Raw genomic sequence first — 142,844 nt, forward strand, 5'->3', positions numbered from 1 at the left:
TCGTAGCCTCAGCAGTCTCCAGGCTCTGGTCTTTCCTGTCCTTCTCCGTCCTCTGTGCTACTGGCAGAGATGGGTCAGTGGTCTTTCTCATGAAATCTGACCAGGTCCGTGCATATCCTAATTCCTTAGCACCACGCAGGAGGCCGTTGCCTTCATAGGCAGGCCTTCCCTTCTGTCTTTGGCCTCATCTGAGGACCTTGCTCGTGGGGCCTATGCTCAAACTACTCTGAAATCTCATGCTTGTTTTCTCCTCTTAGAATGACCAGTTCCATTTCTCTTTCACCTGATAACTGTCTACTCATCTTCTAGGAGCTGTTTGAATTGCTGTCTCTCCTGCTGGCTTGAGCTCCTCAAAGGCAGGGACAACTTTCCTATCCCTGGTGCCCATTTCTGTACACACACTTGGTTCTCAGTAGAATTGGTTGAGTGGATTTGGGGGTGCACTAACCACCTTTGTATTCTCTCAGAGAAATGAATTTCTTTTGCCTTCTATGAACGTTGGTTCACTGACCACACTCATTCTTGTCATCATCATGTGATTGCACAGTTAGGAGCTTCACAAGTGTCGAAGAAACGAGTTAGTTCTCATAGCACTATGGAACTTGGAATTAAGAGAGACATGCATTTTTAGATGGGAAAATTCTCTGCAGATTTTATTGCCTTGATGTTACAGTGACATGCGACAGTGACAAAGAACTTCACATTTTGCACATTTCTTTGGTCACCTTTCAGCATAAGAATGAATTACTCTTCACTTATGACTTTCGTCTGAACCTCCCGGCTCTTCACCCTCAGCTTGTTGACCTGGGACTCGGCAATGTCAGCCCGTTCCTCGGCCTCCTCCAGTTCGTGCTGGATCTTGCGAAACTTGGCAAGGTTGACGTTGGATTGTTCCTCCTGAGAAAAGAAACGCATTTCAGAGAACGAGAAAAGTTGACATTTTCTGACTCTCACTGCCTCTGTTACTAGAAGCAGCTACTGGATTTACTTCATAAATGAGAAAGCAAAAGGTTCTGCTATTTGGTCATGTACTTAATTGGGGGTGAGGCATCCCACATAGTCCCCTCTGAATGAGTGGGCTTACAGTGCCCCCTGCTCAGTCTCTCTCACTTGATTCTTTTCCTGGCAAACTTAAGATGCTACAATGACAACAGGGAGATCAGAGTAGCAGGAATCCACATCTACGAGACAAACTTTAGAAAGGAGGCATGGTGATAGTATTGGGTGCAGAGAACCTTAAGGGAAGTTTCTGAATTAACAGGATGAGAGGGATGATAAGATGAGAAAGGAGCCAAATGAAAAAGAAATATTCTGATGGATTTATTGTGAAGTCATTTAACAGAGCTTAGACTTGAGAGCCCTCATTCATGCAGCCCCTGTGAGTGCTGGAGATTTCTGGGAGTGGTGGAGTGTTCTAGATAGGGAGGGAAGTGGGTTGTAACCAAAAAACATTTCTATACTAACATGTCTGGAAAATTGCTTAAAGAGGTCTCAGGAGAAATGCACCTGAATCTCTAAGGCTCCAGTAATTACTGGTAAAATTTTTTCATTCCAAATATTCATTTTCTAATTCTGTACTTTTTTTTGCCTTAAAGAAAGACTCTGAAATTCTATAAACTCTAGGCTCCACAAAACTTGGGGCTTCTCCTGAACTTTTCTCTCTCATTGTGAAGCTACTCACGGCCTCTTCAGCTTGTCTCTTGTAAGCTTTAACTTTGGTTTGTAATTTGTCCACCAAGTCCTGCAGCCTGAGAACGTTCTTGCGATCCTCCTCAGTCTGAAATGAAAGAGGTAGCACATAGTGGTGTTATTTGAAAACGACTCATTATTTTTATTTTCTTGAGAACAGTAGGCCTGAGAAATATGGAAAGGTGGGTCACCTGGTAAGTGAGTTCCTTCACTCTCCTCTCATGTTTGCGAAGACCCTTGACAGCCTCAACATTGCGTTTCTGTTCATTTTCAACCTCATTTTCAAGCTCCCTCACCTGGAAGAGAACAAAGGCTTTTAGCAATTTGGCTGTAAATAGCTATATGAGCAGGTCAGGAATTGAATGAAGTGATGGAGACCCACTCTGGCCTCCAGTTTCTGGATCTGCTTCTTCCCGCCCTTCAGGGCCAGCTGCTCAGCCTCGTCCAGACGGTGCTGCAGGTCCTTCACCGTCTGCTCCATGTTCTTCTTCATGCGCTCCAGGTGGGCGCTGGTGTCCTGCTCCTTCTTCAGCTCCTCGGCCATCATGGCTGCCTGGTGAGCAGTAAAGCAAAACCCATTGAGAGAGCTGAGCGAGCACATCAATATTCAAGTTTGACCACCACTGTGCTGCACTCTGCTCACGTCAGTGATGGCCTTCTTGGCCTTCTCCTCTGCGTTGCGGGCTTCCTGGACAATGTCCTCCATCTCTCCCTGGATCTGGGAAATGTCTGTCTCCAGCTTCTTCTTGGTGTTGATAAGGCTCGTGTTCTGTTTCAAATTAATAAAAAAAAGAAAGGGAAGCACATTTAATTATATTCTACTTACATTGTCATTTTGACTAGTGTATATAGGCAAAAATTCTTGACCCAGGAAAAATTCAGAATAAACAACAAATCAAAAGTTGATTCTAAGTTATGCCCTCTCTTCTTTTTATTCATAATTCTGTTAATGAACGTTTTCTGAAATTCTTCCAGGTAAAATTTGATTTTTGATATCAAGATGTTCGACTATTATCAGCGGTTGCTTGTAAGCCTGAAGCACAATCCTGACCCAAGAAAAAATTTAAAATGCTGTACCATGTAGCACCACACAGCTCATGGAAAATGGATTATTAATTTTTATTTGTTCATTCATGTTTGGTTGACGTTACATTTAAAGGGCATAAGTAGCATCATTTTCGGTACAAAAAAGATCCAAGAATCTGTTACGTTTTGGAAAGTTGATAGTACTTGAAATATGTAACCAGTTCAAGGATACTAAAAATGAGGAAGAAAAATGTTGTATTTTAATTTGAATTTAAAATTATTTGTAGTATGTGATTTTAACATTTCCATGATGGCTATTCCCTTATATTGCAATGTTTTAAAAGTATATAGTAATATATGTTTATTGTAAAAAATAGAATATACAAATTAGCAAAATAAGAGGTAAAGAATAATTATTATACTCTCAGTATCCAGAGATAACCATTGGTAACACTTTGTTTATCCTTCTGGATGTTTCCTATATATTTTTTAACAAGAATGATCATGCTTTATATATTATTTTTAAGTTGCTCTTTTCATGTATTGTGAACATCTTTTCATGGCAATAAATGCGTACTGTAATGGCTCCTTATTAGCCTTGTGAGGATATACCTCCATCTATTTAGCGTGTGCGTTATAAACAACAAATGCTGAGTAGCAGTATTGATGGCCTCTGAATTTGAGCTGAAGAGTTTCTTTCATGTAGTTAGCTTCATATGCATACAGGGTACATAAAAATAACTTGGTGGCTTATTCTTTTTTCTCTGTTTTATTTGCTTATCTGTTTGCAGCTTAGAGTTGCAAAAGACAAGATGGCCCCCGGTGTCATATCTATGGTTATTAGTAGATGGCCGCCTGTGCTTTTTTATGAAAGTTTCTAGAACTCTAAATTTCTTCAAACAACATGATAATGTCAGCCCATAAATACACCCATGAACTGGCTAGGCCCTCGTACGTCTTAGTGTAGTACACATTTTCCAGAACTTCAGGAAAGGACCCTTGCCAAGGTTACTTTACTCCTTACTTTATAAACAAGCTTATCCCCTCAAATTATCTTCAACGTCAGGGAATGCATTTGCTCATCCAGAGCCCTGCTCCTCACCTGGGTGTGCAAGAGTTGCACACGCTCACTGGCATCCAGAAGCTCTTGCTCTGCCACCTTCCTGCTCCTCTCGGTCTGCTCCAAGGATGCCCTTAGCTCTTCAATCTCAGCCTGCAGCAGGTTGGCTCTGCGCTCCACCATGGCCAGCTGCTCTTTAAGGTCATCTTGGCCTCTGATGGCATCGTCCAAATGTAGCTGAGTGTCCTACACACAAAGAGGCAACCACTCTTCCTCATGCTTCCATTAAGTGAGTACACATTTGGGTCATGTACACACTTTGTTCTCAGTAACTTAGAGTATGATTAGAGGGGGAAAATCTGCAAGTCCCTTTAATGGCAAATTCTTTGTAGCCTAAGGTAGCAAATCCACTCAAAAGAATAGGATGTTATATTTTAGATCCTAAATCATAAAAAAATAACCATGGCTAAAGCTACAAAATGTTGGATCAAGAAATCATCCTCAGAGATGAGCTAGTCTAATGATGTTGTTTTATATATATTAAACAAGTACAGATGTGTATATTTAAAAAATATACATGTATACTTTTATATATATTATAGAAATGAAGTGATTTGTGCAGTGTCTTCTCTTCAGTTGACAAAGTGAGCTTTGTCTTAGACTTTCCAGATGGAAGCTGTTCTTTAGCTGTGTATGTAAAATTTTCAACTGATTACCATGTTATTTAGATCTATGGCATATAAATTACAGTTAACACCCAGACCGCATGACACCATGTGTGTTTATCTCGATGTACCTTCAGTATTCCTTGTGTGTTTCTTAGATTCCTTATGGCCTCTGCAGCCTGGCGGTTGGCGTGGTTCAGCTGGATTTCCATCTCATTGAGGTCTCCCTCCATCTTCTTCTTGACTCTGATGGCATCATTCCTGCTCCTGATCTCAGCATCCAGGGTGCTCTGCATCGACTCCACCACTCTGATGTGGTTTCTTTTCAGCTGATCGATTTCTTCATCTTTTTCCGCAATTTTCCGGTCAATCTCAGATTTCACCTGGTTTAACTCAAGCTGGATGCGAAGGATTTTGCCCTCTTCGTGCTCAAGCGATCCCTTTTTAAAAAACAACATTTAGATTACTCTTGGCTCACGACCCTCTCGGGATCTTCCCTGGTGTAATCTGAGACTGGCGCCTGTACTTGGAGGGCAAGGAGAAGACCAAAGGAAGAGGCAGGCTGCTCCAGCTTGCTGGTGGCAGCTTAATAAGAGCAAAGGGAACTACGTGAGAGGCTTGTGGCGGGAAGACGAATGGATCCCTGCATCCGCCCTCCAAATTTTAAAAGTTTACAAAGAAGCCTTAAGTAGATTTAGTCACATATACCATGTAGGTGTTCTCAACACCCCACCACTGTCTCAAGGCTAGGTCTTTGGAGCAGCCTCTGGGAGCGGGAAAGGCAAGCAGAACCTGTATTCCTAGGATAGGGGGACAGTCAGTTGGCGGTCACGTCTTTTTGATGGTGTTTTCTGGGTCGTCACCTAAAGAGCTTGTTGTTGTTTGTTTGGCACAATATGATGATTTCTTGAAGAAGGCATTAAGAAAATGCACAAACTTTCATACATCTTAATTTAGCTTCTTTGTTCTGCATTCCCAAGGAACAATTCAGTGTTTCTCACTGAATTACACGGGTTATCCCCTGCAACTCTGCAGCATGATAGCTGCTCTCAGTTGCTATTATTTTTCCGTTTATTTATAATGCATAAGTGAGCACACAGAGCACGTACCTCTGCTTCCTCCAGAGCAGCCTGTAGTTCACTCTTCTCTTGATCTATTTGTTTCTTCACTTTCTCCAATTCATGGATATGCTTTCCCCCCTCTGCAATCTGCTCCGTCAGGTCCGAAATCTCCTCTATAGGTTAATAATAAAATAACCACATTGAGTTGAGAAAAGTGAAAACTTGCAAAGATGTCTCCCCACCATGTTTGAGGTAGAATGGTTACAGAGACTCACGCTGTAAGTTCTTGTTCTCTCGCTTCAGGGTTTCAAGGTGATCCAGGGATTCCTCGTAGGCATTCTTGACCTTGAATAGCTCGGTGCTGAGCGTGCGGGCCTCCTTCTGGGAGGCCTCAAGTTCAGCCTGAGTTTCCTCATACTTCTGTTTCCACTCCGCCAGGACCTGGAAGTACATCAGAACTAAGCCGCTGTAATGAAGAATCAGGCCACTTTCCCCCAGGAAGCTGGTCATCGTGGGCCACCTTGTCAAAGTTCCTCTGCTTCTTGTCCAGGGTGGCACAGGCGGCGTTAGATCTCTCCACGTCCAGCATGAGGTCCTCCACCTCATTCTGGAGCCGCTGCTTCGTCTTTTCTAGAGAAGCACATTTGGAATTCACGGCCTCCACATGTTCCTCAGCATCCTGCAGACGCTGGGCCAGCTTCTTCCTGAAACGTTGGTCAGTGCGAGTGACCAAGAACAGATTCAGAGCTACCACAGTGAACTTTGTAAAGCTCCTGACTAGGAAAGGGTGTTTTCCCCAAGACTGTTTGCTTCTCTGTCACGAAGTGTTAAAGTTTTCTAAACTTTACCATTTTGTCTCTTTGGTTTTCCCTAGTGAATTCTTATCTTTATGTTGGGTTATTAAACATATTCACGAGGCCTTTTTGTATGCATGGTGGTGGTGGTGTGTGCATGCATGAGAGAAAGAGAGACAGAGAGAGAGAGAGAATGAATGAGCCTATCTGGTTATACAGTGGTGGAAACCACCATCTTTTCCTTACAGACCAGTGCCTGTCCATTGAAGAACGGGCAAGACCACAGCCCTCCCCACATCAGCTGAGTGAACAATATGAGGACATGACAGCCGTGAACTGGAAGTGTATCACCAAAGCATTCTACCACTGGATAGTGTCATTAAGCATTTTTTAACATTTTTGGTCCTCTTCATAAATGAAATTGTGGCCCAAAGTGACGTGTATGAGGTCATATGATTAATCACGAACTTTCTGGGTCTTCTGCCCCAGACAGCAAATATTATTCCAGAATTTTATTTCCCAAATACCCTCCAAAGTCTTACTGCTTTCTTCACCAGCTAACACTTATCTGGAGTGTTCCCTCTGCAAATGCTTGCCAAATCCCCTCATTCTGTTTAATTCTAGCAACTACTGAGATAAATGCAATTTAGAGAAGCTTCCTTCACTGGGAGAACATAATGATTATTTTTCTTCCATGTGTCACTCGATGAGTTTTATTCCATAAGTGTGTGTAAGTAGTGAATCAGTTTATTGATACTGGTTGTTAGTTAAATGACAGAGTATGATAGTCTTATTCTGAACTTCTAGATAGGGATAAACTGACTATTGTTAATTGTAATATTCATAATAATGTACCAGATAGTCTCACTGCCTCCACTTTTCCTTATAGTGAAGGGAATTAATTCTACTTAATTCATAAAGGGTATGGTGATAATTTTTAATTCATTTTGGTGGAAAGAAATTTCAGATATTTTTTTAATAGACCAAAATGCAGGGAGAGCTGTGGTCTTGGCCCATTCTTCAGTGGACATGACTGGTCCGTAAGGAGAAGATGGTGGTTTCCACCACTGTATAATCAGATAGGCTGAAATTTTCCTCCTATCTTCATGCCTGAAATAGTCCTTCTTTTTATTATTTTTCCTTCACTGCTTTTAAACTTTTCTTTCTACCTCCATCATTAAGAGCCCGTACTTGGCCTCCTCCAGCTCCTCCGTACGCTGAATGGCATCTGTCTCATATTTGGTCCTCCACTGCGCGACCTCGCTGTTGGCCTTGGACATTGACCTCTGCAGCTCTGCCTTTGCCTCCTGCTCCTCCTCATACTGTTCCCGTAGCAGGTCACAGTCATGGCGGGCTGATTGCAGGGCGTGGGCCAAGGCGTTCTTGGCCTGGACCAACCAAAAAGTGTGCATTGTACATTTATGTTCTGGTCATTGATATTCCGTAAGTGAAGTTTAATAGTGTGTCATGCTGCAAAGTTCAAGTGATTGAAAGTCTCAATTAGAGAATTCTCACCTTAGACTCCTCTTCCAGCTGCCTCTTTAATTCCTCAATCTGTTGTGTAAATGCTTGTTTGCCTCGTGATAGCTGAGACACCAGAGCTTCTTTCTCATCTAGCTGTCGTGAAAATTCACCTGTGAAAGACAAAACATGAATGATTTAGTTCTGTTGTCTAGATGAAGACTGATTTAAAGAATGCGATAACATTAGAACTCTTCTTACTCCATGATGAAAAGAACAGCTCAAAAACTTTGGTTGAAAGGGTTGTTTCTTGCTTTTTCAAAAATGTAAGCTTTCTTTGATATTTTACAATTTTCTTTCTTTTTCTTTTCTTTTCTTTTTTTCTCTTTTTTTTTTGAGTAATGCTGAGGCAGCCAAAATCTCCTCAGCCCAGGAAGCTTAATTTTCTTCCAGTTATAGCTTATAATCATCCTTTTTACCATTTCCCAATAAAAAGGAGAAAGAATGACAAATGAATGATAAATGGGCATGTGTGGCTTAAATGATGGGTGTTCAAGAGGTGTTCACAAGTGGAGGCTCGCCTTTCGTTCGTTGGCTCTCTGCGTGCTGGCTGCGTGCGCCCACTGACCTGATTCTGTGTGTAAACGAGCCTTCTGGGCTGACAGCTCATTGATGAGGCGTTGTTGTTCCTCTTCCTTCATTTTCACTTCACTAAGCTGGTCCTCCAGGGTGCGGCACGTTTTCTCGAGGTTTCCCTGTGGTGGGAAGTAGAAAACAGGGAAAGATGATACGTTTTTATTTGAAGTCTGGTTTTGGAGATAACTACTTGTGGAAAGGAGCTCAATTGTATATTCTTTTCCATCCACTCCAAAGCCCTGCACGGTACCTTGAATGTAGAGACACATAATTTGGGCTACATGAATAAATAAATGGTTATGAAAACTAGATTGTTGTCTTTGGAACACATGAACATCACTTACATTCTGCATCATGTGGAGTATGGTTTTTAGAGAATTTTTTTTTCTGGAATTGCATTCTTTCATGGTCATAGTGACAAAAGTTAATGTGATTTCTACAAATCACATAGGAAGACTGGAATGATTCATTTCAATATAGTGATGCTTAATAAGCATAACAGGAATAATTTTAAAGTGAGATAACATTATAGCAGCAATGTCCACAATAGCCAAACTATGGAAAGAACCCAGATGTCTATTGACAGATGAATGGATAAAGATGTGGTGTACACACACACACAAAATGGAATACTACTCAGCCATCAAAAAATTGAAATCTTGCCATTTGCAATGACATGGTTGGAAGTAGATGGTATTATGCTAGGTGAAATAAGTCAATCAGAGAAAGAGAATTACCATATGATCTTGCTCCTATGTGGAATTTAAGAAACAGAGGATCACGGGGGAAGGTAGGGAAAAATAAAACAACATGAAATCAGAGAGGGAGACAAACTGTAAGAGTCTCTTAATCATAGGAAACAAACTGAAGGTGCCTGGAGGGGAGGGGGTGGCAGATGGAATAACTGGGTGGTGGACATTAAGGAGGGCACGTGATGTAATGAGCATTGGGTGTTCTATAAGACTGATGAAACATTAAACTCTACCTCTGAAACTAATAATAACATTAATTAATGGAATTTAAAATAAATAAAATAACATTTAAAGTTTGTACAATTAGATTAGATATATTCATATATAAACTCTATCATTTTGAATCATTGTGAATAAAATGAAAAGGGGACAAGTTCATAAAAACCTTGGCTTTGGAGACTGTCTCCATGTTACTGGCGAGGTCATCGATCTCCATCTTCAACTCGCTCTTCTCCTTCTCCAGCTTCTGCTTGACCCTCTGCAGGTTGTCGATCTGCTCCCCGAGCTCGGCCACGCTGTCTGCGTGCTTCTTCCTCAGGGTGGCCGCTGTGGCTTCGTGCTGCAGGGTGGCCTCCTCCAGGTCCCGGCGCATTTTCTGGAACTCGGCCTCGCGCTTCTTGTTCATCTCGATCTGGGCGGAAGTGGCCCCGCCGGCTTCCTCCAGGCGCTCGCTGATCTCCTCCAGTTCCCGGGAGAGGTCAGAGCGCTGCTTCTCTGCTTTGGCCCGGGAGGCCCGCTCTGCCTCGATTTCCTCCTCCAGCTCCTCGATGCGGGCCTGGGGGTGACACAGCAACGTGAATGCCAGCTCCTGGCCGTTGTGATTCCTGGAATGAGCAGAAGAGGTGGGGGGTCCGACTCACCTGTAATTCCTTGATCTTCTTCTGTAGCTGCATTGCGAGGGCCTGCTCGTCTTCAATCTTGCTTTGCAGATTGCTCATTTCAAACTCTTTCCTGTTAGGGGAGCAATGCATAAGCTCTCCATCAATTCTCTTACCAGTTTTCTTTCCCAGGTAGGGTGGAATGTCTTTATACTGCTGTGTTGAGGACATGAGTAGTACATGTTTTTACAAGTCAGTAACGTATGATTTTCGTTAAATAAAAAAATCAAAGATGTCTTTTTTCCCTTGTGTGCTCTGAAGTAATATTTTAGAGATCTTTAAAACATCTATTTCACCTGAATTGACAGACAACAAGCAGGTTACTCACTTTTTGAATTTTTCATCGAGTTGCTGCTTGTCATTTTCTACATCCATCGTGGATTCCTGGGCCAGTTTTAGGTCACCCTCTAGTTTCCTCTTTGCTCTTTCTAGATCCATTCGGATTTTCTTTGCTTGTTCCAGAGATCCTTCAAGCTAAATATATAGTGGTCTTTATTTATTTCAGTCCTAAGGCACTGAGCCATATGTTACTAGCCATCAAAGATACACAGGAGAATTTTAAAAGATACACCAATCAGCATGGGAATTTTAATTATTATTTTCAAAGCCACAGTGAAAGGCTTGTGAGCATTATAGACAATTGCATGTCACAACTTTTTTTTTTTTTGTAATATTGAGAGGAAATACTGTATTTTTCACACTTACATCATCCACTTGCTGCTCTAGCTTGGTTTTAGCCTTGGTCAGGGTGTTGACTTTGTCCTCTTCTGCCTGCAGGTCATCCAGGGTCTGCTGGTGGGCCTCTTGGAGGGCCTTCTTCTCCTTGGTCAGCTTTGCGATGGTTTCATCCAGGCCTGCCATCTCTTCCGTGAGGTTTTTCACCTTAGATTTGAACAGATTATAGAAATGTTAGTGACATCTATCATCTTGATGAAAAACAAGCTTAGGACAGGGTCAGCCTGAGATGGAAAATGGAGACAAGATGCTAAGTCAGGCTCACCTCACTGAAAAGTATGGGGGATAAAGGTCAAGGTAAATAGAAATGGTGAAGACTAAAGAGATGACATAAATGTGACAGTACTTTCCTTTTATATTCAGTGACTATAGGATTAATCTTTTTATTAAAATACTTCAGTAACAAGCTAGCACTTGTAGACACTCTAAAATGGATCATGATGGTACCTTGTTCTCTGTGGCATGCTTCTCTTTTTCAACCTTGGCCAGGGTCAGTTCAAGGTCATCGATGTCTTTCTTGAGCTCTGAACACTCATCCTCCAGTTTCCTTTTCTTGGCCGTTAGCTCGGCGTTGATCTCCTCCTCTTCCTCTGCTCTTTCAGTTAGCTCCTTGATCTTGGCCTCCAGCTGGATTTTGGTTTTTATCAGTTGATCACATCTTTCCTCTGCATCAGCCAAGCCATCTGCTTCCTAACGGGAGAAATGAAACAATTTCACCTGTCTAAGCTGTATCTGCAAACACACGATAATTTATTAAAAGGTGGATACTTCAGTGATTCAACCGGTTTGGTCAACACATAGGCCAACTTTTAAAAAGTCTAATGGACAAAATGTTAGTAATTTTATTTTATTTTATTTATTTTTATTTTTTTTTAAAGATTTTATTTATTTATTCCACAGAGATAGAGACAGCCCACGAGAGAGGGAACACAAGCAGGGGGAGTGGGAGAGGAAGAAGCAGGCTCATAGCAGAGGAGCCTGATGTGGGGCTCGATCCCACAACACTGGGATCATGCCCTGAGCCGAAGGCAGACGCTTAACCGCTGTGCCACCCAGGCGCCCCAAAATGTTAGTAATTTTAATGCACTGATTATAATAACAGATTTCCTCCAGCTATCCGTGTGTGGAAGGTCAGATCAGGGAAACTAGCCTTTTGGTAAAATCTGTCCCAGTGTTACTTTGGAAAAGTCACGTATTAATTCTAGGACTCTGTTTCCTCACGTTGGAGGGGGTTAGTTAATTTAGCCTTTTCGCTGACCTTGTAAGAACAACACAACTTCTGTTTATGTACACAGATATTCACTAAGCAAAGAACAGTTTCATCGAAGAGAAGGTTCTATTAAGGAAGGAAAATATCTGTGGACATCTTTATGACTGTGCTCACTGTTGATCATACTGCGTATGAATGTGCGTAGGAACATACACAGCATAATTGATGACTTTGCAGCTGTTGTTTCTTTAGGTCTGAGTCTTAGTATTTTTGAACGACAGACAATTACAGCACATGTTTTAGTGGAAACCATTCATTCAAAAACCTTAAGCTGAAACCTTTTCATATCCACTCCCACAGTGTGTGGTGGATAAGAAGTGTCTGAGCTGTGCAGTGGATGACACTCACAGATTGAACTTGGAGCTGCAGGTCATTTTTCTCTTGCATCAAAGCTACCATCTTCTCTTCAAGCTCTTTCCTTTTTGCCTCTGACTTAGCCAGCTCTTCTTTGGTCTTCTCAAACTCTTCCTTCATGGTGGCCATCTCCTTTTCTGTCTCCGCACTCTTGAGGAGGGGCTTGATCTTGAAATACAGCTTCATCCAGGGCCAGTGCTTGACGTTCATGAACGCACGGACGTTGTACTGGATGCAGAAGATGGACTCTCTGTAGAAAAGAACAAAGACGCAAATAAGGAACAGTGTGGACAGTGACCATCACTCAACAGAAGTAATGACTGTGTCGGATTCAACCATGACAACGCAGAGAATGAGGACTTGGACTTGGTCCCTCACCTCCTCTCCATCATCTTCTTGAATTCCACCCTCATCAGGTACCCTCTGCACACAGCTTGGGTGCGTGTGATGAGTTGAGCCAGCTTTTCATCTCTCATCTCCTCTAGAGTTCCCAGCAGGCCAGCTTTAAAGAAAACCTTGCCAAAGAACAAGCTAAATATGTTATTTCCACTTGTGAGAAAGTCCAAAGGTAATGAAATGATGATAGATATTTAGGTTGATGGTACCTTGGTATGACCAAATTTGTACTGGTTGTGGTCGATGTCAATAGACCCTAGAAGTTTCTCAGAAGCCTTCTTACTGTCAATGAACTGACCCTCTGGGATGGCACTCGCATTTAGAACCTTGTATCTATCAGAATGCAAAGAATATAAAAGTGTGGTTTTTCTTCTTACTGGAACTGTTAGTAGCTATCATTGAAAAAATGATAGACTGAGTTTTGGAGAAAACAAATTCCATTAAAATAATCCAACAGTGCTTTAGGTGAACCTTGGGAAAATATGTTTAAAAACTTCTGGTAATATAAAGCAAGCCTTCATTCTTTTATGATCACCTTTCAAATGATTGCATTTCAGTTTTCAAGGAAAAGTTAAAAGATGTTTGAGCTGCGTGGGGATACTGCTCTAGGCTAGCACTTTGAAAGGGAGGAATAATGAGACACAAACCTCTGTTTGAAGTCTGCATAAAGGATCCTGCTTGGGAACCCCTTCCTGCAGATGCGGATCCCCTCCAGCACCCCGTTACACCGCAGCTGGTGCAGGACAAGTTCATGCTCCATGGCCCCTAAAAGGCAGAATACACATGCCTTACTTCATGGTCTCAAGCAAACAGCCTGGAGTTGTTTGGGTATCAGATGGGTCTTACCTGGAGTCTTGGTTTCATTGGGGATGATGCACCGTACAAAGTGGGGGTGAGTGCTCCTCAGGTTGGTCATCAGCTTATTCAAATTCTCCTGGAAACCATATTCAAAGTTATGCAGTCACTTTTCGTTGCATGAGAGTCCCTGTCAATGATCTGTAGTGAATGTGCCCCATTTCACGAATAAAGTAAATGTAACTGATGACAGTGGTTGCTTTTAAGAGAGGGTTTGATTTCATGTGAAATGTGTTCCGCTCTAGATCTTTTAGATTTGGAGTTTTAAGGGTAACTGGTTCATTTATTGTAAAGTTTGAACCCACATTGTGGGTTTTCTTTTGGTTAAATTTCTCCTAACATGTTTTTCATTTTCCTTTGTACAACACTGCTTTTATTCAGTTTCACCGTAGATCTCCTTTAAAAAGTTTTAAAAAGTTATGATAATTTAATTTTGTTACAGAAGTAATCTTTTGGCATTCAAGAATATACTGTACCCTGAAAAGGGCTGACACTGTCTGGAAAGAAGAACCCTTCTTTTTGGCACCTTTTTTTCCACCTCCACTTTCTGAAAAATAAAATAGAAAAATTAAAACTATTTGCAACAGCTTCGGAAGTACTATCCATAGGTACAAGGACTGCCAAAATTCCTTCTGGAATTTAAATTTGCACTTGTTCACTTGTATCATTCCTGTTTTTCTTTCTGTGTCTTTCTGCTGACTATAGATTAGGAAAATGGAAGCATTGGCTCACATTTATAGGTATTCAAGAAAACAACAACAGTAAAAGAACTGTGGATGAAAAGGGTAGATGTGGGGGAAGGGATGGGATTCCTCTCCTCCAAATTAGCAATGTGTGTCCCCTGAAGGAAGTGCCCAGGAGACAGAGTAGTACTGCCGCCTTAGTGCACAGAGGTCCCAGAGAACAGGTAAAGTTGTGTGCTTGCTACCAGGTGGGTGAGCCTCTACTAACCTGCAGGGAGGTCCCACTTCCTGTTTGCTTATGCTTCTGTACTGTTACCTGCACATCTGGTCTTAGAGGACTTAGGAGAACAGAATTTCAGTTCCTCAAGCACTAGTGCCTCGACAAAGGATTTCCTCATCTCCAGCTTAGCTGAATCCTTGAAGGGACCAATACTATTAAAATAGTAGAAATGAACTGTATGATCTTGAGCAAGTCACTTAGCCTCTGAGTTTGTGTTTCTCATTGGTGAAATGAGGCCATGGACAAAATGATCCATAGTGTCATTTCAGCTCTGAAAGCTTATGACCGTAAGACCATAGCACACTAAATACACTTCCTTTTATTAAGTCTATATTGTATAGTTCAATTCACTCTGTGAACGTACTAATGACATTAAGAATGACCTGCTTCAGCACTTTGTCCCCCAGCAAAGAGAAGAGCCAGGGTCTTCATTCCAGACTTCTGGTACAGCCCAACCACGGTCTCGTTCAGGGGGTCCTTGTTCTTGTCGAGCCAGCCGGCGATGTTGTAGTCCACAGTGCCAGCATAGTGGACCAGAGAGAAGTGTGCCTCGGCCTTGCCTTTGGCAGGCTTGGGCTTCTGGAAGTTGGCCGACTTCCCAAGGTGCTGCTCATAGAGCTTGTTCTTGAAGGAGGTGTCTGTGGCCTTGGGGAACATGCACTCCTCTTCCAGGATGGAGAAGATCCCCATGGGCTGAGAGTAGGAAAAAAGGGATAATAATAATAATGAGTTCCTCAGAAAAATATGCTCCAATACTTTATGTTCTTGGTGGAAACCTGAAAATGTTCCAGAAGAAGGGATGATAAGAAATTAAATAAGCATGACCCTACTTTATTGCCTCTTCTCTGCTACTGAGATGTGAAGCAATCATGTACCATGGACATATGGTACATATGTTTGCTAGAAAGACTCTGTTAAAAAAAAAAATAAAAGAAGCCCATATGTGCCATTTGTCAATTTTTATGTTCAGAGTATAAAATTAAATTCCAAAACTACCATTTCAAAGCTGAATTCTTTATCCCGTAAATGTATAGATCTAAATACTTTCTTCCGTCCTGACAATGTAACTTCCTTACCTCAAATCCAGACAAGACAAAAGTATGAAGAGGAGAGAAATACAGATAATGATTAAAAATTATCCATTCCCAGGAGGAAAGAGCGTCTTGTGTTGTATCATTAGAACCCTTTGTACTCTGAACTATGTTCCCCCCATGGCGGAGTTAAGTGATGATAATTTGTTTTTGCTTTGTAAGCAGGTTGACTCCTTTCAGTGGCAAGTTTGATAGGAAAGACTGATAGAAAACCCAGTGTCGATGATTTTGCTTCAGTCACAAATTGTCTCCCCAAAACTGTTTCGGTGTTCCAGGAACTGAGTACCGTGTCATTTTCATGAATAGCAGAGATAGTGTATCACCAAATTAAAATTGTTTTCCTCAAATTGGGTAGACCTAGTCTGGTGTGGCACTCTCATCTTTCATATTTTTATGAATTTTAGCATGAGTGTCTGAAGTTTTCATAGAAGGCAGTTGTGTTTGCTTTTCCTTTCCCACTGCTTAGGGTAGTGTTCACGTGTAGCCATATACCTCATTGGTATCTGTAGGTACACGATGAGTTCCCAATACACATTTGAAAGTGTTTAATGATTGCTTTGATGAGTTTTAACATGTTCAACACTGATAGAATTATTGCCCCACCTGATAGAGGAAAATCCGGGTTCATTTTCCAGGGAAGACTGTATAGAGGTTTGGTGTTTATTCAGTAGTTATAGAGTCTTAATGCCTGCAACTACTGAAGAGCTACCTTCCATCCTGCCCTGATAGCCATGAAGGATGATCCGTGCATGACACACCGTCATGGAATCGCCGGGATCGATGACAGTACTCAGAGGACTAGCTGCAATTTCATTCCTTTCTCCTGTGCACGTGAGGGAGAGTGAAGCTATAAGAGGGAGAAATGTGCATCCCTGTGTCTGTGTACAGGTTTGTAGCACTGCAGTCATTTTTCTATGAAAAACTATTCACGAGTAACAACACATCCTTGAGACACACCAGACAACTGATCAGAGTACACGAGCCTGTTGTCAAACACCACTGCTTGTTCTTTGAGAATGGGGATTGCAGTTAAGCGTGAGGAGGCGGACAATTTGTTTTTCATGTCCTGAAGGCTTGAAAAGTCTTACGGACCTTCTCGATGAGCTCGATGCAGGCGGCCAGGTCCATCCCGAAGTCGATGAACGTCCACTCGATGCCCTCCTTCTTGTACTCCTCCTGCTCCAGCACGAACATGTGGTGGTTGAAGAACTGTTGCAGCTTCTCGTTGGTGAAGTTGATGCACAGCTGCTCCAGGCTGTTGAACTATAGGAAAAGAGAAATATAGGGAGTTACTCATGACTTAAGTGTTTCTTCTGCATTTAAGGTATTTTGGTTTATTAAATTACAAATGTTCAGATTGTTTTTTTACCATATGACATGATTCTAAATGTCATGACTCCTCGAGTACTATGCTCTTTGCATGAAATCATTAGGCCAAATGCTGTTAAATAAGGACCTCTTTTAAATATTTCCTTAGAGTAATTTAAGAAAGCGTTTCCATTTGGATCCAGGATAGATGTTGAATATTTATTAACCTTTCACAGACCATTCTCTGAGACTTCTAGACTTGAAAGAATAAAATGCTCTCTCTTTTCCTCTTTATACTAATTTACTTGTTTCACATCTCTTCAGGGACCTTTCTTTCCCACAAATTCCATTTTGTACTTTTTGTAAAGATAATTTTGAATGCTCTAACAAGCTGGATCAAATGACTGGGAATTTGCATTTGCTTATTTTCTGTCAGCTCATTACTCACATCAAAGATCTCAAAGCCGGCGATGTCCAAGACCCCGATGAAGTACTGTCTGGGCTGCTTGGTGTCCAGCTGCTGGTTGATGCGGGTGACCATCCACAGAAACATCTTCTCGTAGATGGCCTTGGCCAGAGCGCCCACCGCGTTGTATACCTTCAGGAACAGTGGTAGTTTGGTTTCGAATCGAACACAGTGATGGAGCCTTAGGTCTCTGGTGGCTCAAACAAATCATGGGTTTAAGTCATGCTTACCTGCTGCACAGTCTGGCCTTTGGTGACGTACTCATTGCCGACTTTGACCCTGGGGTAGCAGAGGGCTTTGAGCAGGTCAGCGGAGTTCAGGCTCTGGAGATAGGCCGCCTTGTCAGCAACTGCATGAACGAGGCGAGAATGGTGAAACTGACCACAGCTTAGACAGTTTAAGGTGTGAAGGGTAATGACAGAGAAAAAAACGTTTTGCTTGAAGAGGAATATGTGCAAATGTGACAAAACCATTTGTCACGCTAATTTTAGTCATTTTTTTTGAGAGGATAATTTGGAACATGGGGAATTGATGCTCCGTGCGATACTTAAAATATAGCTAAAGCAGACCACAGATAAAAATAATTTGAAAAATTCTAACCTAGAGGAGGAGTGACAGGAAAATTCTGATCTGTTTTTTTTCTTACAGTGCATGTGGGCACGTAAATTATTGACCGGAATAAAAAAGGTCTTAATCAGATCGTAAATACTAGCTTACAGTAAGTCAGTGAAAATTGGAATGGGCAGAAATCACACCTCCACAAATGTCAGTCCTGTAAAACATGCAGTGTGTTATTTCTGTCCTCTTATACTTCTCCCCGCCATCAGATAGGTGAAGAAAGTGAAAACTTGGCCTCTGCCCTCGAGGACCTGATCGTGTCAGCTCTGTCAACTGAAAGATGTGAGCAGGGGGCGGTACCTTCGGTGCCATCCGGCTCAGCCTGCTCCTCCCGCTGCTTCTGCTTGAACTTCATGTTCCCATAATGCATCACGGCCCCCGTGAGCTTGTAGATAGCCGCCTTTTCGTCAGTGCTGAAACCCAGGATGTCTACAGCACTCTGTGGAAAGAGTTGAATTTAAATCAGTTCCCAGTCATCACCATGGCAGACGCCCTCAGGACACTGGGGCCTGCCTCCCCGCCTTCTCATGATGTCTTGACTAACACTTTGCTGTTTTCAAAAGGTCCTGTTCTTTGGCACTTTATTCCACAAAGCAGCATCAGTAGGTGTGTGTCAGTTTCCCACTGAGTCATGTGGACAGTGAAGATCTTATGTGACCTGTCCACACTCAGCTAGCTAAGACTCAGAGCCTTGGCTTTGGATGCCAAGGCCAACACTCTTCCTATTTCTCCACATTAGCCAGGCCTTGCTCCACAGGTTTCTTATCTCATGGGTTTCCTTTGCTTCATAAATCTGTTTGCTCCTTTTCCTCCTATGTTGTCCTCGCCTCATCGTAGCCTGCCTCCCCGGATATGATGGATGCGGTTGGGAAGAGGGGAAGAGCAGTGGCCCTTGAGTTTTTCCCTCTCTGGTATCAGGTCACAGCTCGGCAGCAGTGAGAGTCCTGGCAGTGAACTTCACCTGATCGTTACTCATGCAGGGAAGAGACATTTATGAAAAGAACTTCTTTTATTGAAGTATTGTTGTGTCATTTTTCTCTATTAGATTTTGATCACCTTCTTAGTTGCCCATGCTAGGCTTTGCAAAGGCTTATGCAGTGGAGGCAGGCATCAGACAAGGCAGGGGGAGTTTGCTTATGTAACTCTTTCTCCAGATTATTTACCCTCAGTTCCAGCTCACTGACTCGACCTATTTAAAATGCCTAGATATTAATAAAGTCTTGGAGCAAGACTACAGTGTTTTTTTTTTTAACCTCCAACACTAGAGGTTATTTCTCAACTCCCTAACCCTTTTGGGCATATGAATAATAATGAGGTAAAGCCGGTAAAAGCTGATATTTATTAGATGAAGGCACACAGTTTATAGACTTTTTGAAAATTATATTTTAAGAGAAGAGGTGTTTTTGTAAGCAACTCTTAATCCCATCTTGGGAATGTTGGGATATTCCCACCGGTATTAAAGTAAAGAATAATCAAAGAAGGTTGACTGTTCAGAAAAGCGAAAAAAACCATGAACTATGTATAAAGTATATGTATAAAGAAAAGAAGCCAAAGAGTAATGATCCTTTAAAAAAAAAGAGGAGAGAGAAAGAATTTATAATTCCAAAAATAAAAGTAAAGACTCGCAGAGGCCAAAAAGAGAATTTTTTGAGGTTAGAGAATCCATTTCTTCAAATGCTTCATAGAGGGGGGAGGGGAATACTGTTAGCCCCCAGAGTGACATTTGAAACAAAATTTGTGTTTACATCTGACTATAGAGGAACTGGAAATAATCATGTTCTGTTATAAAAAAACCTAAAAATGTTGTAGGTCCTTTTCCCAGGTTATTGGATGTAGGGTCTGATATAAAATAAGAGAAACATCACTATTGGAGTACAAAAATCGACCCAAAGGACCAATGAGGAAAAAAAAAAGCCAACTAGCCAAGGAATGCCTAAGACGTAACATTTATTACAGACATTTAAAGCTTTCTGATATATAGGGTGGGGGGCAGGCATTGAAATATTCTGTAATTTAATTCCAAGAGTAAGGAAGCCTGAAAGGCAATATTGCCTATTTATTGTCTTTCTGCTAATGCTGTTGACTCTGTAGAGGGGAGTGTTGTATACTGCAAAATGAGTTTGCTTCTTCCTGTTCTGCACCTGTTAACTTACATCTGTGGCTAGCAGTTCTTCCTGGTCATCAATGCTGGGCACTGTAATTTCACCTTGACTGACAAAGGCAAAGTCATATGGGTTGGTGGTGATCAGAAGCATTTCTGTACACGTGAGAAAGAACAAGTATAGACAGAATTACTTTGGTCATCAAAAGCATTTTAGAGGGACTTCTTAGAATAAAGGGCTTTTATTCTTCCTTGGTAGAAAAAAAATCACAGATACTTCTTACCAATAAGCTCTGGTTTCTTGTTGGACATGATTTGATAAAATATGTGGTAGCTTCTTTCAGCCTTTAGTTGGAAAGTAACACGGGACTTCTCCAGCAGATCTAGAAGGTCAGATTGAGCACACTTCAGAGGCCACAGTGGAAAATTAAGCATTTGAAAAGTTCACACCACATAGATAACAAGATTTGCGGTATATAGCCCCAAAGAAAAGTATTTTTAATCACTAATATTCATTAACTTACATGTTTCAATATCGGCAGAAGCCAGTTTGCCTGTTGCCCCAAAATGGATCCTGATGAATTTACCCTTAAAAAGGCAAAGGAAGACTTTTTGTACATATTCAAAGGCAGACAAATATTCTCTTTAGCTCTGGACCAAACAGATGGGAAAGATACTGAGACCACATGCACAGAAGTGTCCGTGCTGACCCTCACGTGTGAAGGAAGACCTGGAGACTTACAAAGCGAGAGGAGTTGTCATTCCTCACGGTCTTGGCATTGCCAAAAGCCTCCAGGAGCGGGTTGGCACTGATGATTTGATCTTCAAGGGTCCCCTTAAGAGAAATGAACAAGACAGATAAAGAGACCCACAGAAAGGGTGAGTTGCAGTCTCCTGAAATAACTTTCCATCAGCTTCGTCCCCTGCCTCCCTTCCCCCTTCTCAGTATTCTATAAATTTTGGGTAAGGCCGGCTGGCTTTCTCTTTCTTTATTTCTTTCTTAACACATTTTTTTAAAAAAGATTTATTTATTTGGGAAAGAGGGAGTTTGTGAGCGGGGCTTACTAAAGTGAGTAGAAGGAAGACAAATTGGGGGAGGGGGTACTCTAGTGACATGGTCTTGATTTCTGTATTCCTCAAGCCCATTGCTTCCTTCCTAATAAATGGTTGTGAGAACTTCTATCTATTGCACCTGGCAGCACTTCTCTTCTCACAGCCCTCCCAAGGGTTGTCTTCCAAATTTTGTCATCACTTGCAATTGGTTGCCATGGCTCTGAAGTACCTTAGCCCAGTTTTTACAAGCCTAGGATTTCTTCCATCCTGGGATGAATATTATACCCACCTGCATTTTGCCAGGAGTAGGTTCCTCTTTTTTCTTCTCTCCAGTAATTGCAATTGTCGCAAAGTACTGGATGACACGCTTGGTGTTCACGGTCTTCCCTGCACCGGATTCTCCGCTGTCGAGTCCACACAGAGGAAGAAGTCAGAATCTAAGTAATCACTACAATGATCAAAATTCAATAGAAAGAAAGGCGTGAAATCTACATACGTAATCAGGATCGACTGGTTCTCACGATCTGTGAAAGAGAAATCGGAGATAATGTTGAAAAATATACTTAGCATGTAAGTTTCATAAACTCAAAATCTTCCTTTAAAGCTCCCCACTCACACACACACACACAAAACCTTTGTCAATTGTTACTTTGCTTTTTTCACAATATTTTTAAAATAAGTAGCAAAAAATGGGCTGATTAGTCAAGTGTGTTACACTCCTGTTACCTTTGGTGTGACAGAATATGTAATGAGTGCACTGTTTCACCGTACTACGCATGGGAATTTATCAGTATCAATGAGTACTAGCTCCATGCTCCACTTAGTCGCTTGGTTCATAGTTCAAAATCATGTTATTAACGGCCAGTTCAGAGTTTTGTGTAGTAATTGGGATAACTTGTACTCTGAGCTTTCAAAGCTTACTTTTTAGGAGAGGTGATACACTAGCTATAATTAAAATGCATAGTTCATTCCTAAATTTGGTTAATTTTGATCTGGAATTAGCATTAGTTTGGATTGTAGCATAGAAATCTAAGCAAAATTCTCTATGCTTTTGGAACTGGTCCATTTTATTCTTTTTTTTTTAAAGATTTTATTTATTTTAGAGAAAGAGTGTGCGTAGGGGGTGGGAGGATCAGAAGGAGAGGGAGTCGGGGGAGGAAGGAATCTCTAGAAGACTCCACACTGAGTGTGGAGTGTGACTCAGGGCTCGGCTCCAAGATCCTGAGATCACAATCTGAGCTAAAACCAAGAGTCAGACTCCCAGCGGACTGAGCCATCCAGGCACCCCTGGTCCCTTTGATTTTAAATATATTTCCCCAATTTTATTATATTATACTACTACTAATCATATTGGATTACTATTGTTATACTATTATTATTACTGTTATGTTTGTGCTGGACATTTTATTCTCCAAGTCCCGCCTGTGTCTTCTACGTTATCACTGTACATGTGCTTCATAAATGGCTCTACAGGTTGTAATTATGGACCCACTCACCCGTCAGCATGAACTGGTAGGCGTTGTCGGAGATGGAGAAGATGTGGGGCGGGGCCTCCTGGCGCTTCTTGCCTCGGTAGGCGGCCACCACCTCGGGGTTGTACACCGGCAGCCACTTGTAGGGGTTCACGGTGACGCAGAAGAGGCCCGAGTAGGTCTGTGGGAAATGACAAGGTTGCTCTGTCTGCAGTCACCTCATTCATCTGCCTTGGAAATACTGCTTTATGTGCCAAGTGAGAGGGACCCAAGTCACTGTGTCAGTTCTCCCAAGGCTGGAGGATCTCATTCCCTGGCTGCCTCCCGCCCACTCGGGCCCTACACAGTATGTTTCCTTCCGTCTGCCCACGAATTCAGCACGAAGTAGGTGGCTTGTCACATGCACCGTGTCAAATACATCAGAATTCACAACACTGACCAAGTATTAGTCTTAAAATTGTAGTAACCAAATCGGAAACTAGTCTTTAATTGGGTTTGGCTAACATAGTTCATGGACTGAAGTTAGTGAAAAGTGAGAAGAAAAAAGGGGGCACTCACATAGATCATCCAGGCTGCGTAACGCTCTTTGAGGTTGTACAGCACCGCGGGCTCGTGCAGGTGGGTCATCATGGCCATGTCCTCGATCTTGTCGTACTTGGGAGGGTTCATGGAGAAGACTTGATCTTCCTTAACTGTGACAGTCTGTTTAGAAAAGGAGCCAGTGCAAATCAGCTGAGTAGCAGAAAAGGATCAGTTATGCCTTCCCACCCTCCTCTGTGTTACTTACAGCCCCGGCATCGGTCTTCACTGTCACTTTTCCCCCTTCCCTGCTCTGCACTGTACTTTTCACGTAGGACTCCTTAGCGTCCACCACAAAGACAGAATTCTTGGCATCAAACGGCCTATTCTGGGCCTCAATGCGCTCCTTTTCAGACTTTCGGAGGTACGGAGCAGCCTCCCCAAAAATGGCCATCTCAGTGTCGGAGCTCATAGCTGGGGGTTATTGGTGGCAGCACAGCGCCGGGGTACCTGGAGGGCAGAGACAGAGCTGGACAGTGACCCAGGGTGAGGGTGGACGTTGTCCTATTGGTTTCACACTTCTGCGCCTCATTGGCCTGGCCTATTTCCTCAGCCCCGCCTGTAGGGATCACGCCTGTGTCCTGTGCAAAGGCGCTGAGAGATCCGGATCATGGACTTGAAAGCCTTATGTTGGGAGCTTACTTCTTTTGATGTAAGCCTCCGTTCCATCCTCTGTGCTGTGAGCCTTTGTAGACGAATATGGAGGAGTTTGTGTTGTAGTCAGCAGCATTCGGCATGCCCCGGTGTGCTCAGAATCTTTTTTCTACTTGCTTTGCTTTGTTTTCTTTTTCTACTCCCCCTTCCCATATTATTATTATTATTATTTTTGACATTGCGGTGATACAAAGAAATGCAGAATAACTGTTTCCAGTGGGTTTACAACCTGAACCTATTTTAAAAACTCAAATATTTAGTATAATTTTTCTCCTGGCCCAAATTACTAAAATCAGATGGATAAACTGGACGCAAATATTATTAAAATTGGATGGATGAAAAGGTGCCTTTGTTCGTTCAGGACACAGTCCAGATTGAAAACACTAAATAAGCACAGATAAATCCCCCGTTTAGGAGTAAATTATTTAGGTATCACGTGATAAAGGAAAAAGTAAATGCAACAGAAGTTGAAAATCCAACAAATGGTTTGTCCTAAGTCAAAATTAAGTCTCATTTATTCTTAAACTGTGTGCAAGTAGTATTATCAAAACAAAAGATAACTTTAAAAGGTTCTTGGAGAAAAACATTTGAATGAAAAACATATCATAGTGTTTGTATATTTTTAGTTAAATTGTTTTTAGTTGGATTTCAGGATAGTGGTTGTTTTTATCTGATTCTTACTATTTCACATCTCTCTCTCTTTCTTCCTCCTTTTTTAAAAAAGTACCAATTCTCTAAATATCTCATCTGAAGTCAATAGCCAGTTTAAAATTTCAAGCCAAAATGAACTTTAAAATTATTTCCTGAATTACGAGAAAATAAGTCCTCATGTTCTGATGGCAAGGGCAGGGTGAGTGACCAGTGACAGAAGGTGACTTCTGTGGAGGGGAAGGGAGGCTGGATTGTGGAAAGCAGTGACTCTGTTGTCACAACAGCGAGAACAGCAGCCTCAACCTCAGGCTTTTCAGAAGGAGTCTTGGTATTTTGTCATCAGCATTAAACTTCCTCTTGACTGTTAGATATGGAATTTGCAACATGTTCTGTCTCTAAAATCAATGTAGTTCACACCTATGAAAACCTCTTGATGATACAGTGCAATTTAGACATACTCTCAGGGGACAAATATTGAATATTTAACCTTAGGTTTTTTTCTTCAAAGGAAAAATATTACCCTGTTAACATTATTTTTTGTTTCTGTGTTTTTACACAAGGCCATTTTGCATTAACAACATAGTATTATGGAGAGATTACTGTAATACAGTGCATTCACCAAACAGAAAGGATGCCACCCTTCCCACCTCGTGTCTGAGATCATTGGTTTCTCCACCTGTGGGTCACAAGCCCCTAAAGATCCTCAGGGTTGTTGCAGGGGTTCCCGAATCTACCTGCCTCAAGCTTGAGTAAGCCACCACCCTCAAACAAAAAATATGTTTTCTGTTAGGAAATCTAAATCACTATAGCTTCTTTACTAAATATGAACTAATTAGGAAATTATCAAAAGAGTAGCAGGTTTTCTTCATTATGTATATTTTTAACAGGATACTAAAAGTACAGGTCCCAACATATGGAGTTGGGGAGGAGGTCCGTTGAATGTTTTGATTGTGTGGGGGAGGACTTGGAAGCCGCCGTCTGAGGTTACAGATCCAAGAGCTGCAGGTACCTTAGCCACCATCTAGAACGCTGCCTCCTCATTTTACTGATAGGAAAACTAAGGCCCAGAAAGATGAAGGGTCATGCAGTGTGACCCAAGTGTAAGTGGTGATGCTGGTTCATGAACCCTGTTCTCCCAAGCCCAGATTCAGTGCTGAATCCACTGCAAGATCCAGAAAGCCACCTGGCTTCCCTCAGGTGGCCAGAGATCATGGAAAGCCTGGGTTGACACCTGGAAATGTTGACCCCCAGATCAACACACTGTTGATTTTACTGAACAGTCTCCATAATACATCTTCACTGGTCAAGCTGGACTAGCGGTTCACACTGAATATTACACTGGAATTGTTGGATTGCTTCTGAAGTGCTAAAAACATGTGGAAGAGATGAGTCATTCAATTTTGTGTGGTTAAATGGCCTGAAAAGCCAATATTTATGAGAAGCCATTTTTAAAGAAAAGCTGCTCCTTGTATTACCTTATTCCTATGACTAGCCCAGGAAATAATAAGATGGTAGCTTTTTAAGACTTAGCAGTACAGATCCCTTTGTTCTTTAGAGTATAGTAATAAATCTCTCTTACCTCTCGTGTTACCGGAAGAAGAAGGTGGCGGGCCTGAAGCAGACAGCCACTGTTGAAAGAAAAAACAACAACAACAACAACAAGAGAATGCAGATTCTTCTCTTTCCCATTTAGTCGCAAAATCCTAGTAACTATATCGTGTACCATGTCATCCTTAGGAATGATGGAAAGAAAAATCAAAATTTGGGAAATAGTAGCCATCTCCCTTAAGTTGAACGATCATTATCAGCAGGAATGTACAACTAGCCAAGTGTTCATCATGTATACGTACCTTGAATTTTGAGGAAGGACAGGACGGAGGCATGTGGGCTCCGCTTTTATAGAGACCGTTTTGCAAGCACAGCAGCCACCTCAGCTGTCCTAGCTGGAACCTACTTGGCAAAACCTTTTTTGGCAATCTCTTTGCACAATATTCACTGACTGGGGCTGTGAATGGATATAATTAGAAATATTTCTTGTCACCTATAAATAATTTGACGGAGGATAATCTCGGGTTCTTTATAGGCATTTGATAGGGGATGTGGATTCAGGGCTTCTAAGGCTGTTTCGCCAGCTTTGCTGTTACATCATTCACCACGGAATTCAAAGCCAGGTTCCCACTTACTCTCCTGCCTGTAAAGTTGGTCCGACAGAACGAGCCGGACACGAAGAGTTCAGGACTAATTGATGTGTTAGCACTCAAAGCCATTAAGGAGCTGGGATGAATTTTAGATCTGACACTATGATTGGAAGCAGCTAGTGATGGATATTAAGGCAGAAAATTCCTAGCCAGAGTCCAGACTTTACAAACACTGGAGATAGATTCTTCTAAAGTCTGAAAAGCTAAACATGATGGAGAGAGTGAGTTGTGAGGGTAGGCAGTGGTGGTAGACCAGTGGGGGAGTCGGAAGGGGTTTGAAACAGATTTAAACACTTGTTTTCCTTTGCTGAAGGACTTGCCATGGATATCTCCAGCTCAGTTGTTTTCACAGAGGGGCCCTGGGATGCTGTGTGATGCTCCATGCATGTTTCCACTGCATAATGGATGGAGACTGAGACATGTATTCCTAGTTCATGGGCAAATCCTCATGACTAGCTGTAGCTCTAATGAGGTGGGTACTACATACTTTTATTTAAGGTGGGAGGAAAGATGTGGTATCCACAAAACTGTTGTGGATGGAGAAGATGAGTGGGGCATCACATGTGCCCATGATACTTGTCAGCTGGGTTTTGGTGGCTTTACCACATACATAGCCATTGCTGAATATGACGGGAAATCTGTCTAAGTGTGTCCCTAAGACCTGATGTGATATTTTTTTACTGTCATCTACCAACTTAAATCATGATTAATGTGATCACTTTTTGTATGCATCCCATTGACTTAGAATTTTCTCCTTAACACATTAACAGATTGCATCTTTTATCCTTTTTTTACTTCTTTTGATACAATACTATGGAATAGGCAGACATTATTTTTATTTTTCTTAAGTCTCTGTGGAAATGACTCTCAGAAAGTTAGTGATTTATGCAAATTGCTGGGCTCTAAGCCAGAAAGAGGAAGGGTCTTCTGATTTTTCTCTGTGTTAAGATTTTCACAACTCATTTATTTTTACTTCTTTTGGAGCTTGATGTCTAAATTATAGACGTAATAAAAATGATCAAACACACGTACTCCTGTTAGAACTAAAAAATAAACACATTTATGGATAAGCCCAAAACACACAGGCTGAGTTACACAGCTGTAGCTAGTGAGGACCGTACCTAAAACTCAGAGCTTTGACCAGTTGCAGAGCCCGACTGATCATCTTGAAAGCTCTAAAATAGGGAGCAGTGTTCTGGTGGAGACTGGCATGGACCACCAGGAGTGGGTCCGAGAACCTTGCAGAGCTTGGACAAGGACAGAAGAGCAGCAGCGCTGAATGAGGGGGAGGCATTTCCCTCACACCTGCTCCTCTAAGGACTGTGAATAGGAAAGCACACTCAACCTTCTTGTATTTGTGTGGCTCTTTAGGATTTGGATGCTGTGCTTATGCAGTCTGGGTGGAAGCTTCTCTCTAGCCTTTCCCCCGTTATCCTTGCAGATTTGGAACTGTCGTAGGCCTTGGCGATCTTGCACTTCATCTACAAAAATGTAACTTTAGTGAAAACCTGATACTCCCTTTACCTTACAGAGTTGAATGAATTAAATTAGGCTATCCAAATAATTGTAGTATAAAATGCCTTTATAAGTAATAGATAAATTATAGATGATTATTATTGATTATATATAATCAATTCATATATATATATATAAATGTACATATATGTACATATACATAAAATAATAATAAGAAGAGTGTCACCAGGGGCTGGTGACATTTTGTAATTACAGAGAAAGGTCACAAAAGTATGCTAACACTTCTGAATATACACAGGGTGTCAAAATGGTAATAAGGGCTGCAGAGAGATGGTGGTTAGGAAATATCAGTGAACAAGATTATTTTTGTTGTTATGTTTTTAAATTTTTTTTTAAGTAGGCTCCATGCTCAGCATGGAGCCCACCATGGGGCTTGATCTCATGACCATGAGAGTCAAGATCAAGAGTCAGACCCAGGCGCCCCTGTTCTGTTTTTATTAGATAAACTTTGTTCAAAAAATATAGTTGGAATCCAGTTTAGAGATGTTCGTGTCCTAGCTTCTGTGGTGTCCAGCATAGCAACACAACCTCAATAAAACCCCTTGAGATGTGGCAAGTCAGATTGTTGTCTTTTTTTAAATTTCTCCGCAGATGCCAATGGGTGGTCATTGCTTTTGAAAAGAAGTTACATATTCATTTTAAGTCATTTGTTTATTACACGCTGCAGAATTCTCATCCCAGTGTGTGGGTATATTCACTCACTCACTTTTCTAGTCTGTACATACTTATGAAATGTCCACTGTATGTTGGCCACTGTTGTAACTCAGGAGTTACTCCCCAAACTGGCCAAGACCATGACGATTTCAGTCAGTGGGGGTGGACATAAACAGATGAACAAGTCAACATGTGATACGCCAGATGAGACTACATGTTTCAAAGAACAATGAAGCTAAGTAAGGGGGAGAGGGAGCATTGTAGCAAGGTGGTAGATCTCCGAAGATTTTCACAACAATGTGACATTTGAGTAGACGCTTGAGGGGAGTGAAGGAGCAAGTGATGTGGATATCTAGAAGAAGAGTATTTCAGACAGCGGGAACAGATTGTAAAGGTCCTGAGCCTGGAGTCCCCCTAAAGTGTTGGAGGAGCAGTAAAGAAGCCTGAAACAGGAGCAAAATGGACAAGAGGAAGAGTGACAAGAGATGGGGTAGGGTGGGTAAGTTAATGTAGGAGCTTGTGGGATAATGCAGGAACTTTGGTTTTCAATCTGAATGGGATGGAAAGCCAGAGGAGACTTTTAGGAAGGGGAGAAATGTAATCAGACTGAAGATTTAAAAGAACCACTGTGGGTTCCTGTGTTGAATATGGATTGTAGGGCAGCAAGGGGAGGCCAGGCAGAGGCAGCAGGCCACTGGAACAGTGTAGATAGAATATAATGGTAGCTCGGGCCATGTTCCAGTTAGTGTTGCTGACATAGCATATTGCCCCAGACATAGTGGCTTAAAACAACCATATTATTATGCCCATGGGTTTTGAGGGTCAGGAATATAGATTCTGGAAGGAACACAGCAGTCTCTGTTCTGCAAAACTTGGGTCCTCTGAGAACAAAGCCTGGGGGTGATTCAACAGCTAGGGGAAAATATTAGGTCTCATAATAAATGTCAGAGAAAAAAAGTTTTGTTGAGAAGGGTAGGTACAGTTGTTGAGTGTCTGCCTTCAGCGCAGGTCATGATCCCAGGGTCCTGGGATCGAGCCCCACATCGGGCTCCCTGCTCAGCGAGGAGCATGCTTCTCCCTCTTCCACTCCCCCTGCTTGTGTTCCCTCTCTTGCTGTATCTCTCTGTCAAATAAATAAAATCTTAAAAAAAAAAGAGAGAGAAGGGTAGCTAATAAATGAAGTGGTATCTGGAGGCAGACATGGGGTCAAGGGAAGGTTTGTTAAAAGAGGGGAGAGACTAAGCATATTTGTATTGATGAGAAGGATTCTGGAGAGTTAAGACAAATTGATGACACAAGAGAAGAAGGGGATTATTGTGGGAGACAGGGCAAGAGGGACTGGAGGCCAGAGGCCAAGTGGCAGGTTTAGACTCTGAGGGGAGCATGGACACCTCACATATTAGGAAAGAAGACAGAGAGTGAGGACAAGATGCAGGTTAGTTGATAGATTTGATGATGGGAAAATGAGGGAGTTCCTATTCACTTCTATTTCCTCAGTGAAGTATGAGTTGGGGTCATTGGCTGAGAGTGAGGACAGTGCAGGAGATGTAGTGGGTATACAGAGAGAAGGTGTGAAGTGTTCATTTTGGAGAGCGAGAGCCTGGAGTTATTGAGTGAAAGTCATATAGTTAAAGTGAGACCAGTGTAGCAGATCTATTTTTCTCCAGCAAATTCAGTTGCTTGGATGTGGCCATAGGAAGGCTGAGTTTAACCAAGGTGAGAGTTTGTCAGTCAAGAAAAATATAGGCACAGGGCCAACGGAGTTAAGAATCTTTTCAAGTGAGTTATTATAATATTGGACCATGAAATTTAAGCTTGGACAAGGAAGGAAAGAAGACATATCAGAACAAAGAAAAAGTGTGATCAATGGGTAGGAGGTCTTGATGATGTCAGAGAATTGCAGGGATGAAATATGTAGAGCAGGTGAGCTGGAAGAGCAGGTGGTGGATAGAGATTGATTGGAATAAATCCCGCTTGGTGGGACATGTCACTAGTTTACATATGGTTGGATTTGATTTGCTAATATCTTGTTGGGGAGTTTTGCATCTATGTTCATAAGAGACACTGGTCTGTAGTTTTTCTTTCTTGTAATGTCTTTATCCCACTTTGATTTTAGGGTCATTGTGGCCTCATAGAATGAGTTAGAAAATTTTCCCTCTGCTTTTTTCTTGAAGACATTGTAGAGAATTGATGTTCTTTCTCCTTAAATGTTTGGTAGAATTCACCAGTGAAATTATCTGGACCCGATGCTTTCTTTTTTGGAAGCTTATTAATTATTGATTTAATTTCTTTAATAGATGTAGGCCTATTCAGATTCTCTGTTTCTCCTTGTATGCTTCGGTTGTTTGTGCAGAGGTCGAACGGGGTGCTCGAGATTGCGATTTTGTGAAAGTACAGATCCTGATCATGGCAAGGTCAGTGATGACTGTATGCTCAGCAACCTCAGACTACTTTCTAGGGCGTGATTTTCTACACGTACAAGTATGTAGTATATATAGTGGTATTCATTCATTTAATTGGTTTTTATTGGGAAGATATACAAGAGTTTAAAAGAAAGAAACCCCTGCTCTCTTGGAACTGGCATTTTGATGGAAGGGGGTGGTGGAGACAACAAACTCATAAAAAAAAGTTTAAGATATACTTCTTATTCTATGTGATGTGCTATGGGATGTGTAAGTTAGGGTCACGAGGTAGTAATTACTGTAGCCGGGGGCCACATTTGGGATGGATGGCAGGATTGGCTTCTTTGAACCGAGACTTGAATAATGCAAAAGAATGACCTCTGCAGACATCTGAATGAGGAACATTCTAAGCAGGGAAAATTGTGGGGAGGTGAATGAGGGAAAAATAGGTCTGTATTTTGAGTGCCTACCAAGAGCCTTGTGTATATTCTAAGTATTTGATTTACACTGCTTCATTTTATCCTCATGCAAACCTAAAGAGTAGAAAATGTTAGCGTTGCTGAATACTGAAAAGGAATCGAGCCACAGTCTGGTTAAATAAATTGCCGTGGATCACATAGCTGGTGTGTGTGGTAGAGCTGAGACTCAGCTCAGGCAGGGCCGCCTCGGCGGCCATCACCCAGCTCCTAGCTGTACAGCCTCCAGCGCCCCTTCCAACTCAGAGAGCCTGTGTTTATCTAATGATGTGACTGACACGATAAAAGCTATGCCGGAAGTAAACAGCTTTCGGAATTCTAAGTAAGACTCCCCCATCAAATGACTCACATTTTGTGACAGCTGCCTTTTATGAGAGCAGCATGTGGTGTTACGGTGTGCTGTCGTTGGACACGCCATAATGCTTGCCCACCAGAAGCCAGCATATTGAAGATCAGAATGCCACAAACTACCCCAATGACACACAGAACTGTGTAAAGTCCATGCTGCTAAAAAGACAGATATGTAGAGACTTATGTTTTCTGTGCTGCAGGATAAAGGTAGAACCTTGAAAATGTTCTTCAGAAATTCTGTCTTTGTAGCATATCAGTCATCTTTCCCTACTCAGACAAGGCAGTTTTGCTCACTCATCCCCTGCCCCTTCTAGCTGTCTACACCTTTCCGCTTGAATAGAGTGAATAGAGAAGCATCTGCTAGGTGTTACAGTTAGCTCAGAGGCACATAGATTCTGGGGAAGCAGGTCTACAAGGGGAAAAAATGGGGAGACAGAATCGTTCAGCTCTTTGTAGTTATTCTATTTCATTCTTTAGGGCCTTCCTGATTCCTGGGGTTGGTATGTGGTTGTTTTGCTCACTCTTATTTTCCCCTCGAGTTGTTATCTGACATTTCACCTCTTAGGTGTGAGAAGTCATGTGCTGTCCCCACTACTCGGGCAACATTAATAATTAATATTTGAGAATCTGATGTCCCACGTATTGATGAACTATAATAAAAATACATCAGTGGACAAATTTAATTTTAACTTAAATCTTTTAAAATTCTTTTTCCTTCTTAGTTCCAGTTAGACAACAAGACACACTTTTAGGATCTTTTTTCTGGTCAAATCTTAGGTATGGTGCCAAATTCCCTTTCTTTCAGAAAAGAAGTCCTAGTAAATTGCTGCCATCCATGTTGACAGTTGGTATCTTCTACAGAATTGGAAGTAGAGGTAGGAAGAGAATATATTACATTCCCAAGTGGCAGGATATCAACAAGAGATAACTATAAGGAAGTAAGAGGCACTTGTGTAGGGGAAACAGGAGTAAATGCTTTAGTATTCCTGTGCTGGTTGTTGGTGGATATTTGGCATTTCTGTAAAGGTCACTGTGTTCTGAAGGTGTTGAAAGTAAGAGAAAAGATTTATAAAATGATTTTTTTCTTAAATACATGTTGTAGTCGGGGACAGTTCAGAAGTAAACTGTGAATAAATGCAACTGTTTTTCTTTAAACAAGTAAAATGGACTAGTCAATCTGAAATCTGGACTTTCCTTGAGTACCAGGAGAGGTCAGCAGGACGCATTAACCAAGCAGGCGGCATAAGCAGGATAGAATACCTGAACAGAAGAGCTAAGGCGAAGTGCAGGAATTGAAGGGGAGAGACAGGGAAGCATGCAATTATTGAGAGGGGGAGAGAAGGCGGGATGCAAGAACTAAGTGGGAAAGATAAGACACGAAGGAACCATGGAACAGGAGAAGGTATAGGTAATTGCTCTAGAGAGATTCTCCCTCCTACTAGGGAAGGCTGCTTGGAACCAGCGCCCTTGAAGGATGAGGAGGGTGGACTCACAAAGAGGAGGGAAGAGTACTATGGTCAGAGGCAGCAGAAGCAAGGAGAACATGACAGTGATATTAAATACAGGAAAGGAACATGTAAGTCTACCTGGGTGTCCTAGAACATGTAAGAGTGGATGCTTTGGCCCCTAAGGAAGGCATTAAAGGGAGCCATGTATAAGCAGAGACTTGAGGAATGGGTAAACATTTGCCAGATGGGGAAGGGTTGTAGGGCACACAGGCAGCAAATTCGAAGGTATGGAAACATTAATTCATTCATACTTCTGAACGTAATAACAGAGCACATACACTGTATTCAAGGCACTATGCCAAGTGGAGGGATATAGGGATGAACAAGTAAGACCCCAAACCTATATATACTTCATGTGGCTTACATGTTAATGAGGGAGATAAGGAAAGAGAGCCTGTAACAGGGAAATCGGACCTATTCTGAAGGGTTCAGGTCTTTTTCTTAAAGTAGTGAAATTGAACCTGAGATTTAGAGGAAGAATAGGCCTTAGCTAGTCTAAGTATAGAGATGAGAAGTGAGAGAGTCCTTGAAGCCGAGGCAGCAACAGTGCTAAGTCCCTGATGTGAGAAGGCTTACAGTATGTTCCTGGAACTGAAAGGAAGTCAGTGAGGCTGAGACAGACAGAGGGAGGAAGAGAGTATCACAAGGTGGAGCTCGTAAGGTGGACAAGGGCCGTCTTCAGGAGTTTAGTCTGTATGCTAAGAGCAAAAGGGGGTGATTTTAAGCTGGACAGTGATGAGATCAGTCTATTTTTGGAAAGATTTATCTGGCTACAGTTTAGATTCTATTATAATGGGTTCGACTCAGGACAGAAGAGTAGATGTGTGGGAGTCCAGGCAGTAGATGATGGCTGTTTGGGTGGGGGATATGGTGGAAAAGACAGAGAAGTTGATGGTTTTGAAAGATATTTAGGAATAGTAAAGAAAAGAAAGCACGATGACTGATTGGGTATGGGTGAGTAAGGCTACGTCAGTTTCAAAGCTGATTTCCTGAGTATTTAGCTTGGGCCACTGAATGATCTCTGTTGCCATATACACTGTGATGAGGAACAGTACAGGAATAAAAGAGAGGCTTAAGGATCGGAGACTACAGTCATGAATTAATTTTGACCATGCTGGGTTTAAATTCTCTCTTAGTAGAGACATCAAGCTTGGAGCTCAGAGGAGAGAACTGGAGTTGGGATATAAATTTGGAGTTCATAGGTTATGGATGGTAATAGAAACCAACAGAGTGGACGAGCTTCTCCAAGGAGGAAATGTCAACTAAGGGGAGAAGGGGCCTAAGATGGAGATGTGGACCCCATCGCACTGAGCTCACAGAAACATCTGATGGTTAGGCAGAGGCAGATGAACTGATGGAGGAGAAAAAGAGAGAGAGGCTGGAGAGCCGCAGCTATGATGAACACCAAAGCAGGTCAGAGTTTTGGAAATCAAGGGACGGGAACATCTCTACTAAGAGAGAATGGTCGGGCATAACATGCAGTTGGAAGGTCGAGTTGATTAAAGATTGGGAGATGTCCGTTTGATTTAGCAATGGAGAAGTCACTGAGGATCGTATGGGATCCGTTTAGGTGGAGTGGAGGGAACGAAAGCCAGACTGGAGTGAGTTGAGTAGGTGGGAGGTGAGATGGAGACAGTGTGTATATGCAACACTTCGAGAAATTTTGCTGGAGAGGGAAGTGGAGAAGTGAGAAGGAAGGAAATAGGGTCAAGAGAGAGTTTTAAGAAACGATGCAATAGAGTGGGAGATATTGGGGATAAAGTGGGAGAAAAGGAGAGTCCATTGTATAACCACTCTAAGAAGAAGGGAGGGGATGAGATTTAGAGCTGGGCTGAGGAGGTGGCCCTGAAATTAAATTGGAGGAGCAACCTCTACACTGGAAGGATGAATATGGCTTGGTGGCAGGAATGGGAGGATTCCATCTGATGGCATCCAGTTTTTCTTTTAAGCAGGATGTGGGATGATCTTCTGGGGCCAAAGGTGGGAAATGGAGATTTGAGGAGAGCTTAGAAGATTTGAAATGGAGAGAAATAGAGGGAGTGAGCAAGTTGACTGCGTAACTCCAGCACTGAAGGCCCAGTGGGGTTCATGGTTGGGAGCTTTTGTGGTTCTATTTTCTTGGAAGTGCAGAGTAGTGAATTGTTGGATTCATTCAGGTTTAGTTTCTTTTCACTCAGGTGTGATGGGAGATAGGAGATGGCAAAGAAGTTTAGGGTGTTGTGAAGAGAGTGGCCAAAAAGATAGATTATGAATTTTTGCTTCCTTGGGAGAGAAATAGGGGCTGATGAATATGGAAGAAATAAAAGGTCAGGGTACTAGAGGTCCCATACGGTTAAATAAGAACTGTTAGGTTGGGGACAGTGCAACATGCAAGCTGGAAGATCAGAAAGGAGTTGCTTGACTTGGTGAGTGAGTGTGAGGTTTGGGCATTTTCCAGAGTGAGGCCGTGTACGAGATGGAGGGAGGAGAGGGCACCGGGGGATGGGAGTCCGTGTGTCGGAGGCATCATCTGTGTGGACATTGACATCTCGCAGAAATGTGCTAAGAACTGGGTGCACAGAGAAGAGGTGCCAGGATCATAATGAAAGAAGTCAGTCGAGGACAGCAGCAGGTGTAGGGAATAGCAGAAGAGCATGAATCTCAAAGAAGAAGAGCTTTCTATAGGAGGATAAGCAGCAGAACTTAAGTTCTGAAAGCCTGCAAGAGTAAAAGGTCACCTCTCAAGAGAGCTTCCTGGGAAGCGCTGTGATCGGGGAGGGTTAGATGTCGGTTTAAAGCACAGGTCCAGATGTCGCATTAGAATAAACACTTGTGTCCAAGAATCGACAAAAAATAAGTGGAGGTGCCTAACAACCCACTGGGATCTTCCCCAGGAGCCGAGGTCTGGACGAGTGCAGCTGGATAATTTAACCACTAGATAGTACAATTTAAAACATGTATCTTAGGTTGTTCTTTTGAAATAGGTGTACGGTTCCTATAAGAACTTGGTTACCTTGCTAGCTGACGAGATACTTGTGGTTTTGTCTGTGCCCTGTCTATTAAAAATGAGGTTAGCAAAAGGCCCGGGCTACCCTCAGCCATGTTGCTCTGCAGTAGTGAGACCAGTTATAATCATGACGGTGGTGTTGCTGCAGCTGGAGAAAGGCACAGTGTCTCAGTCCAGAGAGCAAATACTGAGAGCTGGGAACTGACAGGGAAATAATTAAGTGGCCTTCCACTGCTGTCAGAAGCACTGGGAGAAAGCCTTGTAAGACACACAACTTCCAGGGAGCACAGATACTGCAAATATATTCATTCTTAACTCCCTCCCGTTTTCTATTCTAAAGTGACAGCAAGGGAGGACGCCCAGGAAAACCACTTAAACCTATTGCAGGGAGCAAAACACTAAAAATCTCTTACATTTAAAAAGGACTAGAAAATCCACAGAATGTATTTCCCTCTCAGGAGATCCTAATCCCGACTTAATAGCTCATGTAGTTATAGTGGAGAGTTTGGATTTGGAGTATTTTTGAGTGTCTAATCCAAATGTTTTACAGGTTCATTTATCTTATGTAGGTAATTACTATTTTGATTTATTTTTACTCATTCTTGAGATCAAGAATTTCCTACCATCTTATGAAGAAAATAAATTACTTCATTAACAGAAATCAGCTTTTTCGATAACTAGCTGGTGTTTTGCCCAGTGAGATTTATCAGATATTCTACGTTCTGTATGCCTAATGCCCGCCTCTAGGCCTTACCTGCTCTCCGTAGGGACAAGTGTGGCTGAGGGCATTTTACTCTCAGGGACTGGCCTGGCTGCTCCTATCATGTTTTATTCTTGGTGACTAATTCCTGCTCCGTAAGATACAAGCCAAAATATTTCCCTCCTTCCCTTCCTCTCTTCCTTCCTTTTTCTCTTTCTTTCTCTTTCTCTCTTTTTCTCCCTCCTTTCCTTCCCCCTTCCTTCTTTCTTTTCTTGATGAAGAAAAAGATGAATTGACACAGTGGGGGGAAAAAAGAGACTCACAAGTTATTTGCGGATAAATTTTTTATCTGCAAAAAACCAAAGTAGAAAACAGAGTGACAAAGATGTTCACATTTTGTGCATTTCTTTGGTCACTTTTTAGCATTTGGTTGAATTACTCTTCACTTATGATTTTCGTGTGGACCTCCCGACTCTTCACCCGCAGCTTGTTGACCTGGGACTCGGCAATGTCAGCCCGTTCCTCGGCCTCCTCCAGTTCGTGCTGGATCTTGCGGAATCTGGAGAGGTTGATGTTGGATTGTTCCTCCTGAGAATGAATGGAGATGCATTTAGGAGGGAAAGGAGTTCAGAATTTCTAGTTTCTTAGGTTGGTTGGTCTCAGATTTCTTTTTACTTAAAAATGCTTCACTCTAGTAAACCTTAAACAAACAAACAAACTAGAACGCTCTTGATTGTGTGTGTGTGTGTGTGTGTGTGTGTGTGTGTGTGTGTGTGTGTTAAGTCCTCTCATGCTTCCTGAACTCATGGATAACAAGGAGGGACAGGTGACATTTGCCGCTGACATTTCTAAAAGTTCTCTTTTTTAAGATGTAAACATCTTAGAGCTCCTACTAAATATGTCAGCTTTCTAATCTTCCCCCCCCCCCCCCCAGATTTTGGTGAATGAACCAAACCTTCTTTAAAAGAGAAACAAAAACAACAACAAAAAAACCTTCTTAAAAAAACCTAATGAATCACTGAACACTACATCAAAAACTAATGATACAGTGGCTAACTGAGCATAATAAAAAACACACCTATATTATATCAAGCTAATAGCCTTGAGTATAAATTATTGTCCCTTGAGTATTTGAGTATAAATTATTGCCACTTAATGCAGTTTAGAAATGAAACAAGATTTGTTTCCTAGAATAGTCTTCAGTAGTCTCTGATTGTTTTTGAACAGACAAGCAGTGAATTTGGGAAGGCTGGTTCGGGTTTAGTCTTTAGTAATTGTCCTTTTTTAAAAGGCTCATTGACAACTGTTCAAAATATGGCATTCAAATTTAGAAATGCATAAAACTTAGAATCACTAAATAATAGAGCATGAATAAAACCTCAGATCTTCCTGTTACAGATGAGGGAAGTAGGGGCTAGAGACACGTTAAGTCTCCCTCTCTCTCTGTCACCCTTACACCTGCTTCTCGCCCCAGACCTCAGAGGTCAGCAGAATAATGAAAACCACTCATGGACAGAGGAACTAATTTGTGATGAGGAGGTATATATATCTATTCTTACCTCCTTAGAAAATTGATATTTATTATTTCAAATAAATCATAGGCTGGGGAAATGAGATAGGTGGAGTGGCAAGAATCTATTGGTCTGAACATGACCAGGAGCGTCTGAGCTCCAGACTTAACTGCTTACTTGTCACCTTCACTTATGTATATGATGGTATTTCAAACAGTGTTCCAGAACAGAATTCCTGTTTCTTTCTTGCCCTATGAATCTGTTCCTCCCTTAGTTTCCTGTTGTAGTCCTTGTTGCTGCACCATCCCTCTGGTTACTCAGACCATGAACTTGATGAAGTACCCTTGATTTCATTTCCGCTACCTCCCCAGGGCAACCCATTAGCACATCTTATTGTTTCTCCCTCCAGAATGCATCTTGAATCCCTCCACTCTTCTCTATCTGCTCCACTGCTGCCCTCAGGCAAGCCATGGGCCCACCCGAAAAGCCTCCTAGAATGTCACCCTGTACCTACCTGTGTTATCGGACAATCCATTCTCCACAAAGTAGCCAGAATATTCTTTTTAAAAAGTATAAACCAGGGCATGACCGAGCAGTTTAGAACCCTCCTGTGGCTTCCCAGTGTCCCATTGTACTTAGAATGCGATCCAGACTTCTTACCAAGGCCTGGAAGGCCCTGTGATCTGCCTTCTCTCGTGCTCCCCAGCCCTCTCTTTACTGCTCTCTCTGTGCTGCTTTCTGTTCCTTGAACCAGACTCTTGTCCACTCAAAAGCATTGTGTTGCTCTTCCCCTTCCCTGGAACAGTTTTCCCTGGCTTATCAAGTTGTTAGTTTCTTCTCATTGTTTAGAATGTCATTGACCCTTTTCCTTTGATCCTTCCTCATTGTACCCTCCTTTTCTTTCCTTTCATTCTTCTAACTAAGCATGCTTGGCCTTGCCTAAGTCCGGGGCTGGTGGGGGATTATGTAGTCACTCCAAGGGGTTCAAAACTCACCGCTTCCTCAGCTTGTCTCTTGTAAGATTTCACCTTCGCTTGCAGTTTATCCACCAGATCTTGGAGCCTGAGCACGTTCTTGCGGTCTTCCTCAGTCTGAAATAATATGTTGAAGAGTGAGTCTCTTGAAAGTATAAATACCATTAACATTTTGTTGTATATTAGCTTCTTGAGCCCTTGCAGACTAGAATGAAAACCTAGATAGGCCATTTTCCTTACCTGGTAAGTGAGTTCCTTCACTCTCCTCTCATGTTTGCGTAGACTCTTGACAGTTTCAACATTGTGCTTCTGTTCACTTTCAACTTCTCCTTCAAGTTCACGGACCTGCAAGAAGGTAGGCGTTTTATTTTATTTTATTTTTTTAAAGATTTTATTTATTTATTTGAGAGGGAGAGTGAGAGAGCGCAAGCAGGGGGAGCAGGGGGAACAGTAGAGGGAGAGGGAGAAGCAGATTGTCCGCTGAGCAGGGAACCCTATGCGGGGCTCGATCCTAGGACCCTGAGATCATGACCTGAGCTGAAGGCAGATGCTTAACCATCTGAGCCATCCAGGAGCCCAGAAGAAGGTAGGCATTTTAAAAGACATTTACTGTGATCCATTCACTCAGTGGATTTCTGCTTCTTCAGATGACCTGCAGTGCTGCTTTTACTCTGCTTTATATGTAGTTTTGATGGCCTAGTCTAGTTGTGTCCTTAAAAGCTCTTGGACACCAAGGAACATTTCTCATTTGTCTCTGTATGCCCCAATCATCTAGCAGTATGAGGTACTCAAAATCATGCACTGGTTTGGAATGAGGTGAGAAATATGCTGATCAGAAGACCCACCCTGGCCTCCAGTTTCTGGATCTGCTTCTTCCCACCCTTCAGGGCCAGTTGCTCAGCCTCGTCCAGACGGTGCTGCAGGTCCTTCACCGTCTGCTCCATGTTCTTCTTCATGCGCTCCAGGTGGGCGCTGGTGTCCTGCTCCTTCTTCAGCTCCTCGGCCATCATGGCTGCCTAAACAGTAAAACAAAACCCATTGAGAGAGATGAGCGAGCACATCTGGATTCAAGTTTGACCCCCACCATGTTGCCTGTTGCTCACATCAGTGATGGCCTTCTTGGCCTTTTCCTCTGCGTTGCGGGCTTCCTGGACAATGTCCTCCATCTCTCCCTGGATCTGGGAAATGTCTGTCTCCAGCTTCTTCTTGGTGTTGATCAGGCTCGTGTTCTGGTTAAAATATCAAATTTAGAAATATTTAGTACATGAGAGCAAAATTAAGATGCCAGATTTTTAATGAACTTATGAACTAGGTAAGTAATTAGTATCCCTCCTTGTTCCATAAGTTATCTGAGGTGACAGCATATTTTTAATGTGACTGAATGTCACAGTATAGATATTGTTAAGCACAAATATTAAATGTTTTAAAACTTCATCCTCCATGGAACATTATGAATGCATTTTTAGGTAATGCCAAGATATGAGCAGGAATTTCAATTTCATTCCTTTGTATTTTTGACTATTGTGTTATATTCACCTGGGTGTGGAGGAGCTGGACGCGCTCACTGGCATCCAGGAGCTCCTGTTCTGCGATTTTCCTGCTCCTCTCCGTCTGCTCCAGAGTGGCCCGCAGCTCCTCGATCTCGGCCTGCAGCAGGTTGGCTCTGCGCTCCACCATGGCCAGCTGCTCCTTCAGGTCCTCCTGGCCGCGGAGGGCGTCATCCAGGTGGATCTGGGTGTCCTGTGGAATGAACGATCATGGAGACACCTCGTTCTCAGAGCTGAAGTCGCCCCAACCACCTTGGGGCCGTCTTTTGAACCCGCTTACTTTGAGGATGGCTTGGGTGTTCCTGTAGTTCTTCAGGGCCTCTGCAGCCATGCGGTTGGCGTGGTTCAGCTGGATTTCCATCTCATTGAGGTCTCCCTCCATCTTCTTCTTGAGCCTGATGGCATCATTCCTGCTTCTGATCTCAGCGTCCAGGGTGCTCTGCATCGACTCCACGACCCTGATGTGGTTTCTCTTCAGCTGGTCAATTTCCTCATCCTTCTCAGCAATTTTCCTGTCGACCTCAGACTTGACTTGGTTCAACTCCAGCTGGATGCGCAGGATCTTTCCCTCTTCATGTTCAAGAGATGCCTTTAATGACAGCAAGGGGTGACATTAGCAGGGAATGGAAGTTTATATAGTATTCTAGAAATAGGAATTAGTTCTTGCTCTTGTGCTGCCATAACACATCTTTATTCCATTGTTCTGGAAATTTCTACAATGTGTTGTTGATTTTATATATTTCTGTCTCCCCAGCTAGATAGTGCCCTTGACGGCAGGGACCTTAACTTATTCGCCTTTGTTTTTTTTTCAGTGTATAGCGCAGTTCCTGACATATAGGTGTGTTAGTTGCATGCATGGTCGATTCTCCATCCCCATACTGAGTACAAAGAGTCAGAATTACTTTTCTTTTCTCTTAATTTAAGAATTTCATCAATTCTTACATGCGGTAGTCTCTAATTCCTCTTGTAATTGTTTTAGAATGTACAGTAAAATGTCTACCTCTGCCTCCTCTAACGCGGCCTGAAGTTCAGACTTCTCTTGTTCCACTTGCTTCTTTATCTTCTCCAGTTCATGGATACGTTTCCCTCCTTCTGCAATCTGCTCAGTGAGATCAGAAATCTCCTCTGTTGGTGAACAAAGATATAAAAATTTGTTCAGTGAGGGAAAACATTTTTTAGATCTTTGCTTAAAGAAAAGGTGAGAAGTGCTCACGTTGCAAATTCTTATTTTCCCGCTTCAAGGTTTCAAGTTGGTCTAAAGATTCCTCATAAGCATTCTTAATCTTGAACAGCTCTGTGCTAAGGGAGCGGGACTCCTTTTGGGAAGCTTCAAGTTCAGCATGAGTTTCTTCATACTTCTGTTTCCATTCTGCCAGGATCTGAGGGGCAAAGAATGGCCCAGAAATTTAATGGATAAAGTTGATGGGACGGACACCATCTATCCTGGCACATGTCAGAGTTGAGATGATCTGGAACTGACAGATCATTATGAATGAGACGAGTGGAAACCATAGGCATTGTCCCCCCCCCCCCCCACTGCCTACCGTGGAGCAGGAGCTACTGAGAACAGCCCTCAGGTAATTTGAATAAGACACACTGAAGATAGCAGGCTGGCTTTCATCCTATGTTGAATACTGAGGCAGAGACTACTGCATGCGTTACCTTGTCGAAGTTCCTCTGCTTCTTGTCCAGGGCGGCGCAGGCCGCGTTGGTTCTCTCCACGTCAATCATGAGGTCTTCCACCTCATTCTGGAGCCGCTGCTTCGTCTTCTCAAGGGAAGCGCATTTGGCGTTCACGGCTTCTACGTGCTCCTCAGCATCCTGTAGACGCTGAGCCAGCTTCTTTCTAAAAAGTGAAATAAGGACAAGAGAAGTGAATGGCCATCCACACAACTGGATGCTTCAAAGTAGGTACGAAAGAGTGATTTCCAGAACCAGACTCCTAATACTTTGCTTTTCCATCTTGTTTTGTAGGCCCAGTTCTGTGTTAATTCATTCCCACTCTCCTATGAACTAAATCCTGAAAACAGTCTAAATTTCAACATCGCCATACTTCGTACTCAGGTTTTAAGGCCATCTGTGATCAGCCCAAGCAAACATTTTACCCATCAGTGGCTGGTTTGCTCCTCCTCTCTAGAATAATAATATCTGCTTTGAATTACTGTTGTTTATATCTTGTCTCCACTGAATTCTCATCTCCAGAGGGTGGAGTGTGTATCTTGCTCATCTTTGTTTTCTCATAGGCTGTCACACATATTAAGCGCTCCAGTGTAGGATGAATTGAATTCAAATGAATGAATTCAACCTCAAATCAAATAGACTTGATTTTGGCTAATCGTGTCCCTTATTTTTCCTGGCTTTTCATAAATCATTTAATAAAAATAAACTTTTCCAAATCATTATCAGTTTTGCTTTGCGAGCTCCACTCAGAGGATCTTCTAAGGCATCCCCCCACCACGATTCCAACTACATGGTTGTAGATGAGTCACAGCATAAGTAACTAGATCTCTCCTGAAACTTCCTGTTAAATGAATAGTTTTCTTCCTGTCCAGTTTCTCCATTTTTATAGTTCCATCTTGAACTGTTGATTGCATTGAATATTTGGTCCTTTGTGAAATGTTGTGTATCCTTTCTTATTGCAGAATTTATATTTTCTTTTTAGTCTTTAATAATATACGTCTTTGTTCCCCTGCGAATAGCTATGTTTTTACATCTCAGAAGGAGTTGCTATGTTCTGAAGCCCAGTTATTTTTCTCTTACACACCTAACATCTTGGACTGATTTTCCCATTAGTGGCCGAGAGGGAGGAGAGTTACAAGGAAGTACAGTTAACACTTACTCTGTCTACACCTTTATAGATAGAATGATGTCAAAAGTTGTCCTTCAACGTCCTCTTGCCTTCCTTGCTTTCTTTTTCTGCCTTCTAGCTTAATTTCTTTTCCTGCACCGCCTAGATTGTTTGTCGTGCTTTGGTTTATGTTCATGCATGTTTTTTTCCTTGGTTTTCCAAATTTGTTGTGGGAGCAATGGACATTTTCCCATATAGTGCTTATGGCAGATGTGCTTTGTTAACAGAAATATTTCCATTTCAAGTAAGTCTAGAACATACTTGGCCTCCTCCAGCTCCTCTGTGCGCTGGATGGCATCTGTCTCATATTTGGTCCTCCACTGGGCGACCTCACTGTTGGCCTTGGACATTGCCCTCTGCAGCTCGGCCTTGCCCTCTTGCTCCTCCTCATACTGTTCCCGCAGCAGGTCACAGTCGTGGCGGGCTGATTGCAGGGCGTGGGCCAGAGCACTCTTGGCCTGAGAACATAGAGATCAGAGACTTAATTTGATATCTTTAAAGTGACATTTTGTCCCTAGGCTCCTACAGACCATCAGAAGAAAATCTGTAGAAGTAAACGAAACAACCTCAAAAATAAGGATAGTGACAAGTAGGGCTTACCTTTATTTCCTCTTCAAGCTGCCTTTTCAGTTCCTCGATCTGTTGTGTGAATGCTTGCTTTCCCCTTGAGAGCTGAGAAACTAACGAGTCCTTTTCATCTAGCTGGCGTGAATATTCACCTGTTAAGACCAAGATGGAGAAATCTCAACCTCACTTTGGAAATCAGAACTCTGGATTAAAAGCTGGATCAGGGAAAGGGAGCTGAGTTTGAAACACATTGGAGAGTACGGATTACAGCAAGCCACCAAACTCCACTTCAGTTCTGATGAGCAAATCTATGTAGAAATGAGAAGTATGGAAAGCTTGGAGGCTGATTACATACTTATGAGCCAACACAAAATATTTTGGAAGATATTTAAGATTATTTATCGCAGTAGAAATTGGTCAAGAAGGATGTAACAAGAGATGTTAGTATTTAGTAAGAATCACAACTTTCTTTTTTTTCCATACCACTAAGTTATAGAAAGGACTTAGAAAAGTGTCTACAAGGAGCATTTTGAGTCTTTGAGATTACAGGTTTTTTTTTTTTCATGAAGTGTACTAACTACCTGTACAACAATAATAAAAGCCTGACTTTGAACTCTGTCAAAGAACAATATTTCAATGACTATGAGAGAGTAAAGTGGTTCTCCAACACGTTGATCTGCCTATTACTTTAATAGTCCAGGTGACCCATAAAATAATTTCTGTCTTGTTATCTCTCACTTGGGGAGGTGGAACTTCGGTAAAAAGTTGGGTGGATTGATTAGGGGACAGAGGAAATTCAGAGACTCTGCAATTTGATAGTCAAAATTCCACAAACATCACTTAAGGCTCCTGGGCTGGGTTGTAGTGCTGAATATTGCTCTGTGTGACTGTGCCAGCTAGCAGCGTTTGGCCAGACTTCAGGAAGAGGAGCGGAGTAAGCATTCCTGGACAGTCACTTCATCACTGCCATAGTCTGTCATCTTTGAAATATGGATTCCATTACAGAGACTGTTGAGGGTAATAAATAACTTATGCAAGCATTTTGAAAAGTGCAAATAAATACTGTGAAGCTACACTTTTAATTTGATAACTTGATGAAAGTCAAATCTGCTTTAAAATGTATAAAAACAGAAGAGCCTGCTCTCTTTAATGGAAGTCACAACTGTAACAAAAAAGAAAGCAATCCATGCCAGCGGTCAGTGATGTGTTCATAGTGGTGGTGATGGGTATCCCCAGGGGGTAATATGTGATCTCAACAAGTCAGTGCAGTTTTTCAGCAAATTAAGCATCCAAGGGAAATTTATCATTCAAGGTCAACACTGGTACATGGCCCACCTGCTTCCGTCTGCAGACGCGCTCTCTGAGCCGTCAGGTCGTTGATCAGCCGCTGCTGCTCCTCTTCCTTGGTCTTAAGTTCACTCATCTGGTCTTCTAGAGTGCGACACATCTTTTCAAGGTTCCCCTGCATTCCAAAAGTAGTAGAAGGCATCTCAAGCAAGCATTTGGACCACAGGAATTTTTCATAATCCAAGCATTCCATAGGGGCTGGGGCACTTATTTATTTTGAGAATACAATATCCTTATAAACGAAAACTAGAGAAGCCTAAGGTTATGAAGGAAAGAGTAACAGATGACATAGTCCAAATATGCTACCAGTAAACTGCTTTGTGAATTCAAGTCTTTACTCGACTGGCTTATCTTTGATAGGAGAGTAATGATACTTGATTCAATTCTCGGTGATTTTTTCGAAAAACATATTATGTATTTGTGCTTAAGGGGCAAAACAGAAGCTTCATCAAGGTGAGGTGTTTTTAAAATCCCAAAATGTATAGTTGAATTGTAGTTTTTATTTGGAAGAGCTAAACTTTCCACTCTGTATGTTCTTTGGGTGTGGCCGTTCTCACAACCAAGAGCGAGTGCTTCCCTCATCACACCTGAGTGTCTGTCTTTCTGCTTGCACTGTCTGTAGTCTCCTGCCAGTTACTGAGGATTCTTGAGCGGCTCACTCACACCTGTCTCACAGAAGTCTCTTTAAGACTTAAACCATGATTGTACCTTGGCTTTGGAGACTGTCTCCATGTTACTGGCAAGGTCATCAATCTCCATCTTCATCTCGCTCTTCTCCTTCTCCAGCTTCTGCTTGACCCTCTGCAGGTTGTCGATCTGCTCCCCGAGCTCGGCCACACTGTCTGCGTGCTTCTTCCTCAGGGTGGCTGCCGTGGCTTCGTGCTGCAGGGTGGCCTCCTCCAGGTCTCTGCGCATTTTCTGGAACTCGGCCTCGCGCTTCTTGTTCATCTCGATCTGGGCGGAAGTGGCCCCGCCGGCTTCCTCCAGGCGCTCGCTGATCTCCTCCAGTTCCCGGGAGAGGTCAGAGCGCTGCTTCTCTGCTTTGGCCCGGGAGGCCCGCTCTGCCTCAATTTCCTCCTCCAGCTCCTCGGTGCGGGCCTGGGGGTGACACAGCAACGTGAATGCCAGCTCCTGGCCATTGTGATTCCTGGAATGCGCAGAAGAGGTGGGGGGGGTCCGACTCACCTGTAATTCCTTGATCTTCTTCTGTAGCTGCATTGCGAGGGCCTGCTCATCTTCAATCTTGCTTTGCAGATTGTTCATTTCAAACTCTTTCCTGTTAGAGAAGCATTTTATGTCAGTCACAGATATAATAACAGTAATTTCCCCATGGAAATGTTGTCCTCATTGCTTACTTTTTGAGTTTCTCATCGAGTTGCTGCTTGTCATTTTCGACATCCATTGTGGATTCTTGAGCCAATTTTAGGTCTCCCTCTAGTTTTCTCTTTGCTCTTTCTAGATCCATTCGGATTTTCTTTTCTTGTTCCAAGGATCCTTCAAGCTAAAAGTTAATAATGCATGAATACAGTTCTAGGACTGTTATCATCTTTTATCGCAGGTTGGACTTGTAAACATTTAACTTCTATCTAATCAGCAGCTTATTTTGATTTTTCTGTGCGTAAGACAAATTTGTCCCATTCATTCCATTCCCTTTGCTGTTTACCTAGTACAAGAGTCATTATTTAAAAAGTGAACCATGCCTCATTACCATATGATTATAGTAAACTGCTAGGGAGATGTCATGCCTTTTGAATCTCCCCACTGGAAACCATTGTGATTAGTGCTTTGCCATACCCATACTGTAGCAATGTTTCTAAACCATGATTTTTGCCGGTTCCTCCCTTACTCAGATATTTACAGTGGGTTCTCTATTCGATATCAGGTCACATTTAAAGCTGAATTCATCTTCCACATTCCTTATTTGGAATCCCCTTTTTTCCTGTGAGAGAAAACCTTATGGATATTTACTACTTCTTTGCTCTTGCTGTGCTCCCCGCTTAGAGCACCCTCTCTGTTTCTTCCCATAGTCATTTGCTTTTTGATCCCAACCAAAATCCATTTTGTTTGTACAGTTTTTCTTGGTAAACAGAATAACCTTTCTTTCCCCTAACCCTTTTTACCCATATCGACTGTTACCTACAACTTTCTTTATTGATTTTTTTTTTTGACTCTATGGGTGTTCATCTTAGACCTTGTACCGGGGATGATGTCCTACACTAATTCATTGGAAACTCTTGAAAAGTATTCACTACATTATTAGAATGTAAACGCAGACTTACTTAGTTTGTTACTAAATAAAAAATTATTTTTTATATGATGTTAGGCTTACATCATCCACTTGCTGCTCTAGCTTGATTTTAGCTTTGGTCAGGGTGTTGACTTTGTCCTCTTCTGCCTGCAGGTCATCCAGGGTCTGCTGGTGGGCCTCTTGGAGGGCCTTCTTCTCCTTGGTCAGCTTTGCGATGGTTTCGTCCAGGCCTGCCATCTCTTCCGTGAGGTTTTTCACCTTGAAAAATTAAAAGGGGAAATGGTATCTGCTCTAAAGCATCTTAGTAGGGTGGCAGAACCTCTGTATGGTAGAACAGAATAGGATTCATACCTTGTTCTCTGTGGCATGCTTCTCCTTTTCAACCTTGGCCAGGGTCAGCTCAAGGTCGTCAATGTCTTTCTTGAGCTCTGAACATTCATCCTCTAGTTTTCTCTTCTTGGCTGTCAGCTCGGCGTTGATCTCCTCCTCATCCTCTGCTCTCTCAGTCACCTCCTTGATTTTGGCCTCCAGCTGGATTTTGGTTTTGATCAGCTGGTCACATCTTTCCTCTGCATCAGCCAAACTATCGGCTTCCTGAAAAGGGATAATAGACACTTTTAGATTTTAGTTCTCTGGACATCAGATTTCATTAATATTTTGAAACCAAACAAGTAAATTTTGTTTTAAAGCCTTAGGCTAATTTTTATAAGCTTTCCATCATCTAGGAGATATTTATTGGGTACTTATTATGGCACTGCAGATTTTTTTTTTAAAGGAATTTAAGTCAGCATTCCTGGTGAAATTATGATACACTTCTGTTTGCTAACGATGAGGTTCAGGACACACTGTCCCTAAATATGGCACCTTGGCATATTGCATACCGTAAACTGAAGGAGTTTGAGAAAATGGCTTAAGTAGGAAGCCCACTCTGACCTCCTGTACTCACCCTTCTTCCCTGAAACAGGTCATTAAACTCTCACGTGAAAAGTACCCTCCCTGTATTAGGAGGAAAGAAGACATTCTTATCACCAGAGATGGGAATTGGGGGTCAAGAAGGCTGCAGAAACAACCTTGTTAAAGTAACTTTTATCTTCTTTAGTTACTTCTTCACCATTTACTACCCTTAGCTCAAACCCCTTTGTCTTATCAATTCTTTACAAATCTATCATTTGTCTAAAAGATATACAAGCTTCCTGCAGTCTTCAGTCTCTTGTAAAGGCTCCCGTGTACATGTAAAAATCAATAAATATTCATGCTTCTCTCCTATTGATTGATTTTTAAATTTTCAGACTCAGCCAGGGACCTTATTAAGAAAGGCTCCAGGAAAACTTTTTCCTCCCCTGCATGATGTCACCTGCATTTAATGTGTTGGTATATAATTTCAGATCAGTCACCTTTCTTTCTTTAATATTTATTTACAGAAAAGCTTAGTGTATGAGAAGCAAAATGGCCAGGTATCCAGCGGGTTGCTCAGAGGGAGGATTAATACCAGGAAAGTGACTTAAAGGGAAGATGTCCTACAGAGTAACTGGGAATTACAGGGAACACATGGAAGAAGTAAGGGGAACTGAACATGTTCAAAGGTGGTGCATAGAGAAGTAGCGAGCATGTTTCTCATGAGAGGGAATAAGGGTTGGAATAGAAACTCTGTGGGAGCAGGGACCATGTCTCCTGCTTCAAGTTGTATCCCTAGTGCTTGGAATGTCCTCATGCTTTTATTAAATGTGGGGAGTTGAATGATGCTGAAAAGAGGTCATACTTCTCGAAGGAGAGGAGTATGCCCAGAACAAAGAGATATGCCCTGCGTTATCCACTGGTTCTCCAAGGTGTGATGAACCTCTTCTTAATTTGGAAAACCCTGTTGTATATGAACTACAGGGAAAGGCACAATGCCAACCTAGGTAGGAACAGACCGTTCATCTTTCTTCAAGTTTCCTAGTTGAGTGTCCCAAGCCTAAATACCCAACTGGACCAATGTCGATTTGCTTCTGAATACAGCGGACTACAGGGTCCCTTTCGGGGTTTAGATTGTTGGTCTTAGTAGCAAACTGAAAGTCTCTTGTCATTTGAGTCACAAAAGTAGGTTAGACAGTGGTGTTTGATCAAATATTTCTTCCCAATCTTCTGGATGTTTTTTGGGACATGAGAACAAGAGTATCAACCCCATCTCATGCTAGCTCAAAAACTGACACTATCTATAAAAAGTATTGCCATTATCCTTGCACTGACTCTATTCTTTCAGGTACCGGAGAGTTTTTAAAGACAAAGTTGAGAGGGAAGTTGCCAGTTGTTTTCATATTGGTTTCAAGTTGATGCATTTCCATCACAATGTCTCCTCCCTCTTCACTGTGACTATGGTTCTTTTTTTCACTGGTCTTATGTGCTCTTTTCAGTAGGGAGAATCTTAAGGAGCAAAGATCCCCTCACTTTTTGCCCATATTTTGCTAGGAGAAACAACAGGGGGAAAGGAGGAGTGGTTTCGTTTTTTCTTTTTCAACAGCAAGGGATCCTACCACAGTGCTTGGTAGTAATGTTGCATCTGGGATTGTGTAGAACTTCTAAGGAGTTGTGAATTAGGAAAGTTTGATAGTGAGGTGGAATTTAGACCTTCCTCTTGAAACTGCTGAACTGAAATGTTAGCATCCAATTGCAAGAAATGGGCTCAGATACTCACAGCTTGGACCTGGAGCTGGAGGTCATTTTTCTCTTGCATGAGAGCAACCATTTTCTCTTCCAGCTCTTTCCTTTTGGCCTCAGCCTTTGCAAGGCTTTCTTTGGTCTTCTCAAACTCTTCCTTCATGTTGGCCATCTCCTTTTCTGTCTCTGCACTCTTGAGGAGGGGCTTGATCTTGAAATACAGCTTCATCCAGGGCCAGTGCTTGACGTTCATGAACGCACGGATGTTGTACTGGATGCAGAAGATGGACTCTCTGTGATAGGAGCAGAAGTGGTCAAAGTCAGGTTCCAACAGGAAGCAGAATTAGAAGGGTCTAGGCTGAGGGGGTTCAGTAAAGCATCTCTATAATACCTTCTCTCCACCATCCTCTGGTACTCCACTCTCGCCAAGTACCCTCTGCACCTGGCCTGGGTTCTAGTAATCAGCTGGGCCAGCTTTTCATCTCGCATCTCCTCTAGGAGCCCCAGAAGACCAGCTTTGAAAAAGACCTGTGCGTGGGAGGAGTTGCAGATCACACACTGTACATAAACTTCATAGGGAGATGGATAGCATCAGGTAGGCTTTAGAGACCATTACCTTGGTGTGACCAAATTTATACTGGGTGTGGTCAATGTCGATGGATGCAAGGAGCTTCTCAGAAGCCTTCTTGCTGTCAATGAACTGTCCTTCGGGGATAGCACTTGCATTTAATACCTTGTATCTGTTTAGGCCAAACAAATAAATGATAGCGCTCTTGTCACCAACAAGATATCTTCTTGCCTTGCTATAGAAATGACATAGGTTTCGGATAGTCTAACAAACATAAACAAGAAATCATATCCGTGTCTTTATTCTCTGTATATCAAAGGGTGTCAAACTTTTAGTATGTCAATACAGAGTCTGTCGAATGTGTTTCTCTTTCCTTCAATTATAATAGAAAGCATATAAAGGATTTTTCCATTGAAAAAATTAAAATGAATAAAAGAACTTTTTAAGATAATTTTCAGTGAGAGAGTCTGACCTCTGTTTGAAATCTGCATAAAGGATCCTGCTTGGGAACCCCTTCCTGCAGATGCGGATCCCCTCCAGCACCCCGTTACACCGCAGCTGGTGCAGGACAAGTTCATGCTCCATGGCCCCTAAAAGGCAGAATACGCATGCCTTACTTCATGGTCTCAAGCAAACAGCCTGGAGTTGTTTGGGTATCAGATGGGTCTTACCTGGAGTCTTGGTTTCATTGGGGATGATGCACCGTACAAAGTGGGGGTGAGTGCTCCTCAGGTTGGTCATTAGCTTATTCAAATTCTCCTGTGGAATTTATGAATGTTGGTTTTAAAAAGCACTGTTTTCATGCATTCATATTTACAGACATAATCATTGTGACATTGGTGCAATTCTAATAGTATCGAATTATAGGATCCAGTAGTATCTAATTCGGATACTATCTGAATAGTATCCAGATTTGAAAATAAGAAGAGTTATTTCTGGAATTTCCACATTCCCAAAATGTCCTTCTCTTTCCTGTTTTTGTGCATTATAAACATATTTTTCTATTAGTCATTGACATGGTCACTGCTGTTGAATTTCCTAGCATGTATTGTAGATTTTGTATGATATTCTTTTTTTTTAAATTTTTTATTATGTTAGTCACCATACAGTACATCCTTAGTTTTTGATGTAGTGTTCCATGATTCATTGTTTCTGTATGACATTCTAAATGCAGGGAAATATTCTACCCGGACTCTTTGGTCTAGATGTATGATCTGACTTTACAAATAATTCAGTGTCTTTTCCTAATCTCTCATTTCTTTCTTTACCCTATTTTAAATTGTATCTGCTTCTCTATCACATTCCTATTCCTTATCCTAATTACAGAGCTGTGTCCTCCTCCTCATTCCACAGGAAGTGGCCTTTTAGTGCCTCACTCTGGGAATTGGCAGAACACCAACAGCCATGTTACCAAGTGTGAGAAGAAGTATTGCAACTTGTGGAAATCCTGGCTTTTCAGAGTCACTTAAGTTTCCATTGTTACAGATGGGACTGTCCTAAGAAAAGTAAATTTTCCTTCAAGAGCTATTTCTTACCACATCTGGTTTTTTACTTCCTTTGTTTAGAATCAGCCTCCAGTTCTCAACAGTGATCTTCTTCTTTTTTTTTTTTTAAAGATTTAATTTATTTATTTGACAGAGATAGAAACAGCCAGAGAGAGAGGGAACACAAGCAGGGGGAGTGGGAGAGGAAGAAACAGGCTCATAGCGGAGGATCCTGATGTGCGGCTCGATCCCGTAACGCCGGGATCACGCCCTGAGCCGAAGGCAGACGCTTTAACCGCTGTGCCACCCAGGCACCCCTCAACAGTGATCTTCTGTCTTCAGCTTTCAAAATCCACTCACTTCAGTTCTGAACCAGTATACACCAAGGCACGTACATCATTTGGAATTTCCCACAGGCTCCAGCAAATCTCATGTTTTGTTTAGTCCTATCCTAGCAGAACCTTTTAAATGTCAAATGACCTTATTTCCTGGCCCCCAAATTTAATTTTACCATCTGATGCTGACTTCTGCAATTCACTTTCATCTCTCCTGACACCCTGTCTCCTGTATACTTAGGTGTCTCTTCCAAATGACCCCAAACTCTCTAAGACTCTGTTCTACCACCACCCACTGACCTGTCTCTTTGAGTCACGTCCAGTTCTGGAATCCTTGCAGGATTACTTCCCTTTCCCCACAAATACAGTAAAATTTAATTCCCTGAATCTAATAAGACAGAGCAAAGGAAGTTCATACCCTGAAGAGAGCAGACACTGTCTGGAAAGAAGAACCCTTCTTCTTGCCACCTTTCTTACCACCGCCAGCCTCTAAGGGGGGCAGAGAGCACAAGCAATCATAGCACAGCTTTCTCAGTATATGTTTGATACATTAAATAAAGAATAACTTCTGTTGGAATTTACCTGCTTCAGCAGTTGTTGTCCCAGAGAAGAGGAGAGCCAGAGTCTTCATTGCAGACTTCTGGTACAGCCCAACCACAGTCTCGTTCAGGGGGTCCTTGTTCTTGTCGAGCCAGCCGGTGATGTTGTAGTCCACGGTGCCAGCATAGTGGATCAGTGAGAAGTGTGCCTCGGCCTTGCCTTTGGCAGGCTTGGGCTTCTGGAAGTTGGCCGACTTCCCAAGGTGCTGCTCATAGAGCTTGTTCTTGAAGGAGGTGTCTGTGGCTTTGGGGAACATGCACTCCTCTTCCAGGATGGAGAAGATGCCCATGGGCTGAAAGGATGAAAAGAAACAAATGCCTTTGAATTTTGTGTGCTTGTAGAAATAATATGTGACATCTTGATCCTCTTTGAGTAAATTCACCCTTTAATTTCTTAAAATTAATGAAAATTCATCCCTTGGGTCAGAAGTTGTTAAATTAGCAAATATTTATTGAGTGCCTGTTGAGATCCAGGTGCTGTGTCGGGCTCTGGGATGTGGTGGCGAGGGAGAGGAATGAAGAGCATACTCTCTTGGAGTTCATGTCTTGCGCCACAGCTCTACAGCCATATTTCTCCAAGTGTGACTTGCAGATTGGTTGCATCAGAAACACTTGGTGAAAATGCAGATTCTAAGGCTGAATCCCACACTTCCTAAAAAGTTTTCCCAGGGGTGAGATTAAGGAATTCTGAAATTTTATTAAGTACCGTGGTGAGCCTCAAACTGCTTTAAAGTACTAGAAATTTGCATTTCAGTTGCTACTAAAAATGAATCTAAGGATGACAAAGGGATGCTGAGTAAAAAATACTCTTTATAGTGCACTTTTATAAGGAAAGGTGGTTTTAAGTCCTTGCATTGTGAACTATCGGGAAATGGAGAGTTCTGGATGCTAGAGAAAATATTCACTCTCCTTTTAGCAGACTTTCTCCGTCAGAGTTAGCAAAAGAAGGAGCTTTCCTGATAGTATTTATGAGTAGAAGTGTTTTAAGATTTTTCTCAGCAGTATATAATCTGTGACCTGAAAAAAGCAAGCGGACCTTCTCGATGAGCTCAATGCAGGCGGCCAGGTCCATCCCGAAGTCGATGAACTCCCACTCAATGCCCTCCTTCTTGTACTCCTCCTGCTCCAGCACGAACATGTGGTGGTTGAAGAACTGTTGCAGCTTCTCGTTGGTGAAGTTGATGCACAGCTGCTCGAAGCTGTTGAACTAGGTGTTGGAAATAGCAAGGAGTTGGAGCGAGTCTGGAAAATCCAGTGGGGATTCGGCAAAGCAGACACAAAATGGAAGGGCCTTAAAAGGGCATTTATCCAAACAACTCACATCAAAGATCTCAAAGCCGGCGATGTCCAAGACCCCGATGAAGTACTGTCTGGGCTGCTTGGTGTCTAGCTGCTGGTTGATGCGGGTGACCATCCACAGAAACATCTTCTCGTAGACGGCCTTGGCCAGAGCACCCACTGCATTGTACACCTTCGTGGACAGAGCAGTGATTGTTGGCGCTACTAAAGACATGCTCTGAAGGCCTGGGATGGGGGTCATTCACTGAGGTCGTGCACTCACCTGCTGCACCGTCTGGCCTTTGGTGACGAACTCATTGCCGACCTTGACCCTGGGGTAGCAGAGGGCTTTGAGCAAGTCAGCAGAGTTCAGGTTCTGGAGATAGGCCGCCTTGTCAGCAACTGCAGAGACACAATTCAGGCACCCCGCGTGACCTACTGTGGGCCCCACAATTCATCGGGGCAGAGTGATGAGTGAACCACTTTATAGAAAGTCTGTATGGAGGTGAATTTGCATATGTTCATCAGAGGCTCAGCTGTAAAGAAGTAATGAATTTGTATGATCCAGCCATTGCACTACTGGGTATTTACCCCAAAGATACAGACGTAGTGAAGAGAAGGGTCATATGCCCCCAGTGTTCATAGCAGCTTTGTCCACAATAGCTAAATCATGGAAGGAGCCGAGATGCCCTTCAACAGATGACTGGATTAAGAAGTTGTGGTCCATATATACAATGGAATATTACTCAGCTATCAAAAAGAACGATTCCTCAACATTTGCTGCAACATGGACGGCACTGGAGGAGATAATGCTAAGTGAAATAAGTCAAGCAGAGAAAGACAATTATCATATGGTTTCTCTCATCTATGGAACATAAGAACTAGGAAGATCGGTAGGAGAAGAAAGGGATAAAGAAAGGGGGGTAATCAGAAGGGGGAATGAAGCATGAGAGACTATGGACTCTGAGAAACAAACTGAGGGCCTCAGAGGGGAGGAGGGTGGGGGAATGGGATAGACTGGTGGTGGGTGGTAAGGAGGGCACGTATTGCATGGTGCACTGGGTGTTATACGCAACTAATGAATCATGGAACTTTACATAAAAAACCAGGGATGTACTGTATGGTGACTAACATAATATAATAAAAAAATATAAAAAAAAAAAGTAATGAATTTGGAATGAGCTTTTTGTTTGTGTTACCTTCGGTGCCATCCGGCTCGGCCTGCTCCTCACGCTGCTTCTGCTTGAACTTCATGTTCCCATAATGCATCACGGCCCCTGTGAGCTTGTAGATGGAGACTCTTTCATCAGAGGTGAAGCCCAGGATTTCAATGGCACTCTACCAAGAAAGATAAGAGGACAAAAGGGCAGAAGACACTAATTTATTTAGGGGAATTTATACCATATCCTTAACCATGCCTATAGAGGGGTGTTATTGTCATTCCCATACATAATGGATTTAAAGAAAAAAACTATGTATGTGACTTACATCTGTGGCCATCAACTCTTCTTGGTCATCAATGCTGGGGACGGTGATCTCCCCTTGACTGACGAAGGCATAGTCATATGGGTTGGTGGTGATCAGAAGCATTTCTGGGGACATAGAATTCAGGGTATACGTTTTACATTAGAAGTTAATAAAATGATTAACTTCTAGCTTACAAATTTAAGCTCCTTCTTACCAATTAGGTCTGGCTTCTTGTTAGACATGATCTGATAGAAAATGTGGTAGCTTCTTTCTGCCTTCAGCTGGAAAGTAACTCTAGACTTCTCCAGAAGATCTGTAATGGAAAGTAGACACTGCTCAAGGGGGAAAAAATTATAAAGTTCCTGAAGTGATTTTGGAAATTGGGATGATTAACTAAAAAATCTCACTGGCCTGTTGAGATTTCAGCTGAATGTTGTGCCTCTACAAACACCATTACAAGTGCTCTTACCACCTCTAGAAAGAAACTAAAACATGCCTGGCCCAGGACAAAGACATTTCTCATGCAGAAGATCCTTGACATTTGGGATATAATTGATTCTTGAGAACCCCTCCCTCCTCGGGGTCTTTTCTCACTTTATACTAGAGGGACCACTAAGAGCACCATTTATCAAGTCTCAGGCTACAAAGAAATCACCTGTTCTCAACCGGAAGGCAACTCATTTACCTTGGTGTTAGTGTTTTCTCAGAGAAAGTTGGAATTCGTTCTGAGGCTGGAATGTCTCAGACAAGCCCCATGGCTCCTGGCAGTTCTTAAAGAATCATTAGCTCATGACTGGGATAAAGCACACTGTGGGCTATGGATAAGACTGGCATTAACCACGGGCATGTTTGGCAGCAGACTGGTGTTTCACAGGCTCCAGGCTCAGCAGGAGCTGCAAAATGTTCCTCCAGACCATCATTTGTCATTCTTGGATTCTGTTTAGGAGGTCCTGTTACTCACATGTTTCAATATCAGCAGAAGCCAGTTTTCCCGTGGTACCAAAGTGGATCCTGATGAATTTACCCTTGCAAGTAAAAATGATGATGTTAAATATAAAACTTGAAGCACTCAAAAAAATGAGATGGAGATGATAAATCAGGCATGCTTTCTCTGTCATGGAAGGGCTGAGAAGACCTCTGTGACCAGGAAACTTACAAAGCGAGAGGAGTTGTCGTTCCTCACAGTCTTGGCATTGCCAAAGGCCTCCAGTAGGGGGTTGGCGCTGATGATTTGATCTTCAAGGGTGCCCTGCAAAGGCAAGAGCGGTCCTCACCTCTGGGGCTCCAGACTTCCTGAGAGCCCTGAGAGTCTTGAGTCTGACCCCAGACCCACCTGTATTTTGCCAGAAGTAACTTCCTCCTTCTTCTTTTCCCCAGTGACTGCAATTGTTGCAAAGTACTGGATGACACGCTTGGTGTTCACGGTCTTCCCCGCACCAGATTCTCCGCTGTCAAACAGAGACCAAACATACGTGAGGAATTAAGCTATGTGACAAATGAAAGTACTTCCATCATTAGCATTTACTACCTTATGCATCCATCTTTACATGTCTTTGTCAATTTTTCCTAGCTCCTTCTCTTCAGCCTACTATAGCTCATATTATTTCTGTTGTTTTGCACTGACAAGAAGTAGGGAAATTCATTCATTAATCACCTAACACATATTTCTTGAGTGCTTAATATGTGCCAGGCTCTCTTCCAGATGCTGTGGCCTGGGCTTGAGAGGTCCAAAATGCAGACACCCAACAGCTATGTGGGCGATGAAACCGTAAAAAACTCTATGAAACAATGGGTATGTTTTTCAGTTTCCTTAGACTAAAAACATAGCTCAAGTGAAGTCTTGAAGGACTAGACATTTCTCAAGTAGGCCTTAAAAATGAGCCACTGGGAACATTCCCAAATGGCTCAACGTTCAGAAGACTGTATGTTGTTCACTGCCATGTACCGGGTCCTGACTGTGCACAGAGAAAGGATTTGTAGCCCGTACTCTTAGGAAAGTTCTGGGCAGCTTTTAAGACTGGACTAGCAAATGACAAAGTTTAGGACTTTGTTATTTTACATTCTGATGCAGTCTAAACCCTACAACAAAGTACAAACGGTATCCAGGTCCAGGCTGATCGGCAAGGCTTCAGTATGGCAGCACTAACTAATTTCTTTTAGTTTGTCATTTTCCCAGTGTGAATAAAATGCTAATACATCCTAGAATAGTAATACATACGTGATTAAGATGGACTGATTCTCCCGATCTAGAAGAAAAACAGTGGACAATCAGCATCATACCAGTTACCCAAACAGAACTTTCTATAGGGAAACATTTGGGGCATTGAGTGTAAATACGGTGTCATTTTAAATGGAGTTTTTAAATATATTATTGTTAAGTTATATATGATATTATTCTTAAATGTCTTAAGTTGAGTCCATAATCTCTCATGCTTATTATGGACGCTGGGAAACAAACTGAGGGCTTCAGAGGGGAGGGGGGTGGGGGATTGGGATAGGCTGGTGATGGGTAGTAAGGAGGGCACGTATTGCATGATGCACTGGGTGTTATACGCAACTAATGAATCATGGAACTTTACATCAGAAACCAGGGATGTACTGTATGGTGACTAACATAATATAATAAAAAAATATTATTAAAAAAAATAAATGTCTTAAGTTGAAGAGAAACATAAAATGTTGTTATATCTTAAATTCCTTAAGCCCTCATAGTAAGTGTCCTTCTGGTCTAAAATAAAGAGCAGTACTTTCCAAAGCCAGAGACACTCTCTGGTTGTCATCTGTGGATTTCAGTAGCATGCTGTCTGCTGATTCATGCATGGAACTGAAAAATGCAAAATGTGCAAAGGGCTTGGACTGTAGTGTAATAGGTTTAAACAGTGTTCATCAAGCCAAGGTTGAGATTTAGTTTCTAAATGAGTCATTTGGCCTCACAAAGAGAAGGAAAAAAAAAAGTATTTTACAGCCACAGCCTGCAACCCTAACTCTGATCAGTCCTGCCAAAAGTGTGCCATCAGGTCAAAGAAAGATCAGTTGAGAGAACTGACTCAATCAGAACAAAAATCCTTTTAAGGGAGGAGAAAACAACAACTTCTCTTTCTGTGCATGTAGCCCCCAAATACCATCTTTATTCAAAGAGAGGCTATCTTCTCTGAGATGGTCTCTGATGCCGTTAGAGATAACAGTATTCCTCAAAAGCATCAAATCTGTAGTCAACAAGAAACTTAAGCACGAGAGGATGGAACATATATTTTTCATTTCCATTCAGATAATGTGATTCCACCGTTACTTAATCTTAGCTATTGTTACTTAAAGCTATACCATAAATTATGTATTTCCAAGGAGGAGACTGCAAGCAAGTTAAGTTTAACAGGGGTAGAGCAGAGGTGTGGCCTGGTAAAATCATGGAGGTGGGTGGGTTCTGGAGGGCTAGGTTTTAATTCCAGCTTTGACTGCCTCTCCCTCTCGGTGCTTCAGTTACCTCTTCTGTACAACCAGGGACTTGGATTAGATTATCTCCGAAGATCTGCTTATCTTTAACACTTTGTGACTCTAGGTGGTCAGATAATTTGCATGCGAAACACTGGAGCCACTCACCAGTCAGCATGAACTGGTAGGCGTTGTCAGAGATGGAGAAGATGTGGGGCGGGGCCTCCTGGCGCTTCTTGCCTCGGTAGGCCGTCACCACCTCTGTGTTGTACACCGGCAGCCACTTGTAGGGGTTCACGGTGACGCAGAACAGGCCCGAGTAGGTCTACACCAAAAAGAAAATAAAAGAATATAATCGTTTCATGGGGACCTTAATCATCTATTTGTCAAACTATTAACTAGCTGCATGAGCAGAAGGCCATGAGAATGAACTCACGTAGATCATCCAGGCTGCGTAACGCTCTTTGAGGTTGTACAGCACCGCGGGCTCGTGCAGGTGGGTCATCATGGCCATGTCCTCGATCTTGTCGTACTTGGGAGGGTTCATGGGGAAGACTTGATCATCTTTCACTGTCAGAGTCTGGCAAACAGGGAAGATAACGGTTCATGTCAACTGAGCGAGGAAACACAAGAATTGATAAAACGTGGTCAGCTCCAGGGACTCCACTCACCGCTCCAGCTTCGGTCTTCACCGTCACTTTCCCTCCTTCTCTGCTCTGGATGGTCCCTTTCACAAAGGATTCTTTGGGCTCCGCCACAAAGACAGATGTCTTGGCATCAAAGGGCCTATTCTGGGCCTCAATGCGCTCCTTTTCAGACTTTCGGAGGTACGGAGCTGCCTCCCCGAAAATGGCCATTTCCTGGTCTGAACTCATGGCTGCTGAACTCAGCCCAGTCGAAGACCCTGCCTGGGAGGGAAAGAAAAGATAGTCTAGAAATTCAGATATTTGATGTCACGTTTAGGAAAAGAAAACATTTTGATTCACTGAGCAGTTGAGCACTTAGCATTGTGTTGAGTATGACCACCTACCTCCCTGGCTTGGCTGGAGATGAAATGTCAGTGTCTGTGTTCTGTGCCAGTGCTGATAGGTACTTAATGGAGCTTCTGCAAAGAGACCGTGGTTTCTGGCTCACGGTATGATATTGCAGCTGCTCTCTGTGTTTTATTTGTTATGTATGTTTATTTCTATATGCAGCCTGTGATTGGTTTATACAGAACACAAAGCTAAGATGATGGCCGGGTGTCCTCCAGCTCTTTCGTTGAGAGCTCTTATCTTCCAATTGGATTATAAGCACCTTGCAGGCAAGGGAGCACTTTCTTTGAAGGCATCCTTTACGCCTCCTAGGACGCATGCTAGGCACAGGGAAGGGCTCAAAGCTGGCTTTGTGAATTAAAAGTACAATAGATTTATGTTGTGAAAATTCTAGCAACTATTTTGTACGTAGTGAAAATCTTTTCATTATAGATTTGGGTTCATTATAGATTTACAAAGGCTACCTGATAAAGGAAAGCAGAAATGTAGGGAGCTCTGCTTTACACTGCTTTGTTTAAAAAAAAAAATTCTATTTTACATCAGTTTCTCTTGTTTCCATACCATAATTTTGACAAATTTGGCTTTTTCACTTGTCTTTAGTATTTCAGTATTTCTCAAAGACTTATTATAAAATATTATTATCTGTTTTCTTTATTACTGAGATTCTCATAAAAATTTCACAAAACTTTCTTTTTAAGATCCATCCATCTCTTGCCATTTTAATATTCATTAATCCTGTCAATAATGATCAGAGGTAATTTGTTTTATAATAATAAAGATTTTTTTTTCCCCGAAGAACTCGGAGCACTTGTGTAAACTTTTCTACATTTTCCCATTCAAACTGCTGTGATTTGGATAACACAAAATGCTTTGTTTTGCTGAAAATGCTCACAATCATTTTTCATAGCGTTTAAAATTTTTTTTCCATTTTATGGACTGTGGCACAACATGTGAATTTAAGCCACTTTTCCAAGGCAAGGACTCAGTTCATTCAGACAGCATCTCAGGTTTTTTATTTTTTATTTTTTTATTTTTTTACATTATATGGTGCTGAGGAAAAGCTGTAACAGGAAATTTACATGTTCTCTATAAATGGATAATAACACCAAAATGTTGTATTGCACGTTGTCATTTATTTAAAAGACAGACTGCAGTGCTGGAAATAGAAAAAAAAATTGTGCATAAAACTCCTCAAAACTCTAAGAAAGCATTTTCAGGTATTGCAGAGGATATAAATTAATGAGAACGAGTATCTAAAGTCCCTCTCAGAATTTTTCAGGGGAAGCATGATCAGCCATGAAATGAAAACGCTTTCGTTTTATAACCCCCTGAGCACTCTCCAACCCCTGTGGAAGATTTCTTGCAGCCTGTGAAGAGCGAGGAAAAAAAAAAAAATCAGGATCTTACCTTAGAAATGCAACCTGGAAGTGGGTCAGAACTGTAAGAAAAAGAGCAAATTTCTTCTGGTTAGACTCTAACCATTCCCAATAATAGCCTAATTCTTAACTGAGAATCAGGAAATGACTGGGGACACTAAAGCAGCTAATTAAAATTGCTACGGAGTAAGTTGGAGCCTCGCTGGAAGGGCTGCCGGGGCAGTGGGAGCCAGGGTGTGTGGCATGTGTGCGGGCAGCCAGAGATCCCTTACCGCCTCCCACAGAGCCCTGTCCTCACACACACTTACCTTCAAGCTTTATGAGGAAAGACGAGTCACACCCATTCCAAGGGTCCTTTTATAGGGTCAAATATGGAAAACACATAGCCGCCGCCTCTTTCTTAAAACATATTTGGCAAAACGTGTTTTTGGCAATGAAGGTCTCCAAGCATAATTCCCCTCATATTAAAGATGTTTGGATATAATTAGAAGTATTTCCTCTCACATTCGGTTAAGTATATGAATCAATCTCCTATAAATAATTCGAGAGGTTGGCCGTGTGTAAGCGATCTGCCCTCGGAATAATGCAAGGTGTCGTGTCGGAGAGGCTACGTTCCGCAGTCCCTGCACTTTTGTTGCTGCCGCTGTTCTGTTGCGCCCATTCGCACGTGGGAAGTCTTTTCAACGGCCCGCGCAGTTGCAGATACTAGGCTGGAAGGGAAGTTGCTGCTCTTGACCAGAGTGTTAGAAAAAGATTGCCCGTTCCTCCCCAGAAGGCATGGTTGTTTGTTTTTGTTTTTGTTTTTTGTTTTGGTCAGCATATTGTGCTTTGTCGAGGGTGCTGGGAAAGGTGATTTTAAAACTTGCTTCATGAAGAGCAGCTGCACACAGCGGCTTTTGTTGCTTCTGGTCAACTGTCCCCATTCATTGTCAAATCAGACCACTCCCCCCCCCCCCGCCCCCCGCCCGGGCGCGCTCCCCCCTGCTTTGCCTCGCCAAGCTGAGCTGTCCTGCTTCTCTCACTTCGAAACAATGCAAGTTGCTTGTGAAATCCTGTTTCCTCTGTGACAGAGCATTTAGACAACAGGGCATTTCTCTGTCTAAATATGCAGCATCTAGGGCTTCTCCATCAGCTGCCCATGGTATACATTCCACATTTTCCTTACAAACGATATCTGAACGTTGTTTTCTGTTCTGATTTTTAGTTTTTAAAAAATGATGTTATTGTCTCTTTTGTCGTGTCTCTCTATGTCAGCCTTGTCCGTCTGGGATGGAGACCAAATTTGCTTCATATGCCCTGTTTTGCAACAATTCCTGTATTATTATACTTGTATTTCAATCGATTTAATGAATTGGATCGCCTTAGGAAAGTGGATATCTGGAGATACTGGTTGTAATGCTCACATGATATATTACTGACTGGAAGGGACCATCTAACCCGTATTCCTCATTTGACCAAGAAAACAGCTGAGAGCCAAAGAATAGAAGAGAGTGACCACAAATCACACAGCAGCCTAGACCCTGGGCACCTGATTGGCACGACCGCCCAGTGTGCTTTGCTGCTACCAGTCTTCTACCTGGAGTAGATTAAAGCCATCAGGAAGATGGCTTTCCAGGAGTCATGTGTCTGGTGGGAGCCTTCCTAGCCATCTCTCAACCCGCTTTGGGCCCACAGGTATAGCATTTTACTTTCTTACATATCCGTGCTGGTTTTTTTTCCCACATCCCTTTTCTTCAGCAGGCATCTGAAAAATGTGGGCAATGCTTCTCAGGAAGAGAGGACATTTTCATAATGTTCTCAGTAGGATCTGATAGGAATATTAAGACCGCCTTTTGACCCGTGCTGGAAAGGTTTTGCAGTAAGCTTGTTAGAAGACATCGTTTTTTGTTTGTTACTGTCAAGTTATGAGGCACTTCAGCATTTACAGGTGATGTGGAACAAAGGGAAAGGTGGGCCAAAGCAGGGAGAGGGGCGATGCCACACCCTTCCTTGGGCCAGTGGGACAATGGGAATCCTCATTACCTGCTAAGCTGCTCCCACGTGTCTGATGTAAGTCATGCCCCCACGGTGCGGTTTAAACCCATATACTCTTGCTTTCCATTCAGACGAATAGTTACCACTTAGCCTTTCCTTTATGCTGTCCAGGAAGGTTATACTTTGGGCTATGTGTCTCAACGGAACCCGGTTTAAGAAATCTTGATCATCTAGGAAAACTTCTCTGAGTAATTCAGATTGCTACCATTTCTGGGTTTTGCACCAAAGTCATACTGATGGTTGCGTGCGTTGAATTTGCACCCAAATTATCTGTTTTAGGACTCATATTTTATGGACACTTCTGATAATTTATTTTGGCCCTTCACATGATTATAAAGGCAGCCATCAAGTCTGGAAACATAGGCTAATAAATAGCTTATTGGTATTAAATTATAGTATATAGAATAATATTCTCTTGGCCTCCAGACCTGAGAGGCACCCTGTCGCTTTCATAGGGAAAAGGGTCACATCCCACTCATGTCATACCCATTACCTGGTGCACATTCTGTGACTATATGGTGTATGGGTATTCATGATGAAAATCTTTATGGGCTATTAATAATACTTTGGATTTGTATTCTTGATAACATCAAGGAGAAGTAATAATAAGGAGGGCACGTATTGCATGGTGCACTGGGTGTTATATGCAAATAATGAATCATGGAACATTACATCAAAAACTAAGGATATACTGTATGGTGACTAACATAACATAATAAAAATTATTAGAAGATTAAAAAAAAGGGAAGTAATGATATAGTGTAGTCTGAATCCCTTATTTGAGAATATAGCCAGTGCCATTCTTTGTGTAGACCTGGAAAATTAGGTTCATGTCAGGAGGGATCAGGAGCTTCCTAGGATCCTATTATATCCTGGTATTAAGGAAAGGTTAGAAGGAAATAAAAGGTGACGTCCAGATTTCTTCCACAACAGGCTTCCCTGATAGGCGACAGTTATTCCTGTAGACTTAAAAGTGAATACTTCTTAGTGGCAGGTTGAGTGTAATTGTTTGATAGCCTTATGATTGTTCTAGCTTTGACACCACTTTAAGAAAGACCATTCTAAGGATGTTGTTTGCAAAATACCCTATGCTCTTTATTTCCTTTGCAATAGGGTAGAGTGGACAATGATTACAGAGGGGAATGACCAAAGGTTTCACATTTTGTGCCTCTCTTCAGTCATTCCATAGCATCCGGACATGATCACTCTTCACTTATGATTTTCGTGTGAACCTCTCGGCTCTTCACCCGCAGCTTGTTGACCTGGGACTCAGCAATGTCAGCCCGTTCCTCAGCCTCCTCCAGCTCGTGCTGGAGCTTGCGGAATTTGGATAGATTTGTGTTGGATTGTTCCTCCTGAGAATAAAAATGGAATTGTAAGGAACCCATACTGTGCATCTTTCTACACTCTGTGGGCTTAAGGGAAGAGAGGACTTGGTATCTGTGGAGAACTTAAAATACCCAGCAGGGAACATTGTTGCCTTACCACCTGCTGGGTTTTGGTTATCACTGAAGTGAACATTATGATTTATTTGGGACTTAGTGTCCCATAAATAATTGCATACATATTTTTGCAACGAAAGCCTATTAAAAGTATGTACCACAAGTAAAGCAAGAAAAAAATATAAGAGCAGAGAAGGCAAGGGTACAGGGCACATGGATGACTCAGTTGGTTAAGTGTCTGCCTTTGGCTCAGGTCATGATCCTGGGGTCGTGAGATCGAGTCCCACATTGGGCTCCCTGCTCAGTGCAGAGTCTGCTTCTTCCTCTACCCTTCCCCCCCTGCTTGTGATCTCTGTCTCACCCTCTCTCAAATAAATAAATAAAATCTTTTCTAAAAAAAGGCAAGAGTACTGAAATCTGTCTTCTTGTTAATGCTTGCTATAAGATGACTAGGCTTGAGGTAGATGTTTAACATCATATTAAGGATGAATTTCTTAAAGGTCTCTTTAAATGGAAATAAATGTTGAATTTTATATATCATATTGGAACATTTCAAAACAATCATTTTTCTCCTGTTGTGGATGTGATGATTCTACTGACAAATTTGCTAATATTAAGTAATCCTTACATTGAAGGAGTTAACCTGTTTAATCACTGATGGCAATCCCCTTAATAAAGTAAGGATTTCAGTGACTTAGTTATTTATCTTTGCTGAAATTACACTCATGAGTAAAACTGCCTTTAGTTCCATCCTTCCCCCAACACCCCCCCCCCATTCTCTCTTGGACACGTTTTGGTATGAGGGTTACATGAGCTTCTTAAAATGATTTGGAAAGCTTTCCATCTTTTCCCATGCTCTGGAATGGCTTACATAGCTCAGGGATTATCTGTTACTTGAAATTTTGAAAGACCTGTCTGGACCTAAGTCCATTTTCAGAAGTAATTCTTAATAAGTTATTCAGCCAACTTAGTAACTTATGACCTCCTATAAAAAATCATCAATTTCTTCAAGATTTCAACTTTGTTGACAGATTTATATTTTACATTAAAAAATAATTTTCTACTTGTATGGTTTCTTTCTTTCTTTCTTTCTTTCTTTCTTTCTTTCTTTCTTTCTTTCTTTCTTTCTTTTCTCTCTCTCTCTCTTTTTTTCTTCTCTTCTCTTCTCTTCTCTTCTCTTCTCTTCTCTTCTCTTCTCTTCTCTTCTCTTCTCTTCTCTTCTCTTCTCTCTCTTTCATCTCTGTGCCCAGTGTGGGGCTTGAACTCATGACCCTGAGATTAAGAGTCTCATCCTTGGGGCCCCTGGGTGGCTTAGTCTGTTAAGTGTCCGACTCTTGGTTTTGGCTCAGGTCATGATCTCAGGGTCATGGGATTGGGTTCCCACACTCAGCACAGAGTCTACTGGAGATTCTTTCCTTCTCCCTCTCCCTTCGCCTCTGCTCCTCCCCCTGCTTGTGCTCTCTCTCTCAAAAAAATAAAATCTTAAAAAAAAAAAAAAGTGGCATGCTTTTCTGACTGAGCCTGCCTGGCAACCCCTCTTTCTCATTTCTAATGTGGGCTTGTATTTTCTTTCTCTTTTTCCTTGATTAAGCTAGTTTTAAGTGTATTTATTTTATTAACTCACCAGAAATTATCAGATATTACTGAAATTATCATATTAGAAAATAGTATACTCTAATTTATCAATTTCCACCTTCAACAGTACTTCTTTCATTATTATTTTAAATTTCTTTATTGGACTGTCAATTTTTTAAAAATTTTGATTCATAAGCAATGAATTTTCCCCAGGGACAGCTTTGACTACATTCTTTAGGTTTGTAAAACTAGCATCTTCCTTGAAATTTTATTTATAATAATTATTCAGTGGTTTTTTTCTTTCCAATTTAACCCAAAAATTATTTAGGAAAGTTAGTTTTTTAACATTTAAGCATTTGGGAATTTATGTTTATATTTTCTAATCACTTTGCAATTTTATCACACTATGGCTAGAGAATGTGGCCTTCATTATTTCTGCTTTGAAATTTTTTGAAGTTCCTTTGTGGATTTAGAATTTACTTTTAAAATCAAGTTATTAATATTAAGAACAGTAAGCAATAAGTACAAAAATGTACGAATGTTTTTAAGAAGTACAGTCTTCTAAAAAGCAAATGGCTTATTTTCTACAAGGAGTGGTAAATCTAATTATTTGTTCATTAGCTTTTCTTAACAAGGGCCTTCTCTCTTCCCTTCCATCTTAAGGATACTTACAGCCTCCTCAGCTTGTCTCTTGTAAGACTTCACTTTGGCCTGAAGTTTATCTACCAAATCCTGAAGTCTGAGAATATTTTTCCGATCTTCTTCCGTCTGAAAGATAATGAAAACCACAGGGACCTTACTTCAAAAGCACTTGATTGTTGTTTCATTGTATATGAGTGTTTTATGTATGTACGGGGAGCACTTAGCTGATAACAACCATTGCTGTACCTGGTAAGTGAGTTCCTTCACTCTTCTCTCGTGTTTGCGCAGACCTTTCACAGCTTCTGCACTACGCTTTTGCTCACTCTCAACCTCTCCTTCCAGCTCACGCACCTGCAAATAAGTAGGCTCTTCAGAACTTTGAACTAATAAGGCACTGGGAGGAAATAGAAGTAGACAGAGATTGAGAGACCCACCCTGGCCTCCAGTTTCTGGATCTGCTTCTTCCCACCCTTCAGGGCCAGCTGCTCAGCCTCGTCCAGACGGTGCTGCAGGTCCTTCACCGTCTGCTCCATGTTCTTCTTCATGCGCTCCAGGTGGGCGCTCGTGTCCTGCTCCTTCTTCAGCTCCTCGGCCATCATGGCCGCCTGATGAGCAGTAAAACAAAACCGGTTAAGAGAGCTGAGCGAGCACATCAGGATTCAAATGTGGCCATTATGGCATTGCCCTCTGCTTACATCAGTGATGGCCTTCTTGGCCTTCTCTTCTGCGTTGCGGGCTTCCTGGATAATGTCCTCCATTTCTGCTTGCATTTGGGAAATGTCTGTCTCCAGCTTCTTCTTGGTATTGATCAGGCTGGTATTCTGTTTAAAAATAAGTTACAATTTTTTTAAATCTTATTACCAAAGTACTTATTGGTAGCTATTTTTGAAAATAATTTCAGATAAAAATTTACAGGTCAGATGCCCTTTAGTTATTAGTCTGTTATATAGTATAATTAAATAAAATAGAAATGTTATAGAATATTCAGCATCTTCAAGTACATAGTCCATAATTAGACCAAATAGCTCTATAATTTTGTAATTGCCATTTACCAGTGAGACCATTCACAGGGACAAAATTATAACAGATGTCCAAACATACCATTTCTCCAAAATAAAAATGCCAATATTGATAACAAGGGTCAATAAAGATACAAACACAGGAAAATATGGGCAGCTTTAGAATATTTTAGGAAGTGAATCAATAATTTATGTAAAATTAATCAAAGATTTCTCAATAATACAGTAAAAACTTTGTAGAAGTATAAAACCTGGCTGTTACATAAAACATTTAAGCTTTATATGGTTTGGGAAACATAAGCATTTATTGAAGTAAGTTCTCTGTGCCAAACCCCACCTGGGTGTGGAGGAGCTGGACACGCTCACTGGCATCCAGGAGCTCCTGTTCTGCGATTTTCCTGCTCCTCTCCGTCTGCTCCAGAGTGGCCCGCAGCTCCTCGATCTCGGCCTGCAGCAGGTTGGCTCTGCGCTCCACCATGGCCAGCTGCTCCTTCAGGTCCTCCTGGCCGCGGAGGGCGTCATCCAGGTGGATCTGGGTGTCCTGTGGAATGAACGATCATGGAGACACCTCGTTCTCAGAGCTGAAGTCGCCCCAACCACCTTGGGGCCGTCTTTTGAACCTGCTTACTTTGAGGATGGCTTGGGTGTTCCTGTAGTTCTTCAGGGCCTCTGCAGCCATGCGGTTGGCGTGGTTCAGCTGGATTTCCATCTCATTGAGGTCTCCCTCCATCTTCTTCTTGAGCCTGATGGCATCATTCCTGCTCCTGATCTCAGCATCCAGCATGGTCTGCATCGACTCCACGACCCTGACGTGGTTTCTCTTCAGCTGGTCAATTTCCTCATCCTTCTCAGCAATTTTCCTGTCGACCTCAGACTTGACTTGGTTCAACTCCAGCTGGATGCGCAGGATCTTTCCCTCTTCATGTTCAAGAGATGCCTTTAATGACAGCAAGGGGTGACATTAGCAGGGAATGGAAGCATTTGGAAGTTTTTCTTCATACCTTTCCTTCCATTAATTTTGTGCTGTTTATTTTTTTTATTCGATCTATGTGGATGGGCAATGTCTTTTCTGACCTGATTTGTTCATAGTGCACAATTGGACCTATACCTCTGCTTCTTCTAACGCAGCCTGAAGTTCACACTTCTCTTGTTCCACTTGTTTCTTTATCTTCTCCAGTTCATGGATACGTTTCCCTCCTTCTGCAATCTGTTCCGTGAGGTCAGAAATCTCCTCTGTTGTTTGGGTAAAAGACAGAGATTTGATCAGACAGAGGACCTAAGGGAACGGTTCCCAAGGCGTGAATATTATTGAAAGTGGAAGGGACTCACGCTGCAAGTTTTTGTTCTCTCGTTTCAAAGTTTCCAGCTGATCCAAGGATTCCTCGTAGGCGTTCTTCATCTTGAACAGCTCAGTGCTGAGAGAACGGGCCTCCTTCTGGGAGGCCTCAAGCTCAGCGTGGGTTTCCTCATACTTCTGTTTCCACTCCGCCAGGATCTGAAAAACCGAGAGGGGTTACCTGCTATAAAGCACAGAGGAAAACAGCAGAGAGCAGAGGCTGCTGCATGAGTTACCTTGTCGAAGTTCCTCTGCTTCTTGTCCAGGGCGGCGCAGGCCGCGTTGGTTCTCTCCACATCCAACATGAGATCTTCCACCTCATTCTGGAGCCGCTGCTTCGTCTTCTCAAGGGAAGCGCATTTGGCGTTCACGGCTTCTACGTGCTCCTCGGCCGCCTGCAGCCGCTGGGCCAGCTTCTTCCTTGAAGATTATATATGTTCGTAGAGAGGAGTGAACCAGAACAAGAATTAGGAGCTATTGCCATGCTGAGAAGTATTGGTAACTTCATATTAAAAATATCCATTCATTCATTCAACAGATACTGATGAGCTCCTTTTATGAACCAGAGACTAGATATATAGCAGTGAGCAAGGCAGAAAAAGGGCCTGGACTCATAAAGCTTCCAAATAAGGACAAGAGAGAAACACTAGGCGGGTGAGAAAATGCATAATAACATATTGCAAATGTAAATGCAATGAAGAAAAGTAAAATAGAGTAAGGGGTGGGCAGCTATTCTAGATATTCAGGGAAGGCCCCTCTGAGGAGGTAGCATTTGAGTCAAGATCTAAAAAGTGAGACTGAGCTGGAGGGAGATCTCAGGGAGAGTATTCCAGATGGAGGGACCAGCAAGTGCAGAGCCTTGAAGCAGCAACGAGCTTGGTGTGCTTGACAAACAGCAATAAGGGCTAGCTATCTGGATAATTATTTGTTACTCATTTCCTTAAGTAGATTTTAGCATAGGAGGGCAGGTATCATGTTTGTTTTACTCATGCCTTATTCTCAGGGCCTGATAGTGCCTGGCCAAGAGGAGCTAATTAATGAACGTTTGTGGGCTAATTCACTGAAGGTCGTATCCTTCTGATTCAACGTGCAAAGTTTTCTACACATTCTCTCATATCTGCACACGTACTTGGCCTCCTCCAGCTCCTCTGTGCGCTGGATGGCGTCCGTCTCGTATTTGGTCCTCCACTGGGCCACCTCCGTGTTGGCCTTGGACAGCGCCCTCTGCAGCTCGGCTTTGGACTCCTGCTCCTCCTCATACTGTTCCCGCAGCAGGTCACAGTCGTGGCGGGAGGACTGCAGGGCGTGGGCCAGGGCGTTCTTGGCCTGTGGAGGTAGTTACGCCTTCATTTTACTGGATATATTTAATGACTGAGTTTCAGAACCCTTTGAAAGTTGGTGTAAATGGACTCCAGTTAGGGTTAGGTCATACAAAAGACAGTGAGTGTGACAATATTATCATTTACCTTTATCTCTTCTTCCAGCTGCCTCTTTAATTCCTCAATCTGTTGTGTAAATGCTTGTTTGCCTCGTGATAGCTGAGACACCAGAGCTTCTTTCTCATCTAGCTGTCGTGAAAATTCACCTGATGGACGAAAGAAATGGCGCCATTTTTAAAAGTGAACAAACAATTTTGCAAGCCCATATAGAAATAAGTTTTAACTCTTAACTCTCCCCTACTGAGTGCTCAAAAGATTGAATTCTCTGTTGCCGTCTTCATGCCTAATGTCAAATTTCTGATTTTTGTGGAGAAACTTACATACGAATCTGAGTGAATACTGACAGCTGAAATCCTTTTTGTTCTCTCTATAACTAATTCTTTCTGGGTGTATGATAGTGCGTAAAAACTGGTCCTGGGAGCCAAGATACCGAATTCGACATCGGTCTTTTGAGTTTCATCAGTCTTTTGAGAGACAGGGTTATCCATCCCCCTTTCAGGAATTTGGTTCAGTTTGAAGGACAGAGACAGAAGCTTGGTCTGCGGGGCGCCTGGGTGGCACAGAGGTTAAGTGTCTGCCTTCAGCTCAGGGCGTGATCCTGGCGTTCTGGGATCGAGCCCCACATCAGGCTCCTCCGCTATGAGCCTGCTTCTTCCTCTCCCACTCCCCCTGCTTGTGTTCCCTCTCTCGCTGGCTGTCTCTCTCTCTGTCAAATAAGTAAATAAAATCTTAAAAAAAAAAAAATCCCAGACCCAGGCTAGTGTGACTCCTAACCCCAAGCATCCCCTCAGCGCAGCCAACTACTCCAGGCTTTTCTGGAGCAGACCTAGATCCAGTCCTATGGATGTCTTTATCTCCAACTCTGTCCCCAAGTGACCTTGCAAGTAAGTTGGAAGTCTGAGCTGTTCAGTAAATCACACATGTTCTCCGCTGTATTTATTAGGCTCTTGCATTACCAAATCAGTTGTTTTCAATCACATCATCTCCCTTCTTAGTGCCCAGAAGACAAGAGTTACCAGATTCAGTTTGCAAGCGTCCTCTCTGGGTGGTCAGTTCATTGATCATCCGCTGCTGTTCCTCCTCCTTGGATTTCAGCTCACTCACTTGGTCCTCCAGAGTGCGGCACATTTTCTCTAGATTTCCCTGTGTGAGAAAAAATAAAGGAAGGAAACAAAGATATTTAATAGAAATTTAAATTAATTAATTAATACTTTTGGCATGAAATCGAATTCTTTTATATGTAATTGTGATACATAAAAATTTTTTTCTTTATATTTTGATTGCTATCCTCAGTTGAAAATGCATGTTGGGATCTTTAAAGAGCTAATTGTGAAGTTCCGTGCCCTATTAATACAAAAAAAAAAAATTAAAGACTATGGTCTAAAATTTAAGATTTTGTAAGAATTGTATGGTGTATTTTTCTAAAAGATGTGTGTAAATACTTGATGGCCTTTCTGTACAATGAAGCTTGGCTTATCGAATAATTGAGAATATTGGAGACCTAGTTCTCCAGCTGGAGCCTGAGAGGATGCAGGTGACCTTTGTTCAATAGCTGGTCCTGGGGTGCTTGGGTGGCTCAGTCCATTAAGCGTCTGCCTTAGGCTCAGGTCATGATCTCAGGGTCCTGGGATTGAGCCCCGCTTTGGGCTATCTGCTTAGCAGGAAGTCTGCTTCTCCCTGTCACTCTCCCTCTGAACTCTCTCTCTCTCTCAAATAAATAAAGTCTTAAAAAAAACCAAGCAAACAACAAAACAAAACCAAAAGCTGGTCCTGTCATTTGTTCATGGTGTGATGGGGCCACTTGTGCTTAACTTCTTTGAATTTCATTTTCTTCATATGTTAAGTGGAAATAATACAATTGTTAGTATATTTTTGCTTATCTCCTAGATTACTGTAAAAAAAAAAAGACATAATGTGTGTAAAGTACCCTGTGCAAACTATGATGTATACAGGAAGGATCATTGTCACTAATAACTATTTTCCAGGCTCTAGTACCTTAGCTTTAGAGACTGTTTCTACATTACTGGCGAGATCATCGATCTCCATCTTCATTTCGCTCTTCTCCTTCTCCAGCTTCTGCTTGACCCTCTGCAGGTTGTCTAACTGCTCCCCGAGCTCGGCCACGCTGTCCGCGTGCTTCTTGCGAAGAGCAGCCGCCGTGGCTTCATGCTGCAGGGTGGCCTCCTCCAGGTCCCGGCGCATTTTCTGGAACTCAGCCTCGCGCTTCTTGTTCATCTCGATCTGGGCAGAAGTGGCCCCGCCGGCTTCCTCCAGGCGCTCGCTGATCTCCTCCAGTTCCCGGGAGAGGTCAGAGCGCTGCTTCTCTGCTTTGGCCCGGGAGGCCCGCTCTGCCTCGATTTCCTCCTCCAGCTCTTCGATGCGGGCCTGGGAGTGGTGAAAAGCACATACTTAGCTTCTCTGTGTCATAAGTATGCCTCTCTAAGCCAGATTCATAGAAATCTGAACTTACTTGCAGCTCCTTGATCTTCTTCTGCAGCTGAATGCCAAGGGCCTGCTCGTCTTCAATCTTGCTTTGCAGATTACTCATTTCAAACTCTTTCCTTTTTGGAAAGTAGCAAAAAATAACAACTGAGTGTATATCCACCCATTGAAAGCAAGGTCATAAGCAATTCTTTCACACTTACTTTTTGAGCTTTTCATCAAGTTGTTGTTTTTCATTCTCAATGTCCATTATGGATTCTTGGGCCAACTTGAGGTCACCTTCAAGTTTCCTCTTAGCCCTTTCTAGGTCCATGCGAAGTTTCTTTTCTTGCTCCAAGGACCCTTCAAGCTAAATATAAATAATGTTTAGTCTCAAGGAATGCCTAGCTTCCTTTTGAAGAAAATCATTTCTTTGACAATCCTGGACTTACATCATCCACTTGCTGCTCTAGCTTGATTTTGGCCTTGGTCAGGGTGTTGACTTTGTCCTCTTCTGCCTGCAGGTCATCCAAGGTCTGCTGGTGGGCCTCTTGGAGGGCCTTCTTCTCCTTGGTCAGCTTTGCGATGGTTTCATCCAGACCTGCCATCTCTTCCGTGAGGTTTTTCACCTTAGGAAGCAAAAATACTTTGCATTTCATGTTTTATTCTGGTGGATTCAGTTTTATGTTTGTACTCCATAATGATAACAAAAACATCACTTTTTCCTGTATATGTTTCATACCTTGTTCTCTGTGGCATGCTTCTCCTTTTCAACCTTGGCCAGGGTCAGCTCAAGGTCGTCAATGTCTTTCTTGAGCTCTGAACACTCATCCTCCAGTTTCCTCTTCTTGGCCGTCAGCTCAGCATTGATCTCCTCCTCATCCTCTGCTCTCTCAGTCACCTCCTTGATCTTGGCCTCCAGCTGGATTTTGGTTTTGATCAGCTGGTCACATCTTTCCTCTGCATCAGCCAAGCCTTCAGCTTCCTTGAGTTGGAAACAAAATTAAAATTGGAAAGAAAGAATGAAATATTTCACAGTGATAACAATGGCAATCTCTGATGTTGGTTCTTTGGATTTAGATTTTATGAGCCACCTCCTGTGTTCATACGCTGTGGGAAAACCAAATGTCCTATTCCTTCAGAATAGTATATTCTCTAGTAGATTAGAAAGCCTATACCCAAAAGCTATCATGAATTCAGAAAGCAGTTTGTGATGGAAGAGATCAGAGAAGTTCTATTAGAGGTGGTTTCCTGAATAAAGTGACATTTGAACTACACCTCGAGAGGTGGGCAGGATTTCATTTTGTAGAAATCAAATCATTGGGGGATGGAGCAGGAGGAGAGAAGGCATTCCAGTGGGGAATTCAGGGTGAAGATGCTAATGAACTGCTTCCCTTTGTAGTACTGGAGGATGATCGTGGTTATGATGTTTTTTGACATTCAAGTTGAGGCATAAAGTAATCAAGAAATTCCTAGCAACTGCTATGTTTCCAATTAAGAGGGTTGGGAGTGGACAGGATATGAGCGAGAAACTGATAAATATATTCATCAGTGAGCCTCCATACCAGCCTTTGAATACATAAAAGAGTAAAATGTGCTATGTGTACTCATGTAGCAGATATAGTGGTGTAGGACAGATTCTAAGTAATTTTCTGGGGACAACAGAAGAGCATTCTGGATAGATTTGAAGGGGCTGGGTCAGAAAAACAGCTCTTTTTCCTTCTATAATCTAGAAGAAAGGGTTATTACACTGCCCAAACTTGACAGAAGAAACTAATTTTAATCAACAGGAGAAATATATGATTTTGTGGTGAGTAGATGATACCAGACCAATTCAGTTCACTCCGGATGAAGGATGGTCTTATAAATTACATTTCAGAGTTGATGGAGGCAGTTCTCAAATGACTGGTGCAGGAGTGAGCAGCAAGCGGGCTGGATGGAGGGGAGAACTGGGGGCAGGCAGAGCATTTGGGGTGCCGAGGCAGTGGTCCAGATGTCATGTGATGGGGCACTGTCTGTGCACATGGATTGGAAAGAGTGAATCTGAATTTTGGAGGTTAGTGACAAACAACAATTCTGTAAAATGTGATGGAGAACATTGACATCTGTCAGCTGTACATATCGTGATTTAAAACTCCTGGACATCAAGAAGTTTAAGGAAGGTTCAAAGATTAAAAAAAAATCAATCTCTGCATGCTGTCCTCCCCTTAATATTTCTTTTGGGGTAGTTTTATGTGAAAATCACTTTCAAGGACTGACTTCAAAGGGAAAAGAAGTCATAAGTCCTGTAGTTCAATGAAATAGTGGAAAATGGGTGACAGTGGTCGGTTCTACCTTATTGCCCCAGTCCTGGTTTGGACGATGAAGGGATATATGGACTGTACTAGAACCATCAGAGTGCTTTGACCTTCTCCCTCCAGTGAGTGTCCCTACGCTGACTACTCAGCTCCCTGCTGCTATTGGCCAGAGTTCTACCACTTGCGTCCCGATGAACAGCACCCACTGTGACATCACCACTTACAGCCTGAACTTGGAGCTGCAGGTCATTTTTCTCTTTTAAGAGAGTGACCATTTTTTCCTCCAGTTCCTTCCTTTTCGCCTCTGACTTGGCAAGCTCATCTTTGGTCTTCTGAAACTCTTCCTTCATGGTGGCCATCTCCTTCTCGGTCTCTGCGCTCTTGAGGAGCGGCTTGATTCTGAAGAAGAGTTTCATCCAGGGCCAGTGCTTGACGTTCATGAACGCACGGATGTTGTACTGGATGCAGAAGATGGACTCCCTGAAATTTAATTGATGCCAATTTGATATCGTGTGGATGAAGAAATGAGATGAACTTGGCAGTGAGAGCTGGAGGTTCTGCCCCCATCGTGTGCCTTGCCTACCCTCCAAAGCACAGATGGAAGAAATTCTATTTTGGGATGATGGTCAAGGACTCATTAATCACTCATTTCTCTACATCAGAGCCTCTCAAACTTCTGGTGTGCATAAGAATCATGAAGGACTTGTTGAAATGCTAGTTCCTGAACCTTATCCCCAGAGATTCCGTCAGAATATCTGAGATGCAGTCTAAAATGTGCCTTTGTAACAAGTTTGCAAGAGATGCTGATGATGTAGGTCTAAGGACCACCCTTTGAGAACTACTGCTGTACATCAGTGCTTCTCAAGCTTTCCTTCTGGAACACTGCCCAGAACAGTGGTGAAAATCACCTTCAAGACCCCTGAGGGATGAGAGCAGGGAACAAATGGACTCATTAAAAACAGAATTTCTGTGAAAATCTCTGGTTTTACATTTTATGTGTTATGTGAATTTTGCATTCTACTCTGTAATATTATCACATTTAAAAATCTAATTTATTTAAAATATTAATTACCCTCCTATATAGGCAATTAACTGCCCAAATACGTATATAATGGGTTATGACCAAACTTACTATTTTTAATAAACTAGAATAAATAGAAAATATTAACATAACTCTAGGTGATAGAAATATTTGTTTGATGTAAATTACACATATATTTACACACACACACACACACGTATGAATGTGTATATGCCTATATAAAATGCATTTCTAACTGTGGGTCCTGTTCACATGCATTCTGCAGTTTGAAACACCTGTATCTTTAGACTTAGAACTCTGTCCCTGCATCAAATCAGATTACCAGAAAGCCACGTACCTTGGTGACATTGTATTAACTTACTGAAATCTTTCACAGATAAATGCCCTTAATATTTTAAAATCATAATAGTTTGATGATAGAAATGATCAGATGGAAGAAGTTGTTTCGGCATCTTGTATAAAATCACGTTTGAAAATGCTGTCGGCTATTCAGTTCAATGTATCTAATTTAATGATCTACCCACTAAATTCACACTGGTATATTTTTATACTGGTGTATTTTCTTTTGTTAGGTAAGAACTGCCCACGCTTTATGCTCTCTCTCTCTCTCTTTAACCTGAACACTCAGAATATGTTTCATGGTGATGATCCCAACCTTCAGTTTCCTGGTATACGTATACCCCCACTTCAGTATAGGACTCTTTATTCATTCTTGCTTATGTTTGTGGCCTTATCGCATCTGGGTCTGAAGCAGGAAGATAGGAATAAATAAACAATTTATGTTTATACCTTCTCTCCACCATCCTCTGGTACTCCACTCTTGCCAAGTACCCTCTGCACCTGGCCTGGGTTCTGGTAATCAGCTGGGCCAGCTTTTCATCTCGCATCTCCTCTAGGAGCCCCAGAAGACCAGCTTTGAAAAAGACCTGTGCATGGGAGGAGTTGCAGATCAGACACTGTACATAAACTTCATAGGGAGATGGATAGCATCAGGTAGGCTTCAGAGACCATTACCTTGGTGTGACCAAATTTATACTGGGTGTGGTCAATGTCGATGGATGCAAGTAGCTTCTCAGAAGCCTTCTTGCTGTCAATGAACTGTCCTTCGGGGATAGCACTTGCATTTAATACCTTGTATCTGTTTAAGTAAATATAGTTTTTTTTAAAAGTTGGTTTATGATGACACTAATAGGAGATAAATATTAAACGATCTATTTAGAAAATCAGAGCTTTAAAGAAAAGTATCCTTCTTTGTTCACAGGAAGGACTTTGTATACATTGGATGGTAAGGCTAGCATCAACAGTTTTCATTCCATTCCACCCTCCTGCACAGTTGCAGACTTTCTGCTTCATCAGACCTTGCTCTCAGGAAGGGATCCTATGATCTTGTTCACGTTAAGATGTAGACGACCAATAAAGTGTAACATGTTTTCCTGGCTAGATTCATTTGCTTTTTATGATCCTGAGTCCCAGAAAGCAAGTTTTTAGTGAGGAATCTGTAGGAAGGTCCATTTTAGGTAGGAGGAACTGTCCTGATAACCTAAACTCACACGTAATGGTGCTTTGGGTTTTGCGTGTCGGAGATCTCTGCTGACCCCACTAGACCGAGCCTTAGGAGAGGCTAGTTCCCTGGAGCTGCCATGAGCTCCTTGTCCCTTTGCCTTCTATTTGATTCCCAAGATGGACTTATCTAGGGAGGAGAAAGAGTTGCTGAGGAGCTGGTATTGGGACGTGGTTCTGGAAACCCTGGGAAACCAGTGTGTGAGGGAGAAAGAGAGAGAAAGAAAGTGAAAGAAAATGACTCACTGGGAGCTCTGTACCTACCTGGGCGAGTTCCTAACTTAGCCACCAACACCCACGTGACTTTGGGCAGGCAGATTAATCTCTTGAGCCTCAGTTTATTCATTTATAAGAGGAGGTGTTGATAGTACTTACATATTACACATGAAAAAATGGTAGTTCTCCTAATTATTGAAGTTAATGTGTATTTTTATGGGCTAAGCCAGGAGCTCAGTAAAGCCCACGAAAAGTCTGGAGTACAAAATAGGTGGTATTATCTGTATTTTAAAGGTGGTTTTGAGGCTTATGATTTTTCACTCTTTTTTGGTGGCAAATTAAACATGAATGGAGGCATATTTTCCACTAAATTGTTTTGCTTGCAGTAAATACATTTATACTAAACTTTAAGATGCACCATAATTCAGAGAGTCTGACCTCTGTTTGAAGTCTGCATAAAGGATCCTGCTTGGGAACCCCTTCCTGCAGATGCGGATCCCTTCCAGCACCCCGTTACACCGCAGCTGGTGCAGGACAAGTTCATGCTCCATGGCCCCTAAAAGTATACATATGGATTACACTGAAGAGTTGTTGTTGTTTTTAAAGGAGGTTTGGCAGTCATGCTTTGTGTCTTTGCTCTAGAGCTTCTTACCGGGAGTTTTTGTTTCATTGGGGATGATACAGCGCACAAAATGAGGATGGGTACTCCTGAGGTTGGTCATCAGTTTGTTCAGATTCTCCTGTAAAGTCAGGGAAAAGGCCGTTATCTTCGACGTTAGCCATGGTTGTGGGCATTTGGCAATGTCTGTAAACTCAATGTCTATGGCTGAGTTGAATGACCGGTATGGACAATTTCCATGTAACGTAATACCTTGCTATCCTTCTCCGGACATGCAGGCTTCTCCTCATTACCTCTTTCTCCACTTGAGTTGGCAGGAGTTACACATGTGAAGCAGCCTCACACAGGTGTCCTTCCTCCCTGGTCCACGGCCTCCCACATACACTCACAAGGCCATTGCCTTCCTATACTAGATGGCCACACTTTCTCCCGCCCAACTCCACGGTTCTCCAATGAGGACATGCAAGCCTGTACCACACTGGGGCTTCTCTCATAAATGTAGCTCCCCTTTCCAACCCAATTAACTTTCAGGGCATACATGTTATCTAAAGGGGAACAACCCTACCAGTTATAATTGAGGACTGACTGGATTAAGGACAAGGATACCATATTAACCTCCTTATAGGCTAGCTGTTAGATTTTCATTAGCCTTACTGCTAATTTAGTTTCTCTGAGTACCGTGTCATTGCTTAGTTTCATGACTTGACTAGACTATGAATGGTAGAATATTCAGTTTTATAAAATTTCCTGTAAAATATTTGGCATTATTTGTCTTGGCATGAAAAATGAGCTAATAATTTCTGAGTAATTTAAACATCTTTTCTCCAAAGCTAGATTAACAGAAACCATTAATCAATGTCGGTCTTTTTCTCAATGACTGTGGAAAGAACTCTGTGCTTTCAAAAACAAATTCCTAAAGTAAGGGTGGGGGAGTGTCAAAAACAGTTTTTTCCTTACTCTGAAAAGGGCAGACACCGTCTGGAAAGAAGAGCCCTTCTTCTTGCCACCTTTCTTGGGCCCACTCGCCTCTGGAGAGCAAATAAGAAAAGGTGTCATTCAAGTATAGTTTTGAACTGACAGGGCTATTTCTTACTTATTGCCAATTTCTGCGCACATCTGGCGGAACAGTTTTTGGGCACACTGGCCTCTCTATTGGAGCCCGAATGACTCTTAGCTGTCAACTAAGCTTGTATCCACATTTCTGTGATTTCTTTTCTCCATTAGAAGATGAGGTGAAGAGCATTCACTTCACCGTATAAAGATGGATCCTTAATGTTAGGAATGTGGGGACACAATAACTCCAAAAATCATCAATAGAACCTAGTCTAGATAGGGAAAAGTTTGTCACCCCATTGCCTTAAATATCTCCCGATACTCAATATCCAGCAGATGTGGAGGAAGAAGTAGGAGAGAATCATAGAAGCTGAGGCTTTTCGTTGGTGAGATCATAACAGTTCCTCTCTGACTCTTTGCAGTAGGGCAGGCCTCTGTCAGTGCTAGAGAGAGACCCAAATGTATAATTGCAATGCAGCCTAATTAGTCAAAATTTGGAAGAACGGTGGATCTGGCCCTGCAATCCTTCTGGCAGGCTTATGAGATCAGCCTTGATCTAACAGCACTTTTTGTAATACCTAGAGAAAATGTTAGATTTTTTTAGCGTTACCTGCTTCAGCAGTTGTTGTCCCAGAGAAGAGGAGAGCTAGAGTTTTCATTGCGGACTTCTGGTACAGCCCAACCACAGTGTCGTTCAGCGGGTCCTTGTTCTTGTCCAGCCAGCCACCAATGTTGTAGTCCACGGTGCCGGCGTAGTGGATCAGAGAGAAGTGAGCCTCAGCCTTGCCTTTGACCACCTTGGGCTTCTGGAAGTTGGCCGACTTTCCAAGATGCTGTTCATACAGCTTGTTCTTGAAGGAGGTGTCTGTGGCCTTGGGGAACATGCACTCCTCTTCCAGGATGGAGAAGATGCCCATGGGCTGGATGAAAGCAAAGCAAAATGCATACAGGGTAAATACGAGCTGCAGGATGAGCCAGAGTTTACGAGAAGAGGTTACTGAGTGGACAAATCAGGAGACCTTCTCGATGAGCTCGATGCAGGCGGCCAGGTCCATCCCGAAGTCGATGAATGTCCACTCGATGCCCTCCTTCTTGTACTCCTCCTGCTCCAGCACGAACATGTGGTGGTTGAAGAACTGTTGCAGCTTCTCGTTGGTGAAGTTGATGCACAGCTGCTCGAAGCTGTTGAACTAAATAAATACATGTGTTCACTTTTCTCGTGAGCAAGTTGAGCATTTGTAAATGTAGGACTTATTAATTTAAAAATATATGTTGAGTAGCCTTTAGATTGCAGATACCAAAATCATGGTGGTGGGGGGGAACACTATGAAATCTACTGGTTTCTTTGCTGCCATTTTGTTACAGAACCCTAGATTGCATTAATGCTCTTTCCCTGCACTGTCTTAAGCTTACACAGGGCTTTTTCTGAGTTCCTACTTCATCATTTCATGTTTATTCCATTATCGTCTCCATATTCCATTGACTTAATTAAGAGCTAATGGGCAACCCATTAGGAGCTGTCTGGGAGGGGTCTCTGTAGTATGGAAATCACGAGGGTCAGCTTTGCAAGTGGACACTAATTGCCACTTGTTCTTCTTCAATGTGAAATGAAAACCAAATTAAGATACCAAATAACATATACAGTGTGATAACACACTTGTGCTAAAAAAACAAACTACGAAACGTTAACATTAGCTTGATATAAGTAGTGGAATTAATGGGGAACCCTTTCCCTCGATTTTGCATATTTTCTGCAATGTCCAAGTTTTGCTTTTATAATGAGAAAGAATAAGATAAACTTCTTAAAAACTGTAAGCGGGAAAACTATATTTCCTCAAATAGGGATTTTTATCTTATGATACCCCATTAATGAGAATAAATGCTGACTTTATAAGTTATTAACCTTTTCTCTGCTCTTCTTGTCTTGTCTAAGTGTTTTTGAATGACTTCCCCACCATATATTCAGAACATGTTATATGTTTCACATGATTACTTTGATATTTTTATGTTAACTTCATTTGGCGCTGCGGGAGTTTTAGAGCTCCCCGCCTCCACTGCCCCCCAACACTAAGCTAGCTCCTAACTCCTTTTGGGTCCCATAGCAAGTCAGAGTGGTCATCAAGTGCATGATTTCTCATAGAAGGGGGACTGCCACTGTGATAAATGCTTAGTGGTTACCCCATCATTCTCTTTTAAGTTTCAGCATAACTTTTTGGGAGTAGTGAGAGGTTATAATATTCGCAGATTTTTTTTTATTGATATTTCCATTGCCTTACTGTAAAATCCCTTTACCAACCAGCTACCAACTCACATCAAAGATCTCAAAGCCGGCGATGTCCAAGACCCCGATGAAGTACTGTCTGGGCTGCTTGGTGTCCAGCTGCTGGTTGATGCGGGTGACCATCCACAGGAACATCTTCTCGTAGACGGCCTTGGCCAGAGCGCCCACGGCATTGTACACCTTGAGAAACAAAAATATATCTCTTGAGGTTATCAGAGGACTGTAAGAATGCTTGACTCCTGCTGGTGAATTTGAATCGTGCACCTACCTGCTCTACAGTCTGGCCTTTGGTGACGAACTCATTGCCGACCTTGACCCTGGGGTAGCAGAGGGCTTTGAGCAGGTCAGCGGAGTTCAGACTCTGGAGATAGGCCGCCTTGTCAGCAACTGAAAGGAAGAAAGGGTGAAAAAATGTTATTATGGCCCAGAGTAACCCATTTTCTCAAAACAAAATTATTATTTTTTTAACCTATAGACATTTTGTGTGGTGTTTTCAGAATATCTCTTTGAGTATTCTTCCCCATTTTTTCCCCACTAAGTTCAAGACTTTCATTGTGGGTAGTGTGCCCTAAAGAACTTCATAGATGACAGGAAACATCTATCTAACATGATGCTTTATCTGGGTATACTTTAAAACTCAGTTCTTAAAAATGACTTTGTCCTCCTAGAAAAACTCAAGGGTAACAAGTTAAGAATGTGACTTTCAAACAAACAAAAAATCAGGGGGATGACTTAGTCGGTACCTTCGGTGCCATCTGGCTCGGCCTGCTCCTCCCGCTGTTTCTGCTTGAACTTCATGTTCCCATAATGCATCACGGCCCCTGTGAGCTTGTAGATGGAGACTTTCTCATCGTTAGTGAAGCCCAAAATATCAATAGCACTCTGCCAACATAACCAAGAGGGTAACTGTTACATTATGATCCACACACTTACTATTCATCGTTCACATTCCGATTCCTGACATGTTGGTCAAACTGAGGAAACTATCGCTGCTGACGGGGGTGCAAGGAACCCTTTAGAGGCTAGCACTGAGCATTAGAATTACAGGTGCAGATGCCCTAAGATTGAAAAAGTAAACTTAAGATAGAGAGCATGATAGTAAACTTAAGGAACTTGTTATTTTGAGAAGTGGTATGGATCCCATCCAGGTATATTACAAAAACAGTGGTTTAGATAAATTCAGAAATGATAGACCTTTAAAAGACTGTTCAGGGAAAGTCAAGTGTTGTAGGGCACATGGTCATCTTTTTTGGCTGACTCTAGGTGGCACACCCGTGCTCATCTTTGAACCCTCTTTTGCTATTTCTACTAGAAACTGAATATTTAATCTGGAGGGGCCATTGCTCTAACCCAGCATCATCATTCTGAGTTTCTCGTGTTGCACTTACATCTGTGGCCATCAGTTCTTCTTGGTCATCAATGCTAGCCACGCTGATCTCCCCTTGACTGACAAATGGGTAGTCATATGGGTTGGTGGTGATCAGAAGCATTTCTAAGTACATGGAACAGAGAAAAGGTAAGCAGAATTATCCCCTTCATTAAAACAAGGGCTGTCTAGACAATTTCTAAGACACTCTATGAAGCCAAAGAAGATTATCACATACTGGGACAAGTTATATCTACAAGAATGATCAGTACAGTGCTGACTCTTTAAAATCCAGAATTGGAAACAACCTAAATATCCTTAAAAAGGTATGGCTAAATAAATTATGCTTATCTCTAGAATATAACACGACACAACCATTAGAAATAATAATGGGGAGCTACAGTTGGTGACATGGACAAAACCATGATACATTATTGCTCAATGAAAAAAAGTACATCATAGAAGAACATTGAAGTAGGATTCCAGTTATCGTATGTATGGGTATCTATATGTACAGAAAACGAGTAGAATGATATTCACCCAAGTGTTCACAGTGGTTATTTCATAGTGATCGGATTTGAAGGTGTTATCTTCAGTTTCCGTTTTTCATTTCTATCATCAGCACACAAAAACTTACAAAGCTACTTTCGAAATCAAGGTGATAAACCTGACAAAATTCAGTCATGGAATACTAGGCTGGACCATGCATGGAGAAGTGCTGGTGCAATCATTCTGGAAAGGGATTCTGACATTTCTTACCAATTAGTTCTGGTTTCTTGTTCGATGTGATCTGATAAAAAATATGATAGCTCCTTTCAGCCTTAAGCTGGAAAGTAACTCTGGACTTCTCTAACAGATCTGGAAGGAAATAACAGAGCAATGCAAAAATTCACTCGGGATGCACATTTTACGTTGGGTTGATTTTACAGGTTAAGGAAACAGAAATGTCTGTAAATGGGATCCAAGCACTCACATGTTTCAATATCAGCAGAAGCCAGCTTCCCTGTGGTGCCAAAGTGGATTCTGATGAATTTACCCTTGAAAAGAGAACTAATATTACTACTTTGTTTTCAAATCCTATCAAATCTTTGAGAAACTCAAAATACTTGGGCGGCTAATGAGTTGATATTAAATCAATCCAGAGACTATTTGTATGAGGCAGAAAAGGTGTATCTCCTATTTTTTTAGGTAAAAGAATTTTATCTTTGATTTCCATATTACAAGTAATTATAGGTAATGACAGATGAGAAAGAACTCAGATATAGGGTCACATATCTTTTTAGATGGGACTCGGATCCATGTTATTACATGCTCAGAGGGAAAGGGGAGAGCCTGATGCAGTGTAATGTGAACGAAAAAGATTCAGAGAATGTATGCACAAACATCCCATACACCCTGACCAGTGAACAGCGTCGGTACTAATATCTGCGACTTACAAAGCGAGAGGAGTTGTCATTCCTCACGGTCTTGGCGTTGCCAAAGGCCTCCAGTAGGGGGTTGGCGCTGATGATTTGATCTTCAAGGGTCCCCTGCAAAGGCAAGAGCGGTCCTCACCTCTGGGGCTCCAGACTTCCCGAGAGCCCTGAGAGTCTTGAGTCTGGCCCCAGACCCACCTGCATTTTGCCAGAGGTAACTTCCTCCTTCTTCTTCTCCCCACTGACTGCAATTGTTGCAAAGTACTGGATGACACGCTTGGTGTTCACGGTCTTCCCCGCACCAGATTCTCCACTGTCAAGCAAAAACTAAGTGAGATGAGGTTCCAAACGTGGCAACTATCGCAGCCATGAGAAGAAAGCATAGAATTTACTTACGTGATCAGGATTGACTGATTCTCTCGGTCTACAAAAGAGGAATCATAAACATTTAATACTTTTTTTTTTGTATACTTGTGAATAGTAAGTAAAGTAAAATGGAATAAAAGTATTTTTCAGACTGGCCTTTGCAGTCTCTAGGGCTTCACGGGCCCTAGGCCTTCAGTCTTTTCCATTGCCCCTTCCATGGACCCCAGGACCTCCCCACACCCTACCCCTGACTTCAGCACACATGCATCCATTGAAACAACACTGCAACAAAGCACTGGACCTTTTCTTTGTAATTCTCTGCCACTAAGAACATATCAAAAGTGGACTTGAGCCTTTGGTCGGGTTTAGGTGACAACTCCAGTAGTGAATATTTATTGTAGGTACAAGAAGTGATGAAAAATAGGCATTTTAGCATGTGGGATGGGGTAAATATAGTACAGGTGGTGGCTTTGAAAGTCATCAAGGCTTTAGTCATAGTTTGGGGGAAACGTTCGTTTTACTGTTTTACTTTCTCTGAAGACGAATTCTCTAAGTCCTTTCTCCAACTAGCCAAGATTGGGCTGTCTGAGGCACTATTCTAGGGAGAAGATTCATGGCATAGCTGTTTTAATACCAAATACGCCTTAAAATCTGGAGCGCGTCCAGGTTGGCTCAGGGCAAAGGCAATAGCCTTTAAGCCCTTCCTGCATAGAGAGGACATTCGTTGGTCACAGTTTCTGATATCGAGGATGAGGTCACAGGGGCAGATTTTACTCTTCTGGTTTTTGGCGCTTGGCAAAGGAAGCACACTTGGTATGTGTGACGGTGTGTGTGCATACACATAAGCAATGTTTATTATATTTTTGCTGAAGCTTTTTTAGTGTCTGAGTCATTCAAAAGTAAATTCTCTAACTATACCGCCAACCCCTGTCGACTTTTAAAAGTTGAAGAGACCATGAGCAATTGCGTGAGGGTAGGGATTCCAAGTCATCTCTCACGCCCCCTCTTTCCTGGACCGCCTCCCTCACCAATACACCGGCCTGACTGGAGGGCTCAAAGAGCGAGCTGAGTTAGTTAGGGTCTCTTTCTCCTATGGTTCCGAAAAGATTACACACACGCAAAACACTTAACTCACCCGTCAGCATGAACTGGTAGGCGTTGTCAGAGATGGAGAAGATGTGGGGCGGGGCCTCCTGGCGCTTCTTGCCTCGGTAGGCGACCACCACCTCGGGGTTGTACACCGGCAGCCACTTGTAGGGGTTGACCGTGACACAGAAGAGGCCCGAGTAGGTCTACGCAAGGGAATAAGAAAGAGCTTTTCCTGTTAGGTGTGAAATTCACTTGTTAAATGAATTCTGACTCAAAAGAGCACATTTACATTTCTTGAAGGCATTGGCAGGAAAATTAGTCGGAAAGTTCAACAACGAAATAGCAAAATCCTTGAGGGAAGGGCTCACAGTTTCGACTTTTTATTGTTCCTCCTGGGACTTATCACAGTGATTTTCACATGTAGGAGCTCCACAGATGTGTGTGTGTGTGTTTTAATGTGTAGTGGGAGACATTTTTACTCTGTTTTAGGAGATATGCGTGTATTTCCTTTGCAGCATTAAGATCGTTCAAATGCATGAAAACAGAAGTTTGGACACAACCGAAGTGCCCAACAATATGGAGGTGGTTGGGTCAACTGTGGTAAAGCTTAAGACAGTATGATGCAGGCATGTAATACAGTAAACCTGAAAGGATCCAGCAATCCTGGGGCAACATTTGCAAGACACTATTAAGCTATAAAGACACAGAACACAAAATGATGTAAATATATTATGATTAAACAGGGAGTGTTTCAAAATCTTAAACAACTGGTGTAAAACAGGCACCGACCCGTCAGACGGATGCTGACCCTGATCGCCGGGGACACCTGTGTGGGTGTTGTCCGCCTGAGCATCAGCACTGGCTGAACTACACAAAAATGTCAATGTGACATAATCAGTTCAATTCTAAGATGTTCACCGGGTGTGTATTATGTGCCAGACCCCTGCAGGGCATCTGGAATGAAGTGTGAATGAGATGCGTTCCTTGGGGAGCTCCCGTCTACAGTCTACGCAGGGGGCAGACGTGTGAATGGATGGTGGTGGACAACCAAGGGCGGTGCCGGGGCAGAGACCGTAGCACAGGGCATCCGCTCTGCCTGGGGAACGTGGGAGGTTTCCTTGAGAAGGTGGCACGCGTGTAGAGGGGACCGTAACACACAGATACAAATTGCTGTCATTTTGGAAGACTGAGAAGGAGCGAAATTTGGTCTTTAAAACAGTATTTTTATGTGTTAAAGTGTAAGTGTATCATTTCCCTCTGAATGATTCTATAACTGGAATGGGGGGGTGGGTAGAAATGTGGGCCCATGGCTGAGATATAAACAGTAGCTGCTCCAGTGTTTCTTCAGGGAACATGTGGCAAACCCAGTCCACATGGACAATGGCCTTGTCCGGCTTTGGATGGGAAGACAAAGGATGAAGTACTGGCTGTTCGGTTGGGCCATTCCAGCAGCAATAGTGAACCTTGTAACTCATTAACTAACTGATGTACTAACTGGTTAACTTGTGTGCTGACCAGTTACACTTCTGGAGAAAGCAAAATGGGTCATTGCTTTTGACCCATTTATATACAGTGGAAGCAACGGGCTGGCAGGTCCAAGGTGATGGCCATAAAGACCACTTGGGCGGGGGAGGCACTCACGTAGATCATCCAGGCTGCGTAACGCTCTTTGAGGTTGTACAGCACCGCGGGCTCGTGCAGGTGGGTCATCATGGCCATGTCCTCGATCTTGTCGTACTTGGGAGGGTTCATGGGGAAGACTTGATCATCTTTCACTGTCAGAGTCTGGCAAACAGGGAAGATAACGGTTCACGTCAACTGAGCGAGGAAACACAAGAATTGATAAAACGTGGTCAGCTCCAGGGGCTCCACTCACCGCTCCAGCTTCGGTCTTCACCGTCACTTTCCCTCCTTCTCTGCTCTGGATGGTCCCTTTCACAAAGGATTCTTTGGGCTCCGCCACAAAGACAGATGTCTTGGCATCAAAGGGCCTATTCTGGGCCTCAATGCGCTCCCTTTCAGACTTTCGGAGGTACGGAGCTGCCTCCCCGAAAACGGCCATTTCCTGGTCTGAACTCATGGCTGCTGAACGCAGAGGTCCTAAAGGAGATGAAGCATTTCACATTAGAGATTCTGGGCTGTCATGTATATCAGTAACTCTCTCTTTATTGGCGGTGATAGTTCATGGAAAATCCAGTATTTGGAAATTTCACCAGGTAGGCCCCCCGTGCACCATGCTGTAATTACTGAAACAAACATAATCCCAAGGTCTCAAATGCATTGAGGGTCACTATGTAGCCAACAATGAACTCTGGACTAGACATGCACTATTTTCTTTCAATCCCCGAGACTAGCATTCTTTTTTTTTTTAATGTTTTTTTATTATATTATGTTAGTCACCATACAGTACATCCCTGGTTTCTGATGTAAAGTTCGATGATTCATTAGTTCCGTATAACACCCAGTGCACCATGCAATACGTGCCCTCCTTACTACCCATCACCGGTCTATCCCATTCCCCCACCCCCCCGGTCTATCCCATTCCCCCACCCCTCCACTCTGTTTCTCAGAGTCCATAGTCTCTCATGCTTCATTCCCCCTTCTGATTACTCCCCCTTTCTTTATCCCTTTCTTCCCCTACCGATCTTCCTAGTTCTTATGTTCCATAGATGAGAGAAATCATATGATAATTGTCTTTCTCTGCTTGACTTATTTCACTTAGCATTATCTCCTCCAGTGCCGTCCATGTTGCAACAAATGTTGAGAAATCGTTCTTTCTGATAGCTGAGTAATATTCCATTGTATATATGGTATTCTAATCAGGTAGCTGGGCGTAGTCTCTGCATGCCGCCGAGGAGCTGGTGACCTGTGAGCTTTTCGAGCCACAGTGCCCCCTTATAAAAGAGGGATTAAAATATCTGCCTTTCTTAATTCACAGTCTGTGAGATACTGGACAGATACTTTGAGAACAAAGTTACACGATGACTGAGAAAGCAGTTTGGAATAGTACAGGCTCCCATCTCGATGGAAAATGGCATTTATTGTAATGGAAGAAAATTCCATTTCTTGTCATATACTGCAAGAGAACTTCATTTCCTCCTTTAGATATTGAGCCAGAAGTGCTCAAGGTCAGGTGTTTTGGGGATGATAATTTTGTTTACTTCTTTTTCTTGAGTTGTGTGCTTACTAGTGTTTGCCTAACATAATTCCTTTGCATATTATTATATCTTATAATTGACATATTATCATCCAGTTAATCGGTTAACCTAATTGAGGATAAAAGCCATAGCAAATGTTATCCTCATTTTATTATCATTTTAAATTTATTTTAAATTTATGTCATCGAAGTTCAGTCCCTATGCCGTACTGTATTATCCTAATTCTTCTGCTTTGAAGGGCTCCCTTTGCCCTTCCAAATTTCCTGCTGCAGAATGCAGGCTTGGACTTCTCCGCTCTCTGTTATCTGCAGGCCGCCAACGGCATCAGTAGAATCAAAGGTTTGGCAAAGAATGCTCCTCAGTCCCTACGGGATCCAGTTACTAGAAAGTGGTTTTGATCAGCTACCTACCAGTGTCTCCCTCCAGAGATGCGGTGTGTAGGAGTTGGACATATTAACACCTTTACATGTGTAACAAAACGTCCCCCGTGTCTTCATTTCATGCTGCACACAGCACTGGGCAAGGTAACTTCTTACAGGTTTTTAAGGAGCTTAAGGAAGCTTTTTTTTCTAGGTACCTTCTTTCTTACTTGTTAGATATCATGTTTATTTAATGAATTCTAATAGCAGGATACTTTTTTTTAAATCAAATTTGAGATTTTTAGCAAGAGAATCTTATTGCAGAACTCTTTTCCCTACAGAATGATATTCTGTTAACAAACTAGCAATTCCATTAGCAGTTTTCTTGTTATGATGCCCCCCGCCCCCGCCAATGCTTGCATCCTGAATGAGTCTACGTGCATTGTTCTGAAAGGCAAGACCCCCCCCCTTCCCTTTCTCTCCAGCACCTTTCCTGAAGTACAGTTATTAAGCTATTTACTGAGACCAGCACTTTCTCAAAGGTTGCTAAGTGACAACAGATCCATCCCAGAGGCTCTCCCCTTCTCCAGGGACTGGTTAGTCCAAACCTTACCTTGTTAGCAAGTGAGAAGATGTAACCAGGAATCAAGACGGTTCTGTAAAAGAGAAGGGAAAAGCATTTCATTAGTTAGTCAAAAGCACCCCCTACACACCCACACAAAATCCCATTTGTGGCGTTGCTGGCTGTTGTAAACAGAACGCTACAAAAGTCATGGATGTACAAACGTGCAGTATCCAAAGAAGCAGTACCAAGCTAGCAGCTGCGGCCGACGCAGGGCAGCGTGGCCAGTGTCCCTCTTGAAAGCCCGTTGCCCGTTCCCACTTACCTTGGAGCTTTTTAAAGCAGGACGAGTCAGCCTCATTCCAAGGGCTCTTTTATATGGATAGCTATGGAAACAATGCAGCCGCCTGTTCTTTCTCAAGTCAAAAGGAATTGTTTGGCAGAAAAAGTCTTGGCAGTCTTGCGTCCCTGCATAATTCTCATTCATATTAAGAATGGTTGGATATAATTAGAAATATTTTTCTTATTGAGTATGTGAACAAATCTTCTATGGATAATTTGAGAAGATGATCTGAAAGGAAGGTTCAGGCTGGTGGATAAAGGCAGTGGCAAGGCCGCCAGAATTACTGGCTTCTCTCATAAATTCTCCCTGGCCTAGCTGGGCATGCCATTCAGGTCTGCCTTGCGTCATCTTTCATATTTCACATATTCGACGATAGAAATAAAACACAAATGTTTGTTTTGATTTTGCGACGCTTAATTTTCACCTCTTGATCTTTCCTTCCCAGCCCTGCAAAATTGAGTAATGTGTCTTCGACAGTTTAAAAGGAAGGAAGGTCCTCTCCTTGTTCCAGTGTTCTTGTAGTTTTCGGGGAATATCCTGACTCTTTCACTGTTTTGCTTTTGCCAAACTAGTCCTCCATACAGGACGTTGTCTCCTGCCTGCCTACTCGTGTGGCTTGCCTGCAGTGAAAAAGGTTGAAGATTTTCTGAAAGGTGCTTTTGGGGACTACTTCCCAACATTTCCCATGTCGGCGCCACCAGAAAGTAATGATCTATTAGTGTAGTTACACTACAATAATGCGGACGTGATTTGGCTCTATCTGTAAAGGGCTTGGTAAGGACATTTCTTTGTATTTCTTATATTTCTTTACATTTCTTCGTGTGATGCATAGAATGAAGGAAACTTAAATACTGAGTGCGTCTAAAACTTCCAAATAAGATCTTTCTTAAACTTTTTTTTTTAAAGATTTTATTTATTTATTTGACAGAGATAGAGACAGCCAGTGAGAGAGGGAACACAAGCAGGGGGAGTGGGAGAGGAAGAAGCAGGCTCATAGCGGAGAAGCCTGATGTGGGGCTCGATCCCATAATGCCGGGATCGCGCCCTGAGCCGAAGGCAGACGCTTAACCGCTGTGCCACCCAGGCACCCCTAGATCTTTCTTAAACTTTTAAGGAGAAATTTCAGCTAGATTCCGTGAACAAAATTTGTTTATATGTAACTTTATACTTGCAATTATGACACATTTCCTGGTCAAAACTTTGAAAATAATGGCATACAGTATTTGCGTTCTTGATAATTACCATCGTGGGGAAAGTTTATGCAAGAAGGCAGTCAAAATGTAAAACTATATATATATATATATATTTTTTTTTGCGACTAATGAAATGATATCTTAACATTTTCCCAGCTCTTTTTTCTTTACCGACAAATACAATGTTGAAATTTCTAGGATAAAGAGAATAAATTTTGAATCTACTTGAACTCTTCCTCTTCCATATCAAATATTTCCAAAGATATTGAAGCCCTAATCTTCAAAAGTCTACGTGCTGGAAGGAGTCACCCTGTTGCTACGGTGGTCACCACTCAAAGGGCACATCTGCCAGGAATACACAGAAGTATCTGATGTATTCAACCTGTGAGATCTGGAGCTGCCTACACCGGACAACCTACTTGGCCTTCCAGCACCCCTACTCTGGCTGGCTGCACTCTGGGCTGCTTGCCCTGTCCTAGGCATCCTGAAACACCCGCCTTCCCAGCATCTCCAGGGGTCTCTTGCCTGTAGCTGGCAGCATCACATTCTCAGCTGGCTGCTAAAGTAAATGTCCTCTTTGGCTCCACTCATCACATGGTAAACACCACTATTGTGCTTGCCTTCTTTGGGGATCGTAGGCCTCTAATTCAATAGCCCAGGCCACCCTTTGAGGCTCTCCCGGATAGGCTTCTCATAGCCAGAGACCACCTCCCAATGCTCTGGCCTCCCAGCCCATCCAGCCACCTCAAGACCAAAGGGCTCAACATTTCCTGGCACATCTGTAACTTTCTGATGCCAAGACATACTGCTTGGGCACCTCTGCTTTCAGATGAGCTGTGGTTCTGTTTCCCTATACTCAGCAGCCGTTTGTAGTACCCAGACCAATATTTTGATATGTTCTTATTCCATTCCTGCTGCCTCTGCACATTATCTTTATGCATCATTAACTCTTCATTATTTTGTGTTCTTTGCAAAATGTCCTTCACTTTTCAGTCATCTCACAATGGTATGTTCTGCTTCCTCAGTTTGTAAAATCCTTTGGTGAATACTGTAATTATAGGTAGAAGCTCTCTAATATATTGCTTTTTTGATGTAAAAAAAGAAAATCAGAAGCCTCATTCCCAATGAGTAAGAAATACACCTTCATTGTTCCCTGTGCCCCTTGGTTCATGATTTGTGACTCGTAAATGTTCTCTGAGAACTAAGGCCTAAGGAGTATGTCAGTCAGGATAATCTGCTTTTACACTTTGTGAGTAAATCAAAGATGTACATTCACTTCGGGTGTTTTTCTTGACTTCGCTAATATTTTGACCGCTGCTCTAATGAGTCAGGGACTTTCTGCTTTCCATTGCTTGCTTACCCTTTAGGATATCTGTCACGTTTAGGCCTAGTGATAACTCAGTAATAGAAGGAATTCAAGAGTGAATACTGGTCTGTGCAGGGCAAGAAAGTTCAAAGGGAATAGTAGCCACTGACCCTGTCTTCAGGAGGTTATAATCTAACTGAGAAACCCCGAGAGCACCAGTGAAGTGGCTCAGGTCACCTTCAGAACAGGGTTGATAGCAGCTTGAAAAAAATGCAGCGTACAAGATCTTTGCAGAGAAGGAGCCATATTTTACGCATCTATTTGATTCTTATCAACACCTAGAATGGTGGGGACATATGGAAAATGTCTCCCAAATTCTGTTTTACAAAATTCAGATGCCCCAGGTTTCTTTATCCTAATCATTCTTGTCCCTGTCAACTGAAATTGGATCTTGGATTTGACTTTCAACTACACACCAACTGGGTATCCTTAGAAGTTTACTAAACCTTCAAGGCTCTGTTTCCTGATCTATAAAATGTTTGACGAAGTAACACCCATAAGGGTTTTGAGGAATAAACAAGACAGTAGAATGCTTAGAAGCTTAGAAAAGTATATGGCAGCCATTACTAATTCAGTAGCTATTAACCATTGTGGTTACAATGGCCCCCATCTTCTGTTCCTTCTTACTCTGAACTTGGTTGCAGTGAAGTCATTTCCTTTCTGATTCCTCTAACACGACATTCTTGTTTCATTGATCATTTCAATTACCTGGTAAACATTTGCAGAGCATTACCACACGCCAGCCTCTTAGGTAAGCTCCCCACTGCCACCATGGAATGCCCTCCTTTCTTTTGTATCATTTGTATGTCTTATGTATATTAAAATCTAGATCAGGGGTACCTGGATGGCTCAGTCAGTGAAGCGTCTGCCTTCAGCTCAGGTCATGATCTCAGGGTCCTGGGATCAAACCCCAAATTGGACTCCCTGCTCAGTGGAGAGTCTCCTTCTCCCTCTCCCTCCCCCCTCTGCTCATGCTCTCTCTCTCTCAAATAAAGAAATAAAAATCGTAAAAAAAAAAAAAGTAAAGGCTTTAAATAAAATAAAATAAAATCCAGATCAGTCTTTCCTAGACACTTTTCATGGTGATTCTAGCTGATGAAAGAGGGTAGTTTGGTCTAGAAAGAGAAAACTGGGTGTAAGCTGTGACATTAAGATAGGTGTGGGAAAATGAAAGCCCAGTCCAGGGAGTTGGTGGTGGAAATGAAAAAGAAAAGATGCTCTAGAAATCGGTTAACTGGTGATCTTCGGGGAAGGGAACTGAATATTTGGTAACAGGGTCAAGGAGAGACCCTGATGTTTCATTCTAGACCCTTTGTACCTTTTGAATGCCATGCTGGTTGCATGTATTACTGCTTTAAAAATACAAAGTGATGCTTTATCAAAAAAGGATCTCTCTAAAGTAGGAAATAAAAGAACAGACTCAGGTCCCTGGGTGGCTCAGTTGGTTAAGCATCTGCCTTCAGCTCAGGTCATGAGCCCAGGGTCCTGGGATCGAGTCCTGCTTCAGGCTCCCTGCTCAGCAGGGAGTCTGCTTCTCCCTCTGCCCCTCTCCCTGCCCTTGCTCTCTCTCTCTCTCTTTCGCAAATAAATAAAATCTTAAAAAAAACCCGATGCAATTGAAAGAAGTATGACTACAGAATTAAAGAGATGAGAGATTAAGTCTCAGAGGAGTCGGAGTCCAAGAGGTGAGTTTTCCAGCAGCTACCTCCCTCTCTTTTCCGTAGACTGGATCCCAGACCCAGCAGCTCACCCACTGAAAACCATGGGCATTGATGTTGTTCTCCAGTAGTGTTGCTCTTCTGACCCAAACTTGATACCTCTGTCCCAGCAGCCCCCATGTTTAAGGTCCCACCAGCAGGAATCTATACTTCCAAGTGTCCGGTTGTAGAATTTTCTGAGAATCTGCTTATTAAAGAAAAATGGCAAAATGGCTAGCAAAATAGCTTAGGGGAATGCTCATAATTTAAAAGTTTTTGAGAGAAATGGTGAGGATCATTCAAAAGCCATTTAGAATTTGATTTTGTCATCTGTTACATGGCTCTTCTCAGTAGTTGAAGATGGAGCTTTCAAATCATACGTTACTCAGTCTGAATTTGAAATAGGGAGAGGGAAAACCTGTGTCTGTGAGTGCTCATGGGTAGAATTGTTCAGGAAGTTTCCGGGAATGTGCTGCACTAAAATATAAGAATCCCAAGGCTAGTTGTATGCAAAGCATCCAATTTGCCCTTAGGAACGAGGAAGTGTGGACCATACTTGGTGCCAATCATTCTTCTAGCACAGAGCACATAACCTCTGGGTAGATAAGGGGAGGTTGGTGAACTTTCGTGGTGAAATCTGGGAGAAGCAAAGCTAACTCCTTTAAGACTAACCCAATGTTTGCTTTTTCTAATTACAAAAATAATATAAGTAAAGGGATATTCTAGAAATTTGGAAAAAGAACAACAAATGAATGAAAGTCAAGAGAACTTATTTCTTAATGGTGGTTGTAGAGAAAAATCCACTTACTTCTCTGCATGTCTCAGCATTCACTTACCAAATTGTATCAGGCTAATTATCCAATTAAGAGGAATAATCAGTATGTGTCCCTATTTTCCTCCTGCTTATCAAATTGTAGGCATCAATACATGTTAGTTGAATAACAAACATTAAGGAATAAATGAACATTATTTTGCTAATGTCACTACATACGTAACATTTTATAGCCTGTGAACATCTCATATATGTAACTCTGACTGTTGCTCATTCTAGAATTACTCTGATTCCTTTAGGTTGACCATTAGGATGTAAGTTAGTAAGCTGCCTGCTAGCCTCAACCACGTGTCCTGCAATATTGTGCAGAAGGTACGGACGTACCAATAATATAGCTGTAGCTATTCCAGAATGTAGGAAAATTTTAAGTACAGAGATCCAGAGGAGATGAGATGGAATAGCGGCTCTGCCCTCCCCCACCCCTTTGCGCTGACTGTGACGATACATGCAGATTTCTTTAATGAAGCGATGGCATCTGTTGAGAGATCAAGGGGGACTTCATAAAAATGACATCTCTGATGGTTTGTGAAGGAATGGGTTGGATTTGACAGGAGGAGGTCCGGGAAGAAAGGAGTTCTAGGTGAGGTGCAAAGAATGGAGACAGAAAGGATGGAGGTGGAAAGAGGGGAAGTTTGAAGTCTGTTTGGGGAAGAGGGAGTTGTCTGGTCTGACTGGAGTTGACCCCATGTGTAAGGGACAAGTCTAGAGGGACAGACTGAGGCCACACGTGTCAGAAGCTGTTTCTATGACCTACTTATTAGAAACAAAATATCCTGTCCCCAAACTATAACGAGGCTGACCAGACCACCTGCTATACCAGCTTTTTGCCTTTTTTCTCGGACCATTTACCCCCCCCCCCCCCGATTTCCTTATTTTTCACTCAGTTCTGCACTGTGATTGGTTCTCCATCCCTCATATCCACTGCTGGGCTCCTCCTCTGTCCTTGATCTCTCCCTCCCCTGACCTCACTAAATCATTCTATCAGAGCACCTAATCCTTCACCCTCTTCTTTGACCATGGTCCTTCCTCCTGCTGACCCCTATTGAGACTGAAAACAGCTATGATTTCCACCAGCTCCTACGCTGCCTTCCCAAACCCACCCACAGAACGTGATAGCAAAAGGCCTTGAATGCCGGGCATAAGAGTTTGACTTGGATTGAATAAATATTTAGCTCCCCAGATTTGGGGCTATTAACCAAAACAACACGGCCATGAATTTAGAATGCTATACATTGAGCACTAAAATCATCACATACTCAATTTAAAGTAAAATCTATCTAATGTTTGTCTCAGAAAATTTTATTTTCCTCGATTGTAATGAGATTCAAAGGCAATATTTAGGAATGAACAAAAGTATTCAGTTAACCAAATCCTGATCTCTTTATAATAGTGGCAAGAATAAAAACTCAAAATAATTTTTATTCTATCATGCCAAGATCATCCCCCCTCAAAAACAAACAAACAAACAACTCAAGAAAAAACAAGGGAGCATGAGTTGGGGTTGGGATTGGAATTCTCCTGGCTGAACAAGGAAAGATTTTTGCTATTTCTGGGATCTGGACATTTCAAGGAGACCCAAATGTGGATCAGCTCCCTCAAAACTGCTGCTGCTTCTTTGTGCTTTTGGCTTGTCCCAGTCAAACAACTGGTCCAGTGCACAGGCGATGATGAAAACAAGGCTGCCCTCCAAGGCTGAGGAGTATTTTTAGGTCTTGAGGAAGAAGGTTTTTTTACTTGAAGGAAAGGATGGTAATGTCATCCAAAGTCCTGTGTGGAAGCTGGGACTTGGCAAGACTCGAAAAGCATACTTCAAAAGGAACGCGGCCAAAGGCCAAGCTTTGAGAGACCAAACGCTATGGAGACCCAGTTCTTGTGGTCTATCTGAAAAACTGGATAGCAGAAATTTGAGTGGATTTTCTCATTCCTTGTCCCTTTTATAAACTGTCGGTGAACACAGGCATTTGCTCTTTTCGAAGGCCTTGTGGGAGGCTCAAGCCTGTATTCTTTCCGTTTGAGCAATAAGAACAAAAATAACCTCTGAAACTCCTAAGATATGTCATCACCTAATGGGAAAATGTTAGGTGGTCAATCTCGAACAGTCCTCAAAGTAAACATTATGTGAAGAAACGATGGGCTGAGGACCAGACACCCGTGCGTATACATACATGTGGGTGTGGTGTGTGTTTATATACGCCCAGCACTCACGTCTGTGCTTAATCAAAGGTGCCCTGTGGAGGGGCGCCTTGGTGGCTCAGTCGGTTAGGCATCCGACTCTTGGTTGTGGCTCAGGTGATCTGGGGATTGTGAGATGGAGCCTGAGTCGGGTTCTGCACTTAGTGGGGGTCTGCTCCTCTCTCTTCTTCTCCCTCTGTCCCTCCCTCCACTCACGCACCCTATCTCTCTCTTTCAAATAAATAAATCTTTTTTTTGTTTGTTTTTGTTTAAGTGTCCTGTGTAGATAGGAGAAAGGCAGGAAATGCAGAGCTACCTGTCTTTCTTGGACTGCATGGGGTCTGGGTGGGGCAGCCAGGTGTTTAGTTAGGCCCCCCTCTGTGAGCGAATTCTAAGTTCAACAGTGATTCTAAGTTGGCTTTCAGGAAAATCAAAAATTGAAGTGAACTGAAGCAGCTAAACTCTGGAAACTGTCTCCAGTTGAATCTTGGGATGTTGGTTGAACTACTCAGGACCTAATACTTAAAAAGAAGTAATGCACATAGGGGCGCCTGGGTGGCACAGCGGTTAAGCGTCTGCCTTCGGCTCAGGGCGTGATCCCGGCGTTATGGGATCGAGCCCCACATCAGGCTCCTCCACTATGAGCCTGCTTCTTCCTCTCCCACTCCCCCTGCTCGTGTTCCCTCTCTCATTGGCTGTCTCTATCCTGTCGAATAAATAAATAAAATCTTAAAAAAAAAAAAGAAGTAATGCACATGTTTAATTTTGAATTTTCTTTGTTGGCATTTCATTCAAGAAATACTTATCAGTGGGAGGAAGGACCATGGTCAAGGAAGAGGGTGAAGGATTAGGCGCCCTGACACTATGATCTAGTGAGGTCAGGGGAGGGAGAGATCGAAGGCAGAGGAGGAGCCCAGCAGTGGATATGGGGGATGGAAAACCAATCAGAGTGCAGAACTGAGTGCGAAAGGTTTACAAACAAAAAAGTCTTTACCTGTAGACTGCTTTTAACCATCCCTCATATTTGCCTCTCGGGGAAGTTCTTCCAGAAGCACCATAAACTGGCTTTCCTCACGTTGTGTCCTTTGGACAATCAGTCCAGCACCACTGATGATAAAGGGATTTTGTGGTCACGTAAGCTTGAGACGCACTGCACACCATGTCCTTCTCCTGAAGAGCGACCACGCACACTGGCATTGTAAAAGGTCTTGGCACAAGTCCACCTTTATTGTTCTAAGTTTTTCACATATTTATTTAGACATGGGCCTTTTTCTTTTCTATTTTGGACTTGCAACTTACTGCCAAAAGCAAGAAAGCATTAACACAACATAGAGCTATGTCTGAGGTCTATTTTTCTGTGTGAGTTTCTGTGTGGACAGGCCACGTCGGCATCACTTGCTTATTAGAAATGCAGATCTTGGGGGCGCCTGGGTGACACAGCAGTTAAGAATCTGCCTTTGGCTCAGGGCGTGATCCCGGCGTTATGGGATCGAGCCCCACATCAGGCTCCTCCGCTATGAGCCTGCTTCTTCCTCTCCCACTCCCCCTGCTTGTGTTCCCTCTCTCACTGGCTGTCTCTCTCTCTGTCAAATAAATAAATAAAATCTTAAAAAAAAAAAAAGAAATGCAGATCTTGGGGCGCCTGGGTGGCTCAGTCTGTTAAATGTTTGCGTTTGGCTCAGGTCATCTTCCCAGTGTCCTGGGATTAAGTCCGAATCAGGCTCCTTGCTCAGCGGGGAGCCTGCTTCTCCCTCTGCCTGCTCTGCCTGCTGCTCCCTCTGCTTGTGCTCTCTTTCTCTGACAAATAAATAAATAAAATCTTGAAAAAAAGAAGTTTAAGAAACCCCAATATAGGTGTTCAGTCAAAAATGAGGCCAAGTATTACATTTCTTAGATGATAACTAATCCACCGATTCTTATGGATTCTCTCCTTGGTCTTTAAGGCCCCACTCACCCAACCTGTCCAAAATTAATCTACTTTTATCTCCAACTGGACACACGTCAGAATTACCTGCAGATACGTGGGTTCTATGCCTTAGGCTAACGGTTGTCACCATGTGGTCCCCAGACCGGCTATATGAGCATCACCTGGGAATTTGTTAGAAATGCCAGTTGTTGAACCTTACACCAAACCTACTGAATCAGAAACTCTGGGGGTGGAAGGGACAGCAGTCTGTGGTTTTGATCCACGCTGAAGCTTGAGAATAAATGCCCTAGGGATTCTGATTCAGAAGATAACGGAGTAGAATTCAGAAAACCGTGTGGGAGAAGTACCATTACTCAGTGAACTCCATGAAGTCAAGGGTACCGTCTGGTGTTGCCCGCCATTGTATCCCCAGGGCCCGTCTCAGTACCTGACGCATGGTCGGGACTCAAAAATATTTGTCAAGTAAAAGGAAGGTGATTTTTGAAGTCCATGAATTGAGTAATGAGCATCTACGCGTCTGGGCATCTAGTGACTTCTACAGGAATTAGGTGCAACAAGCTCTTTGGCTGATGACTATTCCCTTTGAGGGTGCCATTTATGTCAAGAACAACAATTATTTAATAGATGATGCACTTGGGGCTTATCTAATAGCTCCAGCTAGTGATTTGGGTTGTGGGAGAATTTTGAAAAACAAGCCAAAAGGTCAGACTTTTCAAACCAAAATGACTTCACAAAGTAAAATTTCACATGGTTTTTTTCTATCCGGAGACCTTGCCATGTTGAACCCTCCAGGGTTTTCTGATCTTCCTGAGTACAGCGAGTATGACATGAGCTCTTGCAGCCTACGGAATAAAGGAGGAAAAGTCTGCATTTCACCCTCAGATATAGGTAGAATAAACTAAAGCCACAAAGGACTGTAATTTCCAGAAGACAGTGATTTACGTTCACATAAAAGTGGTCAGAGAGTGCACTTTGCTCTTTAAGTAGTGTGTCCTACTATGTGCAAATCGTTAAGACAAGTCTTAACATTGAAACAGTATCCCTACTCTCCAAGAGCCCACAACCCAGAGAGATGAAAGCAGGAAGGCAGATAACTAGAATCCTTCCTCTTCCTCTTTAGTGCCTGACAGAGCCCTTACCCAATGTTTTCTCTTTTTTATTTATCTATTCGCTTGCTTGTGAGTTTATTGTCTTTCCCCACCACCAGAATGTAAACTCCAAGAATCTCATTCACCGTCCTATCTGACCAGTTAGGGTACTCCCATGGTGGACACAATAAGTATTTCTCGGATGAAATGCCAACGAAGAAAATTCAAAATTAAACATGTGCATTACTTCTTTTTAAGTATTAGATCCCACGTTTAGGTCTGCATTTTCATGTCCTCTGGTGAAGAGCCATGCTGTAATTCCCATGGCTCAGCAGGTTTCAAGTCTTGGTTCCGAAATTTACTGCCCTGTGACCTTGACTGCGTTGCTTTGCTTTGGACTGTCGCTTCCTTCCTTGCAGGATGGTGAGGACCGACGGACAGAATGCGGCTTACCCCACTGCAGGGCAAGTGTTCACTGAACATTTGAAGCCTGGTCTTCTTTAACAAAAATTTTTTCCTAAACACAACTTTTATTTTTATTTATTTATTTATTTATTTATTTATTTATTTATTTATTATTTATGTATTTTTTAAAAATTATATTTATTCATTTGACGGAGATAGAGACAGCCAGCGAGAGAGGGAACACAAGCAGGGGGAGTGGGAGAGGAAGAAGCAGGCTCCCAGCACAGGAGCCTGATGTGGGGCTCGATCCCAGGACCCTGGGATCACGCCCTGAGCCGAAGGCAGACGCCCAGCGACTGAGCCACCCAGGCGCCCCCGAAACACAACTTTTAAAGCCTTATCACTAGCTAGAAATTATAACTGAAAACAGGAACTACAGGCACCAGGTGGCAGTTGTAAGAAGAAGCCTTGAAGGGATGGGAGGCTGTTGACTCAGGCGTTGTGAGGATGCGTGCTGAGCTAGCCGTCACATCTTGTGGGAACAAGACTAGCACGTAGTTACGTAGATTCACAGTAAACCCATAGTTGCTCTGTTCTTTTCCACTCGAAGTTCAATTTCTAAGTCTCTTGGTTAAGATGAGCAAAGACATGCCCTATAACATTACAAAATGTGTTTCTCCAGTTCCGAGCACTGTTCACATACAACCTTGAAGCTACGATGTTTTTATAAAAACAAACAAATAAATCTATGTATGTTACATTTAAATTTCTTTCTTGTTATTCTTTGTAGAACGCTTGTTAGTTCATGTCAAGTAGTAAACGATGTCATAAGAGGATAATTTTTCTCAACGACCTTATGACAGTTAACTCACCATGACTTCCAAATATAGCTCCAATTTACTCAAGCAATATTAAAGGACTGTAAGATTAGGAGCATAGCTAAAGAAATTCCCTTGTAGCAACGAGCAAAATTATATAAGTAAAACTGAGGTGACTGACAATAACTTTAGAACCAGAGGCAGGATTCACCTTGAGAGTATTATTGTTGATTCTGTTGGAAGTAATTTTGGACTGCATTTCTATTATTGGAGGCATCCATAACTCTAGCAAAAGGAGTTTTTATCTATGTGTACAAATATATGTGTTGTATTTATATAATCACTAAGAATTTTTTACAACCATGTTTTTCAACCTGTCTTTCCCTTGCTGAACTGAGATTGATCTTTCTATGTGTTTTTCTAAAGAAGTGGCAGTGTTTCCTCTGGTGTGTTCTGTGGAACGTACTTCTGATGGCTCAGGGACCTTACTTACGTGCAAGCACCCACCTCGAATGGTCCTGGAACCTGGTGACAAAACCGTTGTCAGATCTCTTCAGGCTTCTAGTTTCTTATCTGTAACATTAGAGTCATCGTAACACCTGTTCTGCTTTAAGGATCAAATACAAAGCGGTGTGTAGAGGGTTTTGTATGTGTAAGCCGTTACTGCTGACGTTCCCTCATGGCTTGCTGGTATAGATCTCACAGGGAATGCTTGTCAGGGGATTCAGCGGTCTAGTGATTAGCTATTCTCGCTCTAAACCTCACTTAGCAACACTGAATACAACTGGCCACTGCATTGAAGAGCATGAGATAGAGCATTCTTTTCACACTGCCTTGGTTTCTTGCTCTCCTTTCCTTGGTTTTATTTTTCTTGTGAAAACTCTTGGAAAATGCAAATTGCTAAACTTGCAAAACCTGGATCTTAACCAGAAGAGTCTTCTTATTCCTCGACAACTACTACTTACCGGGGAACTAGGGCCCTGGATGGCAAAGGGACAGGCCTGGTCTGAACGAAAAGCCGTCCTGGCCAAGAGGGTCTGGCAGGCACCTTGGCACAAGTGTTCCTTCTCTTGTGACAGCTGCTCACCGACTGCACTGAGCCTTTCTCAGACTCCCATGGCTCCTCGTGTTGGGTACATAGTGAAGAAGTCAGTTTGTTGACAATAAATAATACCTTTCTGTGTGCAGTGATAAGGCTTTAAAAATGAGGTATATAGAGTAGAAAGTGAAGCCTCTTCTCTTTGCCTTCTGTTCCATAATTAATTTGGAGCATGACTCTTCAAATCATGTTGTGTGCAGTTTTAATACATACATCCAAAGATCTTTTTTTTTTAATTTAATCTATTTGTTTGGGGGGTGGGGAGAGCATGGAGGGGGAGGGGCAGAGGGAGAAGCAGACTCCCCTCTGAGCAGAGAGTCCAACTCGCGGCTCAATCCCAGGATCCCACAATCATGATCTGAGCCGAAGGCTTAACTGACTGAGCCACCCAGGTGTCCCCAAAGATCTTTTTTAATAAAGAAATCATTCTCTACATTTAGCTGTGCACCAAAAAAATCTTTTCGTGTCAGGACATACATTGATATACCTATTCCATAGTATGAATTTATGTCATTTAACTTCCGATGGGCGTTTCTTTCTCTTTCTTCTTTCTTCCTCTTTGCTATTATGAAGGATGCTTCGGCAAACATTGTTATAACACACGTGTATGCACATATTTCTGAAGAACACTTTTATAATCTTGTTTCATACAATTAGTTCTTTAATGCAGCTAACATTTATTTTTATACATAATGTGATATAACTATACTTTAAAAGAAATAGATAACCCATTTGTTCTCAACCATTTATTGTATAGTCCAACCTGTCGTTCTTAATGGTAACTTTACCATAAACTAAATTTGCATGTACGCCTGCTTCTGATTCTTCCATTGATATGTTTTTCTACAGATCCATTTCTGTGTACCAAGCAGTTATGATAATCTTACAGGACATTCCAGTTATGATAATCCTATAAGATATTTTCAAATCTGGTAAATCAATTTTCAAACATTTTTCTGCTTTAAAATGTTTCCATTATCCTCATACGTTTTTCTCTTCTGGCTGACCTTCAGTATCAGCTTGTCAAGTTCCATTTTAAAATTACACTGGATTTGGGGCGCCTGGGTGTCTCAGTTGATGGAGTGTCTGACCCTTGATTTTGGCTCAGGTCATGATCTCAGGGTCGTGAGATCGAACCCCATGGCAGGCTCTCTGCTGGGCATGGAGCCTGCTTAAGATTCTTTCTCTCCCTCTCCATCTGCTCCTCCCTCCCTCTCTAAAATAAATATATAAAAATAAATAAATAAATAAACACACAAAATTAGCATATAGTCAAATTGTATGGTTCTGTGAGTTTGGCACAAGCATGGATTTGTGGAGGCACCGTCACAGTTGGTATACAGAACAATTTCATCTCCCCGGAACTCCCTCCTTCTACCCTTTGGTTGTCATACCCTCCTCCAAACCTGACTTCTGGCTACCACCGTCGATTCTGTCCCTAAAGTTTAATCTGTTTGAGAATGTTATATAAATAGAATCCTCTAGTATGTAGCCTTCTGAGGCTCACTCAGCACAAAGCCTTTGAGATTCATCCAAGTTCTTGAGTTTGTTCCTTTTTATTGTTAAGCAGCAATCGCATTGTATGAGGACAGCACAGCTCATCCACTCTCCCCTGCTGAAGGACATTTAGATGGTCTGTAGTTTGGGGCCGTGACAGATGGCCTTTGTATTTGATGCTTAAAGCAGAACAGGTGTTACGATGACTCTAATGTTACAGATAAGAACATCTGTACACTCACGTACAGGGTTTTGTGTGAGCAGTTTTCATTTTTCACGGGTAAATACCAAAAAGTGAGATTGCTGGGTGCATGGTGAGTGCATATTTAACTTTGTGAAAAAACCTGCCAGACTGTTTCCCAGAGTGGCAGTGCTGTTTTGCACTCCCATCAGCGATGCTGGGGAGTTCCATATCCTCCGTGTCCTCACCAGCGCTGGTGTTGTCAGTTTTTTCTACTGCAGTCATTCTGATCCGTGCGCAGTGGTATCTCATTGAGTTTCAGCCTGTGACTCCCCAGCGGTTCATGGTGTTGACCACCTTTTCATTGCTTATTTGCCATCCTTGTCTCCTCTTTGGCCAAGTGTCTGTTCAAATATTTTGCCCATTTTTAAGACGGGTTGCTTGTTTCCTTACTATTGAGTTTTGAGAATTTGTTGTGTTTTCTGAATACAGATCTGCTGTTGGCAGGGATGGCTTGTGGGAGGGTGACCTGTGCAGTCACACAGACCCCACGCTGAGAAGGGCCCCCCACTTCATTTGACACTCTACTGGTCATAGTTTGAAATTCTTAATAATTTTCAACAAAAGGTCCCACATTTCCAGTCTGTACTGGGCCCCAGGCATTATGTAGCTGGTCCCTGTGTGTTGATTGTGTAATTTGCAAAGATTTTTTTCCCCAGCCCATAGCTTGTTTTCTCATTCTCTTAACAGTGTCTTTCCCAGAGCAGAAGTTTTAAATGTTGGTAAAGTCCAATTTACCTATATTTTTCTTTGATAGATTGTATTTTTAGTGTCATGTCCAAGAATGCTTTGATCACAAAGACTTTTTCCTTCCATTACCTTGTAAATGTGTTACAGTTTTACGTCTCACAGGAAGATATATGATCCACTCTGCTTGAATTTTTTTATAGTAGATGAGATTTAGGTTTTACGTCAGAACTTTGGTGATATATTTAATTTATAGATTAATTTAGGAAGAACTGACATCTTTACAATGTAGCAGCTTTATATTCAGGAACATGATGATGTGTCCTTCCCTTATGCAAGCCTTCTTTCATGTCCTGTAAAGTTTCACAGCTTTATTCATATACAGTTTTCACATTTTAATATTTATTCCCAGATATTTTGTAGTTTTCATTGCTACTTGATATATGAGACTTGTTTTCCATTAGATTCCCTATTTCTTTATAGTTGACGAACAGAGTTGAAAAGAAAGCTGTTGCTGCTGTTTTTGGGTTGATTTTGTGTCACAGCTACTTCCTAAAGGGTTTTGCTAATTGCTTGCTTTAGGCAGGTTCCCAAGGAGATGACTTCTTCCCCTCATGTCCTCTCTCTCCCTTTGTGAACCTGAGATGGCAGTGGGGTCGGGGGGTTGGTCAGGTGAGCCCCCCATTGCTGCAGAGTGCTGAGTGCTGTTGTTCTCAGTGGTGGGTTTCAGGAGCTAATGGCCTCAGACAAACAATAAATAAACAACAAGCACATTTCATCAGTTCATATTGATTCAGCTGCAAGGAACAGACTCGTTAAGTGGCATTTACTTTTTTTAAAAATATGTTTCATTTTTCTCATGCAACAAGAAATCTGTGCAATAATGCCATTGGAAATCCAAATTCTTTCCCTTTAGACTTTTTTTCAGAATAAAATTTTAGTTTGGAATTATTTTAGACTCACTGGGAAATTGCAAAGAAAGCACAAATAGTTCTCATATACTCTTCACCCAGTTTGTCCTAATGCGAATTTCTCCTATAACTATAGTATACTTGTTTAAGAGTAAGAAGTTAATGTGGGTTCCTTATGATTAACTTAATTACAGACTTTATTGAAATTTCATCAGTTTTCCCACTACATGAGCTTGTCCTGTTCCAGAATCCAAGCCAGGGTACCACACTGCATTCATGTCCTCATGTCTCCATAGGCTTCTCCTTAGCTGTGACAGTTTCTCAGTCTTTGCTTGTTTTTCATGACCTTGACGCCTTTTGAAGAGTGTCTAGTATCTTCTTAGAACGTTCCTCAGTTTGATTTTTTTTAAAGATTTTATTTATTTATGTGACAGAGAGACAGCCAACGAGAGAGAGAACACAACAGGGGAGTGGGAGAGGAAGAAGCAGGCTCCCAGCAGAGGAGCCCGATGTGGGACTCGATCCCGGAACGCCGGGATCACGCCCCGAGCCGAAGGCAGACCCTTAATGACTGTGCTACCCAGGCGCCCCCTCAGTTTGATTTTTGTCTGATGTTTCCTCATAGTCTGGGGTTCTGGGTTTTGGGGAAGGATACCACAGGGCTGGAGGTATGTGATATCAACATGACTCATCACTGGTGAGAGTCAACGGATAATGTTGGGCTTGATCGCAGAGGTAGTTTCTGCCAGATCTTCTAGTCTTTTTATTATGGAGAATTCAAAATACACATAACAGTAGAGAGAATATGCATCTATATTTAGCTTCAACAATTATCTATTTATTTCATCTATACCTCTGTCCACTTTTCCATCAGCCCCCCGCCCCCCGGGCTATTCTGAAGCAAGTTCCAGACATCACATTTAATCTATACATGTTTCAGTGAGGATCTTTAAAAGATAAGGACTCCTAGGAAAATAGCCACAAGATCATTAACATTCATAAAAAAATGTAACTGTAATTTCAAAGCACTTTCTGTTTTCTCATTCTGCCGTCCTTGGCATGCGGTTCTTTATCCTTGTTGTTTAACGGTTGCAAAAGAGCCTCTCTGGCTTCAACCATCCAATCTGAGTTCAGGACAAGTTGCCGTGGGGCAGGCAGAGTAACAAGAGATCAGACACTTTCCCAGATCCCTCTTCCCCTCACCCACACCAGCAGTCTTCCAAATATGTTTCCTTGGACGGAACTATGTCACGTGGCTCCCATGTGTTACAAGGGAGGTTGGAAAAGCTAGCATTTGGCTTCCTATCCTTTCTATAATGGAGGATGATATGGAACAATGAGGAATAGATGCTAAGTGAGCCAAACCCGTAGTCTTTTTTTACACTAATTTGGGGAAGAGAAAGGTTTCACTTGACACCCCTCTCCATTCTGTGAAACTAGTCTTTAGGACCGGACAAGGACAGGGTGGTATTGGCAGCAAGTATAGCTGAGCTGCTGAGCCATGGCAGTGCTCATATTTGCCCCACCATTGCTTTGACGAGGGCTTAGGCTGGGACATGGCTAAGCCTAGTCGTGGAGGCCGAAGCCCCAGCTCTGGGTGCTGGAGCCATGGGGGGCCGGGGCCGTGTGGGGCCGGGACTATGAGGGGGTGGAACCAGCAGCCATTTTAGTTTGTCTTCAAACAACTTGAGGACATGGTCATTAAAGAATGCCATTTATAGGACTAAGTTGGGGCACGCCTAGATCACCGAATAGAGAACTACCAAAGTAAGGATTCTGTGAGAAAAGTTTAATTTTTATTACTTTAGCAAGAATTTTGCAAAAAAAAAGAAAAAATAGAAGCTACCAATTTTTAGTGAATCTAGGTGGTACCATTATTTTATGTACTTCTAGGAAAGAAAATATGCTGCTGATAAACTATGAGATGCCATTTATTCTAAGGCACATCCTGACTTCAGAAATGTTAAAATGTGGGGGAATGTGTCTTAGTGTTGATGAAATATATTTTAATTATATTACACAAGTAAATTTTGGATTCTCTGAAACAATATTTAAACTTTCTAAAAGTTGAGGTATATACAGATTAATGGGATTTCATGTGTGTATACACTTATATAACCACCACGTATGTTAAGATGTAAACCATTTCAGAAGCTTTACTGTGTCTCTTCCCAGTCAATCCCAACCACAAACGTGGCCACTTTCTGTTTTTTTTTCACATAAATTCGTTTTTATTGTCCTGGGACTTCATATAAATGGAATCTTCAGTTCGTACTCTTTTGCATCTGGCTTCTTAGTTCAGCATAGTGTTTTCGAGATTTATCCATCTACGTAAAAATGTAAATGTGTTTATCCGTCTCCTGTTGGTGGACATTTGGGTTGTTTCTAGTAGGTTGTTTTTTGGTTTTTGAGGTTTTTTGTTGTTTTGTTTTTTTGTTTTGCTGTTGTTGACAGAGCTTCTGTGAGCATACATGTAAAAGTCTTTGGATGGACTTGTGTTTTCATTTCTATTGGGTAAATACCTAGAGTGGAATTACTGAGTCGAGGGTGGTGTATGTTTAACTTAATAATAAACTGCCAAACAGCTTTTCAAAGTGTTTTACCATGATATACTCCCACCTGCAAGGTATGAGAGCTCCAATTTCTCCACATCCTCACCAATGCTAGAAATGTTAGTTTTTTCAATTGTAGTTACCTGGTGAGTGTTAAGACGTTTCTCACTGCGGTTGTCATTTGCGTTTCCATGATGACTAATGACGTCAGGTATATTTGCATGTTTTTATTGTCCACTTGGGTATCTTCTCTTGGGACATTCTCATTTAATCTTTGTCTATTTTTAACAGTTGAGTTATTTGTCTTTTTCTTATTGAATGAATGTAGGAATTCTTCATGTATTCTGGATACTGAGTTCTGGTTCAGGTATACATTTTTAAGGAGTAATCACTTAAGTGAAAGAAAATTATTAAGGCTGAAGCACATAGTGATATTGAAGTCAAGCTAACATTTACTGAGCGACAACCAGACACCAGGCTCTTCACATCCAATATTTCCCCTAATTCTCACTATGCAGATAAAGAATTATTTTCTTGACTTTTGCTCTATGATCCTGGAGCCCAGAGAGGTTCAGTAACTTGCTCAATGCAGCCCAGCTTGAAAGGGTGGATCTGGGATTCAAAGAGGTCTATGCAAATTCTTCCCCTTAAAAACAGCACGCTTATATTGAGTGGCCTCCATTTCCTCTTTGATCTTGAATTATGTAGGGGGACATTTAGTTTTTTCAGTACTTAGACCTCTAGAGTCTTTTTCTGCCCCCAAATTGGGACAAGTATTCTTCATAGAATCTGATTATGGGCAATGGTGGACTTAACAAAAATGGCAGTGATCCAGGTTAAGGAGAGACAAGGGAAAAAGCAAGAAGAGGATCCTGAAGTAGGTTGAAAGTCAGTACTGAGGCAGAGAGTGACAATGGGAGATCAAGTCAAAGTTAGGTCAGAAGCTCAAAGTCAGCAGGTCTCCAAAAGCTGGAGGTCAAGACGGAGCAGAGCTGCAAAGTCAGGGAGAAGCAATGGATGTTAAGGGATAAAAGGACCTTGAAACTCATGAGAAGTCTTCTTAAAACACATACTTCTCCTGCTACCGAAAACACGATTAGTCCCCATGTGGGGCCGTCATGGATCTTTGCCATAGGATGAAGACTGAATTCAAGAAATTTTGTTATGTTAAAATTACTATTAGAGCAGTTTTGTATCACTTTGTCATATTCTCACCTGTGCACCTCAACCATATTTATGCATATCTGATAACTTTCAGAAGACATTGTTTTATATTCGATTGTGTCGATTTATACTGCTGGCAACTCTTCCTTCAATATTGTCAGAATTCTTGGTATGGGTTTACTCGCTTGGAAACATTTGTGTGATAGTTGCTGAAGGACCAGACTGCTTCAAACAGAAAAGGTCTTTTCCTCTGGGGGCTATTGGGTTTGGATAATCCCCATGTCTTCTTTGACAGCAAGCCACTCAAGAAATGGGTTGACTTTTAAAGGAAAATTTCGTAGTAATTTTCCTTTGACTTATTTTTGGCAATCAAAACAAATAAAATCAAGAGGCAGGGAGGCATTGAATCACCCTTTGAAATCTTAGGTTTATGTTAGGTTAGAGACAGTGGTACAGGAACGTGAAAACTCATATTAGTCTGTGCGCATGTGCTTTGACAAAAAACAACAAAAAACATAGGTGACAAATTCGGTAGATAAAATAGACCAACATCAGGAAAAATGGCATTCTGAATTTTGATCTCAAGACTAGTCCCTTCCTTGTCTGTGTTCCAAGAATGAGAAAAAATGACTTATTTCAAATCCAAGTTTGTTTTTCCTTTCAGTTAAATTGTTCATACTGAATGGTCCTTTTAAATGTCAAGAAAATTATCCCTTCTCTCCCTGATCTTCCGTTGAAAACAGTGGGACAACCAAATCTTCCTACTGATTGCTCTGATAATACAAACTCTTAAATATGTGGGATCCAGATTTAGAGCTTCTTTAAAGATCAGATGCTGAAAAACAATGCAATTCACTAAGGACTCCCCTTTGGAAAATAATCTTTAAAAGCTCAGCTATGATCAGGTAAGTACATCAATCATGGGAGAGACTTTAGATTCCAACAAAATGGTTTTTAAAAAAGGAGAACAGTTGAGGGGGCTAGGAAACGACAGCATGAGGATCCAGTGACTACCAGTGGCCAAGAATTCACAAGGACCTGTTTCAAGTCCATCTGTGGGGAATGAAGGTGGAGAAGATATGGAAGGAAAAGGGGTTGGGCCCCTTTTACAGATACTCAGTGACATGTGAGCCTCTGTGGAGGAAGAGTGACCTAAAAGCTTGCCTGGGTAAAGGGGAACCTGTTGATTGCACTATGACCTTACGTTCCTAGGGGAACTCATGACCTTGGCTCTGGAAGCCATGGAAGCCAATGAAGGTCCAGAAAGGAAAAGGAAGGCAAGGAAGGCAATATGTTGGAGAAGCTGGATCTGGAGTGGAGTGCAGAGTGGGACAAAGAGTGGAAAGCTAATGAGATTTCTGATTGAGTGTGTGGGTAGGGCTAGGGAGATGAGATGAGTCCAAAACAGTCTGAAAGAGCGGGGAGCTCACAAGAAGGAATCACAGACAGGCTAGATGGGGTCTTTTAGGTCCAACGTGCTGCCCAGTACATGTGTCTGAGTTCAGCAGGCATGTTTCGAAATGGCTCCTTCTACTGATAAATCCAGGGGTTAACTGGGCTCTCCAGCTGCTCTTTTAGGAAGACAACATTATCTAAGCTGTGAAATTTATTTCATTGCCTCTCTTTGCATATGTCCTCTCCAGAATGTGCCTGTAACATTGAGTCTCTCTGCTAACTTTGTCGCAGGCCGCCATCCCCACCTAGAACTTGGGTGATAAATCCCTTACAAGGCCAGTAGCCCCTCTCTGTTGGAGGACATGGGGTGGAAGCAGCTTCTTCCTCACTCAACCTTTTGCCACCCTGTTCCTCTAATCTCCAAATGAACACACTGACTAAGGCCTGTGAAATTTCTTAGAAGGGGCACCTGGGTGGCGCAGTTGGTTAAGTGTCCAACTCTTGATTTTGGCTCAGGTCATGATCTCAGGTCATGGGATCAAGCCCCACATCGGGCTCCCACACTCCATGGATTCTGCTTAAGATATTCTCTCCCTCTCCCTCTGCCTCTCCTGCTTGTGTGCTCTCTCTCTCAAATAAATAAATAAATAAATCTAAAAAAAAAAAAAAAAAGAAGAGTTAGAAAGGAGAACTGTAATGTAGGAGATTAAAAAGCTAGTAAGAGCTAACCTTCAGCTGAGTGCTTGCTCAGTGCTGCCAGTGGCACTGAGAGCTCTACAGGCATGATTTGTTTAATCTTTACAACACTGTGTGGTAGGTATTACTATGATCTCAATGTTACTAAAGAGGAAACTGAGACCTCTTAGTAACTTCCCCAGAGTGACACGTCCACCCACTGAGTGGTACAGCTGAAACGTAAGCACAGGGAGTGTGGCTTCCGAGCCTGCGTCCCCAGCCACTGTGCTGCCTGCAGGCTCTGTTGAGGGAACTCCTGGGATGCAGACCTTCCCAAGGAGGTCTTCCCTTTCGGCCCATCCCTAAGGTGGCTTTCCTGCTCTGGCGCTTGGGCTTTTCCTTCCCAAGCTCCTTCTCCTTCTGCCCTCTACATGCAAAACTTCCACTCCTTCTCTTGGGAATCTCCACCATGTCCCACTGGAAGAGTGCCTAGTCTCTGTATCTCTATCCCCTCCCCATACACTGTCCCCAAAGCAAATTCCATAAACTTGAACAACACCCAGAGCTCCAAGCAAGTGGGAAGTGATGCCCATCAGTGCTCAGGCTTTGGGAGGGGGATTCCCACTTCACAGATGAAGTCGGACAAAGATCTCTACCCCTCCCACTGCCCACCCCACCCACCCTGTCCCCACCAGACCCTTTCATTGTGGGTCTGCCAGTTCCTTCACTAAATGATTTTTTTAAAGTCGGCATATCTTCCAAAAATGGATATTAATCTTTTAAATAAAAAAGATTATTAATAGACTTTATTTTTAAAGCAGTTTTATATGTACAGAAAAATTGAGCAGAAAGTTCAGAGTTGGGGCGCCTGGGTGGCGCAGTTGTTAAACGTCTGCCTTCGGCTCGGGGCGTGATCCCGGTGCTCTGGGATTGAGCCCCATGTCAGGCTCCTCCACTGGGAGCCTGCTTCTTCCTCTCCCACTCCCCCTGCTTGTGTTCCCTCTCTCGCTGGCTGTCTCTCTCTCTGTCAAATAAATAAATAAAATCTTAAAAAAAAGAAAGAAAGAAATTTCAGAGTTATCTTATGGCCTGTCTCCCTCTCCCCCCACAATGTCCCCTGTTTGCGTTAGTGTGGAACATTGATTACAATTGAGGAACCAGTATTAATACATAATATTAATATAACTGAAGTCAGTAGTTTACATTGCATGTTTTGTGTTGCTCAGGCAATGGGTTTTGACAAAGGAATAATGTCATGCATTTACCACTGCAGTGTCATACAGGCATTAATTTCTTTGTCAGGGACACCGTGGATTGATACCATATCGATGAAAGAATTTCCCTTGACCACCAAGATTTCTGTCCCTGAATGGAAGTCAGGGGGTCCCTACTGCTATGCAGAGGAGTTTTGAATGTCCTTCCTGCTTTGGAGGTATTTTCTCCTGGCACCCATAAAGAGTGACGGAGTATTACATGATACTCCCAGTGGGGTACTATCTGTCATGTGCACTGGAAGACTTCTAAAATCATAAAAACACCGAGTTCCAAACACACCTGGCCCTAAAGGTTTTGGGTTTGGAGTTGTAGACCTGTGTTCCCAGCATCCCCATTCCCAGCATCACACACTTCAGTGTGTCTGCAGTGAAATAATCTCTGCACACTAAGTGGGAAAAACAGAGATTAGTATCTCCACGTCAGTTTAAGACAAGTCTTGTTGCCAAGGTGCAAATCTGTCTTTTTGTTAAAAAACAAAATTCACCTGAGTCAATGTGGAAGATCTAGTTGGCTAGAATTAGGAAGCCTCCCACCTAGTAAGAGGGGGGATCTTGGGGAGCTGTGCAAAATGGAAGGATTTTATACAAAGGAGGCTGAGGCATGAAGTTATTGGCAAAAGAAAAGGATTGTTTCAGGCAAGGTCACCTTCCCTTATGGGGAAGGGCAGAAAGTCTTAACATGCAGATTACCTCATCTTCCTTTGGAGGATGGAGAGGGCCCACATGGCAGATTACCTCACTGGTGCTGACCAGAACATTCCTGACTGATTGGTTAAGACTGCATTTCTAGGGGAGGTTGAAATTGAAGTTAGGTTAGGTATTAAGCCTTGGTTTGGTGACTTGGCCTAGCATAAGTGACTCCATTTGGGGCCTGTGATTTTCTTTTTAACTCTCTCTCTCTCAAAGTTTCTGTCTTTGCAAAGCATGTGGATTTCACAATTTCAGATAAGGGATGGGGGACCCAGACAATACACAGCAAAGTGGAATTAATGCCATTGTAAAAAAGACTGGACACACAGAGGGGCAGTTGGCTCATGTCCGTATCTCTTAGCTGAATTTGATTTCAGAAAAGAAGTAATAAGGGAATAGAGCTGGTGGGTAGTGACTATTTGAATAAGAAATTTCTTTAAAGTATATCAGTTAATATGTCTTTATTAAAAGTAAATTCCAATTCAAAGAAGCTGCAACAGTAAATGTGTCAGCTAATACACTTGGAAAAACCAGAGAGAGGACTAGAATAAGTTAGCAAGTCTTGATCCAGAAACTCAGTGATATTATCAAGGACTCAGATTCTTTGGTTTCTCTGCTTTCCCCTGCCAACTGTTAGCTCTAAGGTTGGCTCTCCTCATGGTTCCAAGATGGCTGCCAGCAGCTTGCAGATCTCCACGAGTCCCTATTCAAGTCCAGAGGAAAGAGAAATCATCTGTCTCTTGGACAAGCTTAAGTCATATGGTCATCTCTGTGGCCAGGAGTCGGGAATGCAGTGATTGGCTTAGCCCAGGTTATCAGTCTTCAAACCAGCTATACATATCCTTGAGGGTAAATAAAGCCTTTCAAAGTGGTACACAGGCTTAGATGGTTTTAAGGAGATCACTTTCTATATATTCACTTTTCATACTCACTCTTGCTTAAAATCGATGTACCTGAGAACCTGCCTTTGGTGAGGCCTCGGGCCGATTCTTTTCATTCCCCTTCTCATAATCACCCTTCTCTTGCTCTACCCATACAGGGACACGTCTCAGCCATCCCAGCCTTTACTATGGTGCTCTGACCCAGGGCATAAACATCTCTGGGGCACATTACAAAAGGACAGCTTCACGATGCTGCTGTTGAACAAACTCCTTTGATCAAGGCTTTATGACTTTTCCTGTCATATCCATGGATTCGTTAGGGGTGAAGCATGACTTAGAAAGCCAGTATTAGACCATGTTAGTGTGTTCTGAACCCAGATTGAATAGATGGAGTGGTGGGACAGTTTCCACTGGAAGCCCCAGCTGTGCTTAGAGAAAGCACCCTTCCAGAGAGAGGAATTCATGAGAACAAAGCAAAGGGAAATAGGTAAGAGGGAAAGTGGTGGTGGCTGATTTCCTGGTGCCCTGCACCCCCAATCAGACATCTGGGGTTCAGAGGTGAGATGGTTGCCATGTGTAACATTTGTGTTTGGATTGAAATACGAAGAGAAGCTTCCTCTGACAGAAAGTAAGTCTGTTTGGCTGCAGGCTTGACAGTGAGGTCTGCATTTGCCAGCATGATTATATGACAGACATTTCCTGTAATTCCAGTGAGTGAAATCTGCTGCTCCAAGGCTTCTATGAAATACATTTAAAGCATGTGACAAACATTTTATTTTATAAAAATATGTTGGTAATGCTTTATTGAAATTAGCAGTACTTTTATTTTCCACGCCCTCTCTGGGTATATCAGATTAAATAAAATGTCTTTTAGAAAAAGAATAACAAGTATAGTTAAAAGGCATTTGCTATCTGGGTAGAGCCTTTTGATGTAATTCCTCCAAATTGAAAGAGTGAATGTCTCTCACTGGGAAGCAAATCCATTAGCAAGACATGTGATTTCCAAATCTTTGTTTCCAACAAAATTAACGAAAAATCCTAACTGGCTTCCAGCTGACCCTTAAGAATAGTTTTTCATAGACCACTGTGAGATTTTCAGCATGGAACTTGTGTGAATTATAATAAGATATTAATTTCTATGATAAAATTCCTTTTCTTGCTTCTATTTATTTATATGAATGAGCTTTCAGCACTTACATTTATAAAAAGAAAAATAACAATAGAATTAATCTTATTTCTGAAAATTTCTCAAAATGAGTAATATTTATCCATGGCTTTATGAACTAACTAAAATAAAAAAGTCACGTTTATCTCATTAAAAAATGCCTTTCTGATACAATTTTACTATTCACGTCTGGGCAGTATTTATCAAAATCTGTCCTATATTTAGATTTTTGATAAAATTTATACCATCAGTAATTATAATAATAACTTCATGAGGGAAAAACTACCATCTAGAACCTTGTGGTCACAAGAAACAAATCAATCTCAAATAATGGACATTTGTTATTGCCCAGAAAAATAATGGCTTGCTTAATAAAAGCAAAAGAAGCATTACATTGTGATCAAATTCTGAGGAAGAAATAGAATAGAAATCCAACTTCTAAGTAATAAAAAAGAACAGTGGGAATTTTGACCTGCTATAGAAGAGCTTTTCAGATGTATTTTAGATGTTGGGCACCAATTGCCATAGAATTTAGAGTTTACTGTATACATATAAGAAGAGTGAATTAACAGTTTTATTTTAAAACGTCAAAAGTTACATACACAGGATTCCTTCTTTTTCATCTAAAACTGATAATGAAATATTTTGGGTGTCAACATAAAAATGTGTAAGGGTCACATAGTTTTTCAAAATTCTTTTAGGTGTACGTCAACAGCAACAAAAAATGGAACAAAGTGGCTTAGACCATGTGCCCCACCCATCCCCGGAGGTGTCAGGAGAATCACCTTCCCTGGAACTGTCTAGATTCCCAAACCAAAATCAGAAAATACTGGGAAGGGGCAAAGGAGATTGGGTGATGCACAGGCAGGTAGTCAACAAGTATAAGAGGAGAAACCATGCAAAAGGTCAATAAAGTCAAGATAATATTTTCCTCCCCCTCCCCCTCCTCCCCCTCCTCCTCCTCCTCCTCCTCCTCCTTCTTCTTCAATATGGTGTTTATGTGCTTGCTCGAAGGCAGAAAGGAGGAACCGCTGGTGATGGGGTCTACAGGTCCAGTGCAGAGATCCTGGGGGAGGAGGGGAAGAAAAGGGATTGAGGCAGACAGTGGGTGTGTGGCTTTGTAAATAGGTTGTGGCAACTGGATCTGACATCCTTGAACTTGAACTGCCTGACAGACAGGCACAGCTGTTTGCTGCTGAGTGGAGTCTCGTGGGGTTGCTGTGGTCACAGAGCAGTTTTTTCTGTGGAGTCTAGCCACAGCTTTACCCCAAGCTACCTGAGCACAAGACCCATCTGTTTAATCATTTTTAAAAGGATATTGTTTAAAGGGTACAAACTTGCAGTTTTAGGAGCGATCAGTTCTGGGGATCTCGTAGAGTACAGCATGGTGATTGTAGCTAATTGGAGCGATCAGTTCTGGGGATCTCGTAGAGTACAGCATGGTGATTGTAGCTAATACTGAATTATTTACTTGGAAGTTGCTAAGAGAACAGATCTTCCGTGTTGTCACCACAAAGAAGAAATGGTAATTGGGGGACGTGATGGAAGTGTTGGTTCATGCTATGGTGGGTAATCATAGTGTAGTACATAAGTGTGTCAAATCAACACATTGCGTGCTTTAAACTTACACAGTGTTATGTACTAATTGTATCTCAGTAAAGCTGGAGGGGGAAAAAAAAGAGGGAATTGTTGGACATGCCGCCACAAATAAAAAATGCAGTTTCAGGGCATAAGATTGGGTCCCTGAATTTACCCATCTTGGCTTCAAGCACCAACTGTTACAGTAGTGTTTTTTGTTTTTTAAGATTTTATTTATTTACAAGCAGGGGTTAGTGGCAGAGGGACAGGGAGAAGCAGCAGGGAGCCCGTCACAGAACTCAAGCCCAGGACTCTGAGATCATGACCTGAGCCAAAGGCAAGACGCTTAACCAATTGAGCCACCCAGGCGCCCCCCCACCCTGTTAGAGTAGTTTAAACAGAGAGACTGTTGGTAAATCCATGGAGATGTCCACTAAGATAGCATGTTTATTTTTTTAACTATTTATTGAATCATAATAATAAATACAAAAACAAGTTGTTGAAAAACAAAATTCAACTGAGTCAATTTAAAGATCTAATTGGCTTCATTCAAAAATTTATGAGCATTCCATGGAGCAAGTTGTGAGGAGTGCTGAGGAGCTCTACAAAGTGGAAGGCTTTCGTAGATAGAAGGGGTGGGGACAAGGACATCATAAATAAAAGACGAGATGATTTCAGGCAGGGTCACCTCACTTAGGGGGAGAGGCAGGGCTCTATCAACAGATCACCCCCCTAGTGGTGACCAGGAAATTCCAGACTGATTGGTTTAAAGCTCTGCTCCTGGGAGAGACTGAAATTGCAGTTCAGTTAGCTATGAAGTCCTGGTTTGCCGACCTGCGGCTTAGCACAAGTGACTCCATTTTGGGCCTGTTATTTCTTTCTTTCTTTCTTTCTTTCTTTCTTTCTTTCTTTCTTTCTTTCTTTCTTTCTTTCTTTCTTTCTTTCTTTCTTTCTTTCTTTCTTTCTTTCTTTCTTTCTTTCTTTCTTTCTTTCTTTCTTTCTTTCTTTCTTTCCTTTTTCTTTTAACAATTCCCCATTTTTGATCAGACTCTCAGCCAAGAAATGGTATCAAAATTTAAGAAATTAGCACTGCTCTCAGCTACTCTTTTATTCTCACAGCTTTTACTGATTCTCTGGGTGACATTCATGATTCATGTTGTTTTCTTTTTGTGTTTTTATTTTGTTTTGCTTTTGCTGAATCTTTGTGGTATTCCCAGGTCATACTCAACAAGTTTTTGGTTGGCCATCTTCTTCTTCTTCTTTTTTTTTTTTTTCTTTCCGATGTTCTAGCCTTAGGGAGATCATTTGCCTAGTGGTTAGAAGTTGCTGATACACATTTAAAAGCTCTGAGAGAATACAATGCACCAGGGAGATTACTATGACCATTATAAACAGGATAATCCCTGATATCTGTAGTATACTTTGGAGCCAAGACCCAAACCAAAATCAAATAAGTAAGAGACCCAGTTGAAGGAGTCACCTCTTAAAGCCAAGTGACTTGCTCAGTGATTTTGTGTCCTTGAGTTTCAACTTCCCCAGAAGTGTTAATCTAGGTGCAGAATGTGATGTGGGCCACGGCACCTCCCTACTCAGCTAAAAGATAATCAGGGGCTATCCTATTGTTAAGAACAACTTTGGCCAGAGAGTCTGAGGATTTTTGTTGGGGCACTATGACTTTAGCAACAGATTCGGCAATATTTTCAAGAGTTAAGGAGAGGTTCCTGAGTATAAACTCATTTACATTTATTCTGAACTGAGGAAGCAGGGCCGTGCCAAAAGAAGCAAAGCCTGAATCGTGAATGCTTCCTGGTAATTCCCGTTTAAATCTGTGGCTCTGGACTAGAAAGGTGACAGCCATGGAGGCCAGTAAAATTGTAAAGGTCTGTAAAGCACAATGCAGTTTTATTATTAACCCTTGTCTTGTGCCCCCTTCTTTGCATAGAGCCTGGGTGCAAAATCCCCCACTTTGGGGGTTGCTAACTGGAGACAGGAAATTGGACCAGGGGGTCTCTAGCATCATGGACAGATGAGAGTTTGATGACAAATCCAGCCGTCTGAAAGGTTACCTAGCAGTAGCCTAGGAGATACGGATGATGGTGTTATCTTTCCACGCCAATGTCAGAGTAAAGGAAAGAAAGAAAAGAAGAAAGGGTTTCGTGTTCAGTTAGAGTATAAAGTCTTGATGTGGCATCTTGGGTGGAAACAGTCTATATCAATGTCTGCTACTTCTCCTCTGAGTCAGTTGGATATGGAGGTTTCCAGAGTTTGTGTAGGACCAGATGCCAAGTGGAGCCCTTTTCAGTTGTGAGATGTGTATCCAAGGTTCAGGTCTCTGAGGTTGGGCTGTCATATGGGTAGTGAGAGGACCCGGTGCAGTCCCTTCTGAGGAGATTTAAGGTCAGTCTTTGTTCTTAGTGATTCCAAACCAGGAGGGTGGGAGACAATTGGAAACATTAGTTTGTTGATTCATAGTCAGATATTTGCAGAAGCCAGAATTCAGGATCCAGCCCAATTGACAGATATGTCATAAAGATTATAACGATCCTCATCGCTTCACTCAGTCCCATGTTACAAATTCTTGTTCTGCTTAAAGCCAGTTTTTCCATTAGTTCTGGAAATTCTTACCCAGTTCAGTTTTATGATCTTAAAGTTATCAGAAACCTGTATTCTAGAGTACTTTCCATGAGCCTCCTTGAAGATGAAGCACTTTTGCAGAAACAGTTTTGTAAAAGCATCAAAGTAAAATAATTACTCGCTGTAAATGACAGACTTGAAAATGTCCATTGTTAAAGATCTGATGAGAGTTTACTATAATTATAATAGAACTGACAAGGAAATTTGGTTATTTCTGTAAGGCACAATATTTTAAAATAATAACTGGAATTATGATGATAACATAATACCAGGAAAATCAGACTTTAAGAATTTCATGCAGTTCCTGGAACACTTATAACATGTACCTATACAAATACAACATAAAGAAGCCTTAATATTACTACTTGATAATGCCTCCAATGTAATTTACATACCAAATTAGCATAAAAGTATAAATTCTTTCTTTTTATAAGGAGAGACAACAAATAGATGTTCCAGGGACCCCCTGAAAAATCCCAAATATGTTTGATGTCAGAAAGACTTTATTTAGAATTTGATTTTGGGAAGTTTGTTAAAAATATCAAGAGGTGTTAAAGCACTTGGTCAACTAGGATCTCAGATCACTGTGAAACAGTAGTTATCTGTTTAACCAAAGTGACAAAGAGCATAGGCAATTATGGAAGGTTATAGAAGAAAAACTTAACTCTTGTAATATTGAGAGTACTAGATCTGAGTAATCAAAGACCAGCTGAAGTCAGTGAACACAGAAAATTATTTTGATGAAAAGATCATTTAAAAGATAGAGAAATACTTATTTCTTATTAAGAGTGGACCAACACGGCACCCGGGTGGTCAGTCGGTTGTGTCCAACTCTTGGTTTTGGCTCAGGTCATGATCTCAAGGTCGTGGGATTGAACCCCATGGAGTCTGCTTCAGATTCTCTCTCCCTCTCCTTCCCACTTGTGCTCTCTCTCTCTCAAATAAATAATCTTAAAAAAAAAAAGAAAAAGAAAAAGAGTGGACCAACCAACCCAAGAAAACGTGTCCATTCAGCAGATGAAAGCACATTAAGGTTTAGTTTTACATAAGTACACAATAGATATCAAAGCTCATTAAAATATTTTTTAAAGATTTTGTTTATTTATTTGACATGGAGAGACAGCCAGCAAGAGACGGAACACAAGCAGGGGGAGTGGGAGAGGAAGAAGCAGGCTCCCAGCGGAGGAGCCTGATGTGGGGCTCGATCCCAGAACGCAGGGATCACGCCCTGAGCCCAAGGCAGATGCTTAACGACTGTGCCACCCAGGCGACCCTAAAATATTTTTTAATTCACATAGCTTGATCATATGTAAAATTCCTTTCCCAAGATAACCTTTCCACAAACCTTCTACAACTTTCTTTTTTACATTTAGATATTGTCCTATGTTTTTCCTCTTTAAACAACACAACTCACTTTAGGACAAAGTTACATTCTTTTTTCTCAACCAAAAATGCATCTCTGTTCCTCCTCATTCCTTCTCTTGCTGAAAACACGCATCCCACTTTCCTTGCCTACAGAGATATTTCCCTTATTATTTCTAGTAGTTTACATATATATTGAATTTTCAGGCTTTAACAACTGTAATTCCTAATGAAAATAAAGAAGCAAACTATTGTGAACCATTATCCTAGTGTTCTATAGATTGGCAAATTTATGAATACATTTAGACATCAGACAAAGTCGGCCACTACTACAGCTGTTTTCCTGCTGACAGATTTTGTAAGAGAAAACATGAAGTTTTTGGCCTTTAGTAAACCCAGGTAGAATGAAAAGTATTACATTGAATGCTCGTAACTCTGAAGTCATGTCTTTTTAATTATACTGATGAACTTAAACTAGCTTTAATACCAAATATTTTCCTAGATCACATGAATCTGCAATTTAGTTGGATTAAATCTCTATTACATTTCTGAGAATTTAATTTATATAAGCACTCAATTTTTTCTTAGCCAGTCAAATAGAGCTCTTTCACAAATTGATTTTGGCAGTATCATCCCGGGGTAGTGAATACCACACATCTACAACACCTGTATGTAGACACATTTGAATATAGACACAGAGGCCTCCTAGCTTCCATTCTAAAATTTTAGCCATGAGATGGGTTTTAGTGGAGGAGACACTCGAGGTTTTTTTTTTTTTCCACTTAAGTTTCAAATAACTTTTTCGCCCTTTGTTTTTCTTCTGACAAGAATTACCTCCCTGAAGTAGGTATTTTAAAGAGATGACCTAGGTAAGAATTCCTGAAGACCAGATAGAACATTTACATCTCAAGGCACAGGGGCAGACTTTTGAGATAAATAGGGGAAATTTTAGGATTGGTAAAAGAGATTGGTGGGCTTTGAGTTACCTCTGGAGCCATACCTTTGGTCCTATAAAGACTAAATTTGTAAAACAAGAACAGCTGTTTTTAATTCCTCAAAGAATTGGCTGATCCCTAAAGGGTACTAAAGGACTGACACATCCATTCACTTATGTTGGAATGCTTTTCTTTCTCCCTGGGTACATTTAGCTGAGGGGAGAAAGCCTAAAACAAAGTTCTTATCAAGCTCTAAATGTCATCCTCCAGCCTAGCCCACCTCCACCATAGAGCTAATTCTTTCAAATATCTTGTCCATTTTCACCTGGAACATGCAATAAATATTTCTGACGGTATTAAAGCACCCCGTGGATCCAAGAGGTGTCCTTAAGGAGGGTACAGAAGGCATTATCTTCATAAGATGTAGAGTCACTCCCAAAGATCAGTGACCCATGGCCTGGACTTGGAAAGCAAGGGACACAGTGACCAAGGCCCTTAGATTTGGCTTTGACCTGAGAGTGAAAGACACCTGTAGCCTTGGGTGGTGTTATTTCAAAGTTTGTTTATTTTTAAGTATCTCTACACCCAAAGTGTGGCTTAAACTCACAACCCTGAGATCAAGAGTCACATTCTCCACCAACCGAGCCAGTCAGGTGCCCTGAGTGGTCTTAATTCAAAGGTAACTGTTTAATACTCTCTTCAGAGTGGAAAGGCAGCTCAGACACAGGAATTCTAGAATGAGTGCTCAAATCAAGGAGGGGAGAAGGGGCACAGTAGGCATTAAGTCATTCTTAAAGTCTTTTGTTTTAGGTTTTATTATATATTATTTTTCATCAGCCTTTTGCAATGAATCTTTCAATGAAGCTGTTTTGGAACTTTGAAACTTCTGGTGGGCTTCTGCATGCCAATTAAAGTAGGTATCCCATTCTGTTTGTTTAATTTGGGAACCCTTACTTTCAACTGCGCTTCTTAAATGGTTTCATCTAATCAAAACGTTCCCCGTAACAGCCATTGTGATTCTAGCTTGTCGTTAGTAAGATTTTGCCATTTTTGTAGATATCTACAAGGACCACAGTTCTTAGATATTAAGTAAGCACCTGTGCTGGAAGGTGGCACACTCAACTCTTTGTAATTAGAGAATCCCATTTATAATTCTTTTACCTTATTATTATTATTATTATTATTATTATTATTATTATTTAGCTTAGACTTTGAGTCTCTCAGAGTTGAACAAATACGTAAAAGGGACATGTGCTGGGTTGGAAATTGTGTGATGTTTTACGATATACCTCACTGCACAGAAATTTTCTTGAAGTTGGTAGGTGATCTGTGGGGTGTCCTGATTGGATAGGGGGGCCACCAAATGTGGGTGTGCTCTGATCGGGTGGAGGATGGTGGTGAGAGCGGTGAAAGAATTCACCCAAGACAGAACAGAAGAGATAGAAGTTTACTGACTACACTTCAAGGGAGCAGCAGGCAGGACAGCAAAGGAGAGACTGTCTGTCATGAGGTGGTGGAGGGGTCACAGTTATAGGGAGGAGTGAGGGAACATGGGAACAGATGGAATTTTCCCTTTTTTGGTAATCTTAGGAACTGTACCTGATTGTAATTGGTCAGTTAGGGCCTATGGTTGTTTCAAGGTGAGTCACTTAATGAGCCTGTCTGCATCAGCTCTGGGGTCACCGTGGGCCTTTTTGCTTATTCAGGGTTCCAGTGCTCAACCTTTTGCCTAAAAGCGGCGTCTACATGACCTAGTGTCAGTCTAACCTGTTCTGTGACCAATTTGTCCCTACTTGGGAGTCTTTGGGTTAGGTGGTGAGCATTCTAGCAGCTTTTAAATGCTTGATCCATGCCCACAAATTATTGCGGCTTTGCTTGTTTCTGAGATTCCCATTAGCAATTAGCCTTTATCTACACAAAAGGCAAACATGTGCACCTTAAAATACTAGCAGTAATCAAGAGGTATTACTGTGTCCTGGCCAGGAGAATGGCCTGCATGCATCAACACCCGTTCCTGTGGAACCTTGGGTAGGGATAGTGTTGAACCAGCAGCCAACAATGGGGGACTGCGGACTCTGTGCTCCACGTGGATGGGGAACTGCATATGGCCATTAACAGTTCCCAGGTGGATCTTGAGGCAGAATTATGGGCTGGGGGCTTTCCGCTCAAAAACCTGGTCATTGCCGTCTGAAAGGCACTTGGCTCCAGGCAAAACTGTCTCCAAGGTCACCTGGGCTCCGAGGAGACTCTGCCAGCTCAAGCTGACCTGCCCTGTGTTGGAAAGCCAGTTAGATCGGGAGCTCGATACAGAGAGCAGAATTCACAGCTGATCTTATCCACAGCCCTTAGAAAGTGGGGAGGAGAACTCAAAAAGGAGTTCACACGTTCCATGCCTGTGTTTCTCATTGCCCCTGAACACCATTAGAAGTTTGCTTTGGATACCATCGCTGCCACCAAATCTGTTAAAAAACAAAAACAAAAACAATTCGTTTGAAGATCTAAATTTGAAGTTTATTTGAAGATCTAATTGGCTTAATTCAATGATTCTTTTATTGGGTGGCATCCCGTCTAGCAAGTAGAAAGGAGCCATGGGAAGTGGAAGGCTTTATAGACAGAAGGGGGTGGGGAAGGACGTCATAAACAAAAGACGGGATTTCTTCAGGCAGGGTCACCTCACTTTGTGGCAGGGGCAGGGCTCTATCAACAGATCACCCCCCTAGTGCTGACCAGGAAATTCCAGACTGATTGGTTTAAGATTCCGCTCCTGGGAGAGGCTGACACTGCAGTTAGGTTAGGTATGAAGTCCTGGTTTGCTGAGGAGGGGCTTAGCACAAGTGACTCCATTTTTGGGCCTATTATTTCTTCTTCTTCTTTTTTTTTTTTTTTACCCCCAAAGTAAACATATCATAAGATTACAGCTTGAAGAATTTTTACAACTGAACACACCAGATGGTCAAGCATCCAGGTCAAAACCTGAACGTCACCAGTACTCCCAGCAGCCCCCTTCTAGATGTTAATCTGATAATGTTCACATTTAGTCCAATTTAGGCCTGAGGCTACCAAAAAAATATAGTCTGCCTTTGAAATATGATGGCAGTTTTAGAGTAAACTGTTAACTTGGTTATGTGAGTATTTCACTACTGGAAAACTGATTTCAGAAATATTTTGCTCTTAAAAACCACATCTTTAAGCAAAAATCTGAATTGCTCACAGCAATAATTTTCATCTTTTGGTGCATCAGCAGAATCTGTCAAACGAAATGGTAAATTGGTGAGAAATAGAAGATGAATAGAATAGAAGCAGTGATGAATGAGCAAAGAAGCAAAATATTAGGAAACAAAACAGGGGTGACTGTACCTTAGTAGTTTGATTCAGGGTACTGCTCTAGAATCATGTTCTGTGAGTGTTATGAACCTGATAATGGGTCTTGAAGGTGTTTTGCTTTGTAAAAGTGGTTATTATTGGAGAAAAAACTGGTTTTTAACTTCCTTTTATGCTAGTAATAATGTCAGTATCTTGTTTTATTATTTATTTATTTATTTATTTATTTATTTATTTATTTATTTATTTATTTGAAAAAGAGAGAGAGAGAGCACAAGTGGGAGAGAGGGAGAAGGAGAGAATCTCGAGCAGACTCCTCACCGAGTGTGGAGCCCACTGTGGGGCTCCATCTCACAACCCTGAGATCATGACCTGAGCCAAAATCAAGAGTCGGCCACTTAACCGACTGAGCCACCCGGGCGCCCATCTTGTTTTATATTTTTATAGAGCATTGATATATTCATTTTAATTATTCAAATCCTTCCCTTTTAAATTTGTATATTGATGCAAATCTGACATCTGTCTTCATCCAATCCACACAGGTCTGTTTATGTAAACGGAGTGTTGAACATGGTACCTGTGTTTCAGAACACGAGTGGTTAGCTACAGTTTTATAGTTGTTTTTTTTTCCTGGGGTAAGGTAGCAGAAGCAGTTGAGGATTGGAAGGGGAAAGACAGGAGGCCAAGAGGTCATGGGGGTTACTCTGCTGAAGTTGATCGTAAAACCAGAGGACCATACGGCCAAGCTGAGGTGTAGGGGACACTCCTCCAGTGTCCCTGGCTCCCTTAACCTTGCGTCGTCTCTGCTGGGACTGCGGTCTGGGAGGGTGGTTGCCATCGGCTTGCTTACTCCCGGGTGATTCACTGCTTCCCTTTCCCTGCCTCCAGCAATGCTGTGGTTCCTGGGGCCAGGCCGTGTGTGTGTGTGTGTGTGTGTGTGTGTGTGCGCGCGCGTATCATCATCCTGTCACACACTGTTTACTGGAAAAACAGGAAACACTGACATTTGTTAGGCTGAATATCAACAGTAGCCGAAGAAATCTGGTGAATGTCAGTTCTTTAAAAAAAAATTGTAAGAACATTTAACATGAGATCTACCCTCTTAATAACAAATTTTCAGCGTACAGTGCAGTGTTACAATTAAAGGCATGATAGTGTACAGAAGCTCTCTAGAACTTACGCATTTTCCAAAATGGAAACTTAATATCTGTCAAGTAGCAGCTCCCTATTTCCCCCTCTCCGCAGCCCCTGGCCACCACCATTTTACTCCCTGCTTCTCTGAGTTTGACTATTTTAGATTCTTTTCTGTAAGTGCAATCAGGCGGTATTTGTCCTTTTGTGATGGGCTTATTTCACTTAGCGTGATGTCCCGGAGGCTCATCTGTGTTGTTGCATGGGGCAGGGTTTCCTTCCTTTTAAAGGTTGAATGATATTCCATTATCTGTATAAAGCACATTTTCTTGATCTAGCCATCCGTCAATGGACATTTAGGTTGTTTCCACATCTTGGCTGTTGTGAATAATGGTGTAACGAACATGGAAGTGCAGATACCTCATTGAGAGATATTTTGGTTCTTTTGGATAGATACCCAGAAGTGGGCTTGCTGGATCATATGGTAGTTCTATTTTTAATTTCTTGAGGAACCACCAGACTGTTTTCCATAGTGGCTGCACCATTTGTGAGTATGTGATATGTTTACTTAAGTTTTTTAGGTAACACTCTCACTGCAATATGGTCGTGGGTAGAATTTCTACTTCTCAAGACATATCCACACCAGTAGTTGTGACATTTTAAGTGTTTAGCTTTTGATAAGAAAGGAACTGGACTATAGGAAAGGAACTTGAATATTGGGAGGAGCATACTCTTTGATTCTCAAAAAATGATTTCTTTTTCTATCAGAGATACTTTAAATCTACCTTTTTTCTTTTTCCTTCCTTCCCGTGTGCTTTAAATTCAACACTTTAGGCTTATTACTTTTTGCTTTCATTTAAATTTTCATTCAAGGTAATTAAAATGTAATGGATGGTCCTTAACAGTCTGCCACCCTTTATCAAAATGGACTGTTGGATATACAGTCTTTCAAGGGGGAGAGTTTATGCCCACCATTTTAAGGGTGGGATTGGGTTAGCACTGGGCAAAATGGAAATGGTGATTTGGAAACTCAGAATTGTAGGTTCCTGACATGTAGACATCAAGAAAGTTACACATGTGTTTCTGTCCATGGAAAACTGTGAGGGTGACTGGTGATTGGAGACCAAGTCAAATACGGAGGGAGGAGTTAAAGGCAGCAGAGTGGAGAAAGTAGAAGGAAGGGGCCAGAGTGGATTTGAGGAGAGAGGACACTGTGGTGGGAGCGCAAGGCTTGGAGATTGCAAGGGGGAAGAGGAGGCAGGCAGGAAGAAAACAGAGAGAGAGAGAGAAATAGGATGAGAGGTTGCTCTCTGGAATATGAGCGGGGGAGGACCTCATGATCCTGGAGTATGCAGGATGGAAGGGGGAGCTGAGGCCAAGGTGGCAGGGCAGGTGGAAGAGGGGCAGGGGGCAGAGACTTTAGTTTCCAGAAAGCCCACCAGCATTCTACCTGCCTGTAGAATTATGGCCTTGAAATAGCTCCCATGGAAAGCTAGCACGTCTAGAAAAGTAATTGGATACAGAGCATCTGTCAGTTTACTGAGACTCCGAAAGGCAAGAGCTTGATTTCCTGACTTGTGAATAAACATTTACTCTACTAAGAAAAATTAAGGGACTCCACCTCATCCACTTAAGTCTAAGTCAGAGAACTGAAGGCATGGTCCTGCTCCAAAGCAAAGTGAGTCCATTTTTTGATCAGCTTAAAGGAATATTTTAATGTGTCAAGCGTTCCAGAAGTAGTACATGAGAATATTGGTACTGTGTATCTTGCTAACAGCTAGTAATACTTAGAGTAGACAACCATCTTAGAATAACATGTCTCGTGCCGGGATTTCTTCTTTATTAATCAATTCATCAAAATACAAGGGTCTTAGCCAAAGCCTTAAAATATCCTAGCTGAAATGTCCCCACTGTTAACCTTCCCGAAAGAGTGAAATAGATTCATATGAAGGAGAAATGCCTCAGTTTAAGAAACGAAATGTATCTGCTACTAATGAAAGGAAAATGGCCTTATTTCTTCTGGGGCTCCAGAGTGCCCAGGAATGTCCTGAGCAGAGAAGTGTTAAGTACAGTGTTGCCCTTGGGAGTCTGACTATCGACCTGCTGAAAGACGGCTTGTGTTGAAAGACAGTCGCCTTCATCTGGAACTTGTAAATCTGAGCTGGGGACACATTTGTCACATAGCAACCTTGAGATAAACAAGGTGGCTGCTCCCCCAGAAATAGGATTTTTATTTGCCGAGGGGGTGGGATAGATACTCCCTCTGGTGTGGTGCGGCTCCAGGGCTCTGCGGCCCTTTCTCTGCCTTTTCCATATGCTTGTGATGAGGGATTCTCAACTCGTCTTGGTGGTAGTGTAAACCAAAGCAGTATCTTTCAGGGGGGCAATCGGGGGGTATGTATCAACAACTGACACGGGTAAATCGTTTGGCCAAGCAGTTCTACTTCTAGAAATTTAACTTGTCCACTTAGTTGCACAGGTGCCCCAATATACACACACAAGATTCATCGTAGCGATGTTTGTAAGAAAAAAAAAAAGCAGGAAAAAACTTACATACCCATCCGTGGTAGACAAAAGAATACATTATGATTACTTATTCAATGGAATACTGATCGATATTTTCAAATATGAGCCAATTCTGTATGTGTTCATATATTTGTATTCTTATCTCCGTGAGAGCTTATATTTTTTGTCTTTCTTCCCTCCAGCACTTAAAACAGTACCTGGCACATAATAGGGGCTAATAAATTTAAAAAATGAGTTTAAAGATGTCTATCTCAGTGCCCAAAAAGCACTCTGTCTTTCCCAGGGCACTTCATAATTGGATCCTCGGTCGTTCCCAGTTGCAACTGTAGGAGATATGAATATTTTATGCCACGCTGCCCTTGAAAAGTAGATGGTTTTGTTGAGAAGCAGTAAGGCTTACTCCCCAGTCCAGATGACATCCCTGGGTTGCAGGGGTGCAGGTGGGAAAAGCCAGCACAAGCACTGTTCCCCATTCAGAGCACTGCACGAACCGTGTTCATGGCTGCAGGCAGCTTCGACCGGGCTTGAAAACTGAATAGGAAAGAAATTGCCAGCTGCTCCATCTGAAAACACTTTAGATTCCTTCTTCGTTTTACCACAAACTCTTTAGCTCAGCAAAGTTTACCCCTTAAATGAGACAAAATATTTCAAAAGAACGTGTGTTTGCAACGAGCGTGATGGAGTTACACTTTTTCATATCAAGGAGTTTGAAGATATATACTTGGTGAAATGAGAGTAACTTTGAAAATGTTCTTTTCCTGAACTGATAACGTAAGAGACAAAATCTGAACATTAACCTAATGGTTACTTGTATTTTGATTGGTTAGAAAGCATGGATTTTACTTCCCCTTTGCTATTTTATTTCTTTGCCTCATGGTTTTTTGTTTTTTTATTTTTTTTAATTTCCACTCTGTCCATTTCATTCAAACACCTGGGGATGTGCTCTTAAAGAACACGTCCTAGTCCTCACACCCTCTAGTCCTTTATGGAAGAAATCAGAAAGCCTAATAAATATAAACACACCTGTTGGTTAAAGATATACGTTACAGAAAGTAAAACTGCCACTCCTTTTCTTTTCCGTGTTCACAAGAGTATTTAAGGATTTGTTTTCAAAAGAACTGCTGAAAATACGGAAACCTGACATCATCATAAAACTGGCTGAGGTGCTAGGTGCTGGATTTACAAGCACACCCCCTCAGCACTGGCGTTGCCGTGGATAAGACAGGTCTTGACAGCCCGTGTGTAGCCACTGAAATGCGTACGACTCTCGTGTTGTCAGAAACTCAGTATAGCTTCTGACGGACAGCCATACGGCTTTCAGAACCACGGGATAATGCCGCACAGCTTTCTTATTTGGGGCCTAGGATTGAAGACCGGCCACTTCGTTGCATATCATTAGCAAGATCCTGCTTCTGTCTCGATACTGTCTTAATAGATTCCAGAAAGAACATGAAGAAACGTATTGAAAATTTGGGCTTTCTCACATAAATGGAGCCAAAGGGCCTATTTGTCAGTTCATTCTAGGCAACAGTTCTTCTCTCTCTCTCTCTTTTTGGCTTTCAATCTGACACATTTTATTCTTTCATTTTTTAAACGTTTTATTCTTTTTAAATTTCATTTTTTAAAAGCTTTACATCTACAGAAAAACTGAGAAGAGAGAGTTCCCATATACCCACGCCCAGTTTCCCTGTTATTAACATCTTATGTAGTATAAAACATTTGTCACAATTAGGGGCGCCTGGGTGGCACGGCGGTTAAGCGTCTGCCTTCGGCTCAGGGCGTGATCCTGGAGTTCTGGGATCGAGCCCCACGTCGGGCTCTTCCTCTGGGAGCCTGCTTCTTCCTCTCCCATTCCCCCTGCTTGTGCTCCCTCTCTCGCTGGCTGTCTCTCTGTGTCAAATAAATAAATAAAATCTCAAAAAAAAAACACAAAAAAACATTTGTCACAATTAATAAAGCAATATGGATACGTTATTATTCAGTAAAGCCCATCGGTTTTTCAGATTTCCTGTTTTTACCTAATATTCATTTTCTGTGCCAGGATCCCATCCAGGACACCCCCCACATGACACTGAGTTGCCATTTCTCCTTACGCTCCTTTTGGCTGTGGCAGTTTATCAGGTGTCCTTTGCTTTTGATGACCTTGACAGTTTTCTTTTTAAGATTTTATTTATTTATTTGTCACACAGAGAGAGAGAGGGAGACAGCGAGCATGAGCACGGGGAGCGGCAGGCAGAGGGAGAAGCAGGCTTCCCCATTGAGCAAGAATCCCGATGTAGGACTCAATCCCAGGACCCTGGGATCATGACCTGAGCCAAAGGCAGACGCTTAACTGACTGAGCCCCCCAGGCGGCCCAGCCTTGACAGTTTTGAGGAGTACTGCTCTGGTACCTACTAGGATGCCCCTCTATGGTCTGATGTTTTCCTTATGATTGGACTAGGGTTACTGGTTTGGGGGATTGAGATCACAGAGGTAAAACGCAACTTCCTGTTAATGTTGAGTTTGATCACCTGGCGGAGGTTGTATTTGTCAGGGTCTCTAGTTACTCTTTTCTCCCCCTTCCCACCTTGTATTTTTAAGGAAGTTATTAAGGCAGCCCACGCTCAAGGAGTGGGGAGTTACGTTCCCCCTTCTCAAGGGCCCAGTATCTACATCAGTTACTTGGAATTCTTCTGCATGAGAAATTTACCTTTTCTCCCCACATATTAATTTCACCAAGTATTTATGTCAGTAGGGGGTTTATTTTATACTTTGTTTTGTACTTTGAGTTATAATACTGCTTTATTTATTTTGTGGCTCAAATCATTCTAATTATGGCCATTGGGAACTATTTTAGTTGGCTCCTATGTCCCTTTGACATACTCCTGTTACTGTGTGTGCAGGTATTTTGTTTGTTTTGTGTTAACATTGCCTTACTTTCTGACACTACAAGATTCTCCAGGCTCATCTTCTATATTTCTCTCCCTTATTCTTCATTCAGCTCTTGCTTCAAGGAACCCTACTTCCTTTTATTGGGGAATGGTATTAGAAACCAATATCTGGGCTTGAAGTGTGCTTGTTGCTTGTGGGGTGTCATTACTTTAAGGCCTTTTCAGCAGACAAAGAAATACATGTGTGAATCTTCACCTGTGTATATATACATGTCAGTATATAACCATCTGTCTATTAAGCTAAACAGGAGTTAATCATGGTGAACTTTCATCTATTACCACAATGATCATTCTAGCTTCCTTCCTTTGCTTAGCTGTAAACTCCCACTCTAGGAGTGAGAAACCTGGAACCCAACATTGGCCATTCACTTAATTGTCCAATTTCAGTGTATATGTACAGCAGTATCGGACCTATTACCCTGTTCCCCCATGGGAAACAACTTCATCAACTAGGCTACAGAATGTATGTGTAGCCCTTTAGCTTTTAATCTTTTAGATTCTATTCATTCCTAAAGTTACTTAGGTCACCACCTCTTCTCCCCTGCCCCCTTCAGGGTGATTGTTTCATACATTTGCAATATGGTTATATTCCCTTATTATAGTCTGTATTCCTTACTGGATCCTCTGGCCTCCTAAAAGATTTTTTTCAATTTGCATACCTTAAGGTTCACTCTTTTTGCTGTAAGTTCTCTGGGTTTTGACAAAGCCATATGTCATTTATCTACCATTGGAATATCACACAAAATAGTTTCACTGGCCTCAAAATCCCTGTGCTTTACCCATTCATGCTGCCCCTTCTCTGTAAATAAGTTAACCTAGAAATAGAATATCTATCTCTAACTTCCTGGTGAGGACACCAGTTAACTTCTTAAATAATTGTTAGTATTATGAAATAGACTTACAAAAGAGCATATCCAAGATGTACATGTGGTTTAACTGATAGTAATAAAAGTTTTCCCCACCTTACAGTCGTGGTCTTTCAGAATGTAAAGGGACCTCATTCCCTTTCACACCGGGGCTATGGAAGCTTCCTGGCTCTCTAAGGTGACCCCTTGGCAGGATTGGTACCTGGTTCTACTGATTCTCGATCCAGTGGGCTTTACGTTGTTCAGCTGTGAAATGCTGCTATGTCTTTAAAAGCCAGTATTTGACATTCATTTTGAACAAGGACCATCTTTCAAGTAAAAATAGATACCTAATGATTATTACATCCATCCATTCTCTATTACTTTCTGGTTGATACAAATACTCCTTTTTTCTAGCCTCAGTGGAGCAAAGGCCCAAAGATTTCTATTAAAGATTTCTATTTCATTACATAATGAAGGAAGTGAGGGAATAGAAATGATTTCTAAGTACTGGCTATTATGGCCTGTGGCTTTTAAATAGCAGCAGATCATAACAAAGGGCCACCTCATATCCTCTACATCCTGGTGCTCCTTGAAATGGTCCACAGGCCAGCAGCCTCAGCATCACCTGGGAGCTTGTTAGAAATCCAGAATCTCTGGCTCTGCTACAAGATGCTGGATCAGAACCTGCATTTGACAAGATTCTCCGGTGATTCATGTGCGTCCTTCATAGTCCGGTGTCCAGGATGCATGATTAGATGTCCACCTAGCTCACATTGAGGGCACACAAGATCATTTTCCAAATTCTAGAGTTTCATAAAGGAAGAAAAATAGAGTTTCCTAGAATGCTTTTTTAATCTCTTAAAATACTGTTTCTTGTATACACACAATTAATGTGTCTCTTTAAGGGATCAGTCAAGATATATGTCTGTATATCTTTGTCACCGTTTTGCTTACCACTGGAAGCTGACCCGAGGTGAATGCCCCAGAACGGGAGCCGGTCCTGTCTCTCACCCCGGCAGGATCTGGAGGAATCAACAGCCTATGAAATTGCAGATTACACCAAATGAGCTCGAGTCGACTTCATTCGGTGTCGTTGTTAAATGACAGTTTTGAGACACAGTGAATAAAATAAGGAAATCTATTGAGTCAGCAGTGCCAGTCTCAAAAATGAAATGCTGTAGGGTAACCAAAAGTATGGATCTCAAATTAATTCCTGTGTCTGGGTTTTTGATTGCCAATTATATGTCAACTCCTACAAGCTGTAAATTCTGAATTTGATGGATAATGGCCTGTCAGCAGATGGACTTGAAGTAACAATTGAAATACATTTCAATCTATTTTAAATACATTTTGAACAAGATGCTACAGCAGGATAAAATCCCTGTTCTGGGGTTTCTCACCCTCCACACTGACAAGGTGATTCTTCGTTGTGGGGGTAGACCTCTGCATTGTGGGGTGTTCAGCCTTTTCCCACTAGATACCAGGAGCATGTATGTCCCCTCCCCTGAGATGTGATCGTCATCAAAAATCTCCCTAGACATCTCCAAATGTCACCGTGAGGGGCAAAAATAGCCCCCAGCTGAGAACCACTGCCCTATGCCAATGTAAATATTCACATCCCCAAAAATGTCTGTTCCTTGACAGTAAGCTGAGATCATAGCCACAATGTGTCAGACAATGAGCTTCTCCACGCTGGCTGGAACTATCTAGAAGGTTGAATTTTGAGGATGAGGTCACTCAGTTAATAGGCTTGGTGTCTGATAACATCGGCAGTCACGGGTGTTCTACCTCTGACATGCGGTTATGGTTTATAGAACAGTTTCTTGCAGAAGGCCTGTGGTAGCGTCTACTGCCCTTGGAATTAGGAGATCCTGGGAAAGATTGTCGTGAGCCAAGCCAGAGCACTGTTGGGATACGCTGAGCAACCAGTTCTCAAGAACAAAATGGTGACTTTTTCAGAGCTTCACAAGCCTGGTGACTCTTGGTCTTGGTCTCCTTGACCTGAACTCCTGGGACCCTCATAGGGAGTGTCTTAGTCAGTTCTCTCTGCTGTAACAAAACACCATAGACAGGTAGAAAATAGAAATTTATTTCTCCAGTTCTGGCAGCTGGGATATCCAAGATCAAGGCATCAGCAGAGTCAGGGTGTGATGAAAGCCTGCTTCCTGTTCTATAGACAACCATCTTTTTCTGTGTCCTCACATGGTGGAAGGGCATGGAAGCCTTCTGGGGGCTCTTCTGTAAGGGCACTAATCTCATTCATGAGGACCCCACCCTCATGACCTCCTTACCTTTCAAAGCCTCCGCCTCCAAATGCCATTACATTGGGGATAGGTTTCAACATAAGAATTTGGGGGAAACATAAACATTTCGTGTATAGCAGGGAGGTAGAGTCAGAAAGCTAACTCCTTCCCAGCTGTGTTTAAACAAAGCCCTCCTAGCAGGTGCTCCAAGAAGAGGACAGTGTTCGATTAGAATCAAATCCAATCATTATTCTAAAATCCTCCAGACTCTTAAGATTTTACCTCTAACCCAGGTGCCCTCCCTTTCTCAGAGCTAGGTTGACTGAAAATAGCAGCACCCCTAAAATGGCCTCTGGGAATTTTGCCCTTCTTAAACCAGGGCTGCCGTGGCCCCTGGCATTCATGTAAGCCTCAGCTCGGACAGGGTTCCTCCTGTCCTCTCACCAGCCCAGGCTTTGAATGTTTTTGCATGACAGATGTCTAAACTTCAAGGTTTTTTTTTTTTTTACAGACATTAGTTGGATCACAAAGGCCATCCCTCTAATCCCTCTGCTCCACCATGGACCCCTTCAGTTCTTCCGAGTTCATAGCTACGCCCTCCTTCATTTTCCTGCCTGCTGCTTCTGCCCAAGACCAGTCCTGGTCTTTGTTTGCCAGACTGCTCTCCCTTTGACATCTAAGGCCCACTCCTTCCCAAGCTACAGGAGGAAGGAGACACTAGGACCACCACTGCCCCATCCTCCCATCCTGACAGTGTAGCCGAGCTTCCTGGTGGTCCACCTGTGAACACTGATGTCCTCTCCCTGGACCTCTGTGCCTCAGGGTGGGGACTGCTCCTCACTGCATCTCTTCCCCCTCACGCCACTTATCCACCTTACCATGGCTCCCATCATTAGTGTGAAAATCGGGGAAAATTGTATCTTCTAATGTCTGATCTATGCAGTCAATCCTCATTACTCAGTAGTTCCATATTTGCTAACTTGCCTTGTTGCTAAAATGTATTTTTAACCCCCAAATCAGTCCTCATGAACTTTTGTGGTCACTGTGGACATGCTCAGCATGGTGAAAAATCTGTGTTCCTAGCTGAGGGAGAACAAGGTGACACTCTGCTTTCAGCTCTCATACAGTAAGCAATGCCCTTTTCCTGGTCTATTAGGTGTCCCATTTTTTGCATTTCTGTGCTTTTTCTTGGTGAAATCATTGTTTCACGCCCAAGAGTAATGATAACCTTCTGTTTAGTGTCCCAGACTGCAAGAAGGCCACGATGTGCCCTATGGAGAAGATGTTCATATTCGCTAAGTTTCATTCAGGCAAGAGTTGTGCTGTTGGCCATGAGTTCAATGCTAATGAGTCAACCAAATTTATTAAATAAGGTATTTTTAAACAAAATGACACATAAAACAAGATTATATATTGATCAATTAATGCGAATGTCGTGACCTGAGGCTCACAGGAACTGAACCCTGTGTTTCCCCTAGTTGCAATCATTCACTATGCGCTCATTTATTTATAATTATGTGTAATTATATATATATAGGTGCTCCCTTGAAGATATACTGAAAACTGGTAACACTGATTCCTCCAGAGGGCAAAATTAGGTGGCTGAGCAACAGGTGTGGGAGGGGACTTTTTACTGTAATACCTTCTGTGTTTTGTGCCATACAATCATACCCCATCAAAAAATTAAATTTAATTATTTAAAAGCAAATAATAAAATGAAAAAAATACAGTTAAATCATATCCCTCTTCAGTTTCAGCAAAACAAAGCAACTGCTGGTAAAGATCCAGTCTCTCAGGTGACACCCAAACTTGCCCCCTGGTCTTTAACTTCCTGCGCCAGCTCCTCCAGGCTCTGCCTCCTCAGGCCTGCTTCTCAGCATCCCTTCGTGAATGAGTCCGGTCTACTCATTGCTCCTGCAAGTGCCTTCAGTGATTTTGCTGTCACTTACTCCACATTCCTTATGAGAAACAGTCCTCTCCTCTCTACCTGCAGTCTGCTTTTCCTTCCAAGTCCTTGAAGATTTCCCTGACCGCTTTCGCCGTTCTCTGTTGGAACTACTTAGAAGAGTTCACTGTCGCTCAGCAGCCCCACCTAATTTCGTCAGTTGCCTTTAAGTTTCAATTCTCCCCAAACCCGTTACCAGTTCTTGAGGATGGGACTGGGATCTTACTAACCTTTGAACTCCTTCAGTGCCTGACATGTAACAGACAATAATATTGATGGATTGATTGTCCTTTATCATTCAGTACCAAAGACATTTTTTGAAGCCTTTATTTCTAAGTAAATTGATACCCGATTGCATAAAATTGAAGCAGGCTTTGGGAGTAGCATGAGGATTTTGTTTGGAGCCCTGGGAATGACTTGGGATTGCTCTATGAAGTGCATGGAAGCAGGATTGTTCCATCTGTAAGGAGGGAATCTGGAAACCAGATTTTTATCTCAAACAAGTCACAAAGTGGGAAGGAATCTGAGTGTGGTTTTGTTGAGTTCTTACTGTGCTGGGCACCGTCCTGGCACCTAACATACCTCATTTTATTTATGTAAGCCTATCAGGCAGCTATTATGAAGCCTGTTTCATCAATGAGTGAACAGAAGCTTAGTACTAATCTAAGTATTATGTAGCTGGTGAACTGCAGAACTGAGATAAGAGCTCGGGTCTGAATGTCTACCACCTTGGGTTGCCCCCAAACAGAGCAAACAAGCAATAGTTTGAACAAATATGAGTGAAAGTGTAATTGTTGCTGTAAATTCACAGTATGGTGCCTTTGGGTAAAACACAGGGTGAGAGCATCTGAGATGGTCCCAAGCAAAGCACTGAATAACTATGCTATATGCTCTAAAGGGATGAGGGAGAGCCAGGATGAAGGATTTTGCCCTCCTTCAAAGTACTGGTATCAGCTGACAAAAGTTGTCAATCCTGGCTGAACATCAGACTCACCTGGTGACTTAAAAAAAATACAAATAAGAAATAAAAAAAAAATACAGACAGGAAGGGCATTCTGTCCTAATTAATCTGGGTGGGACTCAGGTACCTGTACTTTTATAAGGCTCTCCAGATGATTCCATTGTGCAACCAGGGGTAAGAACCACTGAGATGGAACAATAGAGAGGAACAGGAACCAGGAGATTTCTCTAGTGTAGTGGCTTTAAAATCTGGTCCCCTAGAGCCACTTGGGTGGCTCAGTTGGTTAAGCGTCTGCCTTCAGCTCAGGTCATGATCCCAGGGTCCTGGGATCGAGCCCCACATTGGGCTCCCTGCTCAGTGGGGAGCCTGCTTCTCCCTCTCCCCCTGCTTCTCCCCCTGCTTCTCCCCCTGCTCCTGCTCTCTCTCACTCTCTCAAATAAATAAATAAATAAAATCTTTAGAAAAATAAAAATAAAATACAGTCTGGTCCCCAGCTCAGCAGCATTAACATCCCCCTGGGACAATGTCAGACATGCATATTCACATTCACTCGCTGAAATCAGAAACCCTGGGGATGGGGACCCACAATCGGATTTGAAGTCTTCAGGATGGTTCTGATGTGTGGTAAAGTGTAAGAAGCCCTTCTCTTCAAACAGGCAATTCACTGGAAAGGGAATACAGAAAGTCAACAAACATATGGAAAGATATTCAACCTCACAACTAGGGAAATACACATGAAAATACCAAGGAGGAATACTTTTTAATCTTTCAGACTGTTAACAATTTAAAGGATGGATAGTATCTAGTGTGGCAGTTGGATACAAGAAACAGATAGTCTCAGATATGACTAGTGGAAGGTAAACCAATGGAACACCTTCTACTAGAGCAGAGTTTGTCAGATTAATTTAAAATTAAAAGTAAGCCTATCTCATGACCAAACAATTTCCCCCTCTTAGCCTCTCTGCTAGAGAAGCACGTGCACCAGGGCATAAACAGACACATACGAAGATATTCATAGTGCTGTCGTTGGCGATGAAGGGAAACTGGAAACAACCTAAATGTTCATCAGTAGAGAAATGGCGAAGCAGACTGAGTAGCCTTCCTGTGGAATACTATGCAGCAGGTGAAAAGGAAGAGGCAGCTCCAAATGTACACATGTGGAGCTCTCCCCGAGACATTGTGGAATGCAGAGGCAAGTTGCAGAAATACATATAAAACATGGTACCATTGAAGTTTGGTAAATCACACCCAAATGCTCTAGATTTTCTCTGTGACTGCAAAATTATGAAAACTCGTAGAAGGACCATCATCTCTGTAGGGGGCAACAGTAAGGGGAACAGATAGAAGGCAGGTGTGGAAGAGGCTTCAGACTTATCTATAATTTCTGAATTTCTTGTAAGATTTATGTAATCAAGTAATTCTTGTGCAGTGAAAAACAATTTTTGAGAGTGCACAAAATACCCATGGAAATGTTGTCCTAGCCTGATGGTTCTTAGTCACGTTCTGGTCATGACTTCTGGGAATTTGATGAAAATTCCGCCCCCCCCAGCCCCCAATCCCACAAAGACATGAAAGTTTTTGTTCAATTTCAGGGAATTTCTAGATACCCTAATGCCTCTTAGGGCTTTTGGACCCTGGGTCAAGAGTTTCTGGCCTGCCTGATCTTTGAGGATCCCAAATAGCTTTGCTTTTCCACCCTGGGCTCCGTGACCCCTTCTTCACCATACGTGTCCCCAAGGAGTCATAATGTCTGACAGCTATTTTTATGAGCGTCAGCAGCTCTTCTCCAGCAGATTAAATTTCCCCAGAAGGTAGATTTTCGCTGACATCTTAATACTTGGAAAGGAGCGGATGATCCTTGAGGAGTGAGTGAGTATAGCATATGGTTTGCTGAGCTACAAACAGAAGCTGATCTGTGTCAAGGAAGCTTCAAGTGTTATGCATTTGCTTTTAGACATCATCAGGTTCTTTTTTTAAGTTTTGCAGTGTCATTCTCCCTTCACATGCACACAGACCTTTTATCAGACCCCTTCGGCTGTAAGAAGAGATTTTTTTCCTTTTATGTTTTTAAAGAAGAAAGGGGCAAGGAAACGGTATCTTTTCACTCGTGAAATTTTAATCAAATTCCCTTCTGCCATCCCAAAATGGTTTTGCAAGAAAGAAGGCTTTTAATGGTCCTTTTTAGGTCTACTTTAAACTGTCTTAAATGGCAAAGTCAGTCCTCACAAATGTGAAACTCCTTGGTAACCTACTTCTTATTAAGTCCCTGTGCTGCCAATAGATTTATGGTCCTTGTGCACTGAGTCTCATCTTCAATGTGCTGTGTGTGCCTTTGCCGTGAGTGCCTTCCACACTGTCTCCTGGGGGTGGGGGGAGCACTTTGGACCCTCCCGCTGTACCTACCTCAGTTTCCCAGCA

At 42.1% G+C, this 142,844-nt stretch overlaps 3 protein-coding genes and 1 long non-coding RNA gene across 6 annotated transcripts; 1 reads left to right on the top strand and 3 right to left on the bottom strand.

Annotated features, from left to right (window-relative positions):
- Window positions 1-729: 729 nt before the first annotated feature.
- Window positions 730-23,710, bottom strand: LOC123792084 (myosin-4). The gene is made up of 38 exons (XM_045797235.2): window positions 23,492-23,710; window positions 23,263-23,406; window positions 22,729-22,885; window positions 21,729-21,756; window positions 21,522-21,636; window positions 20,922-21,014; window positions 20,704-20,767; window positions 20,464-20,562; window positions 20,232-20,335; window positions 18,379-18,517; window positions 17,691-17,809; window positions 17,443-17,592; window positions 16,779-16,949; window positions 14,979-15,288; window positions 14,109-14,179; window positions 13,624-13,711; window positions 13,425-13,542; window positions 12,987-13,110; window positions 12,760-12,896; window positions 12,376-12,631; window positions 11,205-11,447; window positions 10,728-10,904; window positions 10,351-10,496; window positions 10,005-10,095; window positions 9,530-9,919; window positions 8,385-8,511; window positions 7,811-7,929; window positions 7,487-7,683; window positions 6,022-6,205; window positions 5,777-5,942; window positions 5,550-5,674; window positions 4,572-4,880; window positions 3,818-4,021; window positions 2,333-2,458; window positions 2,072-2,242; window positions 1,881-1,985; window positions 1,682-1,777; window positions 730-897 (listed from the first exon to the last, which is right to left on the bottom strand). The coding sequence occupies exons 1-38, from the start codon at window positions 23,693-23,695 to the stop codon at window positions 745-747; spliced, it is 5,820 nt and encodes a 1,939-aa protein (XP_045653191.2). The 5' UTR covers window positions 23,696-23,710; the 3' UTR covers window positions 730-744.
- A 14,023-nt stretch (window positions 23,711-37,733) lies between these two features.
- Window positions 37,734-63,067, bottom strand: LOC123792082 (myosin-1). The gene is made up of 40 exons (XM_045797234.2): window positions 62,957-63,067; window positions 62,680-62,710; window positions 60,910-61,146; window positions 60,675-60,818; window positions 60,407-60,563; window positions 59,028-59,055; window positions 58,143-58,257; window positions 57,966-58,058; window positions 57,771-57,834; window positions 57,024-57,122; window positions 56,831-56,934; window positions 56,542-56,680; window positions 55,626-55,744; window positions 55,386-55,535; window positions 55,101-55,271; window positions 54,048-54,357; window positions 53,884-53,954; window positions 52,318-52,405; window positions 52,119-52,236; window positions 51,695-51,818; window positions 51,470-51,606; window positions 51,116-51,371; window positions 48,793-49,035; window positions 48,523-48,699; window positions 47,549-47,694; window positions 47,379-47,469; window positions 46,902-47,291; window positions 46,182-46,308; window positions 44,880-44,998; window positions 44,541-44,737; window positions 43,094-43,277; window positions 42,645-42,810; window positions 42,432-42,556; window positions 41,712-42,020; window positions 41,421-41,624; window positions 40,988-41,113; window positions 40,730-40,900; window positions 40,125-40,229; window positions 39,906-40,001; window positions 37,734-37,987 (listed from the first exon to the last, which is right to left on the bottom strand). The coding sequence occupies exons 3-40, from the start codon at window positions 61,111-61,113 to the stop codon at window positions 37,835-37,837; spliced, it is 5,820 nt and encodes a 1,939-aa protein (XP_045653190.1). The 5' UTR covers window positions 61,114-61,146; window positions 62,680-62,710; window positions 62,957-63,067; the 3' UTR covers window positions 37,734-37,834.
- A 2,685-nt stretch (window positions 63,068-65,752) lies between these two features.
- LOC123792081 (myosin-2) lies at window positions 65,753-92,369 on the bottom strand. 3 transcript variants are annotated; one of them, XM_045797232.2, is made up of 40 exons: window positions 92,265-92,369; window positions 91,991-92,033; window positions 89,737-89,960; window positions 89,502-89,645; window positions 87,907-88,063; window positions 86,802-86,829; window positions 86,604-86,718; window positions 86,427-86,519; window positions 85,964-86,027; window positions 85,750-85,848; window positions 85,013-85,116; window positions 84,368-84,506; window positions 83,893-84,011; window positions 83,655-83,804; window positions 82,363-82,533; window positions 81,954-82,263; window positions 81,248-81,318; window positions 80,324-80,411; window positions 80,110-80,227; window positions 78,910-79,033; window positions 78,685-78,821; window positions 77,078-77,333; window positions 75,299-75,541; window positions 75,009-75,185; window positions 74,781-74,926; window positions 74,606-74,696; window positions 74,131-74,520; window positions 73,152-73,278; window positions 72,163-72,281; window positions 71,826-72,022; window positions 70,933-71,116; window positions 70,690-70,855; window positions 70,469-70,593; window positions 69,989-70,297; window positions 69,698-69,901; window positions 69,037-69,162; window positions 68,776-68,946; window positions 68,588-68,692; window positions 68,372-68,467; window positions 65,753-66,037 (listed from the first exon to the last, which is right to left on the bottom strand). In XM_045797232.2, exons 3-40 carry the CDS (start codon window positions 89,938-89,940, stop codon window positions 65,885-65,887), a joined length of 5,820 nt encoding a protein of 1,939 aa, XP_045653188.2. In that variant the 5' UTR covers window positions 89,941-89,960; window positions 91,991-92,033; window positions 92,265-92,369; the 3' UTR covers window positions 65,753-65,884. The 3 variants fall into 3 exon arrangements, with proteins under 3 accessions (XP_045653188.2, XP_045653187.2, XP_045653189.2); XM_045797231.2 differs by having other exon boundaries at window positions 92,188-92,286; XM_045797233.2 differs by lacking the exon at window positions 92,265-92,369 and adding an exon at window positions 92,164-92,188.
- A 147-nt stretch (window positions 92,370-92,516) lies between these two features.
- Window positions 92,517-94,750, top strand: LOC123792051 (uncharacterized). The gene is made up of 2 exons (XR_006779624.2): window positions 92,517-93,056; window positions 93,674-94,750. It is a non-coding gene; the product is annotated as an uncharacterized LOC123792051 (long non-coding RNA).
- Window positions 94,751-142,844: the final 48,094 nt, after the last annotated feature.

Source organism: Ursus americanus, chromosome 14 (assembly GCF_024610735.1).
Source record: "Ursus americanus isolate L20-20 chromosome 14, mUrsAme1.1.p, whole genome shotgun sequence".
Classification (NCBI taxonomy): domain Eukaryota; kingdom Metazoa; phylum Chordata; class Mammalia; order Carnivora; family Ursidae; genus Ursus; species Ursus americanus.

Bases quoted from the DNA above. Each gene is read 5' to 3' on its own strand.
- LOC123792084 (XM_045797235.2), bottom strand. From the start codon at position 23,695: ATGAGCTCCGACACTGAGATGGCCATTTTTGGGGAGGCTGCTCCGTAC. The intron at 7,684-7,810 runs GTGAGAATTCTC...TGGTTGGTCCAG, and splicing joins AGCTGGAAGAGGAGTCTAAG to GCCAAGAACGCCTTGGCCCA. The intron at 6,206-7,486 runs GTACGGGCTCTT...CCAACGTTTCAG, and splicing joins GAGGAGCTGGAGGAGGCCAA to GAAGAAGCTGGCCCAGCGTC.
- LOC123792081 (XM_045797232.2), bottom strand. From the start codon at position 89,940: ATGAGTTCAGACCAGGAAATGGCCGTTTTCGGGGAGGCAGCTCCGTAC. The intron at 75,542-77,077 runs GTAAGTGGTGAT...TTCCAACTCAAG, and splicing joins TGCAGCTCCAAGTTCAGGCT to GAAGCTGAAGGCTTGGCTGA. The intron at 73,279-74,130 runs GTACTAGAGCCT...TTTCTCACACAG, and splicing joins AAACAGTCTCTAAAGCTAAG to GGAAATCTAGAGAAAATGTG.
- LOC123792082 (XM_045797234.2), bottom strand. From the start codon at position 61,113: ATGAGTTCAGACCAGGAAATGGCCATTTTCGGGGAGGCAGCTCCGTAC. The intron at 46,309-46,901 runs GTACAATCATGG...TTTGGAATGCAG, and splicing joins AGACAGTCTCCAAAGCCAAG to GGGAACCTTGAAAAGATGTG. The intron at 42,811-43,093 runs GTAACGCATGCA...TTTGCCCCTCAG, and splicing joins AGCAGAGGAACTTCGACAAG to ATCCTGGCAGAATGGAAACA.